Raw genomic sequence first — 144,179 nt, 5'->3', positions numbered from 1 at the left:
TTGGATTAGGTTTAAGTTGCGCAATTTGTGATTTAGACTGAGCATTCGTAATTTTTGAATGAGAGGATCCCAAATATGTTCATACTGTAAACTGTCCGAATTAGAAAACGTTATGCCCAGGATTTTCACTTTCGTAACCAGTTCAATGTTGGCAAATGGTAGGGGTATGGCGTCCATAGTCCAAGAATGAAAGGGCAACACTTTCGTTTTTTGTAAATTAAGCATTTCGCCACTAAGAGCACTAAATTGTTGTAATTGGTCAATAATATAGTTAAATTATTGTAGAGTGGTACAGCTAAGGCTAACATCGTCTGCAAAGGCAGTAACTGATATATTTTGCAGGTCATTCAGGTCAGGTTGTATATATGCAGCTAACTTATATAATAAAGGTTCTTGTGCAAGGCCAAACAAAAACATGGAAATCGGGCAACCCTGACGAACTCCTTTCTGTAATGGAATGGGAGCAGTAGAGAAACCATTTATTTGAAGCTTAGCCGTGGCTGTGCTATAAATGTGAGTGAGAAAGTTAAGGAAAACTTCCGGAAAATTATACGCTCGTAGCTAGTGATGTGAGGTGGAAAATTTTCCGCGGAAAATTTTCCATTTCAGAAAATTTTCCGGAAAATTTTCCGCTATATTTTTCCGGAAAATTTTCCGTTCTAAGAAAATATCAGTAATCAAGTAACAATTCCTCAGCAATCATAAAATTGGTTGAATTCATGAATAGAAATGTTAAAAATTGAAAGATCGTTTTAAAGAATCTGAAAATTTTCATGGCTCAGACAATTTTCATTACTATGTAGGTACAAGTGAAACAATTTTTAATGAATCGAAATATTTTCTGTCTTATATGGAAAAATTGAAGAACTTTTTATGAGTCGGAAAATTTTCATCATTTTGAAGCAAAAAGTAAAACAACTTTTTGTGAATCGGAAAGTTTTATTGCTCTGAGAAACAAGTGGAAAAAACTTTTCGTAAGCCGGACAATTCTGGATATTATGTATACCGATGTTACGTGGAAAATTTTCCATTATATTTAACTGCACATCAGTGATGATAATTTCCGGATTCATAAAAACATACTCCACTTATTCCTACATCGTTGTTTAGCTGTCATCTAAGGTGGAAAATTTTCTCCTATATTTTTCCGGAAAATTTTCCGTTCTTAACAAATATAAGTGATCAAGTAACAGTTCCTCACTATTCAAAAAATTGATTGAAATCATGTAATGAAATGTTAAAAAGTGAAAGATCGTTTAAAGAATCTGAAAATTTTCATGGCTCAGATAATTTTCAGTACTATGTAGAAACAAGTGAAACAATTTTTCATGAATCGAAACATTCACTGTCCTGTACAGTGAAGAAAATTTTCCCGAAAATTTTGAAACGGATTGTCTTAAAAAGTTTCATGAAGTGAAAATCTAACGATTCTTCATTTCAAGAATGTTTCAAAAACTTCAATGCGTTCTTCCCTCAGAACCCACCTTTGATCTTACAATATTAGTTTCGTCAGTTTAATACACACAATACGGTTTTCTCATAGCTTTACTACTTTTATAGATTTACATACTGCAACATTTATAAATACGTAGATATAATATAAAGTGCGTACTGTAAATTTTTAACTACCCAAAATTCGAGTTTAAGTAACTCATGAAAGCAAATACTGACTATTTTCTGGAAATAAAAATTTATTTATTCATATATTCATTCAGAAGAGAAAGTGAAATATAAAAAATAAGGAAGCTGATTTGTGTAGTTGTTCTTCAAATAAAATAATAAAATAAACAAAAAGCTGCACTATTAGTGCTGCGTTGTAAAAGCAACAAATAATTTCATTTTAATTTACAAAATAAAAAAACAAATCATTTCTCGTATTCTCTGTTACAAAAATAATCTTCATAAGAAACTTTTATGTGGTTATTTCATTGCATAGGCAGTCCTACATGTGAAGAAATAGTGGAATTTTCTGTTTCTGAAAATGATAAATTCACAAAGGTTTCTTTTCAATTTTTTGTTACATTTTAAATATTGGATTGGGATATTTGTTCTCTACGAACTCGATGTATGTTCCCTGCACTTTACACATACATACAGAGAGAGAGAGAGAGAGATAAAGAGAGAGAGAGAAACACTGTATATTTTTACTTCCCAACTTGAAATATTACAAAATTTTCTGGTTTCCGAAAACTATTTGGAAAAATGATAATTTGTTGCAGTCTAATTTCCTTTACAGGAATTGAATTTTATAGCTGAATATGCAGTTAAATATAGTGGAAAATTTTCCACCAAACATCACTATACATAATATCCAAAATTGTCCGGATTACGAAAAGTTTTTTCACTTGTTTCTACATCGTGATGAAAATTTTCCAATTCATGAAAATTCCTTTCACTTGCTTCTACAGAGCAATAAAACTTTCTGATTCACAAAATGTTGTTTTACTTTTTGCTCCAAAATGATGAATTTTCCGACTCATAAAAAGTTCTTCAATTTTTCCGCACAAGACAGAAAATATTTGGATTCATGAAAAATTGTTTAACTTGTTCCTACATAGTACTGAAAATTGTCTGAGCCATGAAAATTTTCAGATTCTTTAAACGATCTTTCACTTTTTAACATTTCTACACATGAATTAAATCAATTTTATGAATACTGAGTGATTGTTGCTTGATCACTAATATTTGTTAAGAACGGAAAATTTTCCGGAAAAATATAGAAGAAAATTTTCCACCTCACATCACAGCTAAACAACGATGTAGGAGTAAGTAGAGTATTTTTTATGAATCGGAAAATTTTCATCACTGCTCGTAGCACAGCAAACAGAAAGGCATGAGATAATCGATCAAATGCATTTTGAAAATCAAGGGATATCAGGCAAGCCGGTTTTCTAGCAAACGTAAAATAACCTACAACATCCCTAATCTTGGTCAGCCCATAATAAACACTCTTATGTGGATTGAGAGCAGCCTGAAATGGACTAATTTTGTCTTGAAATATTGATTTGAGGCGTCGCACTAGAACTTTATTAAACAATTTGAGATCGGTGTTGAGCAAGGTGATTGGCCTATATTGTGTGTCAGTGTTAGCATCAGAAGACTTAGGAATAAAGATAATATGACCATCATTTTGAAGGAAGTGCGGAGTAGCATAGAGTTCATTATATAATGTTACCATATCCACGCCTATGATATCCCAATACTGTTGATAGAGTGCATACGGCAAACCGTCACTCCCGGGACATGAGGTAGGATTACATTGCTTAAGCGTGTGAAGTATTTTCGCTTCTGTTAGTGGTGCAGTTAATGTTTGCAGACGCTGATAATTGTGGGAGCAACATATTTAAATAATCGTGATACCCTTGGGGAGGGTCTGTAGTGGCAGCATATAACGTTGTATAATGGTCAAAGAAAACCTTTTGAATGTCAGGGAGGGCCGTAAGTTTGGTATTATTATGATTCAGGGTGTCAATCACCTTCCCAACACGACGTTTATGTTGTGCCATATAGTGATAAAATGTAATGTGTTCATCGGGCAGACAGTCTCTGTCTGGCAGGGTATGAGCATATTTGCGTACATCATTAGCATGAAGTTGTTTTATCCGTGCCTTCGTTTTGTGAATTGCAATCATATTTTGCGGGGAGCGGGGCAGGATCCAAAGTTCATGAAGCGCTCTGTAAAGATACGCTAGGGTTTCACGCCGTTCTCGTTTCTTTTCAGCTCCTTACCATTTGAAAAAACTTCTTATTTTAGACTTCGCATATTTGACCCACCAGTCATTTAGTGTCGGATAGTAGTGACGTTGGCGGAGCCAGTACGCCCATTTAGTTCTAAACAAACATTTCGTGTCGGCGTCAGTAAGTAATTGAGTATTCAGTTTCCAAGCTGTTCTTCCATAGGTTAGAGAAACACCTAGCGCAAATTACATGTCCAGATTACTGCGGCATGATCACTGAACGGAACTAATTTCAAATGAATATCAGTGATGGAGGATACTAGGTTAGTAGTTGCCAAAACTCGGTCCAACCGACTGCTCATAATATAATTTTTAAAAGTGAATTGGAGATCTCGCCGGTGGTGTACCCAGACGTCCTTGAAAAGAATTGACGAAACTAGCTGCTGTAGGGCAGGGGAGGAAATAAGCTTTCCAGTGGTATCAATTGCTCTAGAGACAGTATTAAAATCGCCTGCAAGTATTATGTTATTCGGAACATTCGGAAACAATGGTAAGATTTCAGTAGAGTAAAACTGTTCCCGTGCTATTCGATTATTAGTGCCAGAATACGAATAAATATTAATGATCGTAATATTGTCACAAGTAATGCTAATACCCCTGCCAGACGGCAAATAAATAACATTTGAGACCTCTATACCTCGTTTACATAATATAGCTGTACCCCGGTGCGCTGGTCCTATATTTACATATGCAATATATTGGGGTAAAAAGTCAAAGTCTGCAAACGCCACTTCTTGTAATAAAATAAAGTCAGTCGATGTTTGGTTGATAAAGCTTCGTAAGAGATTGCGATTAGCATCACTTTGAATTCCATTCAGATTTAATGTAATATACGATCGAACATTTGGCTTACGAACTTCTTGCATTGACCCGGATATAGCGCACAGGAACAGTAGAAACAAAAAGAAAGGAAATGACCTCTCTGGTACGTTTCTTAACAGACGGCACATTTGTAAACAACCTATATAACACCATATAATAAAAAGACAATGTAAATAAATATTTGGTATCGCAGTCACTATTACGTAAATCTTACTTTAGAGTCAAAATTACTACCAGACCGTGAAACTATCAATCTTGAAAAAAAAAAAAGAGAGAGAAGAGCTGTGTGGTGTGTTGTTGGTCTCGTGTCTGAAACCTGTAAGATCGCAGAACGATATAAACACGTGGAACATGTTTTTTTGCAAATTCACTGGCTAACATTGTTTTCACCATTTGCTGGAGTGAGGGAAGACACTGCACTAGAAGGCCACACGGATAAAGCACTTGTTACGTCATTCCGTTCATTAGCTACTTTTGTTTTCCTTTTCTTTGACACGTTTTCACTTTTCACTGGCTGTGCTTGTTGGTTAATAGACACTTCAGGCTGTTTACAGTCGAGCGAGAGGTCAGATTACAGGATCGTTGCAGTATTGGGAATCACCTGGGAGGTGGCATGAGGGGCACTGCCCTCTTTACTCTGCTTCTCGGATACAGCTGACTGAAGAGATTCACTTTTGAGGGGCAACTGGGGAAAATTCCTCTCATCCTTTAAATTAGGAGCCGAAGGGGAGGGGTGCTCTCTAGGACCATGGGTTGGGCAGTAGAAACCGTTGGCAACTGTAAATCGGTGAAGAAGGGCAATAACTAGGAGTTGTCGGCATCTTACCACTAAAAAGTTCAGTCATCTTAAATTCAGTGGTAGCTGAAATTGATATCACCTGGGGTTTAACTTTCCGTGGACAGGTACTTGCGACGTGGTTAGGGGCCAGACAAATAAAGCAAGTAGGCGGTTGACCTTGATACATGGCGCTAGCCCGACACCCACGAACCACAATTTTAGAGGTAATATGTTTTTCTAAAATCATTTGAACGAGTCTATTGCCAGTATAAACTGGAAATGGTAACGTACTGGACCACATTTCTTGCGTGACATGTATCACTTTTCCATAAGGGCGAAGCACTGCACTAAGCTCATCATTAGTGATTTCCATGGGGAGATCCAATATGCGTACACGGGTATATTGTATACTTGCACTGGACAACTGTACTTGACTTATTGTGCCATTTTCATGCTCAAAATTCATGGTTTTCGGGTGCTGACGAAGAAAGGTGTCCACGTGATCTTGACATTTAAACTTGATGTACAAACTATAATCCTCATTATGAAGTTGAATCGCTGCAATATCCTGAATATGTAATTGCAATTCGTTAGTTAACCAAGCCTGTATCCTGGCTACGCTGGGACTGATATGACGCGTCATCTTGTCAAATGCAATTCGAACTATATTTTTACGTAAAGCATTCATTGTAAGTGGTACAAAACTATTGTAGAGTGACACAACAACTAAGATTCACTAAACAACACTATGCAGAAATCCGGATTAGGTACACTGACAGACACACAACTGAAACTGTATCAAACACAAAGGCCGTCAAGGCGAACGTATAGCCAAGTTACAGCGGAGCTCACACATGAGGTGCACTACACCGCGTCTCACAACGAACTCATTACTCGGCCACGAGGACCAACAACAACAATCGTCTGAATTCTGCTATTTGAATGCAACGTGGCAAGACATAGATAACGCCAACCAATCAGAAATGTGTTTTTCGTTCCTACTTCCGGGAGCAGTACTCTCCTGAGCTAGTCCTCTTTCATTCACGTGGCACCCCAGTTTGCCTCACAACGCTGAGTGGACATCGATAATTGGGAATCACTGGCCGGGAATTGAACTCGGGACCACGTGGACCTGAGTCCAACGTTCTAACCCTCGTACATGTACTACTTGTAAGGAAAAAATGAAATGAAATCTTTCAGTTTAACGTCCCAGGAGACGGGTGATTAAGGCAAGTGAATGATGATGGAATAATTGGTGGAGTTAAATGTGAGACGAAACGGGAGTACGTCGAGGAAACCCATGGAAGTGATATTGTCCTCAACAAACTTACTTGGCCGGGAACCGAACCAGGGACCCCCACGAACCCAGAAGTAAGCGCTGTACCCCTGAGCCATCATACCTCCCTCCACTACTTGTAAACAAGTGATAAGGGGAGTTTACATATTGTCTTGGAATAAGGTGGAATAAGTAGTATGTTTTATTTAGTGCGCTATACATTAAGTAGAGTTGCCAACAGTTCCAACTTTGTCTTACAGAGAAATGTTCCTCCATTTTGAATAATTCTCAGGAAATACGTTCTGGTACCAAATAACCACTTTTGACAACTAATAATAAACAATCTATCATATCATCCAGCAAAAATGGATTTTATAGGATACACGCAGTCGCGCACACAAATTTGCCGTACGCTCATAAAGTGCATGGGCCGACTTCAGTGTCATTTTCGCGTGTGATTAACGTCATACAAATGGATAGTATAACCTGATCAAGAAGTTGGACAAGTAGACCTAGTGGTAAAGAATTACCTGACACTTCGGCCAGAAATGTAGTTATACATCCTAGTAGGCTTACTCATTCTAGTGGAAGACTCCGGAAATGTCCTTTTGACCCTCGAAAAAATGCAAAAACGAGAGGACTAAAATGTATTACATTGAACAGACTCGCGATATTAATTTTGAATCTTCACGTGTGGAAAAGCACGAAAGTTGAAAGATCGGGCATGTGTAGTAAGTAAATGCTCCTCCGTGTGCAATCAAGTATGGGTTGCAATCCTTAGAAGAAGTGTGTACATATAATCTGATATAAGCAAAAGAGTTGCCTAAGTAGTGTAAAAATGTAGTGAAGCGTTGTGCGCATATGTAGTTTTTGGTGAAAGAGAGCAGAGTCTTTGAAGATGTATATATATATGTGTGTGTGTGTGTGTGTGGGTGTGTGTGTGTGTGTGTGGGTGGGTGGGTCGGTGTGTGTGTGTGAAAGTGTGTTCTCACTCATATTCGGGGAGGTAAATAAATATGGGCCTCCGCAGCCAACGTCCCACACGTATACCAATGTTAATCGCACGCCATCATCGTTAACGATTGAACTGGGTATGTGCCTACCAATAAAGTACAGTGCAATGACAAGGTTGCATGGTCCAATGAACCACGATACTGCCCTCCATGGGCGGCGATTAGGGGGGGGCAAGAGGGGGCAGTTGCCCCCCCACTTTTTTTGAAGTGATGTCCTAATTTATATTATTTCATTTGGAAATGTAAACAGGGTGTCCATACAATGTGGAGAAAAGATCTCTGACTTTTCCCTTACTTTCCATGACGAAAGTGGCAGATTTCCCTGACCCCTGAATAACTTAAAAATATTGAAAAAAGAAAGAAACCCCAGCCTCCACACTCCCCATAGTTGGCCTTGTTCTATTCCACTTCTGTTTCTTTCTTTCTCAATTTTCTTTCTAAAGGAATGTAAGTTTACAAATATGTGCATTAGGCCGTTATTGATTAGGCCTACATATTACACAAAATGTAAAGTTACAAACAAAAGTGTGCAGTATACAAAGTACTTAAGATATGAAAAGAATTACACATTATAATACCAATTACACAGCATTATAATATTGCCTATAGTAATAAACAGTTCATACATGATTTTACTGATTATTAAAAAAAAAAAAAAAAAAAAAACACACACACACACACATTATGTAACACATACTTTTGCTGGTGCAGTTGTTAAATGCAACAAATTTAGAAATTTGTTTTCATATTTTCTCGCATAGTTTTCTTCTCATTGATGTGAATATCCTTGTCTTCGCAGGTTAATTTTCTTTTCTTCCTCCAGTTCCTTTAGTTGTTGCTGAATCTTCCGTTTCTCTCTCCTCTTCTCCTCTCCAGTATTTATTTCTCTTTTGTTTTCCGAATACACCTGATATTGTCTCATTGAACTTCTCACTGAATTTATCATATCTCTTGTAATTATTAATCCTGATGATCCACCTATTCTCATCACAGAATCCTATATGACCCGTTGAGCCACCAGAGATTCTTCTTGTAAGTTGTCAACAATGAAACTTCTTCAGTCTGAGCTTTCACTGTGAGCTGGAGATAATATTTCTTCGCGTTCTCAGTCACTTGTCCAGATATCCTCTTGGCACCATGCAATTCTTCTAGAACAGCGTCTATCCTTTTGAGCAAATATGCCAGGATGTAGTTAGTTGTGTTTTTCGCAGAAAATTAGTTTCAACGACTATATCAGAGAACACTGACTCCCTCAATATCATCATTGAGAACACCACATTTTGCATCCAGTAACAGTAAAGAAATCAACAATATTTCATAAATTCAGTAATTGAACAATGGACCTAAATCGATTTTCTCCTGACTTTCCTTGACCAATCTGCCATTTCCCTGACTTCACCTGATACATTTTTACTTCCCTGATCTTTCCCTGACTTTCACTTATTTTCCAGAATGTCGACATCCTGGTAAAGGTTTTGTATTTATTGCTGTTTCATAGAAAAAAAATGGTGCCATATGATATTTGCCGTTGCGTGAGTACGTATTGGTTATTTGTCTTCCCATGGAGTTAAGAAAGCTACAGGATTGCGTTTTAATTGCAATTCAAAGCAACTAATATTGCAATTACATATTTCTTTAAATGACATAGCATATGCTTGCAGTACTTACTGTATTTCATTTTCTAAGACTAAAAACATTCATTTAATGGCATGTGTGGAATTAAAAGTATAAACTGTTCATTAATTCCCAGTTTCAATATAACTTGTGCAAAACAAGCGTCATTATTTATTACTATTATGATTAATATTATCCCTTCTATTTATTTATTTTGCAAATTTATTAAATAATCTGATCACACAATTTTCCAGACAGAATTTTAAGATGTTCATGAGCAAGAACTCAAATCTCTTCTTACACTTTCTTTGTTAAGAGTATAAAGGGCTAGTACCTACCTGTATTGCTCTTATGAATTTTCCTAATAATACGATATACGGCATTTTAAGTGAAAAAACATAGTATCCTATTAGTTATACAACCTTTCATCAAACAGTGTTAGAAACAATCAGGAAATCTAACATTGATATACAATTGTTCAGATCATGTCTTGCCCCCCCCCCCCTCACTTCTAACGTCCAACTGCCGCCACTGCTGCCCTCATTACATAAATAACCAGCTCAGAATCGGTCGTCTTCCAGAGGAACAGACGTATTCGAGACGTGCACATCAGAAGTACGACAGACCGGTGATGGCTTCATTATGATTTGGGGAACCATCAAAGGCCCGTTAGTGTGTATGGAGAGCTGTCGGCAGCTAATTACTGATCACGTACACCCATTCATGTAGCCCCCAGCTGGGAGTCTCATCTTTCAGCAAGACAAGGCCAAGGTTGTACTTCCGTGGTTCGAGGAGCACAACAATATGGTGGAGTTCAGCTGCTACAATCGTCCCAAACACGATGGATCTTAACCCGATTAAACATCTTTGAGATATCACTGAACGTCAGATCCAGGCTCAGACTGGCCAGGGCAGAAGGGCATAAATCCCTGCCGGGGCCCTCTCAAAATAAATAAATATTATACTGTATAATGAATACTAAATAAACACGGAAACTAAGATAAAACACATCTACTGTGTTGTAGTTTACATACTTACTCGTTGTAGTTTGTTCCGTTCCCAGAGTTCGGTGGCCCCTCAGCATTGAATGTACTCTTGGGGTCCTATTATTGGAATGAAACTAACAGTATTATAAGGCTCTATCTGGGGCCCTTTGTTTGTAGCCAAGTAAGAATATATTTCAACAATATGAAGAATGGGACCCCAGCATCATATTGTCTAAATATGTATTGGGGCCCCGTGAATGCCGAAATGAGACTGACTTTTATAAAGTCCTTGGGCCCTCTGTTAGTCGTTTGCAGTACTTACTGTTATTGCAACACATCTGTGTATGATGTGTGTGTGTGTTTGCAGTTATTGCAACACTATAAAGAAATAGAACAGGGGCCCCATTACCACGCGTAAATGAAGCTGACAGCTTTATAATGAAAAGCCATACCCCATCACGGAAAGATAAGATGGGGCCCTCCAAGTGAAGCTTCTGCCGTGGTCCTATAGCCCCCAATCCGAGACTGGTCAGATGCGAACTCATCAATCCCCTCCGGAGAATATATAGGGATCAAGTGACGTGTATAGCAGATGTAGTATTGATCTACATACAGCAAAAAACATAAGAGATAGCAAGAAGCGGTTTGTTGGAGTCGATTTACCGTTCTAAGAATATGAACCATTGTCTCTCTTAACCTTCTATTGAAACTGGACTTAACAGAAATCGACCATTTCCGGTTTTAAAGTTGATTGTTATATAATAAATATGGTAATGAATAGCGAGAAGCAGTTCTCTACAATCACTTAAGCGTCTCAAGAATTTCCAGTACTATCTCTTTACTAAAGCCGGAAGTGGTAGAAATCTACTACCGGAACCACTTTCGGTTTCAAAATAACTTCAGTTACTATCTAGTAACAACATCTGATTTCAAATACAAGTCATGGCATTGTTCAAGATTTTTTAATGTTAAATTTATTACAAATTGTCTTTGCGTGTTCATTGTCTTTATCACTAATTTCTGTTGTTAAGGTGACAAAAAAATTACTTCTCGTTGTTTGTCTTTGGTGCAAACTTCTAATGGAGCAGCCATGATCAATCTGCAACAAAAGGAAGACAAATGGGGGAATGAGGATCAAACTTTCATAGCATGGCCACAACAGCATAAGAATAAAATAAACGAGGACACATGTCAATATGAACAATGTAAGAAGAGTTACGTAAAAATTGACTAATAATTTTTGACTTGCTCTCGTATATATATAGTCTGTGTGTGATGTGTGCATAGCTATTTTTTCCTGATAATCAAGAGTGACCACAGACGGATTTTAGGACGCAGATGGCACCCGCAAGATTCTCGAGAGTGGTAAATTTAGAGAAAGGATGGTAAATTTCGGGTTGCTCCCAAGCCCTTGCAGTGCCGGATTAAAGGCGGGCTTAAGGGGACCGTAGTCCCGAGCCTACAGGTGGACAGGGTCTAGTGATGAGCGCAAGAGTCTTGGTCTTGCAGTTTTTGCAAGAGTCTTGCATGCAAGACTAAGACCAAGACCAAGACCACCTCGGTCTTGGTCTTGGTCTTGCATTTGCTCATCACTAACAGGGTCTACTCTGGTCAAAATCTCAACTGACTATCTAAAAAGAATCATAAAGATACAATCATCATCATAAAATAAAATATGACCAGAAAATGAAACGTATTCCCCAGGGACGTAGTCAGGGGATGGGTCCTGGGGGGTCCGTACCCCCCTCCCAGAAATTTCGACTTTTGTGTAAATTTAGCCTAATTTTAGGGGCAATTTTGGGAATTTTAATATAAAATACCCTCATATTGAGTTTGGACCCCGCGAAATAAATTCCTGCGTACGCTACTGGCAGTAGCGTAGCCAGGATGTGTGTTTGGGGGGGGGTGCAAGTGCTGTTATAGGTACATATAGAAAAATTAAAATCAAACAATATATAAACATAAATATATATATAAAAAATTACAAACATCAAAATACCAAAGTAGATTGACGGACCTCTTTGGGGGGGGCCTGGCCCCTCTGACCCCCTCCCCTACGCCACTGGCTACTGGTATTCCCTTAACTTTCCTATGTACTTTCACAGAAAAGTAGAAAAAATATTAGGCGAAGTTAGCAGGGGGTCACATATTTTTTCTAGCTCCGGGTCTCCAGATGGGTTAATCCGGTCCTGGCTGATTATTTATTAAATTACAGTACCTGACTAGATTCTTTGTTCCGAGGCATAGTAGCTCAATGGTAGAGTGCTCACTACTGCTGCGAGGCGTCCGTGGTTCGATCTGTAGGGTTTTCTCCGGGTTCTCCTGTATCCTCTATATTCTTCCATAAACATTCGTTTTAATGAATCATTCATCTCCGTTAGCCTGAAGAGCATGCTACCTACCGTTTCCCTTGGGTGCTGGCTCACGAAGAACTCCCTAAGAAAACAGCTGATAACAATCCTGGTCCAGGCTCATATTCTGTTGGGCGCAGATTGATAATGTTGAAATGTGAACAGTGATTTGACATGAGCCACGTTGATGCTTTTGAGACTCAGGTTGTGTTATACTTACTTTTGCGTATGCACACGCATACGTACACGTAACTGGCAAGCCGTCTGCTCGCAGGAATTCACACACACATGAATGAAGACGGTGATATTTACTTAGGTAAATTCCTATTTATTGAGTATAAATATATGTGGGTACGGAACAAAAAATATATATATATTAACAACACACAAAATTCTCACTTGGCAGAGCTATATGCTCGAACAGAAGAAATTGCTCTACGGCAATCAAATAAGCAAAATGAAGAATAAACTTTTAACACTGCATGGTAAATGTAAATATGCACACACTCTATATGAACACTAGAAACATAGCCCTTGTTTGAATATCACTAGCACTATATATTCACTCTTCGTATTATGCTAAGATTTTCACTATGTGATAATGACGAGGGAAAAAGGGGGGAATACTGCTGATTGAGGTATCTTGATTCCTAAAAGACGTTACATCTCCAGAAGGTATTTATCTTGTTTCACATCCTATATGTATATTAATGTAGCACTGAAAATTCTTCATACTATCCTTCTATACGATGTCTTGCGCTACCTTTTTCTCCAGCAAACTTTTCCACACTCTTGCTACAACGGATTCTCCTTGCTAACTTCTCGCTTCTGCTCGCACTTGGGAATAACCCGTCTCGATACTCAGGGTTGACAATGCACTATGTAAAATAATAAAGGGAATGTTAATGTTTGCCGCATTCATAGACATTGCCAATGTGTCGATTTATAATAAAGAATACTGGCAACATTTAATTTGATCCCGTGGGAAAGAAGCTTTGAAATAATAGTTGAAAAAGTGTAGCAGTCTTAACTAATAAATTCTTCCCATGGTTATAGATCTTTATGCACTGCTGTTATAGGTAAAATTGTTCAGTGGAAAGAAGCGAACAATGGTAACAGTGTGTATGAGTCATCCCACCTACGACTCCTGCAAGATAGGAACGTTTGTTCTCACGGCAGGACGGATGACGTAATGCGAAAGCATGAGAACACGATAAATACAATATCATTCACACACAATATCAACTTCGTATCCAAAAATATTCCCAATGTTAATAAATGTAATTAAGAAAAACGTATATGCAAAACAGTCATGGTGACGAAGACTATAAGTTGGAAACTATTTTACAGAAAGAAAAAATAAGTTTGCTACGACGAAATACTCTGTTGAGACGATGAGCGTTGCATTGGAAAACAACAACTTCTTTGTTCTATCGTGAGAAGCGATAAGAACGACTGAAGAACACCTGCATACACAGAACGAGTTGAAATTCTCACCAAAAGAGAAATAGCTTTTAGTTGAGTAAAATAATAATTTCGTTGCATGAATGAAAGTTAAAAAGAAATACACTGGTCGTCCAAAAACATAGTTTTGTGGCCGGGCAGACGGTCACAACTTGGCGATCCGCAAGGGAACAACACATTACGAGTTAGCGAAGTAATGCGTTGAGAATCCTGGGCAAACACACATGGGAAAACAAGTTTGGAGGTTGTGGCTTCTTTTCCAAAATACGGAGTTGGCAACACTGTTCTTGGTTCACTGGGTATGGAGGATTATGGGGAAAACACTGGTAACACTGTTTTCGATGAATACTATTCGCAGTGAATAACGAAAATAATATTGATTTCTCACTATGAATCACTAGGGCTATTTATTTCGTTTAGAACACTGTTGATCCAGATGCATGACTATCAGTTGATTCCAGATTCCATGAGATGTTCCTGAAAATTCCATATCCAGATGTCTTCTTTCTTCTTTCTTCTGCGAGGAAAGTTCCAATCGGTGAAATCCAGTCTTCTTGACAATTGGGGTTATGGGGTGCGAAGACAATTATAGCACATAAGTGAAAATCCCTTTTTTTTTTCAACACTGAGAATAAATATTCTCACTTCACTGTGAACATTTGCTTTAAAGTATGCTTTGGTATATTCACTATTTGTTTGTGATGCGTATAACACTTCGGGCTAAACTGATTACGTGAAAACGAACACGTGGTTTCACCTGTACGTGTGAAAATGTTTATAGGGCTATATAGTTTTGTTTCTATTTATTTATTTTTATATATATATTTAGTTCTTCAGTTTTTTTTCTCAAAAGTATTCATGCTTGAATAGTTAAAATATTTAAATAAAAATTGACAAGTATAGATAAAATGTAATAATAGAAAACGCTAAATATTTTCAAAATACTGGAATATATCGAGTGAATATGTTAACTTCAAAGAGAATAAAAAAATCGATTTATTAATCTGAATGTGAATAATCGTGAAAATATAGGTTAATTCACCTGTACACGGATGTTAAATCATAACAATCCTAAAAGTTCAGACGAATAAACATTCGTGGGATAATTTTGTGTGAACTGAGAACACAAAATCTTGCATACTAATAAACAAAAAGTTTAAATTCCCAAAATATGGGTAAGACACACATATATATACCTTCAACAAAGAAGAATTCTTTTGAAAAACATTTACGAGTTATTTCTTCATCCAAGTGTATCCAAAACACTCTACGAGTTCGCATGCCAGTACGTATATATCTCGTTGAATCGTTTTAACTAATCTCATCCATTAACTGATGAAGATGCCAGGTTCCATCTAAACAGTTCGTTAGTCTTATTAAAGTAAATTAGTTAACCATTATCGAAAAATACATATAAAAGAATATTCATTAGTCTTTATGTGGTAGTGAGATGTTACACAAGACGTCAGTAGAACATAATCATGTTCAAAACAAAATATAAGAATGTAAAGGAATAGTGATCTTGAATACTTCCAAGGAAATTCTTAAAGTCCAACCCCTAATGCTTATAATAGGACAATGAAATTTTGTTAACATAAAATCAACAATGCATGACAACAATATATAGGCATGTTATAAATGCAATCATCTCTCATGATGCAAAATTCCATCGTAAACAAACGCCTAGCCTGGGCGTAATGGATGCTCATCGGCACTTCCATAATGTCCACAAAGTCTGCAATAGTATACTTCAACATGTTCATCAACGACACATGTATATTTATCGTAACATTCACATTCGCCATCTCGAATTGTGATTTAATTAACGTACGCCTAAAACAAAATCCTATTAGCAATTCATTGTATAGAAGTACAATAACAAGTAATTCCTGAGGATATCAAGATAAAGACACAAGATGTAAACATTCCTGAAATATTCATTATCGATGAAAATAGGACGCTGTAAGTCGAAACATTGAAATAAGATAAAGACTTTAATAATATTTCTCGAATAAATTTTTTAACTTTTCAGCTGTAAATCTAAATAAATGGTTAACAACAAGAATATTAACGTGAATATTATTTCACCTAGATAGATTTTAAATTTTGGCATCGACAAAATTAATGGAAACTAGTTGGCATGGTATGAGTGATTAGTTCTTCAAATTGTATGCGTTCTTGTTCCGCTAAATAGACAAAAGTTACGATTACTGAAATGCAATAAAAGAAATATTTGAAATATATCATAATACATGCTAACATAGTCTTAAAATACATGAGACAAAATATCATACACGAATATTTCACAAAATCAAAATATCAGTTACACAGAAATACTTCAGATTCTTCGTGGAAATCTGTTGAAATATGAAAATAGCATCAATAAGTATGGTAAATTCACAAATATTGAAATATTCATCAAGCATAAAATACATTATAATAATAATACAATGAAACATCATTAAATTTTAATATTTAATATACACAGAAACATATGTCTAAAATACAGAATACGAATACACAGATTACAACGAAATCTCAATGTGTGCATCAAGGAAGGAGAAAATTTCCAATAATTACCGAATGATGGGTTAATTACTGGGGTGTCCAAGTATTTCATGGTTCACCACGCCATGTCTACCTAGAATGTAGCTTGGAAAATAAATTTAATCATCCCTTATTAATGTACCCTAAAATTCCTTCCCGAAGGATCGGTCGTATCAAGGTGCTAAAGAAGCAAAAAGAAATGTTAATAAGAAACCCAAATAGATTGGTTAGATTCCAAAAGAAATGTTTAGTTACGGTGAATACCGCAACCGAAGGATACGACCGCACGTCTTGAATACATATCTTCTTGTGTTTCCTAAGACAAGGAAAAAACTACGTAAAATCTTAATGTAAAACATCTTAAGACTAAACAGTCTACATTGTTTGACATATCTCGATATAAAATATCAACGTACCATATTAGACACATTTGTACCATATTCCGCAAACACGCTTAATCATATTAAAAGTCAAAAACTTTAATAAAAGTCTGCTGAATCTGGCCTTTTTTTTTTTTTCAAAATAGGCCCCTTCTCAATAGAAGTCCTCCAGTCAAGTTCGGAACGATCAGTTTGACAAATGAAGGTTGCCAGTAAGAAGTGTTGAAATAATATTTCAACAAAGGATCTCCTAAATATAAAGATAACAAACGGGTAGATGTTAAATTATTGGTATGAACTTGCTTTACTTGGGAATCATCTTTCGGATTACCATTCACACTTTCCTCTTCTGTTTCCTCATTGAGTTTAGATAAATGAAATTTCCCACTAGGAGTAAGCGAAGTAAGATTATTGGAAGTGTCAGGTGTTACTAAATTTAAATCTTGTAAAATGTGTTCTGGGAGTTGCCTTTGTGCCAAAGTTAACCAAATTTTGCGGGTTTCAGGCGTTGGATTCCAAAGTTTTGTCCTGTCCATGGAATGCAAACCTATATATTCACCTGTTGTGGATCAATAAGTATTAATATAAAGTTTAAAAATCTACAAATACACTGGATCATACCTAAATAACCTGAAAACGAAAATTGAACACTAAATCTAGTTTTCCTGAAAGTCAGAATCTCGTTCGTGACGATAATTTGACCTTTCATAATTTCGTTCGTTGTTCCGGTGATTTTTGTCATTATCACGATCACAAAATTGTCTATTGTTTTTATTTTTTCGGTGATCATTTCTTCGATCTTTGGAATTACCATTACGTGGTTGTGGTCGTTTATTGTAATCGTGGGGGTTACGATTCCAATTTTGCTCGTGGTTAGTGTTCTGATTACGAGAACGTGGTCGTCGATCGTTGTTGTCACGATCATTTGCATGTCCCCTGTTCCAATTACCGTTTCTTTGTGCCTTGGTATTATTAACTTTCTGATTGTAATACCTATTCTGATTATTGTTACCATAACCGAAAGATCTCTGATAATTTTGAGAAGTTTGATTCTGTCTATTGTTAGAATTGTTACCCTGTGTATGTTTTTCCTCTCTAGTTTGTTGGAAATACAATGTTTCTAATTTCTGAATAGACGCTAAAAATTCCCTAATATTAGTGCAAGAATGTAAATAAAGTTCCGTACGAAATCTCTGAGGTAACATATGTATGATATCTGTTAATATCAAATTCTCGGGTAATTGCGGTGTCAGTTCTCTAAGTTTATTAAACTGATCTAAAGCAAAAGCATGTACTGAATCATGGGTTTTGGGATTGAATCGAGTTGCTTTACAAGCTGACAGCCTGTGCTGTATCGTCGCGTCTCCAGCGAAAGATTCGACTAGCGCTTTTTTAACTTCTTCTAAAGTTTTAAATTCCTCATTACGTGTATAGTACCAGCTTAAGGCTACACCCTCTAATACATGAGGTATGGCTTGTACTAAGGCTTTTTCTGACAATTTTGCAACTTCCGCAGCTAATTCTAACTTACGCAAATATGTGTGCACTGACTCATTAGCGGGATCACCTTTAAACTTTGGTAAATACGCAATAATTTTCGGTGTAAGATGGTCTTTTAATTTAGTTGTTTCTACTTCCCTATGTCTAGTTTCACGATTATTACGTCTAAAATTTCTATTGGTAATGAGCTTAACATGAGTTTCGTCACTACTGCTAACTTCACTATGTTCGGTGTAAGCTGAATCACTGTTAGGTTGGTATCCAGTTCTAACATGGATGTCACTATCGATATTAGGTTCCGATTCCCGTGATTTGTTTTCGATTCTTTCTACTTTTTGGTATACTAACGCCAAATCGTGCCTAATTTCTCCTATTTCACGCTGTGCTGTTTTAATTTCAGCGTTGTTCTCGAAAGTCTGTTCATTTTTAACTTTGACGTGATAATCTAACTGTCTAATCTCTTGGTAACACATCTGAAGTGACCCTTCGTTCTTTCGAACCTGTTCTTTCAAATCTACGACTTCGTCGTGTATTTCGTCTAAGTGACTTTCCGTTTCTCTGTGCGCTACGAGACAACGTTCTTTATTAGCGTTACAAATGGTGTGATTAGCCTCTATCTGTCCTTGTGTCAATTCTAACCTTTCGGATATACCCATTAAATGATTTGTGTTTTTGGTTACTTTCATTCCCATTGAATGTACGTCGCGGACTATAAGTTCTATGTTATCTCTGTTCTGCTGAATAGCTGTTGTATTATGTTCGATTCCCCTCTGAACTCTTTCAATATTTTGGTCTACTTTATTCTCTAACGCTTGTATTCTATCAGCTATTTTTGTGGTTCCTTCATCGCATTTTATTTCGACTGCTTCTATTTGTGATCGTAATTTGGCAAGATTCTCTTCCTGACTATCCAATTTTTCTTCCTGTCTATCTAATTTTTCTTCCTGTCTATCTAATTTTTCTTCGGTTTTCTGAAAATGTTCTCTATTTTCTGCTTTTATTTGTTGCAGTATTTTAAGTAAATCAACTTGTTGGTGAGCCATAATGAAAATACAATTACTAGTCGCAAATAATAAATGTAAATGAAATTCAAATAAAATACATATACTACGGAACACTCAATGGGTACGAAAATGCTAAATTTTACTATTATTGTTTGTATTGGGACAACCTGTAAAAAGAAAATATGATTAGTAAAATTTCCTGTTTCAATATTATTAATACTTATTCATATATAACTACTGTCTCCATGCACATATCACTGACGGTCTTGGCTCGCGTCCCTGTTCGGGCGCCATTAAAATTGCTACCTACCGTTTCCCTTGGGTGCTGGCTCACGAAGAACTCCCTAAGAAAACAGCTGATAACAATCCTGGTCCAGGCTCATATTCTGTTGGGCGCAGATTGATAATGTTGAAATGTGAACAGTGATTTGACATGAGCCACGTTGATGCTTTTGAGACTCAGGTTGTGTTATACTTACTTTTGCGTATGCACACGCATACGTACACGTAACTGGCAAGCCGTCTGCTCGCAGGAATTCACACACACATGAATGAAGACGGTGATATTTACTTAGGTAAATTCCTATTTATTGAGTATAAATATATGTGGGTACGGAACAAAAAATATATATATATTAACAACACACAAAATTCTCACTTGGCAGAGCTATATGCTCGAACAGAAGAAATTGCTCTACGGCAATCAAATAAGCAAAATGAAGAATAAACTTTTAACACTGCATGGTAAATGTAAATATGCACACACTCTATATGAACACTAGAAACATAGCCCTTGTTTGAATATCACTAGCACTATATATTCACTCTTCGTATTATGCTAAGATTTTCACTATGTGATAATGACGAGGGAAAAAGGGGGGAATACTGCTGATTGAGGTATCTTGATTCCTAAAAGACGTTACATCTCCAGAAGGTATTTATCTTGTTTCACATCCTATATGTATATTAATGTAGCACTGAAAATTCTTCATACTATCCTTCTATACGATGTCTTGCGCTACCTTTTTCTCCAGCAAACTTTTCCACACTCTTGCTACAACGGATTCTCCTTGCTAACTTCTCGCTTCTGCTCGCACTTGGGAATAACCCGTCTCGATACTCAGGGTTGACAATGCACTATGTAAAATAATAAAGGGAATGTTAATGTTTGCCGCATTCATAGACATTGCCAATGTGTCGATTTATAATAAAGAATACTGGCAACATTTAATTTGATCCCGTGGGAAAGAAGCTTTGAAATAATAGTTGAAAAAGTGTAGCAGTCTTAACTAATAAATTCTTCCCATGGTTATAGATCTTTATGCACTGCTGTTATAGGTAAAATTGTTCAGTGGAAAGAAGCGAACAATGGTAACAGTGTGTATGAGTCATCCCACCTACGACTCCTGCAAGATAGGAACGTTTGTTCTCACGGCAGGACGGATGACGTAATGCGAAAGCATGAGAACACGATAAATACAATATCATTCACACACAATATCAACTTCGTATCCAAAAATATTCCCAATGTTAATAAATGTAATTAAGAAAAACGTATATGCAAAACAGTCATGGTGACGAAGACTATAAGTTGGAAACTATTTTACAGAAAGAAAAAATAAGTTTGCTACGACGAAATACTCTGTTGAGACGATGAGCGTTGCATTGGAAAACAACAACTTCTTTGTTCTATCGTGAGAAGCGATAAGAACGACTGAAGAACACCTGCATACACAGAACGAGTTGAAATTCTCACCAAAAGAGAAATAGCTTTTAGTTGAGTAAAATAATAATTTCGTTGCATGAATGAAAGTTAAAAAGAAATACACTGGTCGTCCAAAAACATAGTTTTGTGGCCGGGCAGACGGTCACAAGCATAACCCTTGAATGTTGTATTTTTTAAAAAACTAATTTAATTTATTTTCATCTACGCAGTGATACATTATAGTGTTGTCTATAAGAAAATTTTACCATTACATTTCTTACGGCTAGAGACATCCATAAGGGGCAATCGCCCCTCTTTCCCCCACTTCTTTGCCATTTCAAAATATTTTAGTAAAAAAAAAATGGAAGAAAAATGAGTGAGATCCAGCTATTTGTTTTATTATTTTTCTTTATATACAGTAGCGTCATTTTAGATATTGCCAGTGGAGGCAGGGTGTCCACCAAGATAAGAGTTCAACGTTTTTTTATTAGTATACAATTTGGTAAAAAGCATGCATTTCTTAAACTCAGGGAGGACTGCCCTCTGTCCTCTCCAAGCCCCTGTTTATATGTAAAATCTGTATTAGTTTGGAGAGTCTCTATCACAGGTTACGAAAAACAACATAAAAAATTTTAAACCAACTACATTCAACGTGTTTACGTTTCTCTTATTTGTTTGGACTATCTGAAATCTCCGTTCTTTGCACGGGAAAATAGGTTTATGGTATACAATAAATAATGTCGATTTCGGACATGTTATTTTTCACCCCTTCTGACTAACATAGGATGTGTGCTGAACTTGGACTTTAAGGGCATTGAGAGTGTCACTATTCATCTCAACGATCTCGAAAAACATGAATTAGGCACTGATATCTGTCATTTTCTATTATTTTTACACGCCTCCCCTATTCAACCCCCTATCTCTCTAACCGAACTGTCAGTAGGGATGAATGTAGACTTAAATGGCAACAAGAGTGTCGCTATTCATCTCAGCGACCTGAAAACTATGAATTGAACCTAATATCACTTCTTTTAGAATACTTTTACATATTAGCTCCTTCCTATCTCCACTCTTACCCCCTCATGCAAATGGAGAATGAATTTGGACTTATATGCGATCAGGAGTGTCACTGTTCATCCTAGGACCTCGAAAACTATGGATTGGACACTAATATTGATCGTTTTCTATTAGTCTTACCTGCCACCCCCTTCTCAGCTTCATCTTTTCTTACCTTCCATTCAGATGGGGGTAAACTTGGACCCAAACTACATCTGGAATGTTACTATTCATCCTAGTGACACCGAAAACTAAGGATTGGACACTAATATCGGTCGTTTGCGATTCTTTTTAAATGTCTCCCCTCCCCACCGTACGCCTCATGCCATAGTGAACTTAATTGGCACCGGGAGTGTCACTGTTTACCCCAAAGCTATGTATTGGACCTAATATCGGTCGTTTTGGAATGCTCTTAAATATCAGCTCCTTCTAACCTCAACCCTCATCTATCATGCAGACAGGGTTGCCAAATAAAAATAATCAAAATAAGGGACAGGTTGACGAATTTCAATGAGTATTACGAAAAGGGTTTTGATAAACATGGTCTAGTAAAAAAAAAAGAGCCAGGCGTCAAATAAAAATAGTAATCATTTTAGAGTGAAAGAAATACAAAAGTATGAACTAATACAAAGTGTTATTACAAGAAAAACTAGGTAAATCTTACTTTTAAAACATTGGATTTAGGTTACTTAAACTTTCTTCAAAAAATCGTACTGCACGGTTGACTTAACTGCACTCAGTGATTTATTTGTGAATTTTGTAGAAGCGGGGAAATATTTATGAAGAATTGCTACTAAAACATGAACTTGAATTATTGTACTTTAAAACAGATTGTATAGCCTATGAAAGGGGGGGGGGGATATCTTTCTAGGCTGGGAAGACTGAATTAAACCTAGAGACAGGGAAGTCAAAAGTTAGAATGGGGGAAATTCCCAGGGTTCCCTGGCTACAAATAAATCCCTGACTGCACTCGTAATCTTTTTCGAATTTGGACTTTCTTTAAGCTGTTGAAAAACACATTGCAGCTTAAAGTCGAAGAGTTGATTGCTATTATAAGTTCGACTTTCATCAATTGGACAGAACACCTGTTTCTTGTGTCAGTCCATTTCAAATTCATATGTGAGAAAACTCTTCCCACAAATGAATTTGACGATGGGATGCTTAGGAAAAAGGAGACGACTTGGAGAGAGGGCCGGGGAGGCTGATGACTCATTAAAAATCGCGGGCTTTAAAGTCGATGTGTGAGATAAATTTGCCATTTGGGCAAAATACAGGACTTTTGCCGTCCCGTATCGAAGCTCCCCGGGACGCGGGACAAAATCATAAAATAAGGGACTGTCCCTTAAAATTCGGGACATTTGGGAATCCTGCATGCAGATGGGGGATGAATTCGGACTTAAACGACATTGGGGGTGTCACTGTTCATGTCATCGACCTCAAAGCTATTGACTGGACATAAATATCGATCGTTTCCGATTATTTTTACATGTCATCCTCTTTTACCCCCTCTCACTTGCCGAAAACATGATACAAATTTAATTTGTGCCGAGGTCCACTTAGGTACCATAAATTATCAAAATTTTTGCAGTGGTCTAGGAAGAGTTAACCACTAAAAATTTATTTGACCGAAGATCGGACCAGACTCCACAAACCAGTGATAATGACTACCACCGAGCCATCATTCCCATGTATTAATAAGAAGAATTGAAGTAACTAAAATACAGTGCATTCTCACCTCGCTATAAGAACTCGAGTTCAAATTCCGTACTTGGCCATTCTGAGTAATTTCCCCTCAATCCTATTTAAGGCAAATATTGGTATGGTACTGTACTTGTACTTACAGGCTCTAGCTCAGTTCCAAAATTCCTTTCCAATTCCATGTTCCTACTGTAAAGTAGCTTTCCAACCGTGTGAGGTTGTGCTAGGGATCATTCGTACAGATCCACTGTTGCAAATTCCGGGGGGATGAGGGGACATGTCCACTCCAATCTTGGAGGGGCCGCGGTGGCTCAGTGTTAGAGCGTTCACCTCTGGTGCTTGGGGTCCTGGGTTCGATCCCAGCCCCCGCCAATGAACTTTGTGGTGGACAAACACCGTGTGCGTGGGTTTTCTCGGGGTTCTCCCGTTTCCTTCCACTTTCTTCATTCCACCATTTCATTCATTACTCATCACCGTCTCCTTTAGCCTAACCGGTATAATCGTGGGACGTAAAACTCAAAGATTTCATTTCATTTTTTTCCAATCTTGGAACTGAGGGGGACTGTCCCCCTCCAATAATCCGATTTGAAAGGTGCTTTTGGGCAGAAATTTGATGATTTTTGTCCAATTGCCACAAAGGAACGTAAGATGAAATTGATGTCCTCAACATTCCTTTTCAACTTCAAAAATATTTTGGACATCGCAAAAATAAAAAAAAAGGACAGTAACCCCCCCCCCCCTCAATGTTGATGACAGATTTTGCGCTGCTGCACAGATCTAAGCGTTCTACTTTCATTTTATACTTCTAAGAGTTCTAGAATTATCAGAAAATATTGCATTGTATTTTGCAGTTATTTGTTCGCCCTATCCTGTAATTCTTGAGCATAATCTAAATTGTATAAAATTTCAATAACTTTGTGTTGCTGTTTTAAAAGCATGCCCAGTTTCCATCCCAGTCTGGAAGCCACATATCTGATTAAAGTAAAATACAGACAAGGTCTCGATACCTTCCATGATATGAATCTTATTCACCTAAGCAGAACGTGATATCGGACGATAAATCAGCGTCTATACGTCCTTCTCAACTATTAAATGGCAACATACAATAATAAACACATCATAACCGTAAATTTATTAACTTTTTAAAAGTAACAATTTAATTTGTATTTAGTCTCTTATATCTTTTGAATTCCAAATAACGCTACTTCCTAATATGTGGTATGTAATGTAGCGGCAGCATCCGACGAATAGTGTATTCTTACGCAATCGCAGTGCCAGATCGCATGCGCATAGCGTACTAACTGCCGATACAATTTCCACCCCTTCGTATGATGGCGATAGCTGTTTGTGAAGGTATGTACCTGTTATATTTTTAATTTTATTACTTCTCTTACCTCGTTAAGGGATGTAAAACGCTTTCTTTAGTAGCACCAGTATCCTATTTTTCTATTAACATAGTTTTCTTGCTTCAGTAGTGTGGAAACTTTATATGATGTACACTTTTCAGTAATGTAGCGAGACATTTAGCTGAAATGATGCAGCAGGTTGAAGTCCAAGCGTATTAGAGAATATATTTGTTAGCTAGTCCATTATTGTTATTGATAGAAGTATTTATTGGTATACTGAGCGATAATATATGGTTTTCTGTATAAAATTAACTATGTTATGTTTATTTCAACAAGTTCAGTGATACTTTAATTTAGCGGTAAAATTTGAGTTCAAGATTCTGCCGGTTTTTATACATCAAATATAAGATGTTTCTTCAGAAAACAGTGTCTCACAAAATAGCCAGAATCTTTCAAAAGGTAGTACAGAATATTTTGTTCGCGGTACAATGGCCAATTTAAATGAAATGATAGTAATATGTATATTGTTGTATTTCTGAAGGACATCCATAGGCTTGCAATAGCATCTATTTATTTTTCGTGATGGACGTTAATAAAAGAAAAAATATATTGTACGCATAGAATCTACAAATCATTTACGGAATTATTATGTTAGAGCTATTTGACGTATGTACTGATAGGGTTGAATTTTTTAAAAAGAATATTTTTATGGCATTTGTGTTCACATGCTTGGTTCTTAAATGTAATATAGTCTGCTTTGCAAGAAATGGAAATCGTAATGTAAAGTTGATTTTAGTGTTAAATTACGATCTGTCATTTGGATTTCGTAAGAAAAGAATTTTCAAAGAGTCGAAGAACTGGATTGTCTTTTCATTCACATTGAGTATGTAGAAATGATGCAGCATGGTACCCCTCCCCTTTCCCAGATATGGTTGAAGTCTGCTGCTGAAATTCGAATTGAATTAGTGACATATTTTCGCCAGCAGTACAGGAAGAGAGAAATGCAGATAGCTAATGAATGATTAAGGACATCTTAACATTGTTTTCTTTCTTCATATCAGCAACAGTATGTACGAGAGTATTGATCTCTGTGACAAGCGAGTAGTAGCCTTGTCGTAGTCTGAACCTCAGCGCAGGTAAAGCTGCATTCTCGTCGGGACTCAGGCATACAGAAAACACGTTGAGGCTTGTAAGTTTGATCAGCCTTGTCAAGTTATTAATATACATGCAAAAACTTCAATTTTACGAACAGTAGTTATATGCAACTGAAAGAATAATGGATCACCAAACAGAACATGGAGTGTGAACAACTTTTTGAATTTATTTTGAGAGGATTCGCTTCTGCTTCTTTCGATTGCGTACGCGTCAAGTTTTTCGGGGAGTAACATGGAACAGCAAACGTATGACGTAGTTCGTTGGCAAAGTTATTTTGCTGCCCTAGTCCTTCTTTCATCTGCGTTCATATTAGCGTAAAATATATTGCACTGAGGCAAAATATTTTCTGAGATTCGTTTTATAGTGTTGTGTGTTGTATTAGAAATGGACAACATTTTAAAAGTATTTGCAAAACAGCTGTAGCTACCCCGAGGATTCTATGACGTCAGAGCACCTCTTACCTTGTGGGCGGGGCTTCGTGTATCACCGCCATCGCACGAAGGTTTGATGGACGTATTAATCTAGTTTGTTGATTGTTTATTGCAATAAATATGAAGTGAGGTGAGTTATTGTATTAATTATCAAATTGGAAAAATTACATGAATTACTTATAGACTATAAAAAGATATGTAGATTATAATTTAACGCAAAATTAGATATTGATTGACTTTTGTATTTATCTTGTATGCGTAACGCAAGTGATTCCGGAATTAACTTATTACTGTGTGTCATTAAAAGAAAAAATGTAAATTAGTGTTACTTTTCGTCATGAATGCAACTGTTTAAACATGATTTTCTTCATGGAAAAGTAATGTTATTTTGATTTATAGTTTTCATTCGTTGTTTCTTAAGTAAACATGAGTTCGTAAGAATTCAAGAGAATAGAAATGAAATGGCTACAAGTGATTGGTTGATTTTTATCCTACATACGTAAATAGCAAAGAAGAAGGTAGAAGCCCGCAGAGGAGCGCACTAATTTTAATACTGAAATATACATTTATAATATTCCATTATATTTTAATTAATGGATCAACTGCGTTGTGAGTATTTCGATAGTTAATGCTCAAATGGAAATATATTATGTGTAAAAAGTAAAATTAGGGAAATTTTACTGCTACTAATGTTTAAAGGTATACTCAGTTTTTAATAATCTGTCGTTTTTTTAAAAAATAATTATTAGTAATTATATAATACTGTTTTCTAAAAAAATACGTATATATTCGAGAATTGACATTACGTTCAGTATTATCGACTTAACAGATTTTTGAGTGAGATTATTATGTAAGTTCAGACGTTGAAAACATTTGATACCCAATTTACAAAGTTCGTAAATATTTTTTGTTTAGTAATTAATGATTTCGTTCAGTATGACTGAGTTTTAATTTAATGAAGTTATTTAAGAATAGGTGTTGAGAAAAATTGGTTACGACCATGATTTCATTAATATAAATGGTAACCTTCGTGCTAAATTGAAATTTTACATTCTCTTCTTTAATTCATAATAAATATTTCACTCTTTGTAGGTATTGTGACCAAGATTACTCGGCTTATTCTAAGGAAGAATGCATTAGTGGATATTTAGTAAGTATTCTACCATTAATATTATGTAATTTTACTTAAATGTATTTATGTAATCTTACTTTTTATGTGTTACTTAATGTCAGTATAATATTGTCATTGCAAAATTGCAAAATAAGTTACCTAAAGCTGTTTATTAGCATTTATGTTAACGTTATTTATATTCGGGTATTTTACTAATATTGTTAACTCAAAGTGTGCGGTTGACTACTATTTTTTTTTTTTTTTTTTTAGTGTACATTATTCGTGTATTTACCTATTATTTGTCTATACGTGCGTTTGATAATGAACCTTGTAGTCATGTACGCAGAAATTCACAAAGGGGTGTTACGCTCTCAATTTCACTTTCATTACTCTAATTTTTGTATGGTATAGGTTCACAATAGGTTGTCATAAAGATGGTCATAGATAATAATTTCCATTGGGGCTGTGTTTGTGCAAAATGTAAGGAAGCTGTAGTTTATGTTTACAAGAATAACTTAGTAGTGTGAAACCATTACAAGTACTGTAGGAATTCGTATACTTGATGAAAGTTCTTACAATTATGGGCACTTGTTCCAAAGTTTGTTATCCGCTTGGTTTTCGACAAATAAAACGCGTAATAACAGCTACGAAAATTTAAAAATCATCAATTTTTAGGACTGCTTTAAAGCGGGTATAATAGAGTAGGGTACAGTAGAATAAGGTAGGGATAAGTAGGGGAGGGTCGGGTTAGCTTAGAGTTTGGGAAGTTGGGACCCATTTTGTTTGAATTAATGGAGTATAAGTTCCCGTCTCTGTGTAAGGATACAGACTGGAGTGTTTACACCTGCAGCCATGTTCACAATACAGATGCTCGTTACTTTCCCACAATCCAACCATACCTGAACCTTGGCGCGAAGTAGTTCCCTCCGCTTACCTAACATTTCCACGATTATATCCGCTTATAAAAGAATAAACACAAGTTACGCTCTCCTTGCATATTACCAAGCACACAAACGAGCAAATTATGTGTTTCTTCGCGGTAAATTTTCAAAATTTTGCTAGAAACGGACGACCAACTTTTGAAATTAAGCCCCATAATGTTTACGGCAGACTGTTTTTGTTATGAGAGTTATTTTATATATGCCATACTTTTTGAAACCGTGCAAAAGCCGCATTAACATACTTGTAAACACAACATACAAACACGATCGACCTGCTGCTTGTAGTGACCAGCTAACATAGGTTGGTGCATGCTTTTCCCATGAATAATTATATTTGCTCATACCCACTGTTGCTTCACAGTACTCTTTACAGATGCACTACCGCGCGTACCCGCCAGCTTCGACTTACCGTGACGAGGGATAGGTGCAGTTCTTGCATATAGTAGTTACCTAGTACATGTTGGTGACTTTTTTCTGGCATGAATAATTTTTCTGTACACCCACCATCGCTCTCCTGCTTCCTACGGACATACTACTGCGCCGGTCCAAAAACTTCGCTCTGTCCTGATGCGGTGAAGGTGCAGTTCTTGTTTGCGGTTTTTACATTTGTTTTCATGCATATTATCAGTCTGTACGCAGTACATCAATTACTTTGGCGTACGCCATTAAAATAAAAGTGCATATGTCTTAAGCACGTTCTTGATATATAGGCCTGTGTGTATATTTATGCCTTAATATAGTAAGCTTTTACTTTTTCATGTTGAGTTCCAAGATGGGGGATTAAAACTTTAAATTCCCCCCTTGCGTAGCCACTGGTACTAACTAGGGTTAAGCGTGAAGCTGGCTACACTTATCGAAGACTAATGGATTGCTAATTCCTCAAACCGAGATTTATGCACGTGACTGTTTACTAATAGTAATCGAAAGAAATACGTATATTAATGAATGAAATTTTAAATGAAAAGCACGCGAGGCTGAAAACTGGTAGCATCAGCTTCTTGGCTGTTAGTTGAACAGTCACGAACCACTGATTCAGTCAGAATAACGTCGGCGGTGATTTCACTGCTGCCAAAGTCAAAAATTTTAGCGATAGAATCATTTGATATCTCGAGTCATTGGAGGCATTGTTAATCGAAATTTTAGCAATAGAACCATTTCGATATCTCGAGAGTTTTTGGTCCACATTGTGAATCGAAATTTTGGCGATGGATCCATTTTAATTTCTCGAGTTATTGGTCCACATTGTGAATCGAAATTTTAGTGATAGAACCATTTCGATTTCTCTAGTCATTGGTCCATATTGTGAATCGCAATTTGAGCGATAGGACCATTTCGATATCTTGATAGGCATAGGTACACATTGTGGGTTGAATTATACAGAATTTCTGTCACATATTTTGTAAATGTTTTGGATAATTGAGCATCACAGCATATAATGTGTGCCCCACCCCCTGTTAGGCGTAATTCGGAACGCTGAAAGTTTTCTTAAAATTTGGGACACTAAAGGACTACCGCCTTTTCAGTGTCACATAGTGCAGAAGAGTTTGATGCTGTAAAGAAAATAGACATTTAAACATTGTTCGGCGTAAGCTCTAAACTGCGATAAACAAAGCCACGTGAAACTAAATCTCGCTGATTTGCTGTTGTTCTACCGACGCTTGTACTCCTCCGCAAAATAGTTCATGTGATTGCATTATTATTTTTACTATGAAGCTTCATATAAAACTGCTATATTATTATAAATGACTAAAATATAATAGGATTATCTAATAATACTGCAATCGAGTGTGGTTAATGAAACAATAGAAATGAACACTAAGCATGCGCAGTAATTATGGCGCCAACTCAACTGTGGACGGGTGTTCTGCTTTTAAAGTCTGAAAGATGACTGGCATGCAGGGTTGGCAAAAACATGGTTTTTATTTAAAAAACAAAAAAAAAACTTTTTTTTTTTTTTGGTTTAAACCAGGTTTATTTGGTTTACATAATTTGCTCTATATATTCATATCATATATGGACAGAAATAAGTTTGTTTCGCCTTGATGTTATTATGCAACAGCCGGGTTATTCTCGAAGGGGTCACATAAGCTTAAAGCGGAATAAAAACTGCTTCTCGAGTTACATCCGAGAGAAATTGTCCTCCATTTGAACTCGGAACCAGGACTAATTGGCCACAAATGCGATGCTTCTGCCGACTCACTCACGAAGGAATCCTGATAAAAATACGTTGTACTGATCTTTACATGCTTCTTAATATAACTGTCAAGAGTCATTTCAGAAGGACAAAAAGATACACAGTTGCACAAGTGAAACCATTATACAGAATTACATATGGACAATTTCAAAGTACTACGGAGTACAGAAGAACTAATTTAGTTCAAGTTAGTTAACAACGACTTTTTTTTTGTTCCAAATTAAAGAAATACAACGACTTAATTTGCATATCAGTAAGAAAAGTGTATAAAGATACGAATTATTTGAGTCCACTTTGGCTCAGACTCATTTATACATAAATATATACCAAAGATACTTCTCATTTCACTAAATGCCTCTCGTGGGGTCTGTATGAACCCCCTCCCCCCACACAAAAGTACGGCATTTCGATGTATTTTATCAATAGTAAACATTAAAACAATATTTAGAATTTTTCTTTGATTGCAATTACGCAACAATAATAACTACAAAAAAATCACAAAACAAACATTTATAAACTTACACCGGTGTATATATAAAAAAAGTTGCTTTTGTAGTATAATGTTTTTTGAGTAATGAATGGGGAATTTAGGTCTGAATATAGTACGAATAATATACGGGAGTGAAACGTGATAACCCACAAATGTGTGTTCATCAAGATTTTACAAACACTTACACTTTTACGAACATTTTTCGGTTTAAACCAGTTGTTTTTTTTTGAAAAAACCAGCTGGTTTAAACTACCTTGGTTTAAACCAGCCAACCCTGCTGGCAAGAATCCCGGTTCCGTGAGTGTTGTGGTGAAACACCAACAAAGCAAATCTTTACTCACTAAGCAACAATTGTTTACCAGCGAAATTCAAATACTTTTTTTTTGGTAATCTCGAATTTTTTTTCTTTTCTGCTGCTACTGTATCTGGACAACACGAGACAGTATTGTCAAAATGCAAGTGTATAATTTGCTCCCCCCCTCCCCCGTGGGGAGTGGGAGTGATACATCACTAGCCAATCGTATTTGTGACAAGCGGAAGGATACAAATATTTTGTTTATCGGAGTTTAGAGTTTACGCTGAACAATGTTTAGTATTTAGCTCTATGATTATTCTGCTAGCATAGCTTAGCTCACTCAGTCTCTCAACATGTGTTTCGCGACCTACGAGTGGATCTGGAGAGAATGTGAATTGGTCGCAAAGTTTTCGTGTATCAAGGCTCATCTGTAAGCCCACCTCCACTTTTTTTTTTTTTTTTTTTTTTTTTTTTTTTTTTTTTTTTTTTAAGATAATAAATTAACGGGAATGAAGAATTTAAAACGAAAATCGGAAGTGAGCCAGATGGTGTCTGCAAAATATCATTACATTGACAAATAATTGTTTTCAATATTTTTCGTATCGTGCATAAATTTTGAGTGACGAACAATAATGTCGTGAACTGCCCACTTAAATTTCTGCTCTGTAAGAAAAAGTGTGGGAACATTTAGTATTTTATCTGTTTAATAGTGTTGTGTAAATACTATTTGGCTTACTTTTGTATATTTTTCATTCTCTTTTAGTTTTTTGTGATTGAGGATGACCTTTGACCTTAGTGAGAAGGCTTAAATTGGGCTAGCATTCAGCTTAAGTGTGGTTAAGTCGTAAATCTGAAAGCGAATTACACCTGTTTTCCCACTTGTTCATCATCTGAATGTAAGATGATCATGCATCAAGTCCAGATATACAGTGTGGTGTAAAGTCACAATGCGTTATCCGGAATTCCAGAATATTTACCTCTTAATGTCAAAAAATTAAGTGTTCTCCGTTTGAAAACATAAGAGCCTTGTCTCCTTCCACTACTAATAAGAGCAACCCAATCGTTGTTAGGATAGTGGTTGGTGGATGTTGCAAGATGTCCGATATCATTGTCTGTAAAGAGGTGTCCGTCACAGAGAAGGAACACAAATTAGGTTACTAATGGTTCATGCAGTAAATACCTTAGCTACGATTGTAACTATAGAGTAGAGACCTGCACGGGCCGGGCTTGGGCGGGCCGACTCTGTTATTTCTTTTGGCCGAGCCGGGCTTGGGTGGGCAAACAATGATTTATCTTCAGGTTGAGGGGCTGGGGCCCATTAATTGCAATTCTTTAATAATTATTGACTTTCGTTAAACAATAATTGGAATAAAGGCAAACGTTGAAGGAGTGTGCCCGTGAAAAATTTTACAAAATGAAACTTTTAAAATTTATCGGGCCAAGAATTTTAAAAAGCTTGCCAGGCTCGGGCTGGAAATCTCCAAAACTTTTCGGGCCCGGGCTGGGCCGGGCCTATGTACATTCGGGCTGGAATGGGCTCAGGCCGAAAACTTCGGCCCGTGCAGGTCTCTACTATAGGGTAATATTGAAATATTATATTTAGTGTTCGAATTATTTATTTTGTTTATTGATTGACCAAATTCACAGATACAGCATAACTTGGCCATTTTACACAGGGAAACGTTAACAAACAGAAATAAAATATCAACATTGTCAACAAAGAGTGCAAAAGTTAATATTATATAGCCAACACGCGTTAATTACTCTGTCAAACATCCGGCACCTCGAAAAGAAAATTCATCAGTTGTATAAAATAATAGTTCGCTATTCTGTGAAAAGGGGACCCCTGTATAATTGCTAACCTGGAGCGGGCAAGATGGAATAGGTGGACACGTAAGGATAGTTTTGCGGGAAGGGACACGTAAGGATAATTCTTGAAGTAGGGTTTCCGATCTTAAGTTTCTATTAATTATCTTATGAAGAAATTTCAGGTTAGGCATTTGTGCGTATTCCCGCGGACTGCATATTAAGATATCGCAAGTGTTCCTCCTTAGGTAATATCCGAAGTGCGGGAACAAAAAAAAAGTGTACTATAGCAGTAAAGAAATTGAGAATAGTAATCAAGTGTAGAGAGATGTGTAGGTGCAGCCATGGCTCATAGGGAGACCAGTATTCGATCTTGAGTGCTATTAGAGTTTTACAGAATGTTGCTAATAATGCCACAGTGCATAGTTCAGTAAATCGGTAAAAGAAGTCCCAACATACGCATTGATTTCTCAACTATTGAGGGGATACGGTCAGAGAACGTGAGTTTCGAGTCTAAGATGACACCAAGACCACTATGACTAGTAGAATATATTATAGGGGAACCGTTAATATATTCGGAGGGAACAAACTTTTTCAAAGTAATGGTTATATTATATTTCACGCTGTTTAGTTTAGTTAAGTTAAGTTTCAAATGCTACATATTACACCAGCCTATACGATAATTTATGTCCTCGTGTCATGGAAACACAATCTTTCTCTGTATAACTTACAGTCACCAGCAAAAAGATTACTAGGATTAGCTGATAAGTGTGAGTAGAGGTGGTCCATATACAGAAAAAATAGCAGGGGCCCAAGTACACTTTCCTGTGGCACAGCCGAGACCACAGGTTGGAGATTAGAAGTCGCCCCTGAAAGAGCAACTTTCTGTTTACGGACCTTCAAGTAAACTGGAGAAATGAAGAAAAAAAAAAAAAAAACTTCGTAAAAAAACAAAAGTATCGCTAGGGGGATGTGTTAATGTGGGTGTGTACTGCAAAATTCTTGTGTGAAGAGTTTCTTAATTCACGTACTGACCGTATTGAAAGTAAAAGTAACACAGTAAAAACATCCAACATTCGTATTAAATACAATGAAACCTGTGTGTTTTGGCCGCCATTGAAACAGAAAATAGGCGTGATCTATGTTGTAACAATATATAGTTTTAAGAACATTACAACAATTCCTGAATACCCTCTAGTACAGGAACACATTCACACGAATAATGATAAAAAAGTAGAAACACATATACACAGTTTATAGAAATTGATATTACAGCACGCTGAGTTATTCAGTGCGAAAACTATCTCCAACCTATAGCCTGGACGCCTCTCTCTACTCTCTATAGCGCCCTTTTCTACGCTTCACTTAGCTTCCAGTCTTCTCTACCAAGTAATCCACTAGATACGATAACCACCAAAAACTACCAATTGTAGAAAATCACATTTAAATCTATAATGAATTGAGGAAAGATTTAATTGAAACTATACCAAGTATCAATGAATTAACTATTCACATTAATTATTTCAATTCCTCTTCTTCTGCCTTCTTAACCAGATAGTACTCACTATGAATTTGTAAAATGGATTTACCTTCGTTATCATTCATTACTCTTGTGGAATTCTCTTCTCCCTTAACTCATCGAGAAGCAGGTTTGCGCAATTAGACTCTCCTATTATAAATTATATTAAAATGTGTAGGGGAATTTTATATCATAATGTATCTCCGGAACGGTTTTTAGGAATATAAATCAGAGAACACCTTTTTTTTAATTTATCAGTTTATTCACTAACTAAGAGTGTTTTGGTTTATGAAATTTTCTAAGATAAATCTTAATTGTTCCTGACTAGAATTTACAAATGGACTTGTATCTCAAATTTATTTATAAGACATTAATTAGGGTGGGTCTGTGAAGTTAAACCAACTCGCGTTCATTTCTAAACTTAGTACACTCCGTAATTATTTTGTATCAGTACTGCTAGTCACTTATAGAGTGCGTCACGTAAAGCTTTGTCGTGGAACTCATTGGACCTACATTCCGTTCCACTTGAGGAAACTAGCTAATTTATTCAGGTTAGGAAAAGGTACAATTTGGATCCGTACATTGAATCCCAGGTAGAATTCTTAACTAAAGAAATTCTCTGTCAGCTTCTTCTATGTTTCAAGACTAGGCCTCAATAATGTAGAATCCCGACTATAGAATTCTTACTCTTAGTAATTCAAGTGTGTTCTATGGAACAATCATTGATGTCTACTATTCCTTCCCTAATCTCCTCCCTTGGGAATCGAGAAATTAAATATTAATTACTCCCTAACTAAAATCCATCCAAAACATTTCTCAAAAATTCCCGTCCTACATTTCGAACAAACTAAATATTATGAAACTCTACATAACTAAATTAACTAGAAACTAGCGGATTCATAAGGAAATAGCCCGCTAACTTAAAAAAGTTAAACCTTGGTTCTCGCTCAGAACCAACAACCTAAAATCACATTACTCAGTGGTGTTCCTAACAAATAGAATCCCTACTTTGGTTCTCACTAGGAACCTCTTATACAGCCCATCTCTCAGAGCTGGATTCAAAAGTATTAAAGCCTAAACAGGTTCTCATTCAGAACCTCCAACCAATTTAGACCACATCATTCAGTGGCTGTCTCCAGAAAGTGAAGCCCTGTTATCCTATTTCGTCTCATATTGATAGTAGTCCACGGAGACCAGCTAAGGGACCTTTCGTGGAGGGCGGGGGACAAGTTTCCTCTTCAAAGGGAGAGAAAGTTCACTTCTGCAACCCCAGCGAGAAGTGTTTCCACCATAAAGAAAAGTTTTTAAGCATACATAATATACAGATCATTTACAAATTCAATATACAAGTTAACTAAATATACTAATAAATATATATATGGATTATTAATTTATAAATCTATACATTTATATAAAAAAAATAGGGAGCAAGGTGCGCCTTGCATCAGCCTAAAACAAATCAAATAGAAAGAGTATATCGAAATAGATAGAGTTTATAGAAATCGATTTATTTATAAATGTTCTTTTCGGTTGCAGAAGAATTCCTCCTTTTTCTAATGGATGATATCCACAGCTTCGGAGCAAATCAGTTCTTAAAAGTAATTTTATTGGTGATGGTTCATTCTACTCGTATACAGCGTGACTCAAAAGTAGATATACTCCCCTGCACTGATCAAGTATAACATTTTAGCTTATAGGTTTATTTGCTTCGGCTGTTCTAAGTCTACCTGACGGATAAGAATAAGAAATGATATAAAAAGCAATGAGTTGATCAGTACGGGACTGTATACCTACTTTTGGTCCACCCTGTATATATTTTATTTCTTTTGCCTGTATGACATTTTAATTTTAAGCTTAACCGCCTGTTGTGAATCAGCTACAGTGTTTACCCCAGAGCAAAAGGTGCTAAAATCTTAAGCGAATGCATATCTCACGAGCTTCGCTACGTGTTGACAAGCTATTGATAACCATCAGGTGCCATTAGTTGAGATTGTTAGCCGTGAAAATTTTCTTGAGTTACTGAAATTCTCCATTGAAGAAAGGCGCCGACATGTTCATTGGTTTCTCTCAAACGAAGAAAGTAAACAAATACAACCACTTGTTGAGTTCCTATGTGTAGTTTTCTTTAAGACTTTTTCCTTCACGCATTTATCAGTTAGGGTGGTATTCTGGTCATTTTCTCCCATAACAAATCATAGGACCATTCACAAATATAACACATCAGCCTGACATATAGGAAAGATGAAAATGTCAGGAAAAATTACAACAATATGGTATTTTGCATGGCCAAGTCTTTAATATCATAGGACAAATGTTGCTTCAATGCGACCAAGTTCCAAGATAGGCATGTGGCCAACTGATAGAGATAATTTGTGCATGTCTTACGGAGAAATGCAGGTTCTATAAAGTTGAGGCCAAGATAGGCAAGTGGCCAACTTACAGAGTAATAATTATTACATGTCTTACGAGAAAATGCAGGTTTGTAGGATAATCAAGTTAACAGGTTTTACGGTACTGAACATACAGATTAACGAACTAATCGTGACCGCTTTTTAATTTCTTGAGACGAAGTCTACAATAGTTGCCTGTCGTATAATTCTGCGGGCTCTAGTGTAGTGTTTAAAATGTAAACACTAGTTTCTGATTGGAATTTACTTGTATCGTTGAATCAGTTGAACAGAGACAAATTGATGATTTATTTTCAGACGACTGAAGTATTTTCAGTTTTGGATACGTATATGGCCGTTATGAAAAAGTTACTGAAACATAAAGGTAAAAGAAGAATATTAGGGTATCTGAGAGTGTTCATAAAATGGAGGGTTCTCTCCCACAATAACAAGTAAATATCTTTGCCGAGACAACAAGAGGTGTCTTAATTAAGGATGATTTCACTGTATATATACTGTATTAGAATATTTTAACCTTTTGTGATTCATGTATGTTCAATAATTGGAATAGATTAATTGCTGATGGATGCCATAGGATACGTAACGAATTACTCAATATGGATAGTCTTAACCGTGTATCACGAAATAATTGTATTAATCAAACTGTTTCAGTGTACGCTGACTTCTTTTTCGATGATTTCTAAATGTTGCAGAATTGGATCCGTATGTAAAGGTTTACACCTTCTTGAGAAATGAGTTCGTTTACTTCAATGAACTCGGGTTGATGAAAAATTACGATACACAGTTTTTAGTTTTATCATTACTTTGAATTTTTACTCAACAACAAATTTGAAACAGTGATAAAACTATAAACTTGGCATCATACTCTTTCATAAACTGGGGCCGCGGTGGCTCTGTGATAGAGCGTTCACTTCTGGTGCTTGAGGTCCCGGGTTCGATCCCAGCCCCTGCCAAGTGAACTTTGTGGTGAACAAACACCGTGTGCGTGGATTTCCTCAGGATTCTTCCATTTCCTCCCACTTTCTTCATTCCACCATTTCATTCATTACTCATCATCGCCGTCTCCTTTAGCCTCACCGGCATAACCCTGGGACGTAAAACTTAAAAATTTCATTTCATTTTCTTTCATAAGCTGAGTTCGCTACAACATTGAGTAGTGAGTTTATTTTACTTTATCTCTCAGGAAGGCACAAACTCTCGCTTATGGATCCAGTTCAGGAACATTAGAAGAAATTGAAATGGTATCAGCGTGAATGACTGAAACTAAGAATGCAACGTGAATGCAATTACATCGTGATACAAAGTAAAACTATTCATATTTGAGTTGGAATATTTTTGTTGTAATACTGAATTTGTTTCTATTTTTCAGAATCAAAATGACATCAGTGTCGAGTGTCCAAATAACACCATGTGGTCCCACCATTCAGGGTACCACCACACTGTCAGCTGTGACAGATGGTACAGTAACTACCCTTGCAAGTCAACAAGTAACCGTTGTCACCTCCGGTCCTTCGCTTACAGTTCCTGGATCTCCAACGCAACAGGCACTCTCTGCACCAGCACAGGCAGGAACCAGAATGCTTCCGTTGGTGCCCATTTACATCCAAGGACCTCCTGCACATGCCATGCGTGTGAGTGATGCTGGCACGACAACAGCCATCGCAGTTACACAGTCAGGCAATCAGTCAAAACTAACAACGATGATGACTCCTGTGAGTCAGGTGAGAAGATTTCATTGATTAGTATTCTGTACCATATGTCATCTTTAGCAATGAGCAGGGATCAAAGTACTGTATATGCTTTGATCTAGTTGCCAGTTCTAAAAACCAGCCGCCACAATAATACAGATCCAATTTTGATAGATCTTTTGACCTTAAATCTTTACTGTTGTCACGTCAGTCTACTCGTTAAATATAATAGCAATTGAAGATAGTATAACTGAAGCTTTACAAAGCATCAGTGTGTATTTTATGTCCATGTACACTCATGTCCAAAATGATTGTCGCATATCTATAACTGCCTTCTTGTAAGAATGTAATTTGATAATGATTTTCCAGGGTACTTTTAATACTGATACTATTTGTATAACCGGGAAATGTATATTTGTGGTAAATTTCATAGGAAAAGAATTATAAATACGAAAATTACAATTAGTAAAACAAAATGTTGCTAAATGGACAAAAAAGTTTTATTTTCGTTTTATTGTTCTTATTTACTGCTCTTTTGACATGAATTTTGCCACATACATGTCTTTTCCGATTATACGCATAGTAACATTATAAGAAATACTGGGTGAATTTGTTATCAAATTATATTATTACAACAACATATTTATAGACATGCGACAATAATTTTGAACATGAGTGTACATGTCTTGCAGTATGAGCACTGAAATAACAATTGCTCACTCTGGTGGATGAATCACAATTCTCAAATGATGGCACATTCATATTAGGTATCAAAGTAAATTAGAAGCTTTGGACTTTATAACGAATTCATTATAAATTTTTCTTTTATCCATCAAGAAAAAAAAGTCAGTTTGATTCGTAAATAGATCACAAGAAAATAAAGCAAATTAATTGAAAATGTATTAATTAAAATTCAGAGTATGTTTTCGTAATTGGAAAAGAGCGCAACGGACTAATTTGAATCCCTCTCCCCCGTTTTTTTTTCTTTCTTTTTCTTTCTTGTAAGTGCTTCAATGAAAATATCAGACTTGAAAATTTCGAACGCTAAACGGAAATTTTTTAACATAAGTTTTCGAGCTGTAAAAGAAAATCTTATCTTTAAAGCTGTATCTAGGTGTGTCGAATAAATATTAGTCAACTTTTGGGGGATAACTCTGCTATTTTGTGACCATATTGTCGTTTTTATTTGCGTTATTTAAATGTGTAACTATCTCTGACGGTTTTCTTTTTAGATTTTGCGTGTTTTTATTATTATTATTATTATTATTATTATTATTATTATTATTATTATTATTATTATTATTATTATTATTATTATTATTATTTCTGTTCTAGTCACTTTCCTTGTATATTAAGGGCCGCGGTGGCTCAGTGGTAGAACGTTCCCAGCTCGCGCCAAGTGAGCTTTGTAGTGGACAGACATCGTGTGCATGGGTTTTCTCGGGGTTCTCACGTTTTCCTCCCACTTTCTTCATTCTATTCATTTCTCATCATCACCGTCTCCTTTAGCCTAGCCAGCATAATCGTGGAACGTAAAACTAAAAGATTTCATTTCATTTTTTGTATATTTTCTATTTTATCTATTCTTGTAGCTTTTCCCGACCTCTATTCTAAATTTTATAGAGTTTTCTATGTTATTTTATTATTTCATTGAGTTTACGCTTTTTAGAAGTTCTGCTTCAGATCATTGTTTTTACTTTGGTATTTTGTTTTTAGTAAGAATGTGTCGGACGGGGATAAATAGCTTGGAAGCTGAAACATCCCGTTTAACAATCAGTGAAAGCTTTATCCACACACCGGGAGGAAGGAATTTATAGATGATTTATATGTTAGGTACACTTAAAATGTTAGGTATACATTCATAAATTTAGTTGTTTACGTAACTTACACGTTTCTTTTGTTTTTTCTTTTGCACGGTAGATTGTTTCTGCAACAAGACCGACACTCGTCACTACAAACACCCAGTTTGTTCCAACGATAGCAGCGAAAGTGAGTGCGGCTACTGTGGCGCCAGCACAAACGACCACTGCTATTCGACCTGGGATTTCAACTCCAGTGGTTGCATCAGTACCTCCCGTAGCTGTCACATCAACTAAATCAACCATCGTTCCGGCTCCTAGTCATTTTGTAATTCAGGCGCCTCGTCCAGCAGGGCCTGTCGCCATGGTGCCAGGAAGTCAGGTGGTTGCAGCTATGAATGCAGTACCTGTCGGAGCTGTACCGTCAACCAAGCATACATATACCTACTTAGGGACAATCATCAAAGGCGGGAATAAGGTAGAAACTCCTGCCGTTAGTCAGCAGTTAGTTCTTACAGCACCTGCCCCACCCCTTCGTCCTACGCTTCCTGCAGGACTTGTGCCAACCAATCAGAAGGTTCTTCTGACCCCTGTTCCAGCATCACTTTCAGTATTACCTCAGCTGTCTCCTGCGACCAACCCGTCGTCGACAACAGGGAGTGCTGCTCAGCCGAAAATGGTGACCGTACAGCAACCTACGTCGCAAGGAACACTTCTAGTTCCCATGGCAATTCCCACGCAAGTAGCAGGAAAAGGCAACATGATAAACCTCAAGATTTCTAACGGACAAATACAAACGGATGGGAAAGGGTCGCTGAATGGTGAGTACTATTTAGCTATATCCTTCCGGTATAATTTTCTTCTATTACTTACATAAAATAAGTATATAATGTGATTCAAAAGTCACCGAACCCTTAATTTAAAATATAATAATTGAAATACGCGAATATATTAACTAATATTGTTACTTGTGATATTTCTGTGGTGAGAAATGTTTTGTCAGTAATGTTAATTGACACTTTATTTTGCTACAGGTCAAAGTTGAAGGCGAACCATCCCTTAGTGAGTTCCACTCAAGAACTGATTTGCTTTCATAGAAGCATATTTTGTAACATAATCGTGTGAGCGTTGCCTCTTTATCTTTTAGTAACGGTTCTCTGGTATTTCTATCCTATCAGCAGCGACAGTTGGTGTTGTGTAAGATTTTCTTGACACAAGTAGTATTTGTAAATGGTCCTAGAAGCGACAGACTATTGACTTCTCGACATAGCTGTAAATGCAGATATGTGCACTGATATTATCATTTAGATCGTTTCTATCCTTGACCATATCAGCGTGCATCTCCATCGGCTTTTCATCTGGAAGTACTTAATCGCGGCAAGCACTTAAGTTTTCTCCATTTTCACAATCTGGACGCACTTTGTACCTGGAACAAGCAGAAAACACAATCAGTATCAATGACATAGCCCTGTACTTTGTCATACATAGTGCTAAAGCTTTAGAGTACAACATATTACAAGCACAATATTTTTGTTCAACTACTTCTATATATGAAACTCACGTGGTTCGGATTCCACGTTAATCAGTAGGTCCACGTCTCACATACCCTCGCTGCTGAAAGGGACGCTAAACTGAAATTCAACTCAACTCTATATATGAGACAATAATTATTGAAACTTTCTTGTGTATATATATATATATATATATATATATATATATATATATATATATATAGTGGCCAAATTGGTATGTCATCGATTAGCATCGTCGTTTCGTATTGATTGGGAATTATCATCGGCTGCATCATGTAAATTATTGGATAATATCTATCAATCTGTAGACTTAGGTCATTTTTCCAGATATTCCCATCAGTCAGCTTTGTTTTGGTAGCGCTTCCAATTGAGAATGGCCTGTCGCAGTCTGCTGCTGTGTTAAATCGGCACGAGCTATTCTACCACTCGACACGTAAGAGTAAAATAAATGTACGTCTGACTGTACTGCAGTAGCTTTCGTAGAAATATTAAGATTTTGAATATTATATGAGTCTCATCAATAGAAATTGCATGGATCTGAGAATTTAACTTTCTTAGATTAAAATTTATCTAAAACATGCATTTTATGTTAGTTTTTGTTAGTATAACCAAAATAGTTAAGTAACAGGGTGGGAAAAAATCGTTATTTTTTAAAAATAATTTTTGTTGATTTTTTTTTAAATCAACTCTTTTTCCTCATATAATACAAGTTACGAACTGAAAAGAAAAATAGGAATTCATTTTAAAATGTTAATTATGCCATTTAAGTGAAGATATTGAGTTGAATTTTGAATTAATCCCCAATAGTTAACCTATTTCAATCCCAAACGGTGATTTTTAAGCATTAAGGAATAAGAACAGCAACGTTTATCAACATGACTTTTACAAAAGTTACTGATACTTGGCACGGGCATATTTGTAAAAAATCGGAACTAGCTTGCGGCACGAAATACATATAAAATACACAAATTTAGCCTAAAGTTATGAAATATATATAAAAAAAATTAAGTTTCGGAGAGAGGATCGGAGCCCTCTAAATACGCCCCTACTATCTGGGAACAAACGGACTCGCATACAAAAGAATTTTCGTCTTAAATATCCGTGGTGATTTTCCCATTAAAGTAGTTAACGATTTTTAAATCCTATGTTACGAAGAAAAGAAAAAGCAGGATTGCTTCGTTTATTGTTCAAAACGGGATTTTCTCTAATCATACTCTTCATGACTTTCGTTTTCATGCTGTGTTGTACATACGTTTGAGTCTCATTGTATTATGATTATTATCTTCCATAATCGAAATAACAGAAGAGAAATGAGATTTTTACTTGTTTTCACTTTAAATTAATTGATTTCGGGAATTTGATTTAAATCAACGATTTTTATTAAAAAATTCAAGTGATTTATATTAGACTGATTTAAATGAATCCACCTTGTTAAGTAATAAGTGAAAAGCGTGCACTTTGCCGGGCAGGTCATGAAGGTGCAATAGAGGAGGAAAGGGCTTCACATTTTCCTTAACTTCGGCGCTAATTCAGGTTAATGTAGTCATAGCCACTGTTCTACCGCAGATCCGCATTGGAACGAGGGTAAAACGAGAAAAATTCCTCCTCCATCCCCATAGTGGGGATCGAACATAAGTCATCAGGTGGCAGGTAGACTACTTACCGACTCTACTATAGTTCAGGGGTAGCAACCTTTTCGGAATTGAGATCTTCTAATGATTTCAGAAATCAGTAGTGGTCTACTTACCTGTTCATTAGCCGCTATGGGGAATTCTAAAGCAATAATAATGGTCACTGTAAACAGTTTGACACAGGCAACCGTGGGCTCTCTCTAACGACTTGTAGACCGCGGTCGAGCCGTTGGCTACCCCTGCTATTATTTAAGGGTAAAGACATACCGAAGAGACGTCGCGATCGCTACCTCGATGTCTAGGTCTAGATGGATGAAGGGCGCACATAGCGAAGAGGTCGCATCCTCGCTGTACGTTCTCAGTTTGCAGAGAAATATTACTATGACGCGTGTGAAATTATTGCCACTTGCAAAACGACATTTTGAAATTGAAATAACCAAACAGTTTATGGATAGGGACGGACGCGAGTCGAGATATGAGAAATGCCAGTCTCGTCTCTTGTTTCGCAAAAATGTTCGAGTCTCATCTTTTGTCCATCTCTGTCAATAAATCAAAGATTTTTATCTTTTTTCAATTTTCTGTGTAAAAATGCTCATTTAGCACTCAGGCGAGAAATCATTTCCCAGTTAAAAAAAAAAAAAAAAAAAAAAAAAAAGTCTTCAGGTTTCGAGGTGAAGGGAATATTAACTTCAACAAATGAAGTTTCATCACTGCAGTTCCAATATTCGACGTTTCCTCCCTATCAATACGTGCGTCTTGATATAGGTATTTCTTTGCCTTATATCAATAACGAATTTAGAAGAAACCCTTCTTTATCTCGGAATTGGGGGCGGTGTGGTGGTGAAGTTCTTAAGTAAAGATATGATTAACAGTAGCTTTTTTTTTTTTTTTTTTTTTTTAGAAATTCCACAATTTACGGACTTCAGCCCGAAAGCCCTCTCTCTGTAACCGCCACTGCCTTATATAATAATAAGTTACAGTATAATTCTCAAATAAACATGAATAACTTATCTGACATTCCCACTTCAGTTGCTATTTTCTTCCATTCTTTATTTAAAACGTGCCTATTATAATGTTTGTTGGCGTGGGAGACCCGGGTTCGATTCCCGGCGGGAGCTCATGTGGTTCGGATTCCACGTTAATCAGTAGGTCCACGTCTCATATAGCCTCGCTGCTGAAAGGGACGCTAAACTAAAAAAAAATCAAATCAATTATAATGTTTGTGTTTCTTATCCCATATTGCTGGAACATTCCTTACTAGTTCTGTTAATATGTCTTTCATAATCAAATATAATAGTGCAGCAAAACCTCTCGAGCATAGGTACACACAATCCTCTGCAGACGAAATTCTAAACAAATGATTACTTTATTCCCTGCATTGCTTCAGGGAGAACCGATGAGAACACGAGCCACAGCGATGCTTCCACTGAACATCGATGTAAAAACAAACTCTGTTGTTTATCGTTGCGACCATTAATTCACCCTCGCGGTCGACTTCTAGGTCGCGATGTAGCGTACATCTTCGGCATGCACTTACCCATTTGAATCCATGGGTTAGTGCCAGTATCGAGGGTGCGACCGCGGCTTAAACCTCGACCTCGATCGCGAGGGCTCTTCGGCATGTTCATACCCTAACACACTTTTACCGTGCAGAAGGTATAGGAGGTGTAGCAAATACTCGGCGGTGTAGACATTTTATTCACCGATATAGCACTTTTGCACTCCGAAAGTTTGCAACATTTGGGAAGGCGGCTTAAAATATATATATATATATATATATATATATAAGGATCCTTGAAATGAGAGCCAGAAACGTTGGGGTAAGTATCCCGAATCAAAATTGTAGGACCTCCCTGCAGCAACTCAATTCACTCTGATAAAATGAGTCAAGAGTATTGGAGTAAATTCAGTTCCAAAGTGGAAATTACGTGTGCTGAGATGTCAAGAAAACTGAAGTAACGTGGTTGGTTTTAATATTATCCTTACACTGGTACAGTGAAATATGTCTGTTCGATACCATCAGTTCCATTGAATAATGGCCATCTTTGACAGGTAGCCAACATAGACCATTGAAGTTTCCATGACAGTTTGTCATCCTTATTCTGCTATACAGGGTGGACCATTTATGTGTACACACTCTTCTATCTTTTAAACTAATAGATGCAAAATGCTGCAATTTCGCATCATGCAGATACCGATAGAGGGGCATTGTCTGACATAAACTACAATACAACTAGATTAACAGTGTTACCAACCCAACCTTTTTTTTTTTCAAATTGCACTACAGTACTATCAAAATCTTAAAAACCTTAGTGGGTAGTAATCGGAACTGTCCGAACAGTCGTATCCTCTTACTAGTGACATTGTAACTTACGTTCAACGACGTTGCCATAGCTTTGGTCCCCATTACACTGTGATTAATGACTTACACATGTGGGTTCTTTCTCTCTATATATAGAGAAGGGGGAAATAAACAAACACTGACCAACTTGCCTGCATATATAGATCATTCCTTCTCAATGGAAAAAGAAATATTCTGTTGAAACCAGGTTGAAAGTGTCAAATAACAAAGCAACATCAAGCACTCGGAGTTTCCAGACTACTTTTTTCTTTGCCAAAACATTTGAGACATTCCATTCCTTATTCATGTGACGAAGAACACCAGCTTTTGCCCACCCCCTATTCTCACCGAGATCTGTCGTCCAGTTCGAATTTTGTTGGTAAAACTGAATTTCGGAGAAAATATCTGTTTAACTACCATGTAGTGGGAGAAGAAGGCTAATAGGTCAATTTTCTATACCACCCACTAAGGCTTTTAAGATCCTTCCTAAAGAGTACATCAGGTTGTTATATATATTTTTCAAATCCACATATTAAATAAATAACAGCAGCACACTTTCAGTGTTGAAAACTAAAGACGCTACAGGATCATTAACATCGAGAAACAACTAAATTTTAGATGCTTTTACAACAGTAATAATGCAGGTGAGACGCACGGTGCAATGCATATACAAAGTACCTTAGTGTCGAATGCTACGTACGGTCGTCATATGACGTAGATCGAGCAAGCAGAAACAAGTTGTTTTCCTTTGCTTCTGTAACATCCCCGGAATAGTTTTTGCAGGTGTATGCTCTGGGAGAGCCTGCCTTGGATTGCCTACAGATCTGCCTATTTTGCTTGATGGTGATGTCCAAATGGTTCTAAAAGTTTTATCGTATTTTCTCATTCCTGCAACATCCCCAAGTCTTGACTTCTTTGTAACAGCTTTTTCCCATTTTAATTAATTTATTTCTCATTTTATCCATTTATTTCTCATTTTACTTCAACGACCTCGATCGCAACGTCTCTTCGGTATGTCTTTACCCTTAAATAATAATAGCAGGGGTAGCCAACGGGTCGACCGCGGTCTTACAAGTCGTTAGAGAGAGCCCAAGGTTGGTTGTGTCGTACTGTTTATAGTGACCATTATTATTGCTTTAGAATTCCCTATAGCGGGTAATGAACAGGTAAGTAGACCACTACTGATGCGTTGTCATTAAGGATGGCCAGAACCGGTTCCTGGTGGAACCGGTTTTCGGGTCTGAACGAATCCGGTTCTTCGGATCCAGGTCTGGAACCGGTTCTTCGGATCCAAGTCAGAAACCGGATCCAGAACCGGTTCTGAAAACCGGATCTCAAAGAACCGGTTCCGCTGAAACTTTGTGACCATCCCTACGCGAAACCCGAGCTGCTGGCAGGCTGTGAACAGTATGCTAGATGAAATGGTGGAAGCGACAGGCAGGCGCCCAGGCAGCGGCAACTTGTCTCATTTAGCTAAATAAACTGGGTAACTTTCAAACTCTGGCTAAACAGGCAAACTGGCCAACTCATTTGGCTAAACACCCACTGGTGGACCAAAATTTTTTTCTGGGGGCACAAGCAGGTCTGGGCGGGGAAGGCACAAGCGCATGGTCCTCTTTGCATTTTTTTGAAGGTGAACTTTCTGCCTCCTTTACGGGTCTTTGGGGGCTTTCGGATCCAGGTCTGGAACCGGTTCCTAAGATCCGGTTCTGGAACCGGGTTTTCGGATCCAGGTCTGGAACCGGTTCCTAAGATCCGGTTCTGGAACCGGGTTTTCGGATCCAGGTCTGGAACCGGTTCCTAAGATCCGGTTCTGGAACCGGGTTTTCGGATCGGTTGTGAACCGGAACCGGAACTTTGTGGCCATCCCTAGTTGTCATGCTCGTTTTATTCTTGTCACAGCATTTTCTTTCTATCTATTGTGCACAGTCATATTCATTACAAATTAAGGAAGGCTGCCGGTGAATTTCAACCGCGGTTACATATTTCGCCAACAGAAGTCGAATAACTGAGCGGACTTCTTCGCGAAACCAATTTTGTGTTCAGCTACAACTAGCACCGTAGGTGGTGGATGGCCGAAACTCGACACAGTTGCCAACTCTATGTATTACAATTACCTCACACTTCTTATTCCTCTATAACAGACGAAACTCCAGAAATATTGACCTTGTAACCTTAGTTTTTGTTCATCCCTCGTATATCTTGTGAGAAAAGGCAGATTTTCAAAACTGAGGCCAAGCTAACAGGATTTACTGTATATATATCAAACTTTATCGTCTTCTATTATGTAATGGTTCACAATTTTTTTTTCTTTCTTTCGCAGTGTTGCGTGAAGCGAAGCCTATGATGGGAAACATAAGCCAGCTGCCACCGTTGCAGCCAATTAGTAAACATACGTTACAAAAGGCTGTTGCATCCAAAGCGTCAAATGGAGTAGTAGTGCAAGAAGCTATGGGAATGAAAGAAGTCTTAATAAAATCAGGACCAATCGAAGGAAAGTGCCAAGAGGAGATCTATATTACTACTACGACAAGTACAAGTGTCGGCACGAATACGAATAATAATAATAATACTAATAATAATAACAATAATATAAACAGCAATAACAACAATGTATATTCTAATAATAATAATGCCGGTAGTAATGAAGTCCAGGTAATCGTAGATGATAAGAAGAGACGAAATCAGGATTTGAACAAATGTTTACAGGAGGCTGTAGATGCAATATTTGCCGACGATGAACCTCCAGTGTCTTTCGCGAACAAAGGCGTCACAAACAGTCAGCCGGCGGAAGAGCCGACGCCTGTAACGGAGGTGAAAATCGAGCCGAAAGTGGAACTAGTGAATGGCACTACGAATACGGATTCAGAGCCACCGCCACCTGTTGTGAACGGAGAAATTACCAAGCCTTTACCAAATCCAGGAGACGTCAACCAAGTCACGTTGGAGGATATTGATCCTATGAAGGTACTAGAGTGGAAGGACGGTATTGGAGCTTTACCTGGCAGCAATTTAAAGGTAAGTGATTATAGTTTTATGGGAGGAATGTTGTGCACTTATATGTGTGACGAAAATGAAATGAAATATTGCTGATAGGGGTTAAATGCAAGGAACATAGTGACCAAATATATCTACACTAATTTACTAACTTCGTTCCAAAAACATACAATACCTCCTTCCAACACTTACTAATTGATGCTATTGGGTACATATATCTATAATTAAATAACACGCATTCATCTCGTACCCATCGACGATGATTTCTTCCTACATAATTTCGGTCCTCTGGGGCCTTCGTAAGTAATTTTACCTCCAATTGCTTCTCTTTCGTTGCATAGACAAAGTTAGAGGGCCTTTTCGAAATATTCGAAGATCACAAAATCATCCGAAAATTCTTTAAATTTTGTAGTATAACTTGTAGGTCCCCACACAACTTCAACATAAACACTGTTCTCAAAAATAAGCTTTATGCTACTGATAGAGATTATAAAACGATAATCATGCCTCTTGTGCTGTATGGTTGCGAAACGTGGTCGCTTACTTTGAGGGAAGAACGTTGACTGAATGTATTTGAGAACAGGATCTAGAAACGAATATCCGGACCCAAGAGAATGGGAATGGGGAATGGCGGAAACTTCATAACGAGGAGCTGCATAATTTATACCGTTTACCAATCGTTGCTGAAGTCGTCAAGTCTAGGAGGCTTAGGTGGGTAAGTGTGTAGTCAGAATGGCATACGCGCCTTTGGCGTGGGAGACCCGGGTTCGATTCCCGGTGGGAGCTCATGTGGTTCGGATTCCACGTTAATCAGTAGGTCCACGTCTCATATAGCCTCGCTGCTGAAAGGGACGCTAAACCAAAAACAACTCAACTGTAGTCAGAATGGAAGAAAGTAGGGACACACTCAAAGTTTTAACTGGAAATCCATTTAAAAAATGACAATTAGGAAGACCTAGGCGCTGGTGGGAAGACAATATTTAAGATGGATCTCGCAGAAATAGGAAGACAAAGTAGAAAATGGATCCAGTTAGCTTAGAAGTCAGTGGAAAGCTTTTGTAAACGCGGCATTGAATGTCCGGGTTTCGTAAGGCATAGAATTAGTTTATAGAACTATTTACAAAATAAAAGTACGATTTCATCTTTCCACAACATAATATTAAAAGAACTTTTTTCTGTTTAATTTTTATTTTATTAGTAAATGGTACATTGTTAGTTTGAGAATCGAAATCAACTCGCTTTCAAACTGTTTCGCCGAAAAGGTAACAGAATAGTGACCAAACTCAAAAGACTGCATTTCCGATTATTCAGTCGTACTTTCCCTGTACTACCAGCAACAAACTCCCGTTTTCAGTTTCTTAATGCTTTTTCTTGCCTTTTCACTGTAGTCTGAACATCTATTCGGAACGACTTCTTTAATGATCTCAGCCGTGTCAGCTTTCCTGTCGATCTACGTGGCTGCCACCAAGCTTTCCAGCGATTTGTTTGGGCACTGACAATTCTCCAAGTCGTCCACACTGATCTCTGTGCTGAACACTCCGTCTTCTATGGCCGTATCGACGTACGTGTTTGCTCCGAGCTCTATCCTTTCCTCAAACCTCGTGTCCTTTTTGTCATACTTTCATTTATTCCAGCATCAGCAGTCATAGGTATTTATCATTTCCTCTGAGCCATTAACAGACGTTAAATGCCACCAATATTGTGACAAAATGTGCCTAAAATATTTTACTAACTTTCTAGCAAAAACATTGAAACATTCTTTCCAATATTTAACCTTTATTTCACCAAAACATGTGTGAAGTAGTGTATCTAGTACAAGCATATATATTTGTAAAATAATCGCAAAAATTTCGCAAATTGAATTACATAAAACATCATAAAGATGATCATAATATTAAATTTCGTATTTATCAGAAAGAAAACTGTAGAATATTTATCAAACCATGTTCGATAATTCAAGCGTAACCTTCCCAATACTTGCAAGTTTACACGCCATACTTATTATACCTTATAGTCCAGAGATTCTCAACCTTTTTCGTTGACGTACCGGTAGTCAAATTTACTTTGTAAAAGAATGATTTCTTTGTTCCAGGGGTAACAGTATACACATATTGACTTATTTTATACCTAAATAACTAAGTTTTATTTTTTAAATGCAGACATATATTGAAAAACATTGAAAAATCAACTATTCTTTGAATTAATTATGAAATAAACTTACATTTAGGATAACCAATTAGTATAAACAGAAACAGAATTCACTTAATTTATTTCAGGTGAAGATTGTTCTTGTAACTAAACACAGCTTCTTAATGCCTGGTTTAAACTTTAATCTTATATCGGGTTCAATATTTAACTTATTCCTGTACTTGCTTTTGATATACACGAGAGAACATCCACATTCAAGCGAACACACACATTTTGAATTATGGTACTTCAGTTTTTAAATAATATTGCAGACAGGATAATCGTTAAGCAACGAGTGTCAAAAAGAAATGATACAGAATTCACTTAATTTCTTCAGTGCGAAGGTTGTGCTTGTTTAGCCAAACATAGCTTCTTAATGTCTGGTTTCAACTGACTTAATTTTATTCTTAAATTCAGTTCAACATTTAACTTATTCCTGTACTTGTTTTTGATATACACGAGACAAGAAAACCCACACTCGCAAAGGTAAGTAGAGCAAACACCAATAGAAATTTTTACAGCTTTGTCTGAAATCATTGGATATTCATTTGTCCTTTCCAATCAGAAATCTGTTAAATCCATCCTTTTGAAGGTTTGCTTGAGACTTTCGTCACATTGAAATCTCGATTAACTCATCTTTCTCAGAAGACGTTAGCGTTTCTGGTAAAGTGTCTTCAATGGAAAACGGGTCCCTAATCCAAAATTCTGAAGCAAAATTTTCAGGGCAATATTCTTTTTGCAAAATCTGTAATTAAGCTACCAAGATGATCCTTTATATTAACTGCGAGTTCAGTAGAAAGAACAATTTCGTTCTCAGTTAAGAAGGCATCCAACACTGGGAAGGAACTTATGTTGCTGGTATTAATTTCTTGAATCATGAAGCGATTTTTTTTTTTTCTAAGAGCCGCAATTTTATCATGTACCAAAAATAAAGAAGTACGTGTATCCTGCAGACTTATTCAGCTGGTTAAGGCGCCTAAATAAAGCTGCTAACTAAGCTAGTCGAGCAAGCCAAAGCTTATCACTAAAATAATTGAAATCTGAGGATGTGTCCAAGAGAAAAGTCTGCACTTCTGAACGAAGTTCAAAGAGGCGATTCAATACATTTCGACAGCCACCGGACTTCAGTATGAAGTAAAAGGGAATCATGCTCAGCGCCCATTTCATTGCACAAAACGGAAAACAGTTTTGAATTCAAAGCTCTGGCTTCAACAAAATTGACAATTTTAACACTTTCAATTAAAACTGTTTTCAGGGGCTCAGGCACATTTCTTGGTGGCTAAAGCCTCACGATGGATACTACAATACACAAATTTTACATCTGGAGCTACTTCTTTAATTTTCGCAACATGATCACTGTGTTTCCCAGTCATTGAACATGCTTCATCGGAACAAACACCAACACACTTTTTCCAGTCTGTTATTCATTTTCATGAATTGATCTAATTTTGAAAACAGTTCATTTGAAGTTGTTCGAGCAGGTAATGGTTCACAAAACAAGAATTCTTCCTTCGCTGTCCCCTCATCTATATACCTTACATATGTAAGAAGATGAGCCATGTTGGTGATGTCAGTAGTTTCATCCAGTTGAATAGAAAAATATTTACTAGCCCGAATTTTGTCAACTAACTGTTCCTTGAAATTCTTCGTGATACAGTGTCATTGGAAAGTGGAATCATTTCAAGTTGTTTTGCTGCTTTATCCCCTCAATATTATTCTAACCATACCAGTAGCTGATGGTAATATTCTTTAGTTATTCTTAAACTGACTTCATATGATGCCTCCAAAGCGTTCATTAATTCCTGAAAACGAGGATGTTTGTTCTTTTCTTGCTAACAAATCAGACAGTTTTCTCTAAAAATATTCCACAGGTTTATGTTTCAAATCCGTATGCTTTGTTTCAACGTGGCGTTTTCATCAGTGCTTCATTTACTGATTTGATAGCGTTTCGCAGCAGATTACACATTGAGGAATAGGGGCAGTTTCTTCTCCAATATATGTGAAACTGTATGATAAGTAACTGATATTGTACTTACGTTGTTCACCTCCGGTGCTTGGGGTCCCTGGTTCGATCCCAGCTCGCGCCGTGTGGACTTTGTGGTGGACAAACACTGTGCTCGTGGGTTTTCCCGTTTCCTCCCACTTTCTTCATTCTACCATTTCACTCATCTCTCGTCATCACTCATCACTCATCTCTCCTTTAGCCTAACCGGTATAATCGTGGGACGTAAAACTTAGTTCATTTTATTTTGTACCTATGCTACGCTGTACGACTCTTTTTGTTGTCTTGCATGGTGTCTTTCAGTGGTTGTTCGGAGCTGGAAGTGTTCTCTTCTGGTGAAGAAGGCTTGTCATCCCCGCTTGTGCTAATTTCTTCGATCTTTTTGACGGGCCACAAATTAATCATTTATCCATGTTCTGATTTCTATCGTGTGACAACTTCACAATTAAAATATCAGATCCCAAAACACAGCTACGTTATTTTCTTCACGACACTTTACAGCTAAACTCAAGATAAACTGTTTCTGCATGTAATCTTATCCACACACACTCAAGTACAAAACTGACTCTATAAAAGTATATCTTTTTCACATTAGGTCTTGACCTATTGTTTCGGTATGTCTTTTCTGAAAGGTTTGTTACGATAATAACAGTGGCAGTACAAATAAAGAGAGAAATGTCGCGTTACATAGGTATAAAGTGAAGAACGTGTAACCGGTCCTGAGTTCGAGTCGCTGTTCGGGCGAACATTTATTTATAACGAACAGGAGTTCGAGTCGCTGTTCGGGCGTCATTTATCTGTAACCGCCTCAAGTTCGTGGTCCATGTTCGGGCAGCTATTTATTTGTAACCACCTGGAGTTCAAGTCGCTGTCCTCGGCTCGTGGTATTACCAATAAGTATACTCCTGATACTTTAACTTACCTGGACAGGATGACGAAGACCTCTCCAAGAAAGGTTACAAACTGTTTCCCAAAAAGCTCGTCGGTCTCAATAATGAGATGAGCATTAGGCGCCGAGAGGTTCGGATGTCTCGTCTCGAAAACCTCACGGACAATCAGACGGTCATCCAGACCATAACACACACAGACATCACTCATACAAACAACGAAAACACACTGGATTAAATGACACTATACTTATTTATTAGAACACTATTTTGAAAAAAAAAAAAATAACGAAGAGAAATGAATACAACACTGGACACTAATAAATTTTGCCGCTGAAATTACGCTTTGCCCTTTTCGGGAAATATAGCCCTTTATATATATATATGATTATAATTCAGATATCACTATAAATTCTTCGCTCACACCATTAACACACTTGGGGGATTAGCACTGGGGAAAAGTTGTCTGGATCGTCCCACGATGAATCCAGTTGTTACGCTGAACAGTCCTGCAGCGTAAAGGTGAATCTTCAAAAAAAAGATCTGCCCAGTGGGATACTGATATTGGTGGGCGCGTATATAACTTTTTAAACGCACAAGGTCTGAGGACCTGGGATTTCACTGATTGGGGCTAGCCGTAAGAAATCGTCCTTCACCGGCTAAATAGCTTGTGCCCCTTAACACAACTTATGTTTGAAGTTCAACGCGAGATGCGTGGTTGCATCTTCCAGACCTGGAGTCAAACTCCTTGAGCGTCCAAGCTCAAGCTACGGGTTGCAATGGTCAACGGAAAAGTGTTGGCAGTTCATTTCAAAAATCACTCGGTTAACTCACCTGTATGCACATACAAACAGAATATAGAAAACAATTTATGTTAATTTTAGTCAACTGCCTATAATGCACTAGACACGGCGATAACACTGGCGTGAGAAAGTACAGATAACAAACTACGAAAATTGTGAGGCTGGTGCCACTTTGGCTACTGGGACATCTGGTCAGCCCGTATTTCTCTAATCTATTGTAATGTTTCCATAAGCGATTAACGAAAGCACTTAATTCAGTTCCAAATAGCTGCAGAATATATACTGTGCATATAATGAGTCAGGGAGAAACACTGAAATGGTTAGTCACTAACTGAAATGTTCTCAGCAAAAGCAATGTTTTAAATATATATATGAAAAAATGATGAAAGACTTCTTTGTCCAATTGTGTGGGAAAGAAGCAATTCCCACCAAGAAAGAACTTATGTGCGTTGCAGAATAAAGTATAAATCGAAAATAATAATCACTGTCTTGACGAAATATATAGAGTGTCCACAAAAAATCCTTCTATAACCTGGTAGCGGTTATATATGGCGTCTGAAACGTGGAACGACCTGTCAAGTACACACGTGGACAGGTTGAGAACCCTTGGCCGTCTGACGAGGTATGAATAAAATTAGGTTTTTCACCTGAAAATTTAAAATAAGTTAGTTGGCAACACTGTAATATGTTGTGAGACTTACGTGCATAGACGATGAATGGTTTTTCACCTGAAAAAGGGCTATTTAAAATAGTTAAAGAACTTGTCCACTCACTACAACATGATGAGGTTCCTGCATGAGCAATGTCCAATCCAAATGTTCCATGAAGTAATAAGATCCTCTTGAACAATTGGTGCAGTTGAGTTTCCTTATCTTCCGTTTCTTCACATATTGAAACCATGCTGTCTTCCTGTGTGAGTGTCCTCCATGGTTCTCCAACGATGAGTTGATGAGGGGAGAAGGGGAGATTTTTTTTTTAACACTGGTGTGAGAAACGAAGTACGGTTACAACACCTGTATGATATTTTTTTTTTTTTTTAAAGTTCGCAGAAAGCGTTTGTAGGGCTATTATTTATTTTTTTTTTAACACGCAAATTCTTTTCGTAAAATGTTTAAGTGTTCCGTTTCGATCACTTTATTTGATATAATATGAAGTAAATACGTTATAGGGCTATTTAAATGCTTTTTTTTTGTTTTTTTTTTTTTTTAACACTAATAAATTCTTTTCATAAAATGTTTAAGTGTTCCGTTTCGATCACTTTATTTTGTGTAATATGAAATAAATATACACACACGATAACTATTCTTGAAAACATCGACTTGAAGAATTATCAAATATCTTAATAAAAATTAGTAAATATACTGATATCTGTATTTAAAATATAATAATATGAATGAATAAGCAAATAGCAAAACATGTTAAAGGTACTAAAATATTAAAATTATTGTTAAAGTTTCGATATCATTCTAATATATTTGAAAAATATGAAAATCATTGAAAAAATAAAATGAATGGAAATGTAAACACATGATAAAATGACAATATATAAACAAAAATAAGATTTTCACCTGTATGTCCCTTTTTTTTTTTTTTTAACTGTGCCTCGTGTTGTTTGGTAGAAAAGAACGAAAAATCGTTTTTCAAAAATAAAAAAAAATAAACTTAAGTGTCAAAATTGACGTTCATAGTAATTCCAAGAAATAAGCATGATTCTGCATATCAAAGAAAAAGATCGTGATTTCGTTGACATGTATGAAGAAAATTCGGCACGCCATAAGATCAAATGCCATCTGCTCGTCGTGAAAATCGAGACTTTAATTTAGTAATGCTCAATACAACAAATGATTTTATTCTGAAACAAAGTTATTATTAGCTTAAGCCTAAAATAATGGTTGTTGTTCACTTCCATAAACGTAAACATTGTAGGGTTACTAGAACATATGGGCATTATCTGCAAAAGAACTTATTAATGCAGCGTTGAAAACTATACGGTGTTGATCCAAGTTTTTCAAAGGTCTGAATCAAGGAAGTTGACTCACTAGTCCAAACATTCCTGAAAATAAATGGTCATTACACCATGAATTGACCAAAACCATAGGTGGGAAAAATGTGTAATACTACACGTACTTACACACACAATATGCCATCGACACCTGCGAGGCAAAAAAACTAGAAACGAGGAAGGCCTGCAACCCTAGGCACTTACAAAATTGTTTCTGCACAAAACTGAAATATAAACATTAATATTCAGTAAACTACGCGTATGTTCCCTGGAACATAACATACGTCTTCCACCTAGAAAAAATGTGTAAACACACAAAATACAAATGCTCTCGTAGCATCGTAAAGATATGTCTCTATAAGACAAAATACATGAGACCTACTAAGAGAAAAACATGAGATACAAACAAGAATATAGTCAACGACATTACAACTTTCTGGTTGGTCTGAAACATCCAATTAAATTCCCTACAAAACAGCTGTAACAAGCTTCCTTAGGCATCTTCGCTACAAATATTCAAAATGGTCTTATTAACACATTAAAATTCAGTCATCGAGCATATGAAATAATTAACAAAATAATTTTAAAAAATCGTTATGGCTTCATGCTGTTGGAAAGAAAATAAGTTTATTTTTCGGGATCTATATCACTATCTCTAAGACGGCTGAAACCTCATAAATAATGGGCCATGTCGATTTTTGAAGAAAATCATCCGTCATTGGTAGTATGGCTGAAACCTAAAGATTTGTATTCCAAAACCTTTGGCCATGTTGATTTCTGAAGGAAATCCTCCATACTGTTTGTTATGGCTGAAACCTAAAGATTTATATTCCAAAACCTTTGGCCATGTTGATTTAAAAAATCCTCCATAACAAAAACAATTTTACTAATAAATTTCAAATAGTTTTGGGACATACTGGAACTAAAATACAACTTTCTCAAAATTAATGTATAAACTAAACATTATAACATATTAGCATACAAATACACAATATAGTTACGATTCATAAACATTAAAATATTCACTGAAATGTTACTAGACATCAAAATATACTCAAAATATTTAACCTAAGAATACACATGGTTAGTTACAGGTTACTATAAAGGAAGAAGAGAAATGAAAACTATATTTTGCGATTGATGGCGAAAATACAGTTAGCTATGGAATATCCAATGGATTAGCCACATCCATTTTTGCAAGAGATCTGCAATTCCAGGAAATATTGCCTCCCTGAAAAAAAAAATATTTATATTTATCTTTATCCCCATAAAATATCCTACCCGAAGAAGTTTCCCTACGGTCGTTCAGTGGTCTAGAGAAGACGAAAAAAAAAAATGTTAATTAGAAATTACAAGAAAATATAGAAGTTAAACATATTTCCGCATATATATTAATATGAGGGGAAAAACGACCGTTCACCATCAGAATATCTGTTCATATAGTTCCTTCTACAATAAAAAGATTACTGCTTTCGTTCGGAGAATTATACTATTCACACGACATTCCTACACACGCTATTAGCTACCAAGGAAATGCCTGTATCACTCGTTTAAGGCTTAGCCTACTTTCCGTTCTAAACTTTTCTCTTCGAACAAAATATACCATGTCACATCCTGGAAATTCAAATAAGTCAAAATCGGGTAAATGACGTAAATGAGGTTCAATCAAATTACAGTAAACACTTCAAAATGAAAACGAAAATCTAAGATTTACACTGAAAAATAAATTTAACATTGATTATAAGTGAAAAGTTTCATATTCTACGCATGAGATTACATTGTAAGTTTCATTTACAAATACAGAAATATATACATAACTAACAACTAAAAATTTTCTCATTCTAAGCATCTCGATATATATATATATTTTTTTTTTTTTTTCTGAAAAGAAAATCAAACATTAATTGTGAGTCATACGTATGATAACATGTTTAAGGATTTGGAAAGTGGGAAGGGATTCTAAAATTTTTTTTTTTTTTTAATTTGAAAACAATAAAAATATATATATTATAACGCCAAAATATCTTCCCACTAGCTGGGAATACGGAACTGCGCCACTAGTTCAAGATTGCTTTTGGATAAATGCAATCTCCCTACGTATGCGATTACATACTAAATTTTAATTATAAACATATAGCTATACACATATATATTAGTAACAACTAAAATATTCTGATCCTGCACATCTGGATACATTCTTCTTCTTTTTTTTTTTTTTTTTTAAAGAAAATCAAATATTTATTGTAAATAACATGTAGTAACATATTTGAGAATTTCGAAAGTGGGAAAGGATCCTAAAAAGGGATTTAAAATTTAAAACATTTAATAAAAATATGTTATAAGGACAAAATATCTTCCCACTGGCTGAGGGTACGGAACTGCGCTACTAGTTCAAACCGTTTTTAGAAAAGTACGGCTCCCCTACGTATGTGATACGTTAATTATTTACTAAAAGATCTAAATTCAAACATCTGAAATGAAAACAAGAAAAAATTAATAACATTAAACTAATAGTAAATAGTGATAAGGTTTGCAACACAAATGCACAACTGGTTGAAGTATGAAGTACTACGTTGAGCAAAGACACACACATACACACACACAAAGAATCAATCAGCTGTGTGTTGTCCGTCATTCATCGACATTAACAGGTGATCGAAAATGCAGCGACTATCTTATCAAAATAAAGAAAGAAAACGTGTTATCTGCTCTTTGCTGAACAGTTAAAAGCTGGAAGCAAAAAGGAGTTTTAAAAGAAATGCGTAGCTCTTCTTTTCGTATCCAGGTGTTCTATCAAAAACTAAAAGCAAAAAGGAAGAAAAATGAATACATGTTTATCGCTTAGAAATGCGTCGCTTTTCTGAAAGAAAAATTTGTATCAACACACAAAGTCTTGGTTGCCCCTCTTTTTTTTCTTTTCCTATGATTACTGTTTCTGCTTTGATAATTACGGTTTGTTCGTCTATTTCTACGATGCTTACCTCTATGTACAAGTCTATGCTTAATGTCACACAAATTGCGGTTCCTGTCTAGTATGTGATAACTCAGGTTACGTGAACGTGATTTACGACTCCTTCTGTTTCTGCCTTTTCGAGTGCGGTCTTGGTTCTGATTCCCTTTAAATTTCGTATTGTTTACGCTCCGGTTTGCGTATCTTTGCTTATTACAATAACTGTAACTTCGTTTACGCTTTTTCTCTCTGTAGTTTGTGGTAGTTTGTTTTGTGCGCTTACGACCTCTGTCGTCTACAATCATATGTTCGTGGATTTCACTACTTCTACTACAAGCGGCGTCACTAGTACTACTATTAGGGATGTTATTAGATTCTGAGTAGATAAAATCGTTGCCAGATTTGTTACGAGGTTGGTTTAGACTACCTGTCTCTGGATGGAGTTCAGATTCCTGCGTTTCCTTTTCATTAGGAGCGTTAGTTTGTAGCTCAGGTTTCAATTCCAATGTTTTGTTTACACTAGGAATATCAGTCACTAACTGAGGTTCAATTTCCGGTGTTTCGTATTCAGTAGGAACATCTGACTGTACTTGGGGTTTACATTCCGGTATTTTGTTTTCGGCGCTTTCTGTTTCTTGGCTATTTTCACGAAACACATCCCGTAAAGCGTCTACCTTCTGACCTAATCCACTCTTTGACTCAACGAGATTCTCTTTCAAGCGAGCACAATTCTCTTTAAACTCAACACAGCTCTCTTTAAAATCAACTTTACTTTCCTTTATGTATCTCTCAATTTTTTCATTATTTTTATCTAGCTTTCGTTCTAACCTATCTAAATGCTTTTGAAAAACTGAAGCTATCTTAGTAAACAAATCTGCTTCGTTATATGCCATCTTGAACAAGATAAAGCTTAAAACATACAATTAGAATAAAATATGCTATCACAAAACATTATTAAAATCACCTGAAAGAGAAACTTTTTTTTTTTTTTTTTTTTTTTAAATTCCTGGTACTGAGCTGAAAAAGAAATGGTATATTAAAATATTAATCTTATAAGTATTCGAGCACCAACGGTCTCGATTCGGGTCGGTAGTTCGGGCGTCATTTATATGTAACCATCTAGAGGTCGTGGTCCATGTTCGGGCGAACATTTATTTGTAACCGATTGAGTTCGTGTCGCTGTTCGGGCGGCTTTTATTTGTAACCGGTCCTGAGTTCGAGTCGCTGTTCGGGCGAACATTTATTTATAACGAACAGGAGTTCGAGTCGCTGTTCGGGCGTCATTTATCTGTAACCGCCTCAAGTTCGTGGTCCATGTTCGGGCAGCTATTTATTTGTAACCACCTGGAGTTCAAGTCGCTGTCCTCGGCTCGTGGTATTACCAATAAGTATACTCCTGATACTTTAACTTACCTGGACAGGATGACGAAGACCTCTCCAAGAAAGGTTACAAACTGTTTCCCAAAAAGCTCGTCGGTCTCAATAATGAGATGAGCATTAGGCGCCGAGAGGTTCGGATGTCTCGTCTCGAAAACCTCACGGACAATCAGACGGTCATCCAGACCATAACACACACAGACATCACTCATACAAACAACGAAAACACACTGGATTAAATGACACTATACTTATTTATTAGAACACTATTTTGAAAAAAAAAAAAATAACGAAGAGAAATGAATACAACACTGGACACTAATAAATTTTGCCGCTGAAATTACGCTTTGCCCTTTTCGGGAAATATAGCCCTTTATATATATATATGATTATAATTCAGATATCACTATAAATTCTTCGCTCACACCATTAACACACTTGGGGGATTAGCACTGGGGAAAAGTTGTCTGGATCGTCCCACGATGAATCCAGTTGTTACGCTGAACAGTCCTGCAGCGTAAAGGTGAATCTTCAAAAAAAAGATCTGCCCAGTGGGATACTGATATTGGTGGGCGCGTATATAACTTTTTAAACGCACAAGGTCTGAGGACCTGGGATTTCACTGATTGGGGCTAGCCGTAAGAAATCGTCCTTCACCGGCTAAATAGCTTGTGCCCCTTAACACAACTTATGTTTGAAGTTCAACGCGAGATGCGTGGTTGCATCTTCCAGACCTGGAGTCAAACTCCTTGAGCGTCCAAGCTCAAGCTACGGGTTGCAATGGTCAACGGAAAAGTGTTGGCAGTTCATTTCAAAAATCACTCGGTTAACTCACCTGTATGCACATACAAACAGAATATAGAAAACAATTTATGTTAATTTTAGTCAACTGCCTATAATGCACTAGACACGGCGATAACACTGGCGTGAGAAAGTACAGATAACAAACTACGAAAATTGTGAGGCTGGTGCCACTTTGGCTACTGGGACATCTGGTCAGCCCGTATTTCTCTAATCTATTGTAATGTTTCCATAAGCGATTAACGAAAGCACTTAATTCAGTTCCAAATAGCTGCAGAATATATACTGTGCATATAATGAGTCAGGGAGAAACACTGAAATGGTTAGTCACTAACTGAAATGTTCTCAGCAAAAGCAATGTTTTAAATATATATATGAAAAAATGATGAAAGACTTCTTTGTCCAATTGTGTGGGAAAGAAGCAATTCCCACCAAGAAAGAACTTATGTGCGTTGCAGAATAAAGTATAAATCGAAAATAATAATCACTGTCTTGACGAAATATATAGAGTGTCCACAAAAAATCCTTCTATAACCTGGTAGCGGTTATAAACGCACACTAAAACAATAACCTTTAAAAACAAAAAAGGAAAACCGATTGGGTGTTACTGGAATCTACAAAACAATGCTTTATGTCATTATTGTCATTTGGCCTTTTATCTGGAGGGTTTACTGGCTGAGAATAAACAAAATTGATACTCTTAGTGACACATATCTGCACCCTTTTAATACTTTCTATGTTTACATACAAGTAAAAAGAACAAAGAGACTTGAAGACAGCGACTTTGTTGTTAATAGAACGCTTATCGCCTGCTTCCCATGGTTGTCTTGCTACTACAGCTTTTTTCTATGCATTCAAGCGGAACTACTGTATTATTTTAGTATATTCTTACACGAGTATGTGCGTGTGTATATTTATACGCATAAACATGTCTCTGTGTGTCCTTGATTACTTCGTACACGATAATTCAAAATCGCATCAACTGTCTTCAGATTTGGTAGGCACAAATTACTGTCCAATATCTGGAGCTAATTAGATTGTGGAAGAAATTGGGCAAAGAGTATAGGCCTAGAAGGAGATAGGGTTTGATAAAAATCTAAGGACAATGCATTGATGAAAGAGATGTCGGAAAGTTCCTAGGTTGGAACTTTTGCTCGGACATAATTCATATTTTTTTTTTTTTTCAAGTAAGACAATATTTTCGCAGAGTTTAACAGAAGTTGTGCATACCACCCAGCAGTAGCTCGCGTACCACAGATTGAGAAACTCTCAGGGTGTCTATCGGTCACGAATGTCACGAAAACGTCACGAAATCAGAAAACGGTCATGAAAGTCACGAAATTTAGCTTTTGGGTCACGATTTTTTTAAAGCTGTTCAAATGTAAGTACAGATTGGAAAAATTTTGTTCTATAAAACATCAAAATTCACCACCAAAAATGTCTGTGGTCGGCTTTAGACGCTACCAAATCGCAAGCAAAGTACGTTTCTATCGCATGGATGAAAATTCGGCCTAATTCGCACGCAAATTCGCTCTTGAAAATGTTAAGAAATTTTATGATTTGATAAAGAAAAGGTCACGAAAAAGTCACGAAATTTTATTTTGGAATTTTAGTAGACACCCTGACTCTGTTGTAGTCTAAAGGAGACTGAAGATCAATAAAAGTGAGTGATTATAAAGGAATTGGTGGAATGAAAATATGGGAGGAAACTAGAGTCCCAAGAAAACTCAGGGTCACAGTGTTGTCCGCCACAAAGTGACATGTCGTGGGAATGTGTTATTCGAAACTACTGGAACGAGTTTGGTGAGACCTGTACCAATGTAAAGCAATTGACGCTCAGAGAACAATTATTTACAATCTGAGTTCGATTCTCTGTCCAGTCGTGCCTTTTTTTTCACTCTTTGTATATCATTGCATTCTCATCTATATAGAAATTGACGTAATAACAACCGTTTATTTCATCAATCCTCCCCGATAAATACAACCTTTACGAAGACACTTATGTTTCGGGTGGGGAGGACTGCGTGCTGCAGTGAAATTTAGAGCTATATCGGTGGTAGTTCACTATCAGTAGAGCCACCCCTACCGAATTGGTCTAAATGGAGTAGCCAGACGAAGAGTGTTCTGGGAGAAGGCAGCAGTTCTCCAGTAGCCAAGTTGGCGGAAATCATAGTGATTGGTACGGCAACTTGGACATTAGTTACAGGCGTGGTCAGAGTGACTTTAACGTCTACGATACCGCGGGGTGGAAGGCAATGGGAAACCACCACTATTTTTCCCTAATTTGCAGGCAGCAAAAAGAGAACATTTGTCTTTCGCAGGTCAACATACAGTTCCGGAGGTAAAATATTCCCCCATTCGGATCTTCGGGAGAGGGATGGCTTGGGAAGGACTATTAGACGAGAAAGTAATAATGAGGGAAAGACAGACAGAGAAAAAGACGGAAAGGTTAGTGGAAGACAATGGAACATGAAAGCTTCTCAGTTGCGCCAAGTGACCTGCCTTAACATTTGATTGTTATGTTTACTTACCTTTACCTCTGTATAGGTAAGTCTTTTTGATATTCACGTGTTTTTGGTTATTGGAGTTGTAGAGTTAAGAGGAAAGCATCTTATTTTTGGAGGAAACTAAATACTTTACAGGATAAACGAAACGAATATATGTATGAAAGTGTTTGTATTATTTTATTTTCCATAGAATTTCCTTTTTCGTAGCAATTTTTAAGTTTCGTGTCGCATTTTCGGCAATGAAAGAAAATAGTTATTATTACCTTTATTATAATTGTGTATTTTTTTCTTTTACGTGGACATGCTATAATAAAAATAAACTTAAAAAAAAAAAAAATGGCTATTTACCAATGAATTCTCCCTTGGAAAGTCTAAACACTTTTTTGACGTTTCGGAACTCACAGCTGGTTCCTTCCTCAATGGCAAAGTAAAAAGGGATTAAAACGGAAAGGAGATAAAAGGTGTAAAACAAGGAATACATACCACTAAATAAAAGTAACGTACAAAGTGGATCTTGATATGAGCAGAGCAGAGTGAAAAAGGAATGAACTGAATTAAAAGAAAACGCGGTGTCTATGTTACGTCACTCTTGCTAGATTCAAAGTATGCATCAAAGATAGGTACCCAAGTCCGATCAATGTTGCCAGTATCAAGGGTAAATGCAGGTTTGTATTTATGAATAAAGAACGATTCTTTAATTATTTTTTTTTTTTTTTCCTGAACCTATTACCTTAACCCTTCTTTTGACTTTCTTGATTGTCTAACATGTTCCTTAACACGCGTCTTAATATTGCGTTCCGTTTGGCCAATATATGAGGAGTCACATTCGCATTAAACGCGGTATATACCTGACTTATTTAATGGATCAACAAAATAACTTAAATCCGGTGAGATGTTTTTGTAAACTTTTGGGGGGAATACTTGAAGCAGACATGTTATGCTTAGCAAGTATACGTTGAATTTTTGTTGATAGTTGTGGAAAAAAGGAGTTCCAATCTAAGTTTTTCCTTCTTTGGAACGTACCTACCGTTTTGGGGACTTGCAACGATCTACGTGTTCGATTAAACCAATTTTTGTAAAATACACAACTTATAACTGTTTTCTTGCCCTATTTTATATAAAAACTGTATTTCTTCATTAAGATCTTTTTGACGGACACAAATTAATAATGCTCTGCGAAAGAAATTCTTCCAAATATTGGCCTTGTACAGTGGCGGATGAGCTGACTGTTGATGTATGTAAGTAGTGCCTGCATTAGGTTTTCGATATATTTTTGTTATAAATTTGTTATGTGATCGGGTAATCAATAAGTCTAAAAATGGAAGACAGCTATCAGATTCACGTTCAAGGATGAACTTAAGCCTAGGATGCTGAGTGTTGAATTGTTCAAATATTTGTACAAGTGTATTTTCGTCACGAATAAGTAGTAAAATGTCACCAGCATAACGGTAATATCTAATATATTTAAATGTGTCTTGCTGTACAATAGGATCAAAAAAGTCAAAAGAAGGCATGTCGGGTTTGGCGCTTCATCTAAAACAACATTCACATAATATGAAACAGGTTAAGGTAATAGGTTCAGCAAAAACTACAACAACAAAGAAAATTAAAGAATCGTTCCTTATTCATAAATACAAACCTGTATTGAACCTTGATACTGGCAACATTGATCGGACTTGGGTACCTATCTTTGATGCATACTTTGAATCTGGCAACAGTGACGTAACATAGACACCACGTTTTCTTTAATTCAGTTCACTCCTTTTTCACTCTGCTCTGCTCATCTCAGGATTCACTTTGTACGTTCCTTTTATTTAGTGGTATGTATTCCTTGTTTTACAACTTTTATCTCCTTTCCGTTTTAATCCTTTTTACCTTGCCACTGAGGAATGAACCAGCTGAGAGTTCCGAAACGTCAAAAAAGTGTTCAGACTTTCCAAGGAAGGATTCATAGGTAAGTAGCCAATTTTTTTTGTTAATTTGGATTATCCCCCCATGCGTCCATGTAATTGTAATTATAATTCTTTTTTTTTTTTATATTTATCATAAACAGGGCCCGGATTTTGTTGGCAACTCAACTTTTTTCTGTTACGCGCAGGAGAAGGCAAGTTCATATAAAAACTTTACTCACCAACTCTAGGTCCTAAAAATATTTTTAAGTCATCTTTTGGTCATTTTTGTGCTATTTTGAGTTTTTAAGGTCATTTATTAATATTTTAAGGTAACTGTTTGATCACATATGGTCTTTTTATGCTTTTTTTTTAATGTAAAGTGAACATTATTTTCGGATTTAAAGGTTTTAAAACCTTTTTTTACTGCTTCCCAACTATTGGGGTGGAAAATATGCATTCAAAAGCCAATAAACACTAAGCAGTAGCAAGTTGGTGTGAGGTGGGGGTTGGTGGTGGGCCCCAAAGCAAATGTTTTTGGGCAATTGTAACGCGAATAACTAAAAAATAATCAGGTTAGGCGGTGTACGAAAATTTTAAACAAGATTTATTTCCTATTATTGTCGTATATACAGTCCATACATGCGAAAGATTTATTCTTTCAAGTGTGTTTTCTAGTTTCTATTCGGGAGTAGATTGAGGCTTTCAGTGCGTACAGTCTCGAAGCCTAAACTACCTAGATCTTCTCTAAGACAAAATTATTTCGGAATTTGGAGAGGAGTATGGGGGTACATTTTGTACTGACAGTACAGTGTTGTTTTCTAATTTATTGTGAAATAAAAGGGGCAGCAGAAAAAAGGTATAGGAGGTACAACGGTCACGAGAAACATTTATGCACAGTTGAAAGCAACTATAAAGAAACTTGTCCACTATTGTTACTTGTGGAAATTGCTTCGATTAGTAAAGACAGATCCATATAGCTATGAAAAAGAATTGTGGGAAGTTTTTAGTGTCTTCAAACACTCCTCTGTAGGAACTCAACAGTCTGAAATTGGGGGATTTTCTAGAGTGGCATACAAGTCTTTTCTATTTCAGACGAATCGACGCTTAGGACAAGTTACCTTCCAAAGTGTTTCGAGGACATAATAAGAAAAATAAGAGAAAAATTTCTCAATCAGAAAGTTTTCGTTTCTGTTAACAAGCTAGTGATAACAATCTATAGACAATTGGAAGGACGGTATACAGCCAACATTGTTGTTCGAGTAATGAAAGGAAACTGACCTTAGCAAAATATTTTTGCTAACTAATCAGGTGTTGAAATGTGTCAGCCATTTTACTATATGTAGACTTTTCGATAAATCGATATTCCTATTTTAGGATGACCAGACATTTCGTTTTTAACGGAGCTGCCCTTCTTTTTCAGGAAGTCGTCTGATATGCCGAATAAAATGCAAACGGGACGCATAGGCTTGGTGCCGAAAGAGAACGTTAAACTAGGTGACCAGACATCCTGTTTGTAACGGGATTTTCCCTTATTCATGAAGTCGTCTGGTGTCCCGAGGAAAATGCAAACGGGACACATAGGCTTGGTGCCAAAAGAGGACGTTAAACTAGGTGACCAGACGTCCTGTTTGTAACGGGATTTTCCCTTATTCATGAAGTCGTCTGGTGTCCCGAGGAAAATACAAACGGGACACATAGGCTTGGTGCCAAAAGAGGACGTTAAACTAGGTGACCAGACGTCGTGTTTGTAACGGAATTTTACCTTATTCATGAAGTCTGGTGTCCCGAGGAAAATGCAAACAGGACACATAGGCTTGGTGCCGAAAGAGGACGTTAAACTAGGTGACCAGACGTCCTGTTTGTAACGGGATTTTTCTTTATCCATGAAGTCGTCTGGTGTCCCGAGGAAAATGCAAACAGGACACATAGGCTTGGTGCCGAAAGAGGACGTTAAACTAGGTGACCAGACGTCCTGTTTGTAACGGGATTTTTCCTTATTCATGAAGTCTGGTGTCCCGAGGAAAATGCAAACAGGACACATAGGCTTGGTGCCGAAAGAGGACGTTAAACTAGGTGACCAGACGTCCTGTTTGTAACGGGATTTTCCCTTATTCATGAAGTCGTCTGGTGTCCCGATTAAAATGCAAACGGGATACATAGGCCTAGTACCAAAAGAAGACGTTAAAATAGGTGACCAGACGTTCCATTTGTAACAGGATTGCCACTTTTTTTCTTTTCAGAAAGTCGTCCGATGTCCCCAGAGAAAAAAGTAGAAACGGGACGCAACCCCCCCCCCTTTTTTTAAAGTCCCGTTTTTGGCTCGTAGGTACGTAACATACTAATAATTTCTTGTATGGACTTCTACAGATTTTGAAGGATTGACCGACCGCTCTACAAGAAATTTAGTCTTAAAAGAATATCAACGAGACTATCAGTACCCTAATCGTGGTTCCTGTTCATTGTTAAAAGATATTGTAAGATTTAAAATTGGAAATAAAAAATCTGGTTATTTTGAAAAGCTAGAAATTTCTTCCTCACTGACATGAATAACGATATACGCTATAACAATGACTATACATAGGTGGCTAGTCAACTGATGCCAGTTTTCCGTGTGTCCCGTTTGTATTTTGTAAATCTGGGCACCTTATCTTATTTTCACCTGAAAGTATCTGACATAACGACGTTTCTTTGCGCCTGATGCAGCTCCGTATGTAGTTAAGCCTTCCAATTCAATAAAATCATTCTATTTAAAAATTGAGCCTCATGCCGTGCTTAATACATGGCTTTCACTGAGGGTTTTTTTTTTTTTTTTCAAATCGATTTCTTGGTTTCAGGTATTAAAGAAATATTTGTGAAAGCTCCATCTCGCGGAAGGGTATTAAATCTGCCGCGCCGGATATTCATCTGCTGCCACTACTTGTTACGATGGGCCGCGGTGGCTCAGTGGTAGAGCGTTCATCTCTGGTGCTTGGGGTCCCGGGTTCGATCCCAGCCCCCGCCAAGTGAACTTTGTGGCGGACAAACACCGTGTACGTGGGTTTTCTCGGGATTCTTCCGTTTCCTCCCACTTTCTTCATTCCACCATTTCATTCATTACTCATCATCACCGTCTCCTTTAGCCTAACCAGCATAACCGTGGGACGTAAAACTCAAAGATTTCATTTCATTTTACTTGTTACGACATGAAGACTCTAGATCGATACTTGCATTTATTATTGCGATAACTTTGCAGTATAACGTATTGTCAACTCATTTAAAATACAAGATATAAGGCAATCCAGTAACGCTTATAGGATCTCTTTTCAGACAATGAAGTAGAGTGTCTATTACCATACCATATGTAAAATCGAATTTCTGCTTTCTGTCTACATCAATCACGTGTCTTTTAAAATAATTAAAAAGCTTCTCTTGTGGAATTCTTGCTTTTAGTTTAGTTGAAGAAACGAAAGCTGCGTTGGGAAAAAGTCAGGTGATATTGGTAGAGTATTCTGTGAGGCTTAGGTGGGCGGGTCATGTAGCTAGGATGGAAGAAAGTAGAAACGCTTTCAAAGTCTTGACTGGAAGACCAATCGGAAAACGACCATTAGGAAGACCTAGGCGCAGATGGGCGGACAATATTAAGATGGATCTCGCAGAGATTGGAATACCAAGTAGAAACTGGATGCAGTGAGCTAAGGATAGAAGTCAGTGGAGAGCTTTTGTGAACGCGGCATTGAACCTCCGGGTTTCATAGGCCATAGAGTTAGTTAGTTAGTTAGTTCTGTGCAAATTGAAACGTGTGCTGGAAAGAAATAACGAATACAATATTTTGTGCGCAATTTCAAATGTACTACAAGGTGAAGTTAATTTCAAGTATGTTCCTATAGCTACATTCACGTTGAAGGAGGCTTTTGTGCTCTCTGCGCAGTTTCCAATGTACTGTAAGGCGAAGTGTTCTTTGTTTCCATAGTTGAAGATGATTTGACCTCCATTGACTTAGTTAATTTCAGATATGCTTTTATTCACGTTGAAAGCAGTTCACCCAAGAGAATTTGCGCATGTTTACAGTTAGGTATTGCAGTGCTGAAATATGATACGAGCTAATTTTGTGGCTTTTACGAAGTTCCTGAGTTAGTTCGTTGTTTCATCTTTAATAATAATGAAACAGTGTGTATGTTTCATCAGCTTCTCGCGTAAAAAGGAGTCGCCTAGAGACACCTGTTGTTGTATACAGATCTTTACTAGATCCAATCGCCTACAAGCCTTTTTTCGAATTATGGTATGGGGGAGGGGTGTCAAAATATATGCATAAAAGGAAATGATAAATAACCGGGACATCGAATAGTTGTGTCAAATTTATAGTTTTCGGGTTCGCTAAGCTAAATAGTAACGCAAGTGATGCTGCTCAAGTCCAAGTAGCTCCCATCATTATGGAAGTTGGAGGCGTGAAAACTAACACGTCCAAAATGACTGATATTAGTGACAAATTCATAGTTTTTTCAGGGTCACTGGGATAAATAGTAACACACTCGGTGCCGTTCCAGTCTAACTTTAGACCCTAACGTCATTGGGGGGAGATGAAAAAATAACTTGTACAAAATGACAGATACTAGCGTCGTATCCATAGTTTTCGGAATCGCTAAGCTGATTGGTTACATACCCGATGACGTTTGAGCCCAAGTTTAGACAAGAAAGGACATGGCAGCCGGTCCTGGACGTTGTTCTTCGGATTATTTATTAAACTCATATTGAGAGGGACAACGCCGAAAGCGATGCTATTCGTTATTTATTTATTTATTTATTAAAGCCTGTGACAAATATCTTGGCATTTCAGCTAAACGAATAAAACGCAAGCTCCGACGCGACGTTGCCGAATGCTAAGGGGTGTGGCTATGGCTAAGCAGACAAACTACAGCGCGATCAGGTGGCAGAGGATAGACGTGGATGTGTAGAAAATAAACGTGGCAATACCGCTGGCCTCTCATTTGCTAGCAGCATTTAAAGGGAACTTCGAACGCCGCCTTCAAATGCCAAGATGTTTGTCACGCCGTTTAAATTCATATTGCCAAGGGCAGCACCAGAGGCGTTGCTCTTCCTTAATTATTTATTTCACTCATTTCTTTACCTTGAAATATGATATAGTGCATAAACCTTATCCTCCCCGTGCGAAGCAGCTTGTAAAACGTTAAATGTTGTTTCTGGCTCTACGGATCCATGGTTCAACCCCAGACCAAATGAGTGTATGTGGATGATACCGTGTCCATAGAGTTTTTCGGGTTCTCCTATTTCCTCCCACACTCATTCAACCAATTCTTTCATTATCGTTCACTTTTATTAATCACCCATCTTTTTTTAAAAAATCTGAAGGTGTCCATATATTGGAAATCTTTCAGTTTAATGTCTCACGATTAGCCCTTTACACTAATGGAGACTATGATTAAGGCAAGTGAATGATGATGGAAGAATTGGTGGAATTAGCATGCGGGAGGAAACGGGAATACCCCAATAAAACCTAGGGACACAATGTTGTCCACCATAAACTAGCTTGGCTGGAGATCAAGCCAAGCTCCCACATTCCAAAGAGAAGCGCTCTACCATTAAGCCACCGTGCTGCCAGGCCTTGTATTGATCAGAGGACTTGACATCCGAGCCGAGGTTCAGTACTGTTAGTAATGCAACGAAGGCGCATCTTCACTCGAGCACCTGCTAGACAAAGGCCTCGCCAGGTTTCTGAGATAGACAGTCAGTGCACTGACACCTCTGTCTCCGCATTCTCTTCTGCTTTCCTCTGCTTCAGTTTAGTTAGCCTTCCCGTACAGCTAGAAATTTCATGTCAAACTCATTCTCATGCATCAGCTGTGAACGCTTCATAATTACTTCTGAATTTCAGCGTTACCATTGCGGCAGCTTAAGGAGAATACTGGTGTCTCTTCTTCAAAGAAGACTGTCGAGAGTACTCCTTTTGATCCAAAGTTAGAACAAACGTGCGTCCAGTACATGTGTTTTTTGCAGACGACTTTAGTTTGGAGCACTTACCTCTGGTGCATGGGGTCCCTCGTTCATTCCTCAGCCAATCGTGTCCGTGGATTTTCGTGGAGGTACTCCCGTTTCTTCCCACACTCTCATTTCATTATCGTTTAGTTGTCTTAATCATCATCTCCCTTAGCCTAATGATCATAAACGTGGCACATTAAACTCAAAAATTTCATTTCATTTCCTTCTTTAATTTGGGGCGTCCAAACGTCTCGGTTAAGCAGGACAATTCCAGATTTACATCATCTGTGCCCTCAGAAATTCTTCGAAACTCAGATGTCCCGTTTTCCTTCCAATTTATAAATTACTATCATTAGGATAACCATTAATAGTAATGACCAATTCCGGAATTCGGAAAAGTTCCGGATTTTGGAGAAGTTCCGGAATACGTAAAATTTTAACCATCCCTAATTCATGCTATATACCTAGGTATTTTAAAAAAAGCGTTTTGTTAGTCCTAGATACTCAGCTGATAGGTAGGAATAATCTCTTTCTCCCACTCACTTTTGGTGAGTCATTACCTATTAATTAATTCTGATATTTGGCAAGAGGCAAGTCCATAACTACGAATATACTGTAAATTTCTATGTGTGTCCCGGTTGTTTAGTCGAGAAATTTAGGAGCCCTATGTATGTTGTTTTTCTTCGTATTGAATACTGCGCTATTTTTGGCTTTTATTCCATTTGTTTATGCGGGAAATTACTTTTTTTCTGTTTTCTTTGAAATGAAACTAGGATTTTAATCGTTTGATTTCTACTGATTTCTTCTCCAATTTTGTGTTTGAATATTCTTTCATTAAAATTAAGTTTTGTTGTTTATAATTTTATTATTATTTAATTTATGTAATGTTATCTTTGTGAATAATGCAAATTCGTTTTGGAAATAGCAAAGGGAAATTTTAACTAGACGTGAAGAAATCAGTAAAATTACGTAATGAAAAGTCCAGCTCAGTTCCAAGAAAGGACAAAAAATAATTCTCTACATAAGTCAATAGGTTGAAAAACAAATATGGCGTAAGTACTTGACACCGTTCCCCCCCTCTCTCGCTCTCTTTGTCTCTCTCTCTCCCGCTTTCTCTCTGTCTGTCTGTCTCTCGCTCTCGCTTTGTTACTTACTTACGAGCACCGAGGTTACAGGATACTTATAGATAGTTGAATCCGATCTCTATTAGATTCTTCCAGAAACCGAACTTGTATCCCGCGCTTAGAACGCAAGAAAATTACTCTTAGCCACGAAGAAGGTCTCGCCTAAACTACTGTATGTTTTCAATTAATTCTGGACATATTCGAAAGGTCTGTAGAAGATTTAAAAATAAATAATATTTTGTTGTAATGCATAATTTACAAGCGGTATGTGTGTCATTGTTAGGAGACATCAAGAATATATAAATAAAAAGTCTGTTCCAGCAGAATAAAAACTACCAGCTGCATCAAATTAGCAATGAAAACATATTTTTAATAAATTCCTTTTTCTCGAATACTACGCATGAGTATTTGCCCTCCTTTTTTTTTTCAGCTCAATTTGACCAATCGATAGATATTACTTAAGACGATATTATAATTAGTTTAAGGGTTAATCGTAATTTTGGGGTATATCTCAATAACCATATTATTATACACAGTTGCCTTACTAATGTCATAATGACAAGCTTGATTGGCGTATACTTTAGAATCAGGTTTCATTGTAGGTGGAGGAGTTCTTGTACAGAATTAAGTTTTAGATTTACAAAAAAAAAAAAAAGTAGTTTTTCTCGAGAACTACGCATAAGAATTTACACTCACGCATATCATTTAGTTCAGTTTAATTAGATCTGTCAATTGATATATGTCTCATTTTTCAACAATTCCTTCCGTTAAATGCCAGTAATATTGTAGAATTCATAATATTTTGCGTCTAAGAGTGCATTTTCCAAACAAGATAGGAAGCGCATAAAATAAAGGTAATAACAAATAATAATTGAGTCGTTCTATTATTTACTTGCATTCTTTTAAGCAGATCGGTTGATGTTACAGTGACTCACACGTTTTGCAATATGAGTGTTGACATACCATTCATTTCCGGTAGGTGAAATCACACTTACGTAATATAGTCTTGTCTGGGGTGCTTTCGTGTATTATGTGCTCTTTATAACGGCAGCCATATTTGATAGGGAACGTCTGCAGTAAAGCGCTCATTGAACTATTTGTTTTGATGCTATTTTATTAATATATCAATGAAAGATGTAAAATACTTAGCTTAAGGATGTTATTGAGGTACTTTGTGTGGATGTTAGAGTAAAAAGAACAGCCGGTATTCTGGTAATGGCAAGGATTTAATCCGAAGGGTGACATTGCTTATCCAGGTTACTCACGTCAAAAGGATTACGACATAGTGCTTTCAGTAGTGCAGCGGCCATACATAACGTGGCAACCTTAAATGTCAAAGAATTTGAGTTAGTCTGTTGGTTATGTACTTAATAAGTTTATGTAATTTTTGCGCAGAAGAGTAAAAGTGAAGTGCGTAAGTTACATCAAGAAGCAACATCTAAGCGAGACTCACTTTGTTAGTGACTACAGGACTATCAGCGCGTCTGGTGAAACGGCTACACAAGTATTTTTAATATATTAATTAGTATTTTGGTCAGTGCGTGTTTTATTAATACACGAGGGACTCTCACATTGTTAGTATATATATGAGATTGTTCTTTCATGAAGAAATAGCTGTTTTTGTTGTACATAAGCAACAGTTTATCAAGATCTTACTTGAAACTCTTACATCGAAAGTGCAAAATGTGATTAACTCTTCATGTTAGTGACTTAAGCTGGTAATTGAAACCGTAAAGGAAACACTCTTATAGACGCAATCAACGAAATAAGTGTTTCCCTTATTTCTTCGACAATTAGATTGAAATTGCGTAAACTTTCTGTCTTCAAGTGTATATGAAATAAGTCTTTTATTGTTGGTCTTTCTTGTTGGGAGAGAAAGTTTATTTATTATATAAAGAAAAAGAAACATATGTACAAGGAAACATTTATGTAAATAATCAAGATGATGAAGATTAGTGCAAAATTTTGCAATACGCACAGGTAATCTAATATCATTTTAGTATTGAATCAGACTGTAAACTCGCGTTGTTACCGAGTCTTAATTCAAAACTAGAATAAAAGAAGAGGAGCCCTCACCAGCCCGGAAAAGCTGGATAAATAAGAGGAAACGAAAATATTCCGTTACCCGGGTGCTTATCTATGTAAGGTCGAAATGCCGATTACGTACAGGTCAGCCTTTCTTAGAAAATAGCCCCAAAAAATGTGGATGCATTTTTACCCCCTTGATTATATCCCCCTAGCCGAAAATCGAAAGAAAGAGCTTCGTAGGTGATTACGACTGGTGAATATCTATGTACAAGATTTGGTGGCTGTAGGTCATTCCTTTCTACGCGAAAGCTGATACAGACAGACGGACACACATTATTAGTAAGCACCCTTTGTTGTTCGCTTTTAATGTAGAACAACATTTAAGGCAGCGATAACCGGAAAGGACTCGTCATTTGTATTTGATGTACAGAGTTCTAGTTGGAAGGCCTCTGGAAAGAGACCTTTGAGTACACTAAGAGGGAAATTGCGGAAAAAATACGAGGAAGAACCATCTGGAGCAGGGTAACGATATCCTAACTGGATTGCCTTATCACAGAGGAGGGCTTACTGATAAACTTCTGTATCTGCGACGATTTTATATATATATTTCATTTCGTGAGCTATAGAGTTAGTCGGCGAATGAGTATTGGTATATACAGTAAATAGTAACAAATATAACATCCTAATATATAGCATGTGAATTATTTGGAAGTCATCTTTCAAAATGGCTGCCAGTGACACGTAACTTTTTTCTCGGTACTCCTTCCACAAATCGTTCAGTACTTAACTGCGTTCATACATTTAATGTCTTCGATTTTACGTAATTATATAACTAACTTCTGTTGTTATTTTTAAATATTATACTGAATTCATATATAACGTAATAATAATAAAATTATTTGTATTTTCTTCATGTATTAATATTTTCCATTTTTCATATTATAGTTTCGACTTAATGAATTTGGAATGATGGAAGTTGTAGATGATGACTATGAAAAGGTTTTGATGTCGAAGCCTCCAGCACATTTGTCGGTAACCACTGAACCGAAACAACCTGAACTGGATAAAGTGGACGGCATAAAAACTGAAGAAATATCCGTTACGAAGGAAGAAGCTGACAACAAAACAGGTTAGCTTTTAGTTTTATTCTAGGTTTTGTATGGAATTAGAACTACCATTTACCCACCAACATCTTAGCCGTGCTGTAATACTGCGTTCTGTGAGGTCAATGAAGTGAAGCAGCGTCAGATCTGGTTAGAGCAAAGATGGGTAACCGTACTCACCAGGTGGTTTGGTATTTCGTCTAACCAGTGCCATAAGGACAATCGGGGAACTACTTTAAGAAAGAAAAAAACACTAGTGTAGAAAGCCACCATTAACAGAAAAGGGAGCTCATACGTTGATCACATATTAGCCCACAAAAAGACATCAGTACCATAATCCAACTGGTAGATCTTGGTCCCGTAAGGGTGTTGCACTAGGAGTTTAGTCGTTTAGTTTCATACACAGTGAAACTTGTTTATATCCGTCATTATCAGCTCATTGAAATGTGGTCAACTTACAGAAAATACATGTAGTTTGAAGCAGTAACTACTTGTCATTTGTGTATCAGCTGCCTCGTGGCTCTATGGTTAGCGAACGTAACTTTGGCGTAGAGACCCGGGTTTGATTGCTGGTGGGAACTCTTGTGGTTCTGATTAAGATGTAGATACATAAAGCCTCCACGCTGAAAAAGAAATTAAGCCCCGAACCACTAAACAAATAATTAATTGTAAAAAATCATTATAAAAGCACTACATATAATAAATACCTACCTGATTTGCTCTTTCAGCCTATGATTTAAATGTAATTTCAACATGCTAATTACCCGCAAAACGCTACGGTACATTCGTTATTATTTTCTCCCTTCCACCTATGACAATAATTGCACATAAGATCGTTAGTTCCAGAGGAAACTAGAACATTCATGCCGTCTCACTTCCACCGGTCCGTACATTTGTGGAAAGTTTTCTAGGAATAAATAGCTACTAACACATGACAAAAGCGAAAGGAAGCCATAGCTGAGTAAACCATTTGGGCGGTGATAATGTGAAATATGAATTTAGCATCCCTGGTCATATACTGGCCAACAATCGAAAAATAAATAATATCATCGCGTTAAGTATTTTTGGAGAAATTTCTTTCATTGGACAAGTTTTCTTTCCTCTTTGGACTCAGTGATCTTCCAAATCAAGAAGAGTGAAGATGTTTGCAAGGGTCTGTAAGCATGGTCATATTCAGGTGTCCAACACAAGTAGATTTAACATTATTCAAGTATTCTACAGCGACATCTGTTAGCATTAGAATAGGCCTGAAACACTGAAATGATAAGTTCTGTAATGTCCAACTCTCTTAACCATACAGTCTAATACTCCATATATTTCACTTGACCAACTTGTTCCTTAGTCCAATATTAAGACTGCCAGTTAAGAGTGATCTTTTCTTGCTGAATGGTTCTTTGACTATCACAATTCTTGATCTGATCTCTTTGGTGCAGTAAGAGTATATTGTCAAAATACTTCCCAGATATTTGAAACTATCGACTTCTTCCAGTTCTGTTTGTTCTACACTGATCCATAAGGGCACGTTTCTATGGGATATTCTCATGACTTTCGATCTTTTGATGTTGATTTCCATTCCATAGTGTCAACTATTTTGTCAATCATCTCGTGTAGCCCGTCTTCAGTTCTAGCTATAATAACCGTATCATCTGCATACCTTATCTTGTTAATGATCTACCTTCCAATATTGAAATCTCCAGTTCCCATTAATGCTTCCTTCATTAAACATTCGTTGTAAATATTGAGTAATTGGAACGGCATACTACATCCTTGTCTGACTCCTCTTTCAGTTTCTCCATTATTGGTTTCTCCTTCATTCAAAAGCAATTTGACTCGTTGTCCTGTGTACAGGTTGCGAATTAGTCGTTGGTCTCTTCAGTTGACCCCGATTTCTCTATTTTCAGAAGTTTGGTCCAATTGATCCGTTTTTTCAGTCGATGAAGCACGAACATAACTTCTCCTTTACGTCAAGAATTCATTCTTGTATACTTTTCATATATTCAGTATGCGTGCAATTCTCTTTCCAGTGTGAGAAATAAGGCTAATAGTTCTGTGATCACTGCAGTTCTTTGTATGCATTTTCTTGGGTAATGCAATCATTGTAGTATCAAGAAAATCCTTTGACCATTCTCCACTCAGGTAGATCTTGTTAATAAGTGAAGCCAGTACAGTAGAGCGTCGATTATCCGAACGTCGGTCAACCGAACGACCGCTTAACCGAACTGTGTACTCGCTCGCACCTGTTACTCTCCCACCCTACCGTCCATCATCCCCCTCACTCCCAAACCAAGTTTCCCACAGTAGTCGCCGCACTGAGCCACCGCTGGCGGAACATTGCTTCTAATGGGGCCTTCATAAGGCGCTGCTGACCGGCCAAGCCGCCAGTCGCTCTGTTTCAACAATCAGCACACTTCTTTTTATGAATAAATTTACTGTACAGTACTTCTTTTTGGTAAATAAACATGTACAGTTCGATTATCCGAACAAACCAGTTTTCCGAACACCCATGTCCCCCAATTACTTCGGATAATCGACGCTCTACTGTACTTTTATTCCTTGTCTCCTAATCCTTTGAGCAAATATATTGGTATGTCATAGTCTGTAGTGGCCTTCCTCCTTCGCGTGTCATTGATGGTGTGTATTACTTCTTTTATCAATATTAGTTCTTTTTCTTCATCATCCACCTCTTCCTCTGTTTCAATCGCAGTATCTGGGACAGTTCTTCTGATCATACAGATCTTTTATGTATTTATTCCTCCCAAATTCTGAGTATATTTAATGGTCAGTGACTACTTGACCTTATTCCTACTTTATTGTTGATTATTCTTCGATTCCAAACGTGTGCGTATACTTTTGTTAGCTTTCCCTCCTACTTCATGTGCTCTCTGACATATCAAATCATATATGCCGCGCCGTTGAAGTTCCATTATTTCTTCACGTATGTTCCGTGTACTTTTCTTTGGCTTTGTCCGTCTCTTTTCTCAATTCATTATTCAGCCTTCTGTATTCTTTGATGTCCGTGTTTTTCGCCCTTCTGCGTTCGTCCATCTTAAGCATCGCTTCAGTTATCCATGGTTTTCTCAATGCTCTTTCCATCCTACCAATGTTATTGTGGATGTGTTAAGTAGAAAATGTGTAACTTTTCTCCAACTATTTTCTACATTGTCTACCATATTGCTCACTGATTTTTTGTTTGTTTGTTTAAATCTCTTCTTTCACTTCATTGTCTGTACTTCTTAGTCGCTCTATTATTATTAGGAGTACAGTATTTCTTTGATAAAAATTGTACTTCGGATACAGTGCATATAGACAATATGAACAGAACATGGGAAACGTCGTGCAGAATTTTCTCATAAACTGACAAATCAGGGACCAAATATGTCAAATATTGACACATCTCTTGATGAATATCACCTTGAGCATCTTTAGAATGCAAAGGATTAAAGGCGAGAAGAGTAAGTAGTGAAGAAATTAGCTCGTAGAAAACAGATGGACTTCCCTAACAAAAAGGTGCAAGGTGCTCTGTCTCGCATCAGTTTCCAAAAGTGAAAATGAAACAGTTTTCTTTAGCCGAAGTACACATATGAATTAGTAAACCATACGACTGTTACGTGATATATATGGTCGGTTATATTGTTGTATTTTTATGTGTGTTATATTTTAGATGGGGTGAGAAATGCTTACATTAAGCGATATGTGCTAGAAGTTAAGGTGTTTCAATCTATTGATCGGTGACGGCGATGGCTCCATGGTAGAGCACTCAGCTCTGGTGCGTAAAGTCCCTGGATCGATCACAGCTCGCACCAAGTAGGGTTTATGGTGGTTTTCTCAAGGTTCTAGTTTTCTCCTACTCTTTTCATTATACCATTTCGTTCTTTATCATCACCGTCTCTCTTCATCCTTCATGGGACGTTAAAAAAAAAAAAAAAAAAAAACTTGATTGATTGTCGAGTGTTCTGTCATCCTAATTGATATGGCAGAGTTTAATGACCAAATTAAATAGTTATTCGTATATAGATGGTAAAGTTGTAGCCTGAATGGCATGACTTAGCGTTATGTTTTTTGAGGTATTGTTAGCATCACTATATGTGTATAAATTAAATACAATATTGTGGAGGAGAGTTCAACCAAATATTTGTTGGAACTAGTTCTAGGCTTAATGTTTACTTCGTGTAGCATCCTATACATGAAAAGAGTGTATTAATAGCTGATTCTACTTAAAGCTTGACTAACAAATCATGATATTGAGATAACATAAACGATTTCATAAAGTATATAACAACCGTAATTTAATCGTTTGACTTAACGCTAACAATGATAGTCATGAGATATGGGTATGTTAAGATTGGTGTAAACGGACAAGTTTTGCGAGAGATGTCACTACAGTCTTCGTATCCCTCTCATGTATTTTTTACCTTTCACGAAAATTTAAAGGTTCTCTTACAAATTTGAACCTAGAGACTTAAAATTTTTAGAGAGAAACTTAATAACCTATCGAAGGCAACAATCCATGCCGATTTTGTATTTAGAATTTTCTTCAGTGTTGAAACTGTTCCATTGTTAAAAGTTTGGATATCCATTTCAACAATGAAGAGAATTCTAAATAAAAATTCGGCACGGATTTTTGCCTTCGATAGGTTATGAAGTTCTTTCTCAAAAAATTTGAAGTCTGTAGTGGGAAATTTGTAAGAGAAATCGTGAATTTTCGTGAAATGTAAAAAAGTACATCAGAGAGAGATGAAGAGTGTAGTGACATCTGTCGGCAAACCTTGTCCCTTTAAGCCAACCTTAACCATAATCTTGTTCAACTATGGATAAATCTTTTAATTACTCTTCAATATAGGGTGTTTGCGAGAGGTATAAATGAAATCACATAGTTCAAACTAGAGACATATTTAATAAAATAAAATTGACTGATTTTGTGTTCATGTCCATGGTTTGTTTTACACATTGAGTGATAAGCGAAAACACAAATAGATTCCTCGTCCCCACATACCTGAGATATTCATGACGAGATGTATTCCAATATCTAGACATTTGGGCGCAACATCAGCTCCAATCTTGATTGGTGACAGCCAGTAGTTACGGAAACTAAGGTAAAGAATGCTAATATTCCTTTCCCAGCCCATTGAGTGCAGTGCAGATCACCCTTCGTATCTACGTCGAACAACAACTTTGATATTATATTAGACTCTATATGAGTAAGTTAGTGTTCGTGTTTTGTCCATATCCCATGATAAGTGACGTAGATTGTGCGTCGCTTACTAAGACTTTTAACTGAATCTACGTTTCTTCATTAATAGCGACATTGAGTGTACTCGTCGATCCACTGAATCGCCATCTTTAAAATTTTCTAAGTTCTTTGTATCGGGATTTTCGTTGAGGTTGTTAACTTAAATTATCGTGATTGTGATACATAGTCATGTGCAGTAAGATGACTATATTCCGAATCCAGATTCCAGGACAAATTTCGGAATTTAGGAAATGAGAAGAAATATATCTGGGCCTTCTTTCTATAATAAGAATTATCATTGTGTAACATTAAGCCAAGCTATTCTTGCACAAAGAGCAATTTCACTGAGAGATTATATAATAATTCTTTACACTTACAAATTCTTTCTGTTCAAATGATTTACAAATGTAATCAGTTTTGTATTTCCTTGCTGTTTCGTAAAATTATATTTTGCTAAAATGATCTCGAAATAAAATTTAAAGCTCCGTCGATATATATATATATATATATATATTGAATTTTGTATTGTGTATTATACAGTAAAACCTGTCTATGTTGGCCACCATCGGTTCCATTGAAAAGTGGCCAACTTACAGAAAATACGTCTGATAGTGTATTTTTAGAATAGGATTTCTAGTATTACTTGATCGTAAAATTTTAATAAACAATGGGACGACAGCTCTTTTAATATAAATATATATATATATATATATATATATATATATATATATATATATATATATATATATATATATATATATATATATATATATATCGTAATCAGTGGCGTATTTACTGTTTTGTTTCGGGTGGCCTTGCTACCTTTATTCTTGGAAATGTGAAAATTCTGTAAGATATTTGATTTACTTTAAAATGGTAAGTAATATTTCGGGGGCTTAAGCCCCCTTAAATACTGCACTGAGAGTGATCATAATATACAGTAATAGAAAAATACGTATCTTATGGTAGTTTACTCTAGACATATTTCTTTTATTCTTTTTGGCACATATACACATTCTAATTTTGTAGTTCTTGGAAGTATCCTCTACCGCTTGTTAATGAGCTACAAATGTTTCCCTCGGAGCAAAAGATGTTTTGAGAAAATCTTAAGGGAATTCATATCTTAAAACCTCCACTACCTTTCGACAAGTCGTCAGGTGCCAATAATTGACAATTAAGATGGTTAGCTTTCACCTTGAATTACTAAAGCTCCCCAATGATTAAAGGAGCCGTTATAGCTAAGGGTTTTACCAAAAGAGACAGGGTAAACAAATACGTATAGTCATTTCCTGAATTCCTGTACGTGATTTTTCTTATTCACATCTTCCTTCACCACCCAGGGTAGCGTTCTGGCCATTGACCTACAAGAACAAATCGTGGGAATTCATGCTTATTTGCCCTCAGACATAAATACAGAACATCTGCCTCGGGAATACGAAAGAGTTAAAAAAAATAACAAAATGGTATTTTGCATGGCCAAGATACGCAGGTAAATTTATTATCATCATCATAGGGTAAACATTGCTTCAATGCGGCCAACTTCCAAGATAGACAGGTGGCCAACTTACAGAGTAATAAGTAATCTATGTCTTATGGGAAAATGCAGGTTCAAGACGAACCAGTCCAAGATAAGCAGGTGGCCAAGTTTACAGGTTTTACTGTACATAGTTATGTAGTCAAAATGCATGATAAATGAAGGTTGTGGGGTGGGGATTTGCGTTATAGTATCTTTTAATTGATACACCGATCACTCATATTCCAACCAACTTTTTCCGGTTATAAATCTTCGTTAGTTGTAATAGCACAGAGTAAGGCTCACTATAAGGAGTGGCAACCCCAACGATGTTTTTGAGTCCATGAAAAATATCCTCATTCAGTTATGTTTTCAAGTTTGAAATTTCAGATAGCGACAAAATAACTATAACTTTTAGAAATTAAATTAAATTAAATTAAATTTGCAAAATGTGGTTTTAGGAACTTTGTATATAACCTCTGGTGAAAAAAAAAAAAATATCGATTAGTCCATTCATAGTACAAAAATTTGGTGACTAAATTATTACTTGACTGTTTTTGTTTTTAATAAAAACTGAGTTTGCAACATTGCTAATGATTGTTGGGTGCGCTTGGCTTTGAAGACCCTCACAGAGAATGACTGAGGGCCCATGAAATCTGTGGTCGACTCTGCAGGGAGTGAGGTTGTTGCCAGAACTTGTAAGTAATAATATTGTCTTAAAATATTACTGTTAATTTATTTTTATGTTTTTTATTTTTATTTATTTATTTATTATTATTATTATTATTATTATTATTTTATTTTCGTAGATGTTCCAGAAGATCTGTCCAAAAATTCTCATCATTCCGGGAAATCCACACGATTAGCTGCTGGGTTGAAAGCACTGAAACCTAGAAGTGCTGATGATATCTATTGTTGCGAAGGTTGTGGGTGTTACGGACTCGCTAGTGAATTCGTCACTGCTCGCTTTTGTAGTCACACTTGTGTAACAGCTTATAACAACAAAAAAGCTGCACAAAGTAAAAAAGAAAAGGAGCTGAAAGAGTTGCGTGCCAGGCGGAAGAAGAAGCGATTGTATTTGTTAGGCCTTCAAGAAAACGCCGCCAACCAAATGCAGCAGCAGCAGCCTGCTTTGAAAGAAATGACGCCTACGCCCAGTGAAGACGATACGACTTCAAATGAAGCTTCTCAGGATGCAACGAAGGTAATTTTTTTATTTATTTATTTATTTATTTTTTGTATTATTATCGAGAGTTGATTTGTGTGGCTTTTATTTACAAGTAGTATGGGGTTTACTGTTAGGAGATATAAACAATAATAGATATAATCTGCTACGCTTAACAGCGTATGCTTATATATATATAAATAAATAATCTATTCCCAGCAGAATAAAAACTATCAACTGTACCAAACGAGGGAGGACCAGAAAGATTACAAGGCTGATATTTCTGGAGCTTCGTCTGTTATAGAGGACTGGAGAGTGTACGGTAATTGTAATACATGGAGTTGGTAACTGTGCAGAGTTTTAGCCACGCACCATGTACGGCTCTACTTATAGGTAAACACAGATGGTGACTCGTTTGCGGGAAGCTGGTCTTGTGAAGAAGTTTGCTCAGTTATTCGATTTCTGTGGGAGAAACATGCAACCGCGATTGAAATTCACCGCCAGTTGGTAGAGATTTATGGAGACAGTGTAATGTCTCGTCAGCAAGTCGCAGAGTGTTGTCGAAAGTTCGCATACAGCGCAGAGGACCACCACGCTGTTGAAGCAGTTTCGCTGGGACATCATCGACCACCCTCTCTACCACTAGCGTCTCTGGCATGTAAAATTGGGGCGGGGAGGGGGTGGCATGAAAGAAAGTGATTTAAATAGTACTACCTAGCCCAACCTGTTTATTATCTTCGATTCCATTTGTTACTTTTTAGCGTACTGTCACCAGGGTATCTATCGGTCACGAATGTCACGAAATCAGAAAACGGTCATGAAAGTCACTGAAAAGTCACGAAATTTAGCTTTTGGGTCACGATTTTTTTTAAACTGTAGAAATATAAGTACAAATTGAAAAATTTTGTTCTATAAAACGTCAAAATTCACCACCAAAAATGTCTATGGTCGACTTTAGACGCTACCAAATCGCAAGCAAAGTACGTTTCTATCGCATGGATGAAAATTCGGCCTAATTCGCACACAAATTCACTTGAAAATGTTAGGCAATTTTATGATTTGGTAAAGAAAAGGTCACGAAAAAGTCACGAAATTTCATTTTGGAATTTTAGTAGTCACTCTGGTCACGGACCCCTTAAGGTATATCAAGAACTCTGTTATAATTATTACATTCAAAATAAATATAGTTATTTATATGGTATTCTGTGTTTAGTAAATAAATTAAATTAGAATAAAATATTGAATATTTTGTAATTCAAAATATTGGGTGGGGGACGCGTCCCCCTCGTCCCCCGCCAGAAATGCCCCTGCTCTCTACAGCCCGGCCCTCGCTCCAAGCGACTTTCACCTGTTCCCGCACTTGGAAGAGCACCTAGGAGACTGTGGTGTCGCTTCAAACGAGGAGGTGAAACACGTGGCTAAACACACGAGGACAGGAGAGAATTTTCAAACTCATCCCACGATGCGACAAGTGCCGCAACCGATATGGAGACTTTTGTCGAAAAATAACCTAATGTATGTACTATCTGTTGGCTGTATTGGTTGTATAAAATAATATATGCAGGTTTCACTGCAGGTTTTGTAACCTTACTTTCTGATCACTCCTCGTATTAGCAACGAGCGACATACTTTATAACGCCATAAATTAGTTTTTCTCGATTTTCTTAAAAACTACTCACGAGAATTTCCCTTCAAGCATGTAATTCTGTTCCACTCGATTGATGTATGTCTTATCCTTGAACAATATTAGTATTAAACAAATATACCACAATATTGGACTATAATTCGTTGACCATACTCGATACTATAACAGGGTGTCTATCGGTCACGAAAGTCACGAATGTCACGAAATCAGAAAATGGTCATGAAAGTCACGAAATTTAGCTTTTGGGTCACTTTTTTAAACTGTTCAAATGTAAGTACAGATTGGAAAATTTTGTTCTATAAAACGTCAAAGTTCACCACAAAACATGTCTATGATCAGCTTTAGACGCTATCAAATCGCAAGCAAAGTACATTTCTATCGCATGGATGAAAATTCGGCCTAATTCGCACCCAAATTCGCTCTTGAAAATATTAGGAAATTTTATGATTTGGTAAAGAAAAAGTCACGAAATTTCATTTTTGGATTTTAGTAGACACCCTGTATAATTTTGCTATTGTCATAATAAAAGAGAGCTTGATTATCGTATTCTTTTGTATCAGTTTCATCATACGGGGGCTCAGTGGTAGAGCGCTTACCTCTGGTGCGTGGAGTTCCTGGTTCGATACCTGGCCAAGTATGTTTGTGGTGGACAACATTGTGTCTGTGGGTTTTCTCGGGGCACTCCTGTTTCCTCCCACTTTCACATTCCACCATGCCCCCCTCCTAAAAGTAATTGATCACAATGAAACGACGAGTGTTGGGAACTGCACAGTGCTACAATTTGTATGCAAAATTAAAGCATCGGTATTGTCCAGGAACTCGAGGAAACATTCAGAAATTTCCGCTGTTAATTTAGAGAAGAATTTGGATAGTGTGTTGGTGAGCATATGCGGAATGCAATCTCCCAGCTGATTCAAACACTGTGATTTGGTGTAATTCGTCTCTAAAAATTTTAGATGGCGTGGGATCGAAACACACCCCTCGGACCTGAGATGAGCCTTCTACCACTGATCCACCGTGATCCCCCAATTTTTGTTTAACCCTTGAATGCTGCCATTTTAGTTCCTGAATCACTGAACATCATCATCATGCGGGAGATGAAAGAATATTTTAAATGTGATTAGAGAAGTCACAGTGTTCTAAGTGACATAAGCGTACGTATTTTATTGATTATGCTCAGATTTAAGTTGCATTTAAATATCAGTAGGTGTTAATGAAATTATTAAATTTGACCACAGAAGAGCTAGATGGTGATAAGGCAAGCTTTGGTTATGTTAGAAACAATAGAAAGTATGGTTTCTTTTAGTAATAATCATTATTATTGTTGTAGGTTAAATTTTCGTGGTTAACGGGCAAGAACGGCTTTTCTTGGACGAAATATTTGGAACATTGTAAAGCGAAAGCAGCTCCTCAGAAGCTTTTCAAGGATCCGTTTCCGTATAGCAAGAATAGTTTCAAAGTTGGAATGAAGATGGAGGGAGTCGATCCAGAACACCCCTCTATGTTCTGTGTTCTAACCGTGGCTGAGGTACAAGGTACGTAAACTAGTTTCTAACACTTTGATTGTATTAGTCAATATTGACGTTGCTCTTGAAAATTCGCATGTAATAGACATTTCAATGTGAAAGAAATTATTTTTGTTGCATAGTGTTTCACTATATAATATATTGATATCTAGATTTTTTGTGTGTTTGTATGTATGTGAGAGGTCCATCGGTATGTCATTTAGATGTTTAGTTATTTAAATTCAAAGTGAACTTCAATTTTGTTCGAATATTCGTTCGTAACTTGGAGCTCCTCCGTGGCTAAGCGGTTAGCATACGCGCCTTTGGCGTGGGAGGCCCGGGTTCGATTCCCGGCGGGAGCTCATGTGGTTCGGATTCCACGTTAATCAGTAGGTCCATGTCTCATATAGCCTCGCTGCTGAACGGGACGTTAAACTCAACATCAACTCAACTCGTTCGTAACTTGTGTAATATAGTTGGAACAAATCGGGTAAAAGATTATTTATTCATTACCAGAATTAAGTTTACAAATACCACCATAGTAGCCAAGTGCAGCAATTTTTGGGACAGAATAATAAAGGAAGCTATAGTCATCTCATGTGAAAGGAACAGTTTCAGTAGAGACAATGGGTTTCAACTCAACCCTATCTGGTCGGCTCTTTTTAGGAACAGAAAAGCACTTTAATAAAATCATTTCTCGTAGCTACAACAACAACCAATCATGAGTCAGCATTTCCCTCAGCCAGTCACAGGGCCCCCATTCATAGCTCCGCCCCTCAGTAGTCACCATATATACGTGCCCGCATCTCCGGTCTCTTCATCACAATCCCTGAAGATGAATGCAATGTCTGCATTGGAAACGTCGGACATCAATATCTTCACCTGGCTGATAGCTCCAGAACACTTACTAACATCACGTTAATTTCCCTCCAAGATTTTTTAATTTGGCGACCCCTGTAGCGATTCCGGCTACAGGAACCTGATTATAATTTACCTTTAAAAATGCTAGTGTCTATATATAATGCTTGTAACAAGTTTTGTTGGAATATTTAGAATAATTACAAGGAGAAATAAAATATTTGTCAATTTTGTTTGACAATACAAGTGAGATATTTCGGCGAATCGAATCCAGTAACAACATTCTTGTCCTTCTAGTATACCACGAAAATACGACAAATGGAACTCTCAGCTGTAAAATATATACATACACTAATAATGTTCACTTAAGTTAATATTTTATTTATAACGGTTATATACCCTTTTTTGGTTGCTATATTTTATTGATTTCTTTATTTCTTATTATTTATATTATTAATGAAACCTTTTAGGATTTTTGGTAACTTTTGTTACCATGGCGTAGTATCGTCTTGGACAGCTTATTTAGGTTCTATAGCAGGTGTTTAAGCCGGGTTTCTTTTATTGAGTAAGTCAAAGATGGACCAAAGAACATCCCAGGTGCGGTTTGGAACCCGGATGGCCAACTTGGCGGCGCCAAGTGGGGGTGGCGGTTCATGACTTTTTAATTTTTTCTTAAGTCAAATTTCAAAAATTTTTCACACCTTTAGTTTTTCAAGATATCAGATTGAAACTTTGCATACAGATTGTATGTACCTTTGGGTATTTCTACATTTTTATTTTTTTTAAATCCCTACCTGAAACCGGAGCCCGACCGAGGGGCGTAAATGTTCCGAGGGGGTGATTTTTTCAGAAAAAATCCCAGTTTTTCACGATTTTTTCGGTTCAAATGTACAGGGTGTCCGAGAAGTCCTTCCCTGATTACAGAAATTGATAACTCAGGCTAGAAATAAGATAGAAATATGAAACTGGTGTTGAATTGTTTACAAACTATAAAAGTTTTGGTCACATCAGTACACTTCCACATGAGCACCCTTGGTAGCACGTAGCACATCTAGGCGATATTCAATTTCCATCCACACATTAGCCAACATCACTGGAGGGATCGATGCAACGACTGTGGTTATTCGTTGCTGCAGGGTTTCAAGATCTGGTACACGTGTTCGGTAGACCTCATCCTTGACATAACCCCATAAAAAGAAGTCTAATGGGGTTATGTCAGGAGAGCGTGGAGGCCAAGTTGTTGGTCCATCACGACCAATGCATCGCCCAGGAAATGTCCTATCGAGATAGGCACGGACGTCCAAACCCCAATGAAGTGGTGCACCGTCTTGCTGAAAAACGACATCGGGGCGATACTGAAGCAGCTGAGGAACAGCATACAGCTGCAACATATCCAGGTACACTGCAGATGTGATGGTATCCTCAGCGAAGAAGAATGGCCCGATAATTCGATCGTGCAATAACGCGCACCAAACATTCACCTTTGGACTGCCTCTGGTGAACTCCCTGACCTCCCTGGGGGGTTCTGAACCCCAAATGCGTACATTATGGCGATTCACTACTCCACTGACAAAGAATGTCGCTTCGTCGGAAAAGGCAATTCGTCTGAGATAACCATTATCGTCCTCAAGACGTGATAGTATTTCGACCGCAAAGTCATATAGACGTGTACCGTCGTCGGGCAACAAGGCCTGAACGAGTTGCACTTTGTAAGCATGAAACAATAAACGTTTGTGTAAAATGTCATGGATAGAGCTTTTTGGCATCTGTAATTCACGTGAGGCCCTGCGCACCGATTTCTTAGGACTTCTCAGAAAAGACTGCCGCACAGCCTCCGCCGTGTCTGCTGAGGTTCTTGGTCGACCAGATCTCGGAAGGTCAGCAACCGACCCTGTGTTCTTGAACTTCTCATACCAGGCTTTAATGCTCTTGACATCAGGTGGAGTCCTCCCAAATGTTGTCTGGAACTGTCTCTGCACCGTGGTTGGTGATCGTGTCTCATGGTACCACAGGACACACTGTGCCTTCTCCTGGTTGGTTGGCATGGCTTCTTGGGACTCTTACTTACGTACTACAAACCTAAAACAAAAAAAAAAATGAGACTTGGTAAAACAGAACAAACCTAACACAAACAAAAACTTTTATAGCCTGAGTTATCAATTTCTGTAATCAGGGAAGGACTTCTCGGACACCCTGTATGATACGAACATGTGAGTGGTACCGTTGAAAAGGGCTTGTTATACTGAAGAAAATGACTCTAGGCCAAATAGTAATGACACAGTAAATTTTTATAATTTTTCCGCCCTTTGTTTTCAAGATACAAGATTGAAATTTTGCACGCGTATTATGTACATAACTTTTTTTATTTTTTAATTAAAGCAGATCCTACGTGAACCCAGACCCGGGCCAGAGGGGTACAAAAATTTCGAATAATTTTTGTTTTCGAAAAATCTTCCGGTTTCTCCCAATTTTTCCCGTTTTTGGTGTATAATACGGACAACTGAGTGATACCGTTGGAGAGTATGCTCTATCCTGAAGAAAACAAGATATGAACCATGATCTTACGATAGATAGTAAGGAAGCAGTGGCGCTTTGAGTGAAAGCCTAAATTAACTCAAAAATTGGAAATCCTAAAAGAGTTAATAGGCCAGTTTTGGTTCGAGGGAATATTCGTAACATTTAAATCAGGACCGTTCCGTTATTCACCATTTATGGACCTACCATGTACTGCGCTGGTAACAAGCTGTAGGTGCTTAACAGTGCAAAATAATGTCCTTCACGCTATTGCAACACCATCGCGGACACATTGTGACATGCAGGGTTCGATTCTCGTTGGTCCCTGTTCGGGATAAGCCATTGTTGTGACCTGCGTGGGTCCGTATCTTGTTCGGTACGCCTATTATTGTGATAGTACTGGGTTCGATCCTCATGTGTGCGTTGCCAGAGTAAAGACTTTAAATGCAGTACATAGATCCTACAGATCCCTAGGTGGGGTCGGACATCTATCATAGTCCGGGATTCGATCCTTTTCTACTAAGATATCTCCTCAAATATGTAATAACAATTTGGATCATTCATTTTAGCCTGACATATAGCCACTGGACACACAACTTAAGAATTCGAACCAGAACGTTTTAGAAAACCGACATAAAATAAATTCTAATTGTACATTTAGCGCTGATGCAATTTATTAATACACGTATTATTAAGTTGCATAGGCGCTAATCACTCGTGCTGTAAGGAAAGAATAAATTACATTATTCTTAAAATTAATACATGTAGATTTAGATTATGATTATTGTTTTGAAAGGATACTCAACTTTTGGATTTTTCTTTTAATTAACACTTCAACTTCATGAATAAAAATTACATAAGCGGTAGCACTTCACTTTATATAACCAATATTTTAAGCCCATTTAATACGTAAGACGCGGATGTCGCGGTTGACACGAATTATTCGTTATATTTCGTCACTCGGTAGATTTTCGTAATTCACTAACACTCTTTATTCACTTTAACACTGGAAAGGGAGACTGTATTGGGTATCCAGGGGTGTTATCCAGTAGGTTGCGGGTTGCTCTCCTCTTATCCTCCTTGTAGCGAATTGAATGGTATGCCGTTCTCCAGATCCATGTCGCCAAAACAATTTTATTCACACATCTAAACAAACTTTTTAAAACATTTCAAAATTTCATAACAATAGCACTAGTTCGATATTATTACATTTTGAATTTATTACGTTTCACACTTGACAAAATTCAATGTTGTTTAAGTTATTTCTTCATTTCAGTTATGCGCACCATACTCAACGTGGATGTTCCCCGTAAGCGTAAGTCAGACTACTGCACCTTTTCTTTCCGTCTCGTCGTGTTGCTAGGCAAAAGAATCGGTTTGCTACGCAGTTTGGTGATGTCAAGAGCTAAAAATAGCCATGACAACCCATAGACAGGAATGTTTTGAGACGACGATTGTCCATTGTGCTGAATTTTAGCTCCTTATATGGGAAGGAGAGAGGAACTCTTGCGATCTCCGTCGCAGACAAAATGTACATACATATATGAACATTCGTTTGTTGGCTGAGAGAAAAATTCTTGTGAGTGCTTTTATGCGAGGTTCATTTGAAAAGTTAAAAATTTCTTCTTAAAAATTGACTGAGCTGAACTGTATGGTTACAAAGGCGCTCGACAGGACAGGACATGCAGGGTTCGATTCTCGTTGGTCCCTGTTCGGGCGCCATTTTTGTAACACGATTGGATCGTGTTGGGTTCGGTTCCAGTTCGGGGCAGCCGTTCTTATGGCTTGCAGGGTCTAATTCTTGTTCGAGCTAACCACTTTTGTGACTGGAAGAGTCTGATGCTTACCTGATTCCATTTGGGATAACCAAATCCAATAACCCTGCTGGAAACAACTCCTGTTCAATACAGCTTACCTGTGGTGGATTTTAGCCATTGGCATGAAAAAGGCATTCGCAACAAAAATGATAATACTACAGTACAGAGTGCGCAAACCTCCCAAGTTGGAACTCGAACCAAAATACTGTTTCATGGAGGTTGCAACTACGAGCGCCCACCGTCCTTGCCGCGCCTGCTGGCGATAGCGGAATGAGTACAAGTTACTAGACGAAAACATCCACCATTTTTGGGTAGTGATTGTGCAGAAATGCTGTAAAGGTAATTGTACATAAAGAAATTAATTGTATGTAAATTTTATTCAGTTAACACAGGTTATGTATAGTACTTATTAATGACATTACAACGTTTTGTCAGTGATTTTTACTTAACATGTACCAAAATACCATGAGCCCAAAACTTTATAAATGTGTAATTTATGCGAAGAAATTATTATATATTTTTAATTTTATTCTTCCTTTCTTTAAGGAAAATGACGCACTACGAATGCCGGCTAAATTTTATATTACGCTATGCACTAGTGTTAAACACACGCCATTTCGGTATCACACTTAACCACACTATAAATTGATGGATTTTGGGGGGGGGGTCATGTAGTCATTCTTACGAGGAAGATTTCTCCATGCTTCTTGTTGCTCGTTAGCCAGTCATTATTTAGCTTCCGTGGAAGTTATTACCTTTCAATTCCAAGTGGAATTCACCCTTTTACTTGTGTAGGTTCCTTTACCATTGCAAGCGCTAACAAAAACTAACTCATTTACAACCTTTTGGCACCCTTGTTCTACATTTGCACAACTAGCCTTTTCAATTGGAGCTTCAACTGATTCAATTTTTTCAAGTGCTTGGACCCCCTTTTCTTCACCTTTACCCCAAATTTCTTTCTTTGCAACTTCTATTTGTGCCTGGAGTTTATCGTTAACGTGCTTTTTTGTTATTTCAGAAACTTCCACTATTTTGTTTTCTAAAAACTCACGTACATTATTAGTTTCTTCAACAACTTTTTCTATTTTTCCTTCCAAAGATTCATTTATTTCAGCTATTTTATTTTCTAATGATTCGCGTACCATATTAGTTTGTTCACTAACCCTTTCAATTTTGTGTTCTAAAGATATATTACTTTTTTCTATTTTATTTTCTAACGATTCACGTAAATTTTGCATTTCTTTATTAGTTTGTTCAATGAGTTCCTCTTTGTTGGCTTTAAGTGCGTCCAGCACTAACTTAACATTACTTTCATCCATTTTTCGCAATTACAGAAAATTTCTAAATACGAGTCAGATACTTTATACCTTTACGTTTCTGCACATAAATCACTACTTTTTACATGTACGGTGAAGGAGTTCTGTCCCTGTTCGGGCGCCATTTTTGTAACATGCGTGGTTCGGTCCCTGTTCGGGCGCCATTATTGTGACATGCAGGGTTCGATTCTCGTTGGTCCCTGTTCGGGATGAGCCATTGTTGTGACCTGCGTGGGTCCGTATCTTGTTCGGTACGCCTATTATTGTGATAGTACTGGGTTCGATCCTCATGTGTGCGTTGCCAGAGTAAAGACTTTAAATGCAGTACATAGATCCTACAGATCCCTAGGTGGGGTCGGACATCTATCATAGTCCGGGATTCGATCCTTTTCTACTAAGATATCTCCTCAAATATGTAATAACAATTTGGATCATTCATTTTAGCCTGACATATAGCCACTGGACACACAACTTAAGAATTCGAACCAGAACGTTTTAGAAAACCGACATAAAATAAATTCTAATTGTACATTTAGCGCTGATGCAATTTATTAATACACGTATTATTAAGTTGCATAGGCGCTAATCACTCGTGCTGTAAGGAAAGAATAAATTACATTATTCTTAAAATTAATACATGTAGATTTAGATTATGATTATTGTTTTGAAAGGATACTCAACTTTTGGATTTTTCTTTTAATTAACACTTCAACTTCATGAATAAAAATTACATAAGCGGTAGCACTTCACTTTATATAACCAATATTTTAAGCCCATTTAATACGTAAGACGCGGATGTCGCGGTTGACACGAATTATTCGTTATATTTCGTCACTCGGTAGATTTTCGTAATTCACTAACACTCTTTATTCACTTTAACACTGGAAAGGGAGACTGTATTGGGTATCCAGGGGTGTTATCCAGTAGGTTGCGGGTTGCTCTCCTCTTATCCTCCTTGTAGCGAATTGAATGGTATGCCGTTCTCCAGATCCATGTCGCCAAAACAATTTTATTCACACATCTAAACAAACTTTTTAAAACATTTCAAAATTTCATAACAATAGCACTAGTTCGATATTATTACATTTTGAATTTATTACGTTTCACACTTGACAAAATTCAATGTTGTTTAAGTTATTTCTTCATTTCAGTTATGCGCACCATACTCAACGTGGTTGCTTCCCCGTAAGCGTAAGTCAGACTACTACACCTTTTCTTTCCGTCTCGTCGTGTTGCTAGGCAAAAGAATCGGTTTGCTACGCAGTTTGGTGATGTCAAGAGCTAAAAATAGCCATGACAACCCATAGACAGGAATGTTTTGAGACGACGATTGTCCATTGTGCTGAATTTTAGCTCCTTATATGGGAAGGAGAGAGGAACTCTTGCGATCTCCGTCGCAGACAAAATGTACATACATATATGAACATTCGTTTGTTGGCTGAGAGAAAAATTCTTGAGTGCTTTTATGCGAGGTTCATTTGAAAAGTTAAAAATTTCTTCTTAAAAATTGACTGAGCTGAACTGTATGGTTACAACATCCAAAACATACTGAATGTACATAAAATATTCTACTTTCTACAATATTGCTAAATATATACATATACACATTTTACACAATCGATGTTTATTTATTGACTCATAAGTCACTTCAGCTCTCAGTCCAATCTGGTTAAAACGAAAATGCTACACTGTTCACGCTTGAGCTCCTTCATGGCTAAGCGGTTAGCGTACACGTGGGAGACCCGGGTTCGATTCCCGGCGGGAGCTCATGTGGTTCGGATTCCACGTTAATCAGTAGGTCCCGTCTCATATAGCCTCGCTGCTGAAAAGAGACGTTAAACTCAAAATCAATTCAACTGTTCACGCTTGTTATCAACAAGGACGATAACACCGTCATATTCAGGAGAATTAACGCAGGAAATTCCATTACAGTGTTCATACATGACTGGATAATCTAGCCCTACTTTCCTGCATCCACAACAGTTGACACAAGATTATTTGCAGCTGCATGAAACAAGGTGAAGATCATCACTAGATACAAAGGATTTAGAGCTTGGTATTTATGTCAAAGCTTTCCTTTCCTTTTACATGTTCTATCTTCCAGCTCCAATTTGCCAAGCCTATACTTGTAAATATACTCGACATAAATGCTCATGTACAGCCTCAGATGTCGAACGAAGCTTTGCGAGGTCAAATTTTGCTCTTAATTTAGATTTTTTTAAAGTCAGTTCAGTAAACATGAACTATAAGTAAAAAAGTTTGTAAACAGAACGCTGCAGCCTAGTTGTTGCACACCTAATCCTACATTTCCCCACTCCCTTCTCCGCGACGATGATGTTTTGCAGTGTTGCAATCTGGAGGGAGCGGAATGGTCTGAAGATTTTCTACGACATTTGAGTATAAATGCTGTATATTGACTGCACTAAATTTTTAATGCATTTTAATATTTTCTCTTTGAATATTAAATGAATTAAGTATGATTAGGGGTACTCCTTACCAACGTAATATATGAATTAAAAGGTGGAAAAGTTCGCAATGAATCTTAATGAAAAATAAATAAATAAATGAGAACAGAAATCACCTTCTAAATGTTTTCCATTTCTCCTTCAGTTTCACTCTCCCACTCATCTGAGTCTGTATCGGCCGATGAATCTGAGTCTGAATCGGTTTCACCAAATCTAGTATCAAGTTCATCTACACACTCATCCATAAGTCCGTCTCTTTCAAAGTAAGAGTCTTCAATTTTTTTCACGTGTTCACAACATTTTACCCATTTCTGTGGTGAATATTCATTAAATAACTTTCCCAGTAATTCTTTCTTTGCATCAAGTGAATCGGAAATGCATTGCCTTGCTTTGCTCCTGATTCCATCCCCCCTCCACACACACACAAGTTCAATAGGATTTAAGTCTGCGTGGTAAGGTGGAAGTCTTATTATAGTGTGCCCCGCGTTTATAAATTTCTTGGCAATCGCGTATTGTTTCACATAAGGTACAGTTTGAATTCTTAAGAAAAGTTGTCTTTTGTTCATTCTCTACAATGTATTTACTCTATTCTCTGCTTCAATTTCGGTTTCGTTTATAGGTTTGTCTGTCGTTGATAGCCACTGTATCATGTCGCTTTTAAGTGAAGACATAGATAGTCTTTTATTGATTTGAACATTGTGATAACTGGCATTATCAACGACAACAACGCTGTTTTCGGGAAGATTAGGAAGTAGTTTTTCATCGATCCATTTTGAAAAATTTCTACTGTTCATGTCATCATGATAATCTCCACTTTTTTACTTAGATTTGAACATTAATAGAGCATTATCAACAAACCCAAATTCCCCTCCTGCATGGGCAATAATAAGACGTGGCCCTTTTCCAACAGTTTCTGTTACACCTATTTCATTCTTACTTTGCCAACACGCCGGTACTGAATGTGATGCGTGAATGTAGGTTTCATCTCAGGCCGGGCCTGTGAATTAATAATGTGAGGCCCGACTCGAGTTAGAAATATGTTTTAGCATTTAGGCTCGACCCAAGGGCGCTGATTTCTCTGTAAAGTTGGGGAGGGGGGCATTCAGATGCAGAAGGTATATACATGAGGATTTTAAGACAAATTGCATTCAAATTATGCCAAATAATGTATATTCATAAATACAATAGGGGGCCCACATGTCCTTTGGGGCCTTGAACGTATAACTAGGGTGATAATTAAATCAAATATTTTTATTGTAACTATGCCAAATATTTTGATCCGCACTTCTGGAAGAGGAATTAGCTGAAATAAAAGAAATCGTTGAACAAAGTTTTCTCTATTAGTCATCAGTTGTTATAGTTTTTTTTTTTTTTTTTTTTGGCACAAGTTGTATCTTCGGCCTTGGAAGTTGAATAATTATTCATTATTATTCAGAAGGATGGGGAGCGCAAAATGTTAAACATTATAACACTTCAGACATAGTTTGTACTAACAATAGATTGATAGCAGCTTATTTGTTGTCTTATATTGACAAAAATACTTTTGTCAACTCGTCTCATTGAAGTAAGACAGAAATATTTCCCTTTCACAAAGATGCGCCCCCCGTTCTGTCTTCGCCCCTGGTTCAGTGTCGTAATGTTCTAGTAGGCTCGGCTGTCAGTTCAGTCTTTAATGTGGAATCCAGAAAATTAAGCCATTCGCCTTTCGGTTTCTCTTCGTCATAAAGCTTAATAACGAACATACGCGAATATACTACCGTGGAATACTAAGAGCTATCACCGGAACGCATTTTCAAAAGCGGGATTAAATGAAATGGACCACTGATATGAGAATTACGAGTCGATACTGTAACGCTACACGGTAATATTTGTCATTTATTTAGCAGGTGATATTTGTTGTAGCATAAGTTTGCTGAGTTAGTATCACTGGTATTTTCAAGGCCAGATCAGTGGATGGAAGAGTAGTGGGGAGGGTGGTGGAATACGAAGTGCTCCGCAGCGATCTGCGCATCTTGGTTTGAAACTTGTCGAGTTATAGCGAGCTTCGTTAAGATTGGAGTGTCGTTCTCCGTTAATTCGAAGTTTTTGGGAATCACCTTAATGGGTAAACACCAAAGTTTTTGATTAGGTTCTTTTGAAGACAGTATCGTCTTTTTTTTTTTTTTTCTTCTTTTTTTTTTTTCCAAGATCAAAGAAACACAACGTTGTGTCACAACCTGTTATGGCATTAGCAAACAAGAAAATCCTTTTATCATCTAGCTTATGAATTAATTTGGCAATGCTGTTGTAAACTAGTGGTGATGCCAATTTTGTGTTTGCAAAAATAGATTGATTATCAGATGCAAGAGCTACCAGCAATACCAACAAATCAATATCTGTACCAACAACCATTACATTTGATTTTGTTTTCAGTTTTTCAATAACCATTTTCAGCATCTTTTTCCCTTAGTATTTCAGTTCAACTTCTTTGGAGTTCTGAAGAAACTAAAAAAATATGATATTCTTCTAGTTCCTTTTATTCCCTAAAATTTCTTCCTTTGCAGTCATGCATCTGGTGTTTTCGTTTAAAAATAAATAAAAATTAAAAGAAGTCATATGATGACTTATCTCTCCATCTTTTATTTCGTTCTTGTTTAGTGATAGTTTTCAGGGTAACTGTCGAAAACTATAGTAGTATTTCTTCCGTGTGTGTTGACAATGTAGTTACTGTAGTTTTGAATAACATTTTCGTAAATGCAGTCTTTACATCAGGGAACACATTAAGAAATTCTCCATCAACCATTAGAACTGGTTTTGTTTTATGCTTTGACCAACTGCAAAATTCAATGCTGTGTAGATTATAGACGTATTACTAGGGTCAAGATTGATGAATAGTACAACCGTAATATATGTGGTTCCACACACTTCCGAATTTCTCATTATGCTAGTCGTAAATCCATTCCATCCTGGCTGCGACTTTAATCCAGTAAGCCATATAAGGTTGAGAAGAAATAGGTATTGTAAAGATTAGGTCGTGTTGAAGTTCACTTATGTGTTCAATTTCCATTGAAGAAAGGCTGTTATTTTTCTTGTTCATTGAATATGAGTACTCCCGAATAATTGTAGTGTTAATAAAAGGCCAAATGGTAATTCTCTTGACTGTTATGAGTTTTGACACGTGACTGGCATGACTCACTGAATCTCTCCCATAGCATGAAAATTCCCTTTGCCATTAAGAGTTTGCACATTTCCATTAGTATTATCAAAAACATGCTAGAGAAGTCCATTTAAATGAATATCTGGAGAGCCTGCGTTAATGATCGATGTTAGGTAGTGTGTGTGGTTTCATAGTAAGGTGCCCACACTCCCATTTATGATAATATGTTTATGAGGTGTTTTGAACCTTACAATCGATGTAGGCTTAGAGCAAGGCAGAGAGAAACGAGTATGGTGACAGAAACGATCTAGATCTTAACGCATATACAACAGCATCTTCCTGGAATTCACTTAAAATTTTCTTTTTTTGTGATTTGTAATGTAAAAATGTCAAGATTTTCTGGAGTAAGATTTTTACCACCTGATTTAATTACTGTATATCCAAGTCAGGGTAGTTATTGCAGGCATAGCTTTTTTATGTATTTATTTATTTATTTCTTATATATCTTCTCTATAGAACCCGCAGTTGAAACGATTCTCTTTCGTTTGGCGTCAGGGTCCATAACTCTTTTTAATAACCATTGTTTCACAATTTTGTGAACATAGGCAGACACAGTACATTTTTCTCCCAGAAACATTTGAGATACGCACTTCAATAATAGTCTTTCCTTGTAACTTGACATACATATCGTCTTTTCCTTATATACTGGCTTTACTAATAGAATGTACTCTATTTTTAAAACTACAATGTCTTCGTTAAGCCCATTTCCACAAATTACACAAATGAAATCAAAATTATCCATTTCTTTTAATGCTGTTTAGGTAGCCTCGAAAAATATGAAATTACTACATTCTTTTCAATGTAATACATTATACTGAAATAAGTTTCACTAAACAAAATGATACGGAAATTCAAGTTTAAAATTAGAAGCATTACTTTCTATTTGCATTATTAATTGCGGTAAGTGATGTTGAAAAAAAAAAGTACTAATATTTTTAGATCGAAAATGATTAAATATTCTGTAATCACAAGAAGTTATAAAAAGTTTCATATATAAATAATGAGACATTTGGGTTTTTATCCAGACATATTACGTAACGTATTTTATATTATTTTTAAATTGACTGTGGATTAGTATGTAGTGAATAAACCTTGTAATGTTTGCCTTGCAGTTTTTAACGTACGTTTGTCTTTTCTTTCTTTTAAGGTAAAATGAATTTATAATGTACATGTAAACCAGACGTTACATTCTCGATGAAGGTAAAAAATCAGAATAATGAAGGCATACTAATATATACCTGCATTTCAAATCATAAACCAAAAACCATAAGAAAAAAATTGAGAAGACCTATTAGACACTCATTAAGTACTTCTTACATCCACTGCACAAAATCACTTAGCACATTCGAAATTCATAAATCTCTCATTGAAATTGATCATGAAGGTAGATAGTGTCGAAGCCGGGGTGAGGGCAGCTGGACCATAAATATGTACACTCATGTCCAAAATTATTGTTGCATGTCTATAAATATGTTGTTGTAGGAATATAATTTCATAACGAATTCGCCTGTTATTTCTAATAATGTAACTATGTGTATAATCGGCAAAGACATGTATGTGGCAAATTTCGTGTCAAAAGAGCAGTAAATAAGAACAATAAAACGAAAATAAAACTTTCTTGTCCGTTTAGCAACATTTTGTTTTACTCACTCTAATTTTCGTATTTATAATTCTTTTCCTATGAAATTTACCACAAATATAGATTTCCCGATTATACACACAGTATCAGTATTAAAAGTACCCTGCAAAATCATTATTGAATTATATTCTTACAAGAAGACAGTTATAGATATGCGACAATCATTTTGGAGTGTACAGTACGTCTGAGTACTCAAGACGGTGCTCGGCTGGCCGGCTTGGCATATCACTCACTCCCAGTTGCAGCCATTTGATAAGAACTCTGGACACCGTTACCATTCGTACAAACCTATCAATACGTATATGATTTTAAAGCTAAGAAAACAAGGTAGTAGTTTTATTGGAAACATTTTGTTTCAACGTTTTATCAGGCTTTTAGTAATAACAAAAATGTTGAAAATTATATTGAAAAATGTACTTTTTCAGTGATTTATTTTAATAGTGCCATATACAAGGTGTTTCAAAACAACACCGACAACGTTTGGGAGATGATTCCTGACACCAAGATAAGACAGAAAGTATACACCAACTTGGGTGCACAAATGCTTCCTTTCGGAGTTGTAGGCTGCCAAAAACATGAGAAATTGAACTTCAAAGGTCCATAGCTCCAAAACTATGGAACCTACCGCAGTCGGGTCAAGACTTCACTTAGGAACTAATATTTGCCCTATCCAAAAATCCATATTTCAGAATCCTAAGGTACTCACGCAACAATTTTTATAGAGGGAGTTTAACTACGGGCATATAATTTGAAGTACTCACCAACTACTTCTATAAAAATTATTGTGGAAGTACCGCAGGATTCTGAAACATGGCTATTTGGATAGAACACACAGTAGTTCCTAAGTGAAGTCTTGACCCGACTATGGTAGGTCCCATAGTTTTGGATCTATAGGACTTTAAAGTTCAATTTTTCATGTATTCGGCAGTCTATAACTACGAAAGGAAGCATTTGTGCACCCAGGTTGGTCTATACTTTTCGTCTTATCTTGGTGTCAGGAATGACCTTCCGAACGTTATCGGTGTTGTTTTGAAGCACCCTGTAAATTTACTTTAGCTAAAAACACAGATGGACGTAATTTCAAAATACGTAATGTAAGGAAGTTAACTGTAGAAAAAAGTTCATATTGATAGGAACTGGCTTAATCGAGTTACTGTCACTTCAATGTAGGTATGCAAATTTGCATGTGGGAGAAAAACAAAGTGAGGGAGAGTTAGGAACTTTTGAGGAAGTACTTCCATTATGATGTAATAATTGTCAAATTTTCAGTTTTCTACTAATTGGTCCCGACAAAATCCTATTTTTTTCCTTTATTGACTGGATTAAAGGGACTACGGAACATTAATATATGCACCTTTTAACATAAAATAACTCTTGGTTTTACAAAAGAATAGCTTTTTAACGTATTATAAGCATTCCCACTGCACTGATTGAAAAAGAAATAGACATGTACATTTCAGGAATTCTCGAAAAACCTTGGAATTTGAACCTAATGGATTTAGCAGTGATTCTACAAGGGACATAACACAACTTAGGGGAAAAAAAGCCACTCTAAACTTAATTGCTTCTCACTGTTCAACGAGCCCATGGATCATATAAGTAGTATTATTCTTTCAAGAGTAACAAAAAGGTCAAAGGGTGGCTGTGTATTTCAACTGAGATTTTAGTTACTCGAAGAACGGAATTTTCGCATATTAGTCATTTAGGTAACTTACATTTTGAAATCGTTCCTACTTTCTAAAATCTCTTTTACAATGTTAGCTAGTCATCTTTCTTCTCTTCCTCAGTAAAATTTCTGTTGTAAACTTACATCATATTGTAAATAGTTCAAGATGGCACTAGTTGTTGTTAGTTGGTTAGGAGTTTAGCATCCTGTTCAATACCGATGCAATGTAAGATGCGGACATATACCTTAACGTGGGGTCCGAACCGAACGTGGATCTCCCCCGCACCGAAGGCAGATACATTAATCATATATCCACAAGGGAAGCTCAAGATGGCATTGTTGTATCATAGCATCTGGTGTAAGTTTATAGTAAAAATATCAAAGCTGGCGAGGAAGACAAGAGGACTCTTTGAAACTACGGGAATTTTGAAAGTAGACGCACTCAGGGATAAGTTCTAGGTAAGATAAGATGTCAGTTACCCGAAGTTGGTGATACGTGGCTATGTGCATGTGATGATGTATGCGTTTGCATAAATTTGTTTCCAAAAATAATAGAATATGAGGAAGCTGAAAGTTCCCATTAAAAATTTCGGTGATTACTAAGTGACAGACACATACGTTAAGGTACCCCAAGTGAGTAAACCTTTCCTATCTTTATGTAATTACAGGTTATAGAATACGTCTTCATTTTGACGGTTATCCTGAGAACCATGATTTCTGGGTGAATGCAGACTCGATGGATATATTCCCCGCTGGATGGTGTGAAAAAAATGGACATCGGTTGCATCCACCTCGAGGTTTCACACCAGCAGATTTCAATTGGAGCAATTACTTGAAGCAGTGTAGGGCACAGGCTGCTCCAAGGCATTTATTTGCTAATAAAACTGGAAGTGTAAGTACTATTAAAATCGTCTATTATTATAGCGTAGGTTTTAAATAAAAAATAGAATTGATTCGGGAATTAACGTAAACCAGACGTATCTATGAAATTTGTACTAGGACAGTCAAAAACTTCCCGGAACGCTGTAGTTTTTGCATTTGTAATGCATTAGAATTACTCTTGAACAGCAGAGTCCTTAGGTTGTCTACTTGACAAGTGTGAATAGATCATAACAGACAGTATGTAAGTAGTGTAGCTGGAGGGATGAGTGCATGGTAATCAGTTGGCGCAAGTCGCAGTTCAAGCAACGCACAAAGTTCATGTACGAATTGCGGAAATTGAATCAAAGAATCCCGTTTTGCCACTGTAGAAGACTATGAAAACCAACGTTGTAGTTGGAGGGATGAGTGCATGGTAATCAGTTGGCGCAAGTCGCAGTTCAAGCAACGCATAAAGTTCATGTATGAATTGTGGAAATTGAATCAAAGATTCCTGCTTCGCCACTGTAGAAGACGATCAAAACCAACATTGTAGCTGGAGGGATGTGTGCATGGTAATCAGTTGGCGCAAGTCCCAGTTCAAGCAACGCATAAAGTTCATGTATGAATTGCGGGAATTGAATCAAAGATTCCCGTTTCGCCACTGTAGAAGACTATGAAAACCAACGTTGTAGTTGGAGGGATGAGTGCATGGTAATCAGTTGGCGCAAGTCGCAGTTCAAGCAACGCATAAAGTTCATGTATGAATTGTGGAAATTGAATCAAAGATTCCTGCTTCGCCACTGTAGAAGACGATCAAAACCAACATTGTAGCTGGAGGGATGTGTGCATGGTAATCAGTTGGCGCAAGTCGCAGTTCAAGCAACGCATAAAGTTCATGTATGAATTGTGGAAATTGAATCAAAGATTCCTGCTTCGCCACTGTAGAAGACGATCAAAACCAACATTGTAGCTGGAGGGATGTGTGCATGGTAATCAGTTGGCGCAAGTCCCAGTTCAAGCAACGCATAAAGTTCATGTATGAATTGCGGGAATTGAATCAAAGATTCCCGTCTCGCCACTGTAGAAGACGATCAAAACCAACGTTGTAACTGGAGGGATGAGTGCATGGTAATCAGTTGGCGCAAGTCCCAGTTCAAGCAACGCATAAAGTTCATGTATGAATTGCGGGAATTGAATCAAAGGTTCACGTTTCGCCACTGTAGAAGACTATGAAAACCAACATTGTAGCTGGAGGGATGAGTTCATGGTAATCAGTTGGCGCAAGTCCCAGTTCAAGCAACGCATAGAGTTCATGTACGAATTGCGGAAATTGAATCAAAGGTTCCCGTTTCGCCACCGTAGAAGACGATCAAAACCAACGTGACGGCTGAACTTCGGAAGATACGAAAGGAGGATTTTCATGTGTGTTCCGGACAATGGTAGGAGCAGTTCGGAACATACACAATAAAAGTGTGTATGTTCCGAAAGTGCCTACTTTGAATGCGATTAGGTAAATGTGTACTTTTATTGTGGCAATAAAGAGCTGCAACAGAATTCCGGGAACTTTTTGACTGTCGCGGTATATGAAGCAGCAAATAACTGAATACCGGAATAGGAGGGAAGAAATGGGAGAGGATAGTGTGATTGGAAGGGAAGTTATGTTTTCTGTCATCAACCTATCTATTTTATCTCTGAGAGTGCTTGATTAGAGGACCACCAAATTAACCCGGTTTTCTCTGATCCTATTCTAATGCTGTATAACCATAAATGACGGATTACGGAATATATAACTTAACTGTGATCTCATTGCTACAAAAACAAGAAATGAAATAAAATCTTTCAGTTTAACATCCCAGGTTTATGCACTTTAGGCTAAGGGAGACGATGATTAAGGTAAGTGAATGATGATGGAAAAATTGGTAGAATGAGAAAGTGGGAGGAAACGGGAGTAGCTCGAGAAAACCCACGAACACAGTGTTGTCCGCCACAAATTTATTTGACCGGGGATCGAGCCAGGGACCCCACGTACCAGAGGTAAGCGCTCTACCACTGAGCCATCATGTACTTTTCACAAGTTTTTATCTCATACCATGTATATACCAGTTTTTACTTTTATCTTTATTTTACGTCATATTATATGATTGTTTTCTACTTGGAGGCAGTGTCCAGATAATCTATTTCTATTGTAGAATACACACATTGCTCTGTAAAAAAAGAACGAAGGAAAATAGATTTACCTTGTAAGGAGTTCCGTGGGACGTAAGGATCTAGGTTCAACTTTTCGGACGTAATCTCTGGAAGGCAACCCAGTTTTTGTGACGAGAAGTGTTCAAATAGCTAATGACTAAACAGAATAAAATAAATAAATAAGACATTTTTGCTTGTAACGAACTGAATGCGATGAAAACTCCCGTGTTCATGTTTATTCAAAATGAAAACTTTAATTTTTTATCATATATTATAAATTTAGTTGAAAAATATTTTTTTTATTATTATTATTATTTTTTTAGTCGATATGCCCGAATGGTTTTCGTCTTGGTATGAAGTTAGAAGCTGTGGACAGGAAAAACTCCTCTCTCGTGTGTGTAGCAACTGTTCAAGGTCTACTGGATAACAGAATCCTAGTTCATTTCGACAGTTGGGATGACATCTATGACTATTGGGCTGATCCGACATCACCGTATATTCATCCTGTAGGCTGGTGTGAGTCTCATGGACACACACTTACGCCTCCTAACAGTAAGTATTGATTAATTGATTTTGTTCAGATACGGGACAGAATATTGTTTCAAGCGCAAGGACATTATTGTAGAAAGATGACTTTTAAATTTTATTCTTGGTTGTGTTGTCATTACTACACAGCAAAAAATGAGGTATTGAAACAACACAAAATGACTACCACTTTAACGTGTTACTTGTATGTCAATTTAACACTAAGGATATCGCCTTCCGACCATATCAGAAATACCTAGTTATTGGCTGCGTAAATTTGCATTGGGTTTTATTGTTCGGTATAAGCAAAGCTTTACGTAGTGTATTTGGCATTTAGACCAAACAACGAATAACGTTCTGTTTCTGTAATCGGTCACAATAATAGTTTTGTAAACTTGTCTGCCATCTTCTGTTCTGCATTTCTACCATCTTCTGTTCTTACGTACTAAGACATAAGAATAACAGATAAGGAAAACAGATGGCAGCACTACTATTCATGTAACTGTTGCCAGACAATTCATAGTGTACAAAACTGTTATTGTTACCGATTACAGAAAACATAAAACGTTATTCGTTGCTTGGTATAAATGCCAAATATAGTGCGTAAATATGTGCTTATTCCAAACAACAAAAACCAATGCAAATACTCTCAGGCAGTAACTATTTCCGATATGCTCCTTTGTATTGAATTAACACACAAGTAACACACTAAAATGGTAGTAATTTTGTGTCGTTTCAACGCCTCATTTTTTGTTGTGTAGAGAATGTTGGAATGCTACTTTATTGATGACCTAGATCACCTTTTCCTATTCCTTTAGACAAGTGCTTGGTATGCACTCTTTCTGTGCCAAGGTTCCTAGTCCAATTTCTAATCGGACATACCTAGGAATGTAATACGGATTTCATATTAAACTTCATGTTCATGTCTTACATAGTCTTGGACTAGGGTTGCAGGCTTTCCAATGCTCCTATATTTCCTATATATTTGCGTCTCTTCCTATAAACTCCTATATTTCATATATTTTAACGAAACCACCTATATTTTTGTGGCATTGCTATTTCCGTTTGTGAAAATAACGTAAGGAAATAAGGTGTGGGTGGTTGGAGTGTCTTTTGTCTCCACAGTAGGGTGGTTGAATGGATATTTCTGTGCTTCGTCCTTTGTCTAAAGATAATTACACCGACCAAATAATATACAGTTAGCATAAAAAATGTTTATACACCTACAGAATGGAACAAAAAATAAACTAGTTTCGTTATATTCATTAAAAAGTTCTATGGAGTAATGATTTTAAAGACTTATAAATAATTTATTTAGGTGAATCAATACGTTTTGTACTAATTGTAAGCAAATAATTGTAGAATATGTTACACATAGCCAAATCTTACCTTAAAAGCGCCAGCTGCAGAATGTTTATATTTTAGATCTTATTCTACGTTTCAGATAGTTACGTAGTACTGGTGAGCTACGTACGAAAATACTAAGAAACTCGTATAAAATTTTGCTACGAGATAATTACCCATTTAGTTATATTTAGAGTAGAATATATGTTCATATAACAATTGGTGTAATTTACATGTGATTTTTTTTTATTTATTTATTTCTACGTATTGGATAATTGAAATGTTGCTTCCAATAGGTAGAAAGATTGTTATATGAGTTTCTTTGTTCCTGTTCTTTCAAAATGTTCCAAATGCACAAATGTTCCTCTTTCACAGCTTCACGAAACCTCCTATATTCTTCGTCGTGATTTCCTTTATTTATTTATTTATTTATTTCATTAGCATTGGAAAGCCTGGGGTTGTCAGCCTTCCCGTATTTGAGTCATTTTTTGTACCTTTTCCCGTCTACCTGCTTGATTTAATCTGGAAACTCATTTCTCCTATATTTAAAAAAAAAAAAATAGCAGCAAAATGGTTCCATCAATGATGAAAATGCTGGTTAAATGTCAATCTTTGAAACTTTTCTTGCTTTTTTCTTTCTTATTATATTTTATAAATACTAAAATACCTTTCGATTTTCTGCAATTTCTGAAATACTATAAGTGATTTTATAATTGTTTTGTATATTAAAATGTTCTAAATCTAAGGATTTTTTTTTTTTTATTTACTTATAATTCGTAAGGTCGAACAATTGGCAGCCGTACCGCGGGCGTAAAAAGAAATGTTAAACTTCAACTAAATGAGAGAAAAAAAAAAGTAATGAAATCCATTTTAATCCAGAAGCACTTTCTAAATGGTGTGGAGGGGTAGAAACTTGCTAGAAAAAGAGACTGAACGTAAAACCCACATTGTCTACTGTCAAAGACCAGGGTGTCTCGGTCACGAAAGTCATGAAGAAGTCATGAAAGTCAAGAAATTTAGGTCACGACTTTTTTTTTAATCTGTACAAATATAAGTAGTACAGGCTGAAAATTTTTGTTGTGGAAAACGTCATTATTCACCACCAAAAATGTCTGTGGTTGGCTTTTGACGCTACCAAATTGCAAACAAAGCACGCTTCTATCGCGTGCATGAAAATTTAGCTTAATTCGCACCCAAATTCGCTCTTGAGATTGTTACAAAATTCTATGGTTTGGTAAAGAAAAGGTCACGAAATTTCGTTTTGAAATTTTAGTAGATACCCTGAAGACCAACTCACCTCGTAAAATACATGGCAGTTTATTGGATGATACATGTCAATATTTCAATAACTTGATACTTGTAATCCGAAGAAGAGAACATGAGTATTTAAGTTTATATATATTTTTCAATCAACTCGTAAGGCATTTTTGCAAGATGAGTTAGTCTTACACGGGAATGAAACTGCTGGGGAGTGGAAATTTAGAACACATACCGTTCGGGAATATTCAGTAATTTGTGCAGATAAATACAGATTGCGAGGAAAAAGACAAACTGTTTACGTGTGATAAAAGTATATAAACGAAAGCAAAAGTAAAGGTTGCAGTACTGGCTGTGTGGCAGAGTAGTAAAGGCAGTTGACTCCAGAGCGTGAGGTCGGGGGGTTCAAATCTCAGCGTCGGTTCTTATTTATTTAGTTAGTTATTGTTGGTTGAAACAGTTTTGTATACGAGCTGATAGCCGTTAACTATCGAAGCAAACAGCATGTTTGGGAAACGATTTTGTTACTGACGTCAAACAGCCAACTGATCGCGTGCAAGGGAGTTCGACCACCTGTTGCTAGTATTGTGTGTGATGCATTTTTTTACTTCCATCATTTTGTTGTCCTTCGGCATATCCATTATCAAACATATTTTTCTTTGTATGTATTTGTCTCTATAGTTTCACGGCTCGCACAATCCCTATATATCTTTCATATCCTTGTTGCACGCAGGTGTATATCAACATGTATTCATCCTTCTCACGATAATTATCGATTTCCAGTACGATGGATACACAGTTTCATTACTGATTTTTCCACGGTTGACTATGAGATTTGAACCCACGCACCAAAGTCAACTGTTGGCCACACGACTAATACAGCAACCGTTACTCTTGCTTTCGTCAACTGTTTCACGCGTAGACATTTGTCTTTTTTTTTTTTTTTTTTTTTCGTAATCTGTATTCATTCTGCACAAATTACTTTTCATTCCGTATATAGTTCGCTGAGTCCTCCCCAACGTTATATATTGTGTTCCAGTTGCTTCGTTCCGTTGTTAGGTTGCTAAAGATAATGCTAAAATATACAATACATTGTAATCTTCGCTGATATGATGATTTCCAAATTCCAGCTTGATGATTATATGTACCTAATTAAATAAACAATGTGTAAGGAGGAAATCACTAACGCCTGTGGATTATTTTTAATAGGTTACAGAGGTCCAAACAAGTTCACATGGGAAGACTACCTTAAGGAGACGAAATCGGTTGCTGTTCCTGCGAGAGCTTTCAAACAACGGCCTCCAAGTGGTTTCCGTAAAGGAATGAAGCTAGAGTGTGTAGACAAGCGAGTGCCATGTCTCATCCGTGTAGCTACTGTAAGCGATGTCAGGGAGCATCAAATCAAGATCCACTTTGACGGCTGGCCAGATGAATTTGATTACTGGATCGATGATGATAGCCCTGATATCCATCCTGCCGGTTGGTGCATCAAGACTGGACATCCCTTAGAACCGCCTCTGAGTAAGTATAGTATTGTCGGGTATATCCTAAATCAGTTTTGACTGGCAACACAGTTTATTGAATGCTCACAACATCACGACACTTATATTATTATTATTATTATTATTATTAATAATAATAATAATAATAATAATAATAATAATAATAATAATAATAATAATAATAAAAATTAGAATGGTGGAAGCTTATAAGTTTTTTTTAAGTAATGCCTCTTTGTAGCACTGAACACTATTTCCGCCCTGGAGGCGTTGACTGGTATAGGCTGACAAATACTTATTTTAACTAGTTACTAGATGCTTAATGGTTGTTTTTTTAAATTTCAGCATTGCGCGACACACCGGTTGGGAACTACTGACCTAAATCATGGTATGTCTCATGGAAGTATTTTGGCATTAATGCCCCAAAACTCTTTGATACAAGCCGCACACGTATCAGCATTGTTTACATAGTATTCGTTTTCTTTCTCAGGGGCCGCGGTGGCTCAGTTGTAGAGCGTTCACCTCTGGTGCTTGGGGTCCCGGGTTCGATCCCAGCCCCCGCCACGTGAACTTTATGGTGGACAAACACCGTGTGCGTGGGTTTTCTCGTTTCCTCCCACTTCCTTCATTCCACCATTTCATTTATCACTCATCATCACCGTCTCCTTTAGCCTAACCGGCATAACCGTGGGACGTAAAACTCAAAGATTTCATTTCATTCATTTTTCGTTTTCTTTCTTCATAATAATAATAGGAACATTATATTGAGTTGGAGATCGGGCAAACAAATCCTTCTCATTCCTTAAGCTTCAGAATCAGGAATACTTTAGTTTCCCATGTTTGTAACTCATTTTCCTCATACAGAAGTGGACTCTCGTGCCACTTCGACATCCTGTTCAAAATATAAGAACAAGAAACGCTCCGGATCATATGGAATCATCCAATAGACAGTCATACTGACACGCATCTATATGGTCAGTCATTAATCGATCCATATTTGAGTCTCGTAACTGCCAGTTTTCATCTTGGTGTGGCAGCATGGAGTCCAGCATGTTAAGCATAATTATAGAGGTCTGTTCCTACAAGTCTATACCTTACGCTCACTCACACATATCTTATGTATTGATTTACAAAAATAAGTTTTTTATAATGTCACTTAACGTCATTTTTTAAAAAATTAATCATCCATATACTGTATACGCTGTACCATAAATAAGTATAAATTTCTAGCACTAGTAAATTATGAACTATACTTTTTAAATATTCAGCTTTTAATTTGCAACAATATTAAAATATTTAAAGAAATAAAATCCTTTACATACAGTAGATTTAGCATTTCCTTGAAATTACACAAAACGTTTATTTCGCAATTTGTCAAAAGAGAAGGTTAAACGTAGACTTTGCTTTTTGTAAGTGTTGGTAGATATTTTTCAACTAGTTCTCAAAATGAGTTTGTATAGCGTGTTCCAGAGTTCCTGCCCTTACCCTTCAGATATGCTTATACTGAAGAAAATCAGAAAAAATAAGTCTATGGAAATAAATATTGAAATAAGGTTTGTTCCTGAATTTACAAGTTTCATTATGCTGAGAAACTTTTCGAGACTGCATATTAGAAGTACCAAGGAATGTAGAGAATTTTACAACCCCCCCCCCCAACCCATGGGAAAGTATAATCATTTTCGTCCAATTTTAAGCCGGGATCTGTTACGTTGTTCTGTACTCCAGTTCTCTTATAAGTAAAATAATGTGGGAAAGGAATTTATATGCTAGTTGATCATTCGTTTGTGCGCCGCCAACTGTCCAGAAGTCCGTGTGAATAAGTCGCTTTTCTTATAACCTGTCTTGGATAAGGATGAATTAGTCAATTACAAATCTGTAAATGTAGATTCATACCCATTTCTTCCGCTTATGTTTCTATAACTTCAGTTTATGCATTCAATATCAGTAGAGTAGGGTGACCCGAGGGAAATTTTCGGCCGGAGCTACGAAATTCTACCCCAGGCATATTTTCGATCAAACTCAACATGCGATACCAGTATTTTTATCGTCCGTATAGTGAAATTCCCCTCAGCGAAAATCTGAAATTACCACAATTCAATATATGTATTCTATATTCACATGATATATATACAATATCAGTACTAATTTTGTCTAATTGTTATATTCCAGCTGAAGAAGATTTAGCGGAAATTGACAACACCGGATGTCGAATTCCAGGTTGTCGTGGAATTGGTCACGTGAAAGGACCAAAATACAGTACTCACCAGACAAGTATTAGCTGCCCGTATGCACCGCAAAACGTTAATAAGGATGGGCTGATTCCAGACAGGATTTATAGTAAATCGGAATTGTACGAGAGCAAGGAAGATCTTCTATTGAAGGAAAGAAGGTAAATATTATACCTCGAGTAGAGATTAATTCTTCTTGTAATTTCTTGCATTAAAAAAAAAAAAAAAAAAAAAAAAAAAAAAACTTATTTGCATATTTCTGTATGTATAATTTCTTACATTGGTCCATGATAGTATATGAAGGTTCTGGGTAGTAAGAGCGAATTCAACAAAGGTTCCTTCAGGAAGGGTCAAAATAAATGTCAATTTATTTTGATACTATGTTTTCTAAGGCAGAGGAACTTCCACTATAGGCGTGAGAATTAGCTGCCACAGAGCAGTTTAGTATTACTATCTACACACCTTAAATGTAATTTTTGGGCATTCAGATTGCATGTAACTTTAGTTCATTCATACTACCCGGAACGCATCATATGTATAGAAACTTCAGAACATAATTGCGTAGTGTTAAAGAAAGCAAGTAACATTGTCACGTGTACACTTCGTGAAGGAGTTTGGTTTGTATGGCATTATATTTTCTGAATAGTTTTAGTAGAGAGAGATTAGAGTGGAGATGGAATATTCTTTAGACACGTGATTGCAGAAATTTGCTCTCACTATCTATTATAGTTTTTACTCTGTAACGATCAACGTTAAAAAAGAAATAGTTGATTTCTGACACACCCGCTTTGAATAGAGGGTTAAGAGAGATGGTACCTATTTTTAGAACGATACATCGTTGTAGAAACAACTTCTCGCTATCTGATCTGTTCAGATTAATATTAAAACCGGAAGTTAGAGGATTTCTATCAGAGTTTCGGTTTTAGCGGAGAGATAAGGATAAAGATCAAATGTATTCTTGGGACGCTTAATCGATTGCAAGGAATTGGTTCTCGCTATCTATTACCGTTTTGCTTTAAAGTGGTCAACGGTAAAACTGGAAATGGTTGATATCTTACACTTTTCGGTTTGATTATCTCCTTCATCAACAAATCCGATTCCAAGTTTACTTGAAAATAATTTTTACTTTTCTGTTGTATCTTAAAATAGCAAACCAGAAGTGAAGCCATTAGACCTTCAGCAGCAACATCATCATCAACAGCATCAGCAACAGCAGCAACCAAGACCCGTTGGAAGGCCGCCTAAAATGAGAAAAATTGAAATTCCCGAAGATATTCCACCCGCTCCTCCACCAGAGCCTGAATTTCCTGCAGATGATGATGATGCCGATAGTGATGACAGGAGGAAAAGAAAAAGGTAGGTTCACTAAATATACAGGAAGAGTTACAGAGACGTTACTAGTTACGTGGGATTGACACGCGCTTCTTCACTGTTCACATAGGTGAAAGTCGAAGATCCATGTTAACTGAGATTACCTGTCAAAGTGAAGATTCCTGTCTTGCAGTTCAACGTCTATCAAATATGTCGTACAAATATATTCGTATAAGATAACAATTTTGAATCTACGAGCAGACCATCCCGTCCGTGGGTTTTACACAGGATAGTTTTTGCGAACGTGTTTCAATCACATTTTTCATTGTTAGTTTCCGGTGTAAAAATGGATTTCTGGTTTTATAAGCTGCGTCCGAAGATAGAAATGAATCAAAACAAGTGAATTTTGTTTCACATTGTTTTACTATGTGAGTAGCCCATTTCTAAAGAGGTCCTTGTCCACCAAGAGAAAATTTTGGAAAACAAACAAAAAAAAAAAAAAAACTGTCAAACTTGGTTTTTTGCGGAAAACTTGCAATATTTTAGTAGGCTTTGCTGAAGAAATATACAAATGTTCAATTCATGCAGCGCATGCACACAATAACCGTATAATATTCATAAATTGAGAGAAAAAAATGTTTGCACAAGGGGCGTTTCGGAACTGTGCAGAGGACAAGGGACATTTAGGTTCTGTACAATATGGATAAGGACCTGTTTTGTTTTAAATATCTCAAAACCAGGACTGCCTTTATATATATATATTGTGCGCCCCTGTGCTGTAACTAATTTGCCGCCCTTCACCCCCTTCCCCTTCCCCCGAAAACGACGAAATTTGCCGCTCCGAATGTATAGTTTCTGGGGTCTCTGAGATACATAGTGACAGTATTAATCCAATTCAACTTCAAGGTCATACTCCACTCCCCAGGATGGGTGCTAGATTTTAAAACTAATCGAAAACGACATATATTAGTGTTGAATAAATAGTTTTCGAGGTCGCTGGGTTTAACCGTATCAGTTTTCATGACGTTCAAGTTCATTCTTACCCCTTTGGGTGGGGGTGGGAGAGGGTGACTTTTCAGAAACAATCAGACAGGCTAGCTAATTAGTAATTACTGTAATTAGAGCGAATTAAAAACATGTGCGCGGGACTCTGCAGATTGCTAGTTTTAAACATTACTTTATTGTGAATCTTAAAAAGAATTCCAAAATTTTGCCGCCCTGTGCTCGGGCACAGAATAGCACTTACCTAAATACGGGCCTGTTCAAAACAAACCAATTTTATTTTCAAAAACCAGTGTAATACATATAAAAAACATTGTAATACAGACAAATTACTTCTCCACATATATCAGGAGAGACCCTGAAACACTATAATAGAATGTGTCTGAAAACATACCAATTCATTTTCAAAGAACATTGTAATACATAAAAATATTGTAATACAAACAAATTGTAACAAATACTTGTTTCAATATTGGGTTTTTTGCTTGCTTTCGTTCGCCCCTAACTCTGACGTTTCGGTACTAGTGTACTTCAAAATAAGGTTATCCTGATCAATTTTAAGCGTTTTATAGGAACTATTGGTTTGGTAAAACATCTGGTGGAATCTATGGACATCTTGCAATAATAAAGTTGAACGATAAAAGTCTTTCCTCTCTTTATGGTCATATTTTGAAAGTGAAAGAAGCTTCTTTGATGAATGTCTAAGTTTCTTTTCCTTATTCTTCTTCCAAATGGCAGGAATACGAGATTTCTTATGTCCTTGACCGGTGATAGCAGGCCTAACATTCCCTCCCTGTTTCACCGCAACTTCAGCTTCATTGGCAAAATTATCTACGTTCATGAACAACGTACGTCCACAATCAAAAGGACTACTCCAAAGAATAATTATTTTGGATTGAAATTACACCTCACTGACGTATTATCAACTACACAAATTACATTAGCCAACAGTCACAAAGACCCGACGTTACCAGAGAATAGCAGAAAATCTGATCGTCAAATTTCCTTGCTCTTTTATTATTATTACAAAAGCATTCTTGTCAATGCGTATAATAATAATTTACTATGCAATGCAAAATGAATGCATTTTTAGAAATCAATTACGATAGGTACTTCTGTTTCAACGCAACAATGGACAAAAACCGCTTTGGAAATGGACACAATTCATTTGATGGTAGAGTTCACTGAACAAGGGTCATTTTGATTCTGTAGAACACAACTATAAAAGAACGCAGCATATTGAATGGACGAGAGTCCCTTTGAAACTGGACCAAAGTTTTATTTTTATTTTTACTGAATTTAGAATCGTTTCATTCGAATAACAAGTATATAATCCCGTGCAGATTTACGGAAGGAATCCAACGATACCAACAACTCAGTTTCCAAAATTTCTGGACAAGGACCTGTTTGGAAATGGGCTACTCATGTAGACTTCCAAACTATGGGAATTCAATGGTAAAACCGGAAGTAACACATTTCCGGATCCAATAGACGATAGGGTCAAAGTAGAAATATGTTCCAGGGATGTTGAATCCATATCAGAAAACAATTTCGTGCTGTCTCTGATTGTTTTGGCGATATAATAATCGATATTAAAACCGGAAGGAATTGTAGGTTTTACCACTTCCTGTTTTAGTAGAGAAATTGTAAGACAAAAATGAAACCTATTTTTGAGGTGTTGAATCCATATAGAAAACGCTACTTGGTATCTACTATGATTTTTGCTCTATGGTGATCAATGTGAAACCAGAAATTATAAGTTTTTACCACTTTCGGTTAAAATAGAGAATTCAAGGAGAAGGCGGAGAGCACGGAATCCATCTTTAAAAACGGATCTCCTTATCTCCTTATCTCTGATACCTGTTGATCGACAGACGGGCAATGCCGTTCTATAACACTTCCGATACTTATTAACTCTCGGTATAAACATACGAGAGCTTATAGTTTTACTCCAGGTAGGTATGTGTATGGGGGGAGGAAGCAGGGGCTATGTGTATGTGGTTTTGTATTTCTCGGTAATTACTAGCAGTAGCCCTTGGTCTAAGGAATAAAGATCGCTATATTTGCCGGCCAGACACGGTCTGTGACAGACTCGGTTCCCTTCACCTTGTATGGTATGTTATGTCTATGAGCCATTCCATGTGAAATCAACTAAATTTTCAGGAGGAAAAAAAAAAAAAAAAAAAAAGCTCGTTGTCTCAGAATTTGATGAAATTTGGTGTACATGTGGGCCCCTATGAGAGATGATCATGCACCAAATTGCTCATATCTCTCCCGTAAATATTGAGCTAGAGAAAAAAAATAATATACCATTTTGAAGAGGAAAGAATAGGCTACAAGATATGTCAGGAACATTTATTTGAAAATCAAATATCATTTTCGGGAGATACCGGGAAAATTTTGGATCAGTGATACAAACTGACCATTTGATTTCCTTGAAATTGGGTACCAGGGTAGCCCCATATGTGCGGTATAAGTGTGCCAAATGTCAACTTGGGCCAAGAATAGACTTGGAGTCTACAATGAATTTCGTGCCACCATGGCGGGAGAGAGAGACCTGGGGAGCCAATGTGGCAACTTGCCAATTTGTCAGTACTGGTGAAGTAAGGTGTAACTGACAGCAGTAATGTTTTTCTGGTGCAATCTGTAATCCTATGGGGATCTTTGGCACATTCCATTATCAATCGTAGTACATAATACATTGCATTGACCTAAATATGTGAACATTCTTTAAGGTTCTCGAATCATCTGGAACATTCTAGAAGGTTCTAGAACCATCTGGAACATGCTAGAAAGTTTTAGAGTTATCTGGGACATTCTAGAAAGTTCTAGAACTGTCTGGAACATTCTGGCAGGTTCGTTACCTGTATAAAAGCAGAGGACATTGACACTGCGTGCCAGTAGGCTCTTAACTCTAGACTGGACAAGTGTAGCTGGAAGTGTCTATATAGTGTTCAGGCCGAGCCGACTGCAGAGAGGCTCGACTCGGGAACAGAGGCTGTGTTCCACAGTTTTGCACACGGGGAGTCTCTTAGTTGGATTCACCTCGGCTTGTACGTACATAGTATAGTTTAGTAATCCTCGTTCGTTCATCCATTATTACACCCGTTATTTTATTGTTTACTTTTGCAATTTAGGAGCATTCACTTAGAATAGTGAATAAACCACTGTGTTGAAGATGATTATTATTATTATTATTATTATTATTATTATTATTATTATTATTATTATTATTATTATTATTATCATACATTGCTGATCGTAAGACTGTACGAAACACACTTACTAACTATACAAAAATACTTAAGGCGAAACACAAAATGGAAGACGATTGTTATATCTGATGAGGCCTGTATTTATCTTACACGTAACGGTAACATTCGGGCAGTCACGTGTCATGACGTCTCTGGCAAGGGATGTACCGAGTTTTGCCTTCAGTGCAGAGAAAGTTTCCTGTAGAGAATCGTGACTGTTGCCGGGTACGGTTACGAGTGTTGGAGACAAGTGGACTGTAAGTGTTTGGTAAATTTGTACATGCCTTAAACAGTGGTGGATCAATCGGAATTTCGAAAGTGGGTTGTTTTTAGAATCATAATTGTAAACACGGTCATATGAACTTGCAGCGATATGTGTTAAAGTAGTTCAGAATTTCCCAACCTTTTTCAATTTGCGGCACACTACGGGTGTTACTTGGATTCTCGCGGCACACTTAGATATTATTTGTAAATATAAAACGCAGTGCTATTTTTTCTGTAATTACTGATCATCTTCTCAGAGAAGAAAGCTCTATCACTGGTTTTTCCCCGTGGTAAATCATTATGCTTATTTTTCGTTCTAATTTAAAAGTAGAAAACAATTGCAATGAAATATTGGACTCAGGTTTTTAAAAATACGCTTTCTTTTTAAAAACTGATTCCAACCTTTTACTAAGAATGAAGATCACTAAATAACGAACGAACAAACAAATCTCTTGTACTTTTAAAACACAAATGTAGGTAATTTGTCGAAAGGATTGAATGTTATTTTAAATATTCAAGTTACAAAAGTCTGCAACAATAAAGAAGCAATAATGGTCATAACAATGATAACAAATACTTTTTTCAACATTAGAAATGTACAGAATAGTAACCCGGTATGAAGCAAAATTGTAGATTCGTAGTAGTGTTTCATAGTAATGTGAAATACAAATATACATTTTTCCCTACGTTTTGCAATTTGATTGCTATAAAATTAATAATTTTGTTTCGATTCCTCGCGGCACACCAGTGGCCCATTCATGGCACACCAGTGTGCCGCGGCACACCGGTTGGGAAACGCTGAAGTAGTTTATAGAACGATTATTAAGTCTTTGAGCACGTGGTGTTTAAATGAAATGAACTGGGTCTATGTATGCGGTAGAAACAATGAAAGTATTGTTGCGAGCGTGAATAATTCTTTTCTTTGAAATTAATTATGCGTTATGTTTAAATAGTTGGACCCTCATTTGTTAATAAAGAATAAGGAAACAGTCGATTAATGTTCAGTCAACGACATTTGATTTACAAAGGTAAAAACCTGGCAGAATGTAATTTAAAGGTTGGAACTCATTTGAGAGTGAATGCTGGCTGCTTCCAGGAATCCTTCATGACGCCAATCTATCAGAAAGATAACCCTCGTTTGTACGGAGCCACCAAGAACCAACTAGAGCTCCTTCATGGCTATATGGTTAGCGCGCGAGACTCGGGTTGGATTCGCGGTGGGGGCTCATGTGGTTGAGAATGTAGATCCAAGTCTCCATATCGCCTCGGTGCTAAGTTCCAAATCAATAAACAGCCAGGTGCGGATCTACATGGATAAAGCGTTCACTCGTACCCTCGGGTTTTATCAGGAAATGAACCAGGAAACGGGAGTCATTCTCTTCCGTGACATTCCTGTCAGAAGCCTTGGCTCCAGTCCAATGGTTTTCTGTAATGTGTTACGGGAGGTAAATTAGAAAATTTTAAAGAAGAAATGAAGCAAAATAATCTAGATTTGGTAAGAGTTTGTGAAGTTAGATGGGAAGGTAACGGGGAATTGAACAGCGAAGGATATAGAATGTGTTACTCAGATAATGAAAGGGGCGATCGTAATGGTGCAAAAATAATTCTTGGCAATCACTTTAAAGAGAAGGTAGTGAAAGTAGAATTTGTTGATGATAGAATTATTATGTTAAGACTTAAAGAAAAAAAGGATCTAGTGGTGATAAGACAAATACATCGACCACTTCGCATATCACTGAAGTAGTAGAGGAAAATTATGAGAAAAATAAAAGAAATTATAGACAGGAATAAGAGGGGTGCATTCGTAATTGTAATGGGAGATTTAAATGTAGTTGAGGGAAGAGAAAAAAAACAGGAAGGTAGTGTCGTAGGTAACTACGAACTTGACAAAAGAAAGGAAAATAGAGGACTGATCAATTTCTGTAGACGGAATTCAATAGTAATTGGGAATATTTGGTTTAATCAGCACAAGACAAGATGATGTACGTGGAAATCCTCGATAGACGGTGGAAGACACCAGATAGAACGCGAAGACCCTTCCCAGGCCGACATTTTCTCTGATCATAACCTTGTGCTAACCGGTGATATTCTAAAACATCGCATTACTGGACTATGAAAATCCTGCATGGAGGAATGGGATAGATTCCTATCCCGTGCTCCAACGATTGGAAATTGCGATATCGGGTGATAGTTCATAGTCTAGTATTTCAATAGATCATAACCTATCATGACGGTACGGCTTTGCTCAGGGTTAGTACACTTTAAAAATCAGTCGGATAGAAATCGAACAACCTTCTGTACATAGACAATTCTTCTATGTAGATACTGTACTTCATTTCATAGTATTGCATAGTACATATATTGCATGTTCTGTTTATTTAAATATACCGTAATAATTAATAATTTTATTATATTTTATTTCACAGGACAAGGCTATCGGAAGATCTGTCTCCTGTTAACGTAAAATCACCGCCCTCTCCTGCGCCAGCCAAATTTCCAGTTGATGAACAGAAACTAAGACAAGATGTTCATCAGTCTGTTTTTAATCCAGGGTATCAGCCCAATCCAGATCGCTACACTCCGTATTGTTGGACGAAACACGCTAGATTGATTAACAACTACATAAGTTCTAGGCTGCCCAAAGCAAATACATGGACTCAGGAAGACGTATTTGAATTTGTCAAGAAAATACCTGGCTGCGAAGAAAAAGCGAAAATATTTAGAGAAGAGGTAAGATTATCTTTTTCACATTTCCTCTTTTCTTTCTTTCTTTCTTTTCTTTAGTTTAACGTTCCACGATTATGCCCCAAGGCTAAGTGAGACGGTGATGATGAGATGGACGATAATAGTGGAATGATGACAGTAGGAGGAAACAGTAGAATCCCGAGAAAACGCATGCACACAGTGTTTGTCCATCACACAAAGTTCACTTGACACTGCTGGGATCGAACTGGAGACCCCACACATCGGAGGTGAGTCCTCTACCAATGAGCCACCGCGGCCCCAACATATTACCTAAATACTATTTATCAGTACAACAAAATTGAACAAATAGGTGAACAAAATAATTAAATTTTCGTACAGTTGCGATATTTTAGTATTATAATGATTTCGTGTATATTATTATTACAATCGAATGAACCTTCGAATACCTATAATATGAGGATGTTAACTGAAGGTTATTTCAAAATCTATACCTGGTTGCTATTACTTTTGATATAGTGAATTATTTGATCGATTCAATCGAGAAAAGTTTGGGAATGTATTGTAGGCTTCTAGTATAGTATCTACCCTTGCAGTGACGTTTATTTCCTCAATTCAGTTCCGGCTGTTTTTTGTATTTTAAGCATCTCTGCATTCGTGTAGTCGAAGTATGTGAAGACAGTGGAAGAACACACATTTAAATACTATGAACTCACCTTTTCTATGTAAAACAACAATATTTGTTTTTGCATTAATAGCATAATTTCTATTATATATGGTAAATGGCGACCGGGAATTGAATCGGGATATTTTTCGTTCTTTGCTTATCGTTTAATTCGCGCCTATAAAGGAATTGATGTGATATTAATTTTTTTTTTTTTTTTTTTTTTTCATCCATTGATCATATATAATACGTAGTTTAACCGTCACAGGTGTTTAGTAATGTAGATATTGACTTGTCCAAGCACAATTGAAGTTCTGGTGGTCTGAGCACTGACTTCAAGAGCAATAGAATGCATCGGCACGGTAAGCCAGAGATTCTCGGTCCAGTTGTGCATTTTTCTCTGGGTATTGTTGGGTATGAACGTGTTGCTTAGTTTATCTGATCGGCTAATTTTTCTGTGAAAAAATTCTGTGATAATTTTGTTGCAAGTTTTTAGATTTTGACAAATAAGGTTTGGAGAAAATGTCCAGTATAAATAAAGACTTCAATTTGAGAACATTCATTAATTCAATGTGTTTTATATATCTTCACATACACTTAAATTAAAAAAAAAATACATTATATGATAAGCCCTTCCACAAAAGATTCATGAAATAGAGAAAGAAATAAATAGAAACAAAATAAATAATATAAGCATAACTGTGTAGTATCTATGTGGGCGCCATATTTGAATGATCACGTGACCAGGCTGAAAGTGAAAGGAAATAAATTATTGGAACGGCTTGGTTGGTAAAAAAAAAAATTTAGAGAAATTAGTACGTGACGAACGAAATTTGTAATTCGCTTATGACAATGATTGTATATATAAAGAAAAATAATAACAATAGGTATATAATGTATGAAATCCCGAAGCAACAGTAGAAATGATTAGAACATGACGCCTACCTGGACGCTCCATACGTGGTTTTCTGTTCTTCAATTTTTCTTTCCGATCAAGTTTTAAAAAGAGATTGTGTAGTTTAATTATTTTCAGCGTGTTAATTTGATTATGAATTTGTGTGTGTAATATAATGCTAGGGCAAGACTCAAATAATTAGGTTTATAGGGGAGATTTTCCGACTTTTGTACTATCATGATATATTGACTTTGTCAACAAAAAGTGTGCTAGCGTGTTAGATTATTTATATTTGTTTAAAATTCTAAGGTTTAGAGAAAGTTGCTTGCTTTGATTTAAACTAATAGAAAACTTCCATTTAAAAGCGTTCATTATCTTAATGTGTGTTTCATAATTCTTTAAAATTTGTTTATTTTCAGCAAATTGATGGAGAAGCGTTTCTGCTTCTGAATCAAAATGATATAGTGACTCTTCTTGGTATAAAACTTGGTCCAGCAATCAAGCTTTACAACAGTATTGTATTATTGCGTCAGCGATTGGCCTGAATTTGAAGACTGCAAACTGTAAATTCCATTGTTGTGTATGTAAATAATATATAGAGATTTTTTTGTCTGTTGAATTTTTGCGCAGTGTAAATACGATGAACTCGAAGAGTGTATTATATTGAGTGTATGTATGTGTGAATGCGTGATGTGTGAAGGAAGATTATATATATATATATTCTTATCCTGCCTTGGAAACTTAACGCGTAGAGTGAGATGTTTATATTTTCCTTCCTATGTACAAAAAACACTTGTCGCTCAATCCAGATGTGTTTCGTTTACAAATGTATTTGTACGGTCAGTAGGGACGGAGAACCTTTTGAAAAAAAAAAAACAAAAGAATGCTGCTTTGTTTTCTGAAATGTTTTTTGTGACAGATGATGGTATGGATAAATTTAACAACAGTTGTCTAAAAACAAAAGACAGAAAAAAACACCATTTGAGGATTGAATTGCTTTTGCTTTTGTATTTCGCTGACTTTTTTGTTCGTCTGCTGTTCCACCTACGACTGTACATTGGCTGTGTTTACATTTTTTTATGTACCGTTCCTTCAGCAGGATTGTACTATAAGATCATGTATATGTTTTGAACATAAAATGTTTAATGTTTTAATATAATTATTATTTTTTTTTTATCCCTGTTGATATCTTGAACCAAATAGTGTAAAACTACGAGGAGGTTTAAAAATCAGAGCTTGTTAAGTTGTATCTATCTTATCTGTATTGGCGAGACAACGAAAAAGAGGATATCTCTGGAACCATAGGTGTTCACTTTACTCCGACCTCACTCACCCTCACCCTCGCAGTGGAAGTTGGCCCTCACCCTCGCGAATTGAGTTGTCAATCGTCCTCGCTCTTGTACTGGAAACTTGTCTTCGCCCTCGCGTCAGTGTGGGCGAGGGAAATTGAGGGTATTCTCAAGAGGGCTACCCTCGCGAGGATGAACATCTCTGGCCTAGACTGTTCTTTTAAGATGCTACCATTCAACATAAGCCCCATTGCATTCAATTTAGCTGTACCACGAGTTTATCCAGGCTGTTAACCCTGTTCGGAAGAAAAATCCCGCGGGTACTTGTAACACACATATAAAATTAAATATTGCGGTTCCATTCCGTTTAAAATTACTTTAATAATCACCAAAACTTAACACGTTAATTATTTCAATTATTTTTGTCACTTTTAAACTTTGTATTACCTTAATACTTATAATTAATTTCACAGAAATTAAAAATACACTTCAATCAACTATGGGTTCCTCAATTACTATATCTTTAACAGCATAAATAAAACAAGTTTCAACAAGTCTGGCCACAAGCTTTGTTATCATAAGGTACCGGACTATTGTCCGTAGTGCCCTATAACTCATACGTAAACGTTATCGTTGCATACTCTCGTTCCCTAGACTTCCAAATGGATTTCTGTTCATCGCCCCCGTATGCAGTTATTTCTTTGAATTTTCCCTGCTTTCTAGGCATTGATAACTTCAGATTTCTCCCGGGGAGGAATTTCTACACACTAGGAGTGAAAAAAAGTAGTACGAAATGACTAGGAATCCACATATGGAAGAATACGAGATACCGTATTTGCGCGAATGTAGGCCACACCTAAACTTTTGACATGAGATTATAGAAAAAGTAAATCTCGAATATAGGCCACACTACTAAATCTACGAGAAAGTTGTGTGTTGCAGCTTTGGATGTGCGTATCAGTCATCCATTCAAAGCTAGTGTAAGACAATTCTATAGAAATTACATCATGAACAAAACAACTTTGACGCTAGGAGGCAGTTTGTAACATGCACCTGTGTCAGAAGTGTGCCGTTAGATTTTGGCTGTTTGGCGGTCAATATCGGAAGAACTTGTCATGAAAAGTTAAATTAAAAATGTAAAAAAATGGAATTTTCAATAATTTTGATGAGACTGACGAGACCTTTGTGAAATTGACTCTGAGCAGCATTTTGGATCGTCTAGCGAGGGTGAAGAATCAGACGTTGGTGATGCTGAGATGGTGAGAAGCTATTGTGCTTGATTTGGATGGGTACAAACAAGTTGACGCAGTTTTGAAAAACAAAGTCGCTTTTCTTTTTTCAAGAACAGGTACTGTATATAAATATACCGTATATATTACCAAGTATACAAGTGATTTTATGCCAGTTTTATCGGCATTATCGATACCCAATGAAGGTGTCGATTTTTGCAAACAAGGTAAGTTTTTCTGCTATATATATATATATATATATATATATATATATATATATATATATATATATATATATATTTAAGTCTTCGATGGTTTACAAAAGTAACTGCAGTAACTTGTAATGCTATTAATTTCAACCCATAAGGTATATGTAATGCCATTTTGAAATTGACGATTTATGATCTGAGGGGGGAAATCTCGATTATAGGTCGCACCATGATTTTTCAAGCCAAAATTTAGGGGGAAAAGTGCGGCCTATATTCGCTCAAATACGGTATGTCCGGGAGAAGTTTCATAACCTCAAAGAGGAATTGCCGTGGGCCATCCCTTGAAATCATGATTGTTTCTAGGTACAGCAAAATGGTTCAGGTCCCATCCCCAGTAACATATTCTTCAGTAAATTCTTTCCATAGTTGGAAAAACAAAGATAATCTCCTTACTTAATGTATCCGCTAAAGCATATTTTGGATACCGTTTCCTGGTACTACTCCCTTTATGATTGGTTCGAATGGTAAACTCTTGCTGCTGAACAAATTACATAATGAAGAAACTTTTCATCTGGCTAATTCTGAGATCTAATTGTGCTAGTAGTAAAACAATCTTTAGAAACTGTTAACATGTTCTTATCACTTGTCAAATTCTGTGGTAGAAGTCGTATTGACACAATTCACCATTAATTCAACCCTGTATACGTCCACACCGAGGCAGAAGAGTGCCAATTTCATATTCATAATGCATCTATTGTACAAATAATAATAATGAAAACTTTCTCTCCTTTGCAATATTAAACGAAGTAAAGTGAAATAAAAATAAGCTTGAAGAATACTCATATGCAAGGGCGTTAAATGGTAGTGATAGTAACAAGTAGCACATAATAACGTTAAACGTAATACATTGTGCAACAGAAATCAACGTCAAACGAATCAGAGTAGAACAGAGAGCTTGAAGAGGTTGATCATTTCAAATACCTTCAAAGTCTTTTGACGAGAGATTCTTAGTGCACCAAGAAGGTAGGTCAAGAATTGCCGTAACCAAAGAGGCATTCAACAAGAAAATATGTAACATTGGAAGAAGAGAAAGAAACTGGTTAAATGCTAGATACAGAAGTAATGGATTGTGTGGTTCGGAGACTTTGATACTACGGAAACGGAGCTTTAAGAAGAAATATTTAGGGAACCTCGAAATGTGATGTTGGAGGAAGATACTGTATTTGCGCGAATATAGGCCGCATTTTCTTCCCTAAATTTTGGCTTAAAAATCATAGTGCAGCCTATAATCGAGATTTTTCCTCTCAGATAATAAATCGTCAGTTTCAAAAATGACACGTACACGCATCTTCAGGGTTGAAATTAGTGCCATTATGAGTTAGTGCAGTTACTTTTTTTTTGTAAACTATCAAAGACTTAAGAAGAAAATAGAAGAAAAACTTACCTTATTCGCAAAAATTGCTACCTTCATTGGGTACTGGTATCACCTTACACTGGCTCAAAAATCATTTGTATATTTCATTCTTTTATTAATAGGAATACGTGTCTTTATTATACAGCATATTTAATATATACGGTATATTTCTATACAGTACTTGTTCTTGAAAAAAAGTAACTCAACTGTTTAGCAAGACTACATAAGCTTGTTTGTACCCACCCAAATTAAGCACAATCACTTCCCACTATCTCAGCATCACCAGCGTCTGATCCTTCACCCTCGCAAGACGATCCAGAATGCTGCTCAGAGTCACTATCATTTTCAGTCCCATCAAGATTATTAGAAATTCCAGTTTTGCTGAAACTTTTCATGACAAGTTCTTCCGATACTGACCGCCAAACAGCCAAAATCCAACGGCACACTTCTGACACCACGTTGCAGACTGCAGTTGCTTTGTTCATTATGTAATTTCTATAGAGTTGTCTTTAGCTTTGAATGGATGACTCATACACACATCCAAAGCTGCAACACACAACTTCCTCGTAAATTTAGTAATGCGGCCTATATTAGAGATTTACTTTTTCTGTAATCTCATGTCAGAAGTATAGGTGCGGCCTATATTCGCGCAAATACGGTAGATAAGATAAAATGGATGGAAAGAGCAACAAACAAAGATTTTTAAAACAGGTAAGAGAGAAGAAGACGCTTTTAGCCTTCGTAGGAAGGCCAATTGGATTAGACACATCTTGCGAAGAAATTGACTTCTTAACGCCATAGATGGAAAAATGGAAGGAAAGCAAGTAGAAAGAAGACTAATCAATGATTTGAAAAATAGAAGAAAACATTTGGGGTTTCAGGAGGAAACTGAAAATCGAGAAACGTGGAAAAAATATTTCCAGACCTGAACCTCAGGACATTATATTCAGAGTATAACCACTTTTTAGCTCCACTCTGTTGTATGCGTTGGTCTTCGTTATGCATATGTTGAGTTAAAGCTTTGGCAAAAACAATACCATTAGCAAATAGAAAGGAAAGAGGTGACGTTTTTTTTTAAATACTTAAAAAATTTAGAATTGTCACGTAGTCTTGAAAACGAAAGTTTTGAATGCGCTAATTGAAGCGAGTGTTAGCGTATCTTCTACCATTCGATTCCATTGGCATTTTGTGTCCGTTTATTCCACAATAATTCCCGTAAAACGTACCCTATTTTAACCAAACTTGATATGCGCCTTCATTCAACATGATATATAATCCATTAAAAATAAGGGGAGTAAAATCAATCCCATGTTGCAAGTTTGAACATTTGCATACAAAACAATTTGCAGGTAGGGTATATACAAAAAAAAAAAAAAAAATCGATTTCGACAAAACATGGGGGTTAAAGTGTCAATAATGAAAGAGCGAATTTATCCTCTTATTCCTAAAGTTAAGAAATATGCTTCACGAAAATTTTTGTTTTAAAAAGGGATTTGATTTTAATGCAATATGCCAAATATTCTCTTCGAGGCTTTCGAATCATCTGCTTCGGATGGACTTAAGATCACGAAAGAGCAAAGAGTGGATTTAAAACTCTTCTCCCCAATTTCTTGAAAGAAATAACCCCACGCAAACTTTCGTAAAAATTATTGGATTGTGTTAAAATATATGAACTTTTTCTTTGGGGAATTCCCATAGTTCTTGGATTAAAAACTGTCAGGAGTGTCCTTATGTAGGGTGTGTGATACTCCTATTTTTTCTATTAAAAAAGTTCCACGATGACTATGGCAAAAAAAAATGTTGATTGAGTATGGAGCATATTTATTGAGGCTTGACAACCCTCTACACTACTTATAAAGGTAACCAAGAAAGTTCTGTCGCTTTTACACCCACCACCTTTAAACATCGATATGTCACCTAAGACGTACCTGGAAGATCAAAAGTAGTCACCATCAGCATCGATGATCTTTTGCCAACGTTCTGGAAGGCCATGAATTCCATCGCAGTAGAACTTGGTGGGCCGTGAAGTGGAGAAGGTATCAAGTGCACTTTGCAAATCTACTAGGGATTTGAACTGGTGTCCTCTAAGGTGATCGTCTAAGGAATGGAACAGGTGATAATCGGACGGTGCAATGCCCGGGGAGTATGGCGGATGCAATAGTATTTTCCATTCAAGGCGTAGAATGGTGTCCCGGGTCATCCTAGCCACGTGGGGCTTATCGTTGTCCTGGCCCAAGGTGTTTGACCGCAGTTTGAACTCGTACAGCATACACGCTTATATGACGCTCTGTGGAGGTCCCATGCTCACTCTGTCCTTACGCAAGTTCACGGTATAATTGCACTGCCACAACCACGTAGTATGATGGATATACCCACAGCAACAACTGACGTTCGCCTTATCTCCATTCGCATTCAACTCACAGTGTGAGGGCCAATGAACACAGACCTCCACAAAAAGTGACAGAACTTCCTTGGTTACTTTTATAAATTTAAGATCAACCGACAACGGTAAAGTTCTCCCCACTCCATGTAAAAAATATGTTCCACCATATTTTGCGTGATAGTTAATTCATTTATAAAATATTGTTTGTATGTTTGTTGAAGCTCTGACACAATCCCCAGTGCTTGGAGTTGAAGGCAGTCAGAAATGCTCTATCATCTTCCTTCGTTCCTCTCCGAATACACATAGCTATTATGATTTTAAAAAGATGTTCTACAATATCTTTAGTAAAATAAAATTATTAAATTTTGGTGGAATATGGCGTAATTTTTTTCTGAATATTCGCAATCTTTTTGTCTGATTAATTTGAAATAGATCCTAATGAGGTAGTGAATCCCGCCACTCACACTATGTAAATAAAGTATTTTCGTGAGAATTTTGTTAACAATACTCCGCTGTTTGTAAAATATGTCTTTTGTTTTAATTCGGAGTTCAAATTAGAGAGAGGGAAAATGTTGCTCGCTTCAACAATGTACAGAATCAATAGTATTGTAAATTCTTCAATCAGAAAATGTTGATCTTAATAAAACCTCTTTTATGCTTAAAATTGCAGCTGACAGTTTATCTTGCTACAAAAATAAGTTTGAAGTTATGACTTCAATTTTGTGTATGGGGGAAAAAAGTTAAAAAATTTTACCACAATTGGAAAAAAAGATTAAAAGCTTTTTGATCAATTGTGTCAGGACGAAAAGCTGGTAAGTGATCCAAGAGATGTTTCAAAGCAACTTTTTTATTGGGGAGGTGGGGTGTGGGTGGAAGTTAGTTTGCACATTGTTCTAGTTTAATTAAAAAGTTCGGTGGTATGCATTTCTTCATTTTTTTTTCCCTCGACAATCCGGGAACTATTCATGTATTTAGGTAGAGGATGATCAGGAACGAATACAGGCAAAGGCTGCCAGACAGATAGAGGAGGGTTGGGGAGGAGGCTTCTAAACTTGTGACCCGAAAACAGGTCAGAAAGGCAGAAAAGAGAACGGGACAGGTCCGATAAAGTCAGGGCAGGAAAGGAAAGGATGTGTGATATACACATGCAATTACATATGCGAACTATGTTCTATGAATCTGTACATGCTTCATCATGCTGTACTTACAGATCTATGCATTTCCATATCCTCTTTGACATATTGCGGGTGGATCATCTGAGGAACTATCTTTCGAAAGGCTTCCTCCGCCACATCTATCTCCCAGTCAAGCAGGATTGCTTTATTAGGTTGCTTAGGGTGACCAGAGTCTGATGAGCTAAAAGTAGGATACAAATATAATAGTATATGATAGTTTACTGTGTCGGCAATACGCATGCCGTTATTTCATGTAACGTTAGCCTAAGTTAATCATTCATTTTTGTTAATAAAAAAAGTACTGAACAAAAGTATTCAAGGAATACGACACGACTCCAAATGCTTTGATGAATGACAAAGTGGTTTGTTCTTATAAATGTACAGTGAAACTTAGTGTTGGGCTAAAGACTTCATTTTTTTTTTTTTTTTTGTTTTTAATCGATTTTCGGAGCGTGGTTTTATTTTAACTCCTTCAGTGTGGGTGGCGAGTTAACTCGTGTATCTTTAAAACGCACCTGCTGTGCGTATGGAGAATATACTTGCCCATAGTATAAGTAATGTTATCCCGACAATATTTAGCGAGTTTGCGCTCAGATGGTTTCAATTGTTGCTTAATTAAAAGAAGAAGAGGGAAAAAATTAAAATAGAGTTTGGGCTACGTCAAATACAGTTTTCTTTCTTTGTTTTGTTTGAGAACAGACAGCACAGTAATGGGTTTAAAACGATATTTCAACGATGCTGACATCGAGGAAGAGTTATTAATTAGTGATTCTGACGTAAGTGATTTTGAAACAGATTTAGAATCAACATCCAAAGTTCTCAACAACAAAAAATACACTTTTTACAGCGGTTTGCATCTGAAAATTACGCACTGAAGGGGTTAAGAAATGAGAGAAAATTATTACTGTCGTAAGTTGAAAAAGGAAACATTTTCTACGTTACCGATATCTCAGCAAGCCCTTCTCAGTAAAAACAATGTATTTGTAAGACAGTAGTTTCTTGATTGTTCTCCTTCCCTAATCTTTTGAAAAGTGTTAAAAACACACACAGCAGTTCATTATTCAGGAAAAGAGTGCATGTGATTGAAAATGTTGTGAATAAATAATGAAACATTAAGATATTGCAAATAAGTTAAACCAGGACATTTAAAAAAAAGGGACATTTCTGGATTTTCTAGGCATCTTCGCAACATGCAGGACAGTTCCTTGAAAAACAGTACTGTACTGCGAAAATCAATACGTCTGTCACCCTAAGGTTGCTGCCAAAGCGACGACAGCAGTGTTGCCAGTACTACAACTTATATTTCACTAGCATTGCTCTTTGTGCTATTCAAACCTACGGGTACAGGGACTTCTCGGATACTCTGTAGAAGTAGAAGAGAAGAAAGTAGAACATGTGATTAGTATTGTTAACAAAGATATGAAGTCCGAATGCCAAATAAAATCTAGAAAAGAAATGGCGAAAGAAATATTTTATGTTTTTGAATAAAGAGGTAAGAGAAGACTAATCAAATATTTCATGAAAAATTAAGCTGTAAGGGACAGAAACATGAACACTACCCAAAAGTGAAGAAATAATTAAAACTTGAAATGTAGATGTGAAGAAGAATTGAGACCTGAATGTATCGGAAAAGAAATGAGGGATTAGGACTAGTAGAAGAATAAGAATAACATTAGATGCAATTAGAAAGTAGAAGAGACTGATTGGCTGAGAAGGCCATGTATCCTCAGGGACGCGATTGTGTGATGCGGGGGAAAGAAAAAGAGGGAGAGTTGAAATAGGCCACAATTGATCGACTGCAAAAACAGAAAATTTTACGTCAAGATGAGGAGGTTATCTGAAGACAGTGGTGCAGGAAAGCTTCTCAATTTGTTACAAATGACCTGTCAGTAACAATAGAATATCCTGCAACGAATGCAAGGGGGGTTTGGGTTTAAGCCTTCCTTCATAAAGATAGATAATGTTATGTGTACAAAAATCACACTTGTCACAAAAGAATATGAAATTGAGAGCTTAATGAAATACTCATGATGATAACAACAAAATAAGTTGTATTTTCCCGATAACAACAGACTGATGTAACTGTAATGCTAATTAACTCTAGAAAAATTTATTAAGAATATTACGTAATTCGAGATTCCTTATTTGGTACATTTCTACCACACAAGTTAAGCAATCCTATTTTGAGTTGCCTAGCCATTATTGACTGTCCCTGCTAGTAATTCGTTAACGAAGCGCGCCGAACATGTTAGCAAAGGTTCCGATAAGAAACCTGACGAGTCCTCACATTTTGGTGGAGCATCTATGGAAATGAAGCACTCAGAGAATGGTAACTACAAAGAGAGATAATAACCATTTAAAACAATGCCTTTATAAAATATACTAAATGTTTTTTTCTATGAGATAAAATGAAACATAGGACTAAGACTAAACGCACTGGGTGCTCTTTCTAAGGTTGATGGGGAAAATTTTTATTGCTTTTAGGAACATGCGCGCCGAGTACGTAGGTGCTCCGGCACTCTCACAAATAATCTTGTAGTGTGGCGAACCCACAAAATTTTTAATTTGAACCCGTTTCTCTTGCGTTTAAGTCAGGCGTGTTACCGACTGATCTAGGGCAGCCCCAACTTACCCTTATAGTACCGGTGTATTTTACTTTATCACAGCACAGCTTTTTATGACAGTGTTCATAAAAGATTTTAACTAAAAATAAATCAATCAAATATGAAGACTTCCCTGAAAACATATAAGCTAACACGTCCCATCATTGATATGCACCCACATAAATTTTGGAAAGTCGGCGCCATTGTTTAGGGATGATGGTTGATAATAGAAACGTCACTTAAACATTAAATCGTGCCCAATGCTTTTAGTCTTTCTAATAATAATAATAATAATAATAATAAAAGGACTAAGACTAAAAGCATTAGGGGCTATTGCTAAGGTTGAGGGCTGAAGTTTTATTTATTATTATTATTATTATTATTATTATTATTATTATTATTATTATTATTATTATTATTATTATTATTATTATTATTATTATTATTATTATTATTATTTTATGAATTTTAGAGATTGCTTCGCTCTCGTCTTAGTCCCATTTCTATACGAGGGCAAACCCAAAAAGTAAGAACTCCAAAGTGCTGGGACACAGGGAGAACTTCGTGCGGCAATTGGCAATATTGGTGTGGTTGTTTTCCCTGTTTTTAAGTCTAGGTTTTTTTTTTTTTTTTTTTTTATATATATATAAGGTAGTCTTTACTTTTGAGATTATCCTTGTATAATGCAATAACACTAAATTACCACATCAAAAAATATTTTCTCCTTTTTAGTGCATTTTATAAAATCATAATGGTCGAAAAGTGTTTTATTGTTATTAATATTATTATTTTACTTTTTAGTCTTGATTCGTTTTAAAAAATGCATTGTGGAAGGCAATTGTGTGATTCCTCTTATGACAAAAAGAAACGTTTAACCCTTTTAAATTATGATGGCACAACACCTGTGCCATGGCGTCGACCTTCGAAATTTGCTTTATAAGTCTCTAGTAAAGCTTTTTAGACCGGGTTTTTTGCATTCATTCAAATATGGAAGCATCATAGAACATATTTTATGGGCATTTTGCAGCCTCGCGTGCTCTATCTGGGGGCTGTGACGTCACAAACATGGACGATGGATTTTAAAAAAAAGGTATATTTGAGAAGTTTTTTTCAAAAAATCCCTGACACATTACTATTTATCCTAGAATCATGGTTTGTACCTCTTTGGTTTCTTTATGAGACAGGCTTTGGAAATATACCACTCAAATTTCCCTATCGTTTACCAGAAGCGGGAAAATCTCGTCCAAAATGGAAAAATGGGGATTTTGTAAAGAAAAAAATTCCCTTTTCCCCATTTTTCTCTTCACAAGTACATGATAGCGAAATTTGAGTGGTACCATTTGAAAGGCTGCCTTACGCTGAAGAAAATGAGGTATGACTCATGTTGCTAGTCAGCAGACGTGTGTCAAAAAAAATCTCGATTTCTTTATTTTTTCATTTTTTACACATTCTTAGTCAATTACTTTAGTAAAGTATCTACAGTATTATCACTATTCTAAAGTCATGATGCGTACCTCGTTTTCTTTGGCATGAATCAGTCTTTCAAACGGAACAACTCGCATGTCTCTAACATGTACCATAGTGGAGGGGCCCAAAATCGGGGGAAAAGGGATTTTTTGACAAAATTTCCCTTTTTTGCGAATTTTCTCCACTATGGTACATGCTAGAGACATGCGACTGGTGCCGTTCGAAAGACTGGTTTTGGCCAAACAAAACGGTGAATCAATCATGTCTCTACGATAATTAGGGATGAGTCTGGAAATTATTATATAAAAATGGGTTATCCATTGCTCACATAGGGGAAAGCTGATACTGTTTGCACATGGGACGATATTTTTTCTCTCTTATTTTTCAAGATATAACATTGAAACTGCGTATAGTCATTACACATAGTATGTAGTATGTCTGAGATTTTTGGGGGCTCTGTGGGTTGACACAGGGGCCGGCCAGAGGGGCCCAAAATCGGGGGAAAAGGGATTTTTTGACAAAAATTTCCCTTTTTCGCGAATTTTCTCCAGTATGATACATGCTAGAGACATGCGAGTGGTACCGTTTGAAAGACTGGTTCATGGAAAAGAAAACGAGGTACAATTCATGTCCCCACAATGAACAGTCTTGATGATGATGATGGTAGTATAGAAATTTACTAAAAAGGTATTATCAAGGGAAAATATGTAAATCGGCTGTAGCATCAAAACTACTCATCCCAGGGCTACTCTTTGTATCTCATTCTCTTCACCATAAAGCAAAGTTTTTTTAGTAGCATTCGCATGATCGTATCCTATACCAAAGGGGAGATATTCGCGATAAAAAAGGGATTTTTTGAAAATAAAATCCCTTTTCCCACTTTGAGCGAAAATTTCCCGCATTTGGCACACTTTAGGGAAATTTTACGGACGCAGTTGGAAACTCTGTTTTACTAGAAACAAAACGAAGTATGAACCATGATCCTACGATAAATAGTCTTGACGCAATAGATGATTGAGTGAAAGTCTACAAAATACCTAAAAAAAGCAATAATTTAAAAGGGTTAAACTTATGAATATGAAATCAATAGAACGCCTGGTCGTCTGCAACCAGACAGACTTGAGTGACGAGTTGGGATGTATAAGCAGCAGGCGCTTGATGAATACCGTATTATATATATATATATATATATATATATATATATATATATATATATATATATATATATATATATATATAGACTGTATTTATGTGATTTTATTAGTTTTACAGTTAAACGATAAACTAGGGCAGAAGTATCTGAAAATATGGTATTGTCTTCGAATTTACGTGGTAGATGTACAAAACTTCAAAACTCTAATTAGTATGAAGGTTTGTGAAATATAAGTTCCAAGACTTTAACAAATAGTAAATGAAATGAAATATTTCAGGTTTACCGCCCAGGCTTATGCGGGTTAAAGAAGATGGTAGTGATGAGAAATGAATGTAATGATGGGATGAGGAAAGTGAGTGGAAACGGAAGAAACCCCCGAAGATACCCACCCACACGGTGTTGTCCACCACAAAGATCATCTGGCTCGAGCTGGGATCGGACCACTGACCCCAGCACTAGACTGTGATAATAAAATATGGAAAAGTAACTTAGTGACATCGAAGTTACTGTAGATCGATTTCATTTTGTAATAATTATTCTGTCATGTTAAAAGAATAAAATTATCAGTGGCGGCTCGTGATCGAAGTCACATTGGTGAAAGTTCTATCGCTTCAAACTAAGGAAAGAAAACTTAACTAACGTATCTAATCTTTAAATATTAGGTAAGTTTCCTATTCTTTTGAAGCGACAAGACTTTTATTTTTATCGATGTGCCTTCCCTCACGATTTGCCACTGAAAAATCAGTCAATTAATTCTGCACAGTATAAACAAAGTAACGGGAATTAGAAATGAACTCTTTTAGTTTAACGTCCCATGATTATGCACTTTAGGATAAGGAAAATGAAGATTGAAGAATTGGCGGAATGAGAAAGTGGGAGGAAACGGGAGTACCCTGAAAGAACCCACAGACACGATGCTGTCCACCATAAACTTACTTGGCCGGGGATCGAACCAGGGACCCCACACACTAGAGGTAAGCACTCTACCACTGAACCACCGCGTCCTCCTAACGGAAATGAGAGAAAATAACACAACAATGACTGAAAAAAATGTTAGAATGGACTTTATCGCAAGATATTTGTTAATGGAACTTTTTGTTTCTTTTACAATGTGGATTTCGTACAACTGCTTTTCGATACAAAATTACGAGTTATTCTTGATGTATATTTGCTGCCCAGAAGAGCAGATTAACTTCCCTTTTAACAGAACAGTGAGAAACAAGAAAATAATGGTCTCAAGGCATAGTTACGGCATAAACAATTGGCACAAAGCCTCTATCACGCCAAGTTACCTTGGAAAAGTCCTCTCAAGTACGACAGCTCGAGTGTGATTTTGCCACGTTGTTTGTTAACCTTGTGCTTATATAATAATCAAGAGACTATCAACAACAGCATATGTTGAGCAGCATGTGCTGCACAGCATTTCGTGGCAACGTTGCTTCTAAACGGTCGTTGCCTTCCACTGTGGATCTTTAGGTGCTGCGGAGCGGAGGGGAAAGGGGAAAACACATGAAATGAATCAAATTGATTTATTTTCTCTCTTTTTTCCCTCTCTAATGGCAAATTGTCAACTACGTGCTCTTTTGCACGCTTAAGCATTTGTTTCTAGACGCTTTATATCGTATATCAATGCATTTTCGTAGTGCGATTGATGTTTTGCAAAACAATCAATGCAAAAGGTATGCCATATGGTGCGCATTACAAGAAAATAAACCCCGAGCGAATGGAAACTCCCAGATCCCTTGCCCGGGGCGCAAACAATAAAATAAATAAATTTCCCTGAAATATTTACATTATTTTTCTAATACACAAAATAATGTGCGTATTTTTATGTGTCCTTGTTGGTAATAACTTTTCAAGTCGCGTATAAGGTTGAGTAAGAAATTACAGCGTTATTACCAGAGCACTGCGTAATCAAACGGTAAACTAAAACAGCACTTTTGTTTGAATTACTTTTATTTCAAAATTATCTCCTACGTTATAGTTAAACATCTTCGTATGTTGTTGTAGACATAAGCGAGATGTCTCTACAAACATGCGTCTCTAATTGACATAATACCCCCTTTCCAATTTGTACCAATTAGTATGTCGTCCTCTTAACCCTTTCACTACCACTTTGACATATATGTCCCACGATACATTCTCAGAGGACCAGTGGTAATTTACCGCATCTTATTGCTATGAATCAATGTTCCACTGGTAAAGAGAACCCTGCTAATGGTTTACAGAATTCTTATGAACATTATCAAATAGATAGTAATGGAAGTGAACGTGGTGATAATGGAACAGATGAAAGTGAAGAACAAGGTGCTAGTGATAAAGCAGTGGTTGCATGTACTGTCATTTGGAAAAGGATGCCGAAATGTAAAATATTTGTAATCATAAATACGACCCAACTGTATTTCTGACAATATACTTATCTTAATTGAAAATACAAGATGATCATTCATGTCACTACCACTGGGCCATATAGGTTCCACGTAAAAATATCAGTGGGATACATATGTCCCACCCTTCCCGCATCAAAAAACGAAACGGCGGAAAATTATATATATATATATATATATATATATATATATATATATATATATATATATATATATATATATATATATATATATATATATATATATATATATATATATATACGTTTGAAAACAACTTAAAGTAACCATATACTAATATTTCTCACTCCGAAAAAAATTGGTAGTGAAAGGGTTAATATATACACCACCGCCCTTTTCATTGCCCCGTCCCAATATCTATGTCATTTCTCTTTCCATAGTACCCTCCAATATCTTCCTTTTCTTGGAACCATTACAATAGCCGTACTACCTCTCTTTTCATGGCTTTCCTAATATCTGCATCTTTTCCCTTTCTCTGGTACCCTTCCAATATCTGTGCCATCACTCTTTTCATGGTACCCTTGCAACAGTGGCGACGATTGGACGTTAAAAGTGGAGGGTGCAAGACATGACCTGAATTTGTATATCAATGTTAGTCTTCCTAATTGTTTCTAACACTTTCTTGATGAACGGTTGTATAACTAATAAATCCTTTTCAGTTAAACTGCCATAGCCTATATCGTATTTCATATTTTATTAAGTAAATTGAAAAGAGCAACGCAAGTAGGTATTAGCTCTTTGTACTCTTAAATAACGAAAGTGTAAGAAGAGATTTGATTCCTTGCTCATGAGCATCTTAAAATTCTGTCTGGAAAATTGTGTGATCCGATTTTTAATAACAAATTTAAAAAACACATAAATAGAAAGGATAATATGAGGCTTGTTTTGTAGAAGTTATATTGAAGCTGGGGATTAATGAACAACTTATATTTTTAATTCCACACTTGCCATTGAATATATGTTATTATTCTTTGAAAATAAAATACAGTAAATACTACAAGCATATGCTACGACATTTAAAGAAATAAGCAATTGCAATATTAATTGCTTTGAATTGCAATTAAAATGCAATTCCTGCAGCTTTCTTAACTCCACGGGAAGACAATAACCAATACGTATTCACGCAGCGGCAAATATTATATGGCGCTATTTTTTTTTCTATGAAGCACTAATACATACAGAAACTTTACATTTCCAAATGAAACAATATACATTAAGGGGTTACGTCAAAAAAGTAGAGGGCAACTGCCCCCTTTTGTCCCCTAATCGCCGCCCCTGCCTCGCAATATCTGTGTGAATGACCTTTTCATGACAAATTTTCAATGTCTGTACCACGGCCCTTTTCATGGTATATTTCCAATGTTTGTACAACTACCCTTTTTATGACTCCCATCCCAATATCTGTACCACCGTGCTTTTCATGGCATTCGCCCATTATCTATACTATAGCCCTATTCATGGAATGAAGCCCAGCGGTAAAAGTGGATCTGAAATGGTAGGGGGACGCATGACGTCACGCCGTCTCCCGTGCCTATCCTTGTCCATTGTAGTGTTTTAGGAAGTGGAGAACGCCATAGTATATATTTTTAAATGGGTGTACGACGTCCCCCGCGTTCCCTTCACTTTTACCCCTGGTCAAGCTACCCCTGGAAACTCCTATTACATACCCAGAACGACGGAGATATATTACTCGCACTGGCTGGGCTAGCTACAACACCGGAACCTTGGTGTGGAAATAACACGTGAAAATTGTATTAAAATTGTCTGTATTAACACCAACCATTTTTGTCTGTGTATGTTGCATGAATTTGTTATTTTGTCTGTTTTGGTTGAAAACAAAATTATTGTGATAGTTGTATTGGTATAAAATCATCTTCTTATAAGGTGACATTACCGAAATTACGTCATTAAGATGTTCCAGATCATTGAAAACTGGAAATATAAACGAGAATCAACATGCATGTAACACTGATAATATTACGAGATGATAAAGAAGTACAAATCGCTATCCTGCTTTAAATGTTGAAAGTACCAGCAAATAACATTCCATTAAGTGGTACAGGAATTCTACCATTTTGTTTAGATGGTGAAATTGATCTTGCTTTCGTTCCATAAACATAAACAAATGAATAAATAAAAATAAAAAAGTAATTAAATAGAAGATTACTGTAAATAAATAGCCAGCTTAAGGGGAATGTAGGTACATATTATATATCACATTATTTCAATAACTTTGGAATTTTATTTGACTATGACTACAAATATTTCGCCATTATTGTCATGCTTGTCTTATGAATTATATTGGCTCCACTGTAGACAACAAAATGAGATTTAAGGATGCAAAGTTCGTAGCTAACTTACACAGAGATGTTTCCGGGGCAACTACACAATTTGAATTGGGGATTCAAAGAAACAAAATTTTATAGTTTTTTTTTTTTTTTACGTATACATTTTTATTAAGGCGTTTGGTTTACTAAAACTCCTTTATACATTTACCCTGTCCAGTGGCGTATTTGAGGGGGGATTCCGGGCTTATGTCCCCCGAAATTTTATTTACTGTTTGTAAATAAATTAAATATCTCGCAGAATTTTCACATTTCCAGGAAGAAAGTTAGCAATCCCCCCTCCCCCGAAACAAAATCGTAAATAATCCACTGCCCCTGTCCGTGTGTGTGTGAGAGTGTGTCCGTCTGGAAGGAAGAAGAACCAACAATGTTTGCCAGGATGTAGAGCAGACGTCGCCAAACTTACGAAGCTCCTGAGCTACCGTACCATTTTTAAATCCTACTGTGAGCTACCAAGCAAAAGAACTACATTTTTTTTAAATCTTAGATTTGTTTATTTGCCTATAAATTTAAATTTCAAGTAAATATGAAATGAATCTTAATTAAATTATACATAACAAAAAGAAACTGAAATTGAATTGTATATAAAAAAGAAAGTGAAGCGTAGTTAGTAATAAATAACAAATGCAATAACAAATATTTTTATCAGACTTATTAACTTTAATGAGAAGGATGGAACTCTTCTCTGTCATCAACAAGTTTTTTTTTTTTTTCTGGAAGTAGATTTAGCAACTTTTACCCCATATTGGCAACACTGATCAAAGTTAGCCAACCGGAGCGTTAACGCGATCTACCGAAAATTAGCTCGCGATCGACAGTTTAACGATCACTGATGTAGAGGGTTAGAAACTAGGGGTCGAGTTTGGTGATTGAAGTGGTATTCAAACGGGAAGTGGCACAAATCAACCATTTCCGATTTTAAAGTTGATTATAGAGCAAAAACGGTAATAGATGGCGAGGAGATGTTCCTGCAATTGATTAAATGTTCCAATAATACATTCATTTCTATTCTTAACTCTGGTAATAAAAATCCACTACAATTTCCATTTTCAATGTTACTTGAGAAAATATCATGCCATAGAAACCAAACTTCTTTACGTGGTGTATACGTGACAATGATGAATTAGTGGTGTCATTTCAGGTTTTGCTTTGGGGTTAGGAGATTTTCCATCAGTATAAATAAAGAATTTTATTATTAGTATTGTATTACTATTAGTGGTGGGCACAAAAACCGGATTTTTGGTTTCCGGTTTTTAGAAAAACCGAAAACGGGCTTTGAAATTAAAAAACAGGTTTTCTTCAAAACCGGTTTTCACCGAAACTGGTTATTGGCTTACTACAAAACCGGTTCGATTTTTCACCCAATCCGGTTTTGGTTTTCTTCAAACCCGGTTCCAGTTTTCTCCAAAAACCGGTTTGGTGTTCTACCGAAACCGGTTTCGGTCTTCTCCAAAACCGATTCAGTTTTTCATCGAAACCGATTTCAGTTTTTCCAAAACTGGTTCTATTTCTGACTAGAATTATGTTCCGTTCTCCGGAAACCGATTCCCGTTTCCATAGAAATAGCTAGTTCTGTGTTCGTTGAAAATTGAACCAGTTTTGGAGAAAACCAAAATGTCGGTTTTTCGGATTTCGGTTTTTCTAGAGATCGTTTCTAGTTTTTACAAAAACCAGTTTTGCCCATCCTTATTTACTATACTATCGATTAAAACACAAGCACATTCTGTACGTCTCAAACCATAGCTACAAGTAAACAAGACCTAAGAGTGCTGACGTCAAGAGGCTCGTACTTCATAACGTAGGACCATATTAGGCCTTATTATTGACGTCATATATACGTTATGCATTTTTCTTGCTTGTTTGGTGTTTTAGTTTAACTTGTGTAGAAAAAGATAATAGAACTTTCCTTTAAAGAGAAGAAATACAAGAATACCTAAGAGCCTAATACGCAGTTTCCAGCAACATCTTTGATTTTATTACTACTGTAGCCAGTGGCGTATTTAGGGGGGCTTCCGGGCTTAACCCCCGAAATCTTACTTACTACAGTAAAGTCTTGTAGAATTTTCACATTTTCAGGCAAAGGCCCCCCCGAAACAAAATCGTAAATACGCCACTGACTGTAGCATACGTTCAGACAGACACTTACAATGAGAGATTCAGCAGAAAGAAAACAAAGAAAAAGAAAGATATCAATATACAATTAGTTGTTTCCAGTGTTTCAGAAAAAAAAATCCAGTAGTTACGCTTGGTAGGGCTATTTGGAGAGGCGCTGCTGGTACTATTCAATTTATTATTATATTATAGACCTATTATTTTCGTCTCCTCCGGAGGAGCACTCATAGTGCTCCGGGTGGCAGTACCCCCAAAAACATGTCTGGAAGAAACACTGGTTGTTTCGACTGTGAAGTTCTTAACCTTTACATACATCAAGCATTTATGCACGTAAATTGATAGCAATTATTCATTAAAAACGTATGAATATGTGTGTTTGATTTGCTATCATATGTATATAGACTTGGTATAGTGTTTTAATATTTTAGTATGTATTAATTTACATTTAAATGAATGTCGAAGTAATTTATCGTACATATGTCACTTGATTAATATTCTCATTCTTAGTCATATTGATTATTATTGGAACTAGGGATGCGCACGAGACAAGATTTGAAGGCTGTCTCGTCTCGAAAATGTGCTGTAAAAGCGATGTCTCGACTCGAAAAATATATATGTCTA

The 144,179-nt window shown here is 36.6% G+C and overlaps 1 protein-coding gene across 4 annotated transcripts; it reads left to right on the top strand.

The window, feature by feature from the left end:
• The first annotated feature begins 25,191 nt into the window (after positions 1–25,191).
• Positions 25,192–124,933, top strand: l(3)mbt (lethal (3) malignant brain tumor). 4 transcript variants are annotated; one of them, XM_081745312.1, is made up of 15 exons: positions 25,192–25,284; positions 27,956–28,013; positions 38,997–39,348; positions 41,236–41,935; positions 48,942–49,636; positions 77,094–77,277; positions 84,804–85,198; positions 88,135–88,339; positions 104,449–104,672; positions 107,152–107,380; positions 111,164–111,475; positions 113,623–113,842; positions 114,831–115,037; positions 121,939–122,242; positions 124,194–124,933. In XM_081745312.1, exons 3-15 carry the CDS (start codon positions 39,004–39,006, stop codon positions 124,317–124,319), a joined length of 4,146 nt encoding a protein of 1,381 aa, XP_081601438.1. In that variant the 5' UTR covers positions 25,192–25,284; positions 27,956–28,013; positions 38,997–39,003; the 3' UTR covers positions 124,320–124,933. The 4 variants fall into 4 exon arrangements, with proteins under 4 accessions (XP_081601438.1, XP_081601440.1, XP_081601437.1 ...); XM_081745314.1 differs by lacking the exon at positions 25,192–25,284 and adding an exon at positions 25,386–25,475; XM_081745311.1 differs by lacking the exon at positions 25,192–25,284 and adding an exon at positions 26,540–26,993.
• Positions 124,934–144,179: the final 19,246 nt, after the last annotated feature.

This window comes from Thermobia domestica, chromosome 18 (genome assembly GCF_964235325.1).
Source record: "Thermobia domestica chromosome 18, izTheDome1.hap1.1, whole genome shotgun sequence".
Classification (NCBI taxonomy): domain Eukaryota; kingdom Metazoa; phylum Arthropoda; class Insecta; order Zygentoma; family Lepismatidae; genus Thermobia; species Thermobia domestica.
The sequence above is the reverse complement of the archived record's forward strand: the minus strand, read 5'-3'. Positions and strand labels throughout refer to the sequence as shown.